Source organism: Ambystoma mexicanum, chromosome 2q (genome assembly GCF_040938575.1).
Source record: "Ambystoma mexicanum isolate Mex_15411 chromosome 2q, UKY_AmexF1_1, whole genome shotgun sequence".
Taxonomy (NCBI): domain Eukaryota; kingdom Metazoa; phylum Chordata; class Amphibia; order Caudata; family Ambystomatidae; genus Ambystoma; species Ambystoma mexicanum.
The window spans coordinates 1450583262-1450727440 of NC_090924.1; the positions used below are offsets into that span (position 1 = coordinate 1450583262).

The window sequence follows — 144179 nt, forward strand, 5'->3', positions numbered from 1 at the left end:
TAACTCTTGATTTGCTGTTTCCTTCCAGTGCCCATGTTGTAACCATAGCTATCTGCATCCTAAACAGGTTACACAATTACCTACTGTCAAAAATGCCAGATTAGCTGCTAAACTTTGCTGGCATCATGGGTACGCCCCACTTTCCATAAATCTTTTTAATCCCCATCTTAAGACCTAAACACGCTTTTACCTCTGCATACTGGTCTTAATATCTAACTTGCATTGAATCTTCCTCCGATTCGTGTAGATGTTATTTCCATCTTCAATTAACTCTTTCATCCTTTTGCATCTGTGTCAACTACAGTCCTCTCACTTGCGCTCGCTGTGCAATTTTCTATTTTATTAAACACCAATGGGCACCGTATGGAGATGGCCTGGTTACTAAAGGCCTGTTAGCCTATGGTGATCGGCCCTAGTGAAGCAAGCTCCTTCACAGAGGGTCTAGGGCTATTAAAGATCATAAGATGCACCTGTGGTGGCCTTTAATGCACTCGTACCCCAGATACAAATCCCAGATAGAAACTGTGCTTTTACTAATTTTTTCCTGTCATAAAAGGATGACCATGGGTGGGTATCTGTCCATGGAAGCAAAAGAATTCCAGGAAACCTGGCAGCCATGGAAACCAGTGAAGGGTGTTCAAAGAAGTGCTCCTTATCCCTTCCCCTGGGAGTCTAACAGGATTCGGATGGTGGCAGCACCGGCAAAGAAATGGATCAGTGTGGCATGGTGGGTGGTGGATGAAGAGGTAGCAATGAGGGTTTGATGTCCAGTGTACCAGGGGGTAACATAGGGAAGCAACCTTTCTCAGAATATGAGTCATTTTGGATAGATTCAGTCTCCAATCCAAATGCGCTGATCGGCTGCAATCTGCATTTCTGGGGCTAACTATAAATATATCCCTATTCTAACCACACTGAATATATCAACATAATCTATTCCAAGTTAGAGTTTGTTTTTCTCTCTCCTGCTCCCACTCTTGATTTCTTTGACTACTTTCGGGCCTTCCCACATGCCTCTCTGAACTCAAGTCCATCACTCCTGTTGATTGTGGTCGTGTTAAAATTCTGAAAAATTGACCATACTCTGTATCTTAGTCACTGCTTCTATCTTAAATCACTCCCTCCATATTAGTGTGGTTACTCCCTTACTAAATCTGCCATGGTTACTCACCTATAGAAGAAGCTGTCACTTGACCCTCTTATTGATGAAAATTGCCCCATTTCCCTCTCCCTGCCCCCAACAAGATCCTGCTCGATCCACTGTCACTTTCCAGATCTAGCATTTTTTTAACACACTGATGCCCTTCTTCCCTACCAGGATCACAGCACAGAGTTCATTTGCCCTGCTTCCCTGGATGTGATGGACATGGTGGCCGTCATGGGCTTGGTCATGCTTGACATCTCAGTGCCCTTCCATACTGTTGACCAGGCCATTCGTCTTGGCTGCCTTTAAAACGGTCGTATCACTGGTGTTGCCTTATCGTGTTTTTCATTCGTTGTCAAATTGGTGTCCATCTCTTTCACTTAATTCCTTCACTTGGGCTTCACAGCGTATGCGTTTCCTTCTGGGTTTCTCGCTTCGCCTGTTATTTTTAACCTTTGTGTGCAGCCTCTGGCCTTCCTAATCTCTGCATTTGGTTGGTCTTCATTTGCTTATGCTGATGACACCCAGATCCTTATTAGTTTGGGTGGGGTGCAGGATGAAATCACTTTAAGGTTTCAGTCTTATGTTAGCTATATCTGATTGGATGAGCAATAAAACCCTGTGCCTTCATTCGGATAAGTCCGAGATCACACTACTTGCTGGTTCCAGTACTCTTTGGTGTACTAAATTTAACTCCTGCCTTCCATTTGTGTCCTATCCACACTTTATTAAGAACCGCAGATTCAAATTCAATAACATCCTTTCTCTTATTCCTCAAAACCATCTGTTCTCCTCTTCCTGACATTTTCTTTTACCATCTCCATCTAAAAGTAAATATCTTTCCTTTCTCTCTCTCTGCCAGTTCCTCTGCTGCCTCTGCACTTGTTTTCTGACTACTGCCTCAAGCGCCTTCAGGTTATCGCGTGTTTGGCAGCCCATCCCATGATTGGCCTGTGTTATTCTCCCCACATCACTTCTTACCTGGCTCCACTGCACTGGCTTCCATGTCAAACAGATCCTCTGTATGGATATGGCATCTCAAACTCTGGACCTGGATTCCGGTTCTTGAAATGTAAATGCATCTCTTGTTCATTCTCTCTCTTTACAAACTGGATCACCCACAGATCCGGGCTCTGCACACGCAGTGAGAGTGACCAGTCGCTGCCAGTATTTTGCCTAATAATTTGTAATGTTGGTCACCACCAGCTTATCGCACAGAATTATTTTCTACTGTTTTTTAATGGCCTACTGATTAGTATTTGGTATTTTTGGTCACTTTTGACCTAGGCGTGTTTTGTTGATCGTGGTTGGCTAATGCACCCTGCACAGAGCAACTGGACTTAGGGCAACTCCTGTCTTGTCCCAATCAGGTCTGAAAGGCTGAGAGCCATGCAGCTACTCCCACTGCACATCCAGCCCACCTACCTTCCAAAGTAACAAATACTCCCCTTCCTTCCCTCTTCTCAACATGCTTACTGCAAATATATTTCTCCTCCTTAATGTTCTCTGCCTACAACACTCTGCTGGCCTGTGACTGCCCACTGACCCATCCCATCACCCCTCCTATCCCACCTTGTCTGCCCATCCCTAGCCGCTATTCTTCTCCTAAACTTTAACCATGTCAGTTCTACCCCTCCCACCCATTCAAGCTTGAAATACCTGAATCGTCTCTCCTCAGCTGTCCTCCCCCGCCTTACCCTTCACCGTGTACTGAACTAACCATGGGACTCTGGAATGACCAGTCCCTCTGTATGAAAGGATAATTTCTTACTGAGCAACGTGATTCACCTCACTCCAACTCTCTGTTATGAATGCCACTAAAACCTGTAACCCCTTGTGATACTGTCACCCTAGTGGATTTTGCTTCCTTCTCTCACTTCCCTTGCCTGGCTAAAAGAGGCAGAGCAAGCAGTGGTGCTGAGTCTTATGATCAGGAAGGCCATATTATTGGTCCTTCACCACTCCCCCACAACTTCATTTACTCCTCCTTGGAACACATCTCTGTCTAGTGCGTGGCTCCACCCCTCTCAATATTCTGCTCATCCAAAGCCTAAATAGCATTGCTGGCCTCTTCTTCTCTGATCTTTACCTGCTACTAGATTCACTCCCAAACAATGCCCCGCTTTCATAAAGGGTGACACAGGCTCACCAGCTACAACTGGGCCCCATCATCTCTGACCATCCATTGATCAAACTTCACAGCCACTTTACCCATGCACAAGGCCACTGCTTTCCTTTCATATTGCTACCTTCCCCACAGCACTGCTCCGGTCTCACTGTCAACTGTAACTCCTCTTTCATCTACTTCATCAGTTCCGTCCCCCCATCGCTCTTGCTCCACCCTCCCTAACCCATCCCTAAACAGAAACTTCAAAGTGACTCCATTTTTATGTATGTATTTATTGGACATTTGCATGACCCCTATACACATGTGTTTCCAGTAGCCACAAGACAAGAAGGAGGGGGGACATGGTAGATCATAAGAAAACAACAACAACAAAGAAACAGTTATTTTGGCCTTGTGACAATCCTACCGTGCAAGTGCATGACAAGGTGATAAGTGCACAGGAGGGATGGGAGGAAGAGGGAGAAGTGCAAGAGTGGAGGAACCCCACGGGTGGGTGCGAGCAAGTGCTGTTCAGACCAAGGCGGCAAGTGGCAGGGAAAAGAGGTGGGTGGGGTGCAGTGGACGGGGGACTGGGTTGGGATAGTCCTGAAAGGGAGCCGAAGGGCAACTGCTGGGAAAGGATGGTGGGAGGCATTGATAGTGGGTGGTCTAGTCCCTGTATGACTCTGAAGGGACCAGTCCCCAATCGCAGTGGTTGGTGGAGAGTTTAGCACGGGAGGAGGGGAAGGAAGGAAGAGGAGAAAAGGAAGGTCTTGAGAAGTCACCAGAACTTAATAAGATTCGGCTCAAGTCTGAGGGGGAGGGAGGCTGTTCCAGAGGGAGGCACCATCCAAGGAGAGGGATCTACCTGCAATCTCTGCTTGGAGAAACGTTTGACCTGCAGAGAGTTGCAGCCAGATGACTGAAGGATTCTGGCTGGGTGGTATTTCGGGAGGGAAAGCTGGATGTAGAGACGTCCCAGGCCCCAGACAGCCTTGTGGATAATGCAAAGGGTTTTGAATTTGATCCTTGCAGTCACCGGAAACAGTGGAGAGAGTTTAGGGCTGGAGAGATGCAGTTCCTGGGCTTGAGGCCACAATTAATTCTCGCAGTCCTATTCTGTACTAGTTTATTTATTAATGTATTAATTTATTTATTTATTGCATTTGTATCGCGCACCTAACCCTCAGGCATCTGGGCCCTTGGCTTCAGAATGTGGTTACAGATCATACTTAGCTATACAGGTCAATTGGGTCATACAATACAGGTTATACAATACAGTGATAAGAAACAGTTGCAAAGTAATGTCTTCGTACCACGATGAGTAACTCCAAATAGCAGGTACACAGGGGTGAGTACAGAATAGCAAAGGATCCGTCCGCTAAACGAGTCAAGGAATCTTATAGGTAAGGAGGATGCGACTTGGTGTCCTGTGTAACGAGCCAGGTTTTTAGTATTTTTGCAAAAGGACAGTAATGAGGGATCCAGTCTTAGTTCCGTAGGCATGGCGTTCCAGTAGTTAGCTGCCATGACGGGGAAGCTGGAGCCACCTGCTCTTTATCTTTTATATCTTGATATGGACAATTACCCCAGGTAAGCTGAGCAGGTAGGTCAGGCTGGTTGGGTTTTGGTGATCAAACTAGACAGGTAACATGGAGCAGTATTAGATAGGCATTTTTACATGCGCGTAAGTACTTTGAATTTAATGTGGTCTCTAAATGGTAACCAGTGAATGTTTTTTCTGAATGTGGTAATGTGTTCTGACTTTGGGATATTGAGTGCCGCTCTAATAGCGTTTTTCTGAACAATTTGGAGTTTCTTAATGTTTTAGGAGGAGGATCCTGCGAAGATAGGATAACAATAGTCAATCCTGGAAAGGATTAGTGCTCTTGCCAAGGTAATGCGATTCTCTTCTGTAAGATATGGTCTTCATGCAGTGATGAGTTTATCAGTATATGAAGATGCTGAGGTGATAGCGTTCCAGTAGTTACTCTTTACTTGCCGAGAGAGGGTAAGTGAGGAGTCAAGGTAGACTCCTTGTGTCTTGACTTCTTTGGCGGTCATGATCTGGTTTCCATCTATGTCGAACGATTGGTATGAAGGTGGGAGGCTTTTAAGTTTTGTAAGGCTGCCCAGGATCAAGCTCTCTGTTTTATCATTGTTAAGACAAAGCTTGTTTTGAGCCATCAAAGGCTTGGATGGTGTGATAGATTGCGCTTAAGGCTTTGTTGTCAGTATTGTAGTCCCTTGTGATATGAATCAGTTTTTGGGTGTCGTCAGCATAGTTTGTGTATGTGACACCCAAATTGTCTAATTTATCAAAAAGAGGTTTTCTGAATGTGTTATACATAGTAGGGGATACACATGATCCCTGAGGCACTCCACAGGTGACTGGGGTAGGGCTAGCTGCCACCGTGGATGAGAAGACTCTCATCAAACGGTTTGAGTGGAATGATTGGATCCACGCTATGGCATTGTTGGAGTAGTGGGCATCGCTCGCTAGGTGGTGGCATAAGATGTTGTGATTTACTAGATTGAATGCCGCCGAAAGGTCCAAGAGGAGCAGGATGGCTAGGTCACCTCTGTCTCTTATCTGATCCATTTGGGATTTTAGGTCTACCAGGGCCGTTTTCGTGCCGTGACCTGGATGGAAACCTGATTGGCGGAGGCCCAGCAGGTGTTGCATTTCAAGGTATTTTTGAATTTGTACATAAGCGAGCCTATCAAGAATTTTTAACTGGAAAGGCATTGTTGTGATGGGTCGGTAATTAGTTGGTACGTTAGGGTCTAAGGTCAGTGTTTTCAGTATGGGCAATACTCATGCTTCCTTAAGGTTGTCAGGTACTTTATTAGAGGCTAATGAGTTATTTATGAGTGAAGTGATGAATGGTGCCAGGTTGTCCGCACAATCTTTGATTAACGTTGCTGGACAGATACCACCTTGGCATCGCAATGGTTTAAGGCCTTTTATGATTTTAGTGGTCTCGTCTAGAGTAATGGGAGAGAACACAAACTTCGGGAATGGTTTGGGTGGGTTGTGTTCCATCGTAGGTCAATAAGAGGTGTTGAATTTCAGGTTTTTTTTATTGATTTTGAGTTGGAGTGAAGAGATTTTGTTCATAAGGGCCTTTGTATGTTTTCACACCAGACTTGATCCTTGATGCAGAGGTCTGGGGCCTGTGAGGGTGATTCTTTAGAGGTAGAGTTGGCATTCTCTAGGCGCAGCTTATATGCATTGCTTTTTGCTTGATGGGAGGCTTTCCTATATTCAGGTGCTGGAGAAGTAAATTGCCGTTTATTAGAGATTGAGATTTTTTTCTCCAGTCTTTGAGTTCAGAGGTGAACCAGTGATTGAGATTTACTTTAGGGTTAGCTTTGCAATTGCCCAGAGGTGCCACCAAGTCTATTGCTGCCTCCATAGTTTTCGGTACGTGTAGTGCGCCATGAAATCAAAGGAAGCATGTTGTCAGGCATGATGTTGCGAAGGTTGCCTGATTGGGTTGCAGGTGCCATAGGAGAAGTTGTGCTAGCTAGTGTGTTGGTGCTGATTAAGAATAGTATAGTGTTATGGTCAGACCAGATTTGTTGTTGGATATATGTGTGGTGCAATTATGGTCAGCGAGCCACTCAAGCGTGCAATCTTTTGAGTGAATTGGGCCAGAGGAACGCAAGGTGAAGCCTTGTGTTGCGATGGTATTGTCTAGGATGGAAACTTGGGTGTCAGAACTGTCATTAATCCTAGGTTGAAGTCTCAGAGGATAATAACCTTAGACAGGGCGGCTATGTCCTCATCAGAAGAGGAGATGGGTCTTGGGGGCCTGTAGATAAGATGTAATGTTAGTGAAGCCATGGCGGGGATGGTAATCTTGGTGGACAGAAGTTCGCCTGATGTGAAAGGAGCGTTATTGATTTCTCTAATGAAAGGCAATGCCACCTCCTTTCGCAGTGGTTCTGTCCTTTCTAATGATCGCATATCTGTCTGGTAAGGCAAGGGCTAGAGATGGGCCCTCTGCAGTGTGCAGCCAAGTTTCAGTTATGGCAATAAAGTCCAGATCATTAGTAGTGATGAGGTCAGATATGTCCAGGCATGTGCTGGGATCGATCTTGCGTTGATTAGGGTGCCCATGATTTGTGCAGGTCTGCTGCCGTCTTTGTCACTGTTGAGTTTAGTTTTACTTGTAGTTAGGGTGGGTTTAGTCATAGGCTTATGTGTAGTATTTTTCTTAGTCTGATTCAGGTCGTGATAGTAATTACGTCGGCTAGGTTATTAGTAGTGGTGCTAGTATGTACTGCAGGATAGGAGGCTAAGATGCGTTTTTAGTTAAGAGGATAATTTTTTGTTCTATCGCTGAGTCTTTCGTTTCTCTGACCAGAGTTGAAGACTGAGGTTTCAGTATCATTATTGTTGTACCTAAGTATGGATGGGCAAGTTGGTATGTTCTGGGCAAGGTTGGAGAGTACTTCTGTGGTAATGTTGGGGGGAGACTTGCAGCTGATCAGAAGCAGTGTTTGTGGAAGAAATAAAGAGGGCCGAATAGTGTTGGAATTGGGTAGTACATTGGCCATGGCTAAGGTCACTAGCAGTGAGGAATCGCTTTACATTGCAGGGCTATAGCACTGAGTCAGTTGGCAATGCAGGGCTAGGTACAACATAAAATCAATTTTCAGTGCAGGGCTAGGTACAGTTTAAAATCCATTTGCAGTGCAGGGCTAGGTACAGCATAGAATTAATTTGCAATTCAGGGCTAGATATAGCACTGGGTCAGTTAGCAATGTGGGGCTAGGTAGAGCATAAAATCCATTTGCAGTGCAGGGCTAGGTACAGCATAGAATCAATGTGCAATTCAGGGCTAGATATAGCACTGTGTCAATTAGCAATGCGGGGCTAGGTAGAGCATAAAATCCATTTGCAGTGCAGGGCTAGGTACAGCATAGAATCAATTGCAATTCAGGGCTAGATATAGCACTGGGTCAGTTAGCAATGCGGGGCTAGGTAGAGCATAAAATCAATTTGCAGTGCAGGGCTAGGTACAGCATAAAATCAATTTGCAGTGCAGGGCTAGGTACAGCATAAGATTAATTTTCAGTGCAGGGCTAGGTACAGCTTAAAATCCATTTGCAGTGCAGGGCTAGGTAGAGCATAAAATCAATTTGCAATGCAGGGCTAGGCACAGCATAAAATCAGTTCGCAGTGCAGGGCTAGGTACAGCTTAAAATCAATTTGAAGTGCGGGGTTAGGTACAGCATAAGATTAATTTTCAGTGCAGGGCTAGGTACAGCTTAAAATCCATTTGCAGTGCAGGGCTAGGTAGAGCATAGAATCAATTTGCAATTCAGGGCTAGATATAGCACTGGGCCAGTTAGCAATGCGGGGCTAGGTAGAGCATAAAATCAATTTGCAGTGCAGGGCTAGGTACAGCATAACATCAATTTGCAGTGCAGGGCTAGGTACAGCATAAGATACAGCATAAGATTAATTTTCAGTGCAGGGCTAGGTACAGCTTAAAATCCATTTGCAGTGCAGGGTTAGGTGCAGCATAGAATCAATTTACAATGCGAGGTTAGGTGCAGCATAGAATCAATTTACAATGCAAGGTACAGCATAGAATCAATTTACAATGCGAGGTTAAGTACAGCATAGAATCAATTTACAATGCGAGGTTAGGTGCAGCATAGAATCAATTTACAATGCGAGGTTAAGTACAGCATAGAATCAATTTACAATGCGAGGTTAGGTGCAGCATAAAATGACTTACAGTGAGTGGCCAAGTGAGGCTCATAATCAATAAACAATACGTGGCTAAGAAGTGAAATGTTGGAGGGGGCGAAGGGAGGAAAGAGGAAGGTTGAGGAAGAGGCTGTTACAGTAGTTAAGCCTACAGAGACCCAGGGCTCGGGAAACATTGAGCTTCTGGGGTAAGGTGAGGAAAGGTAGAATGCCCCGATTAGATGGAGCGGAAAATTGGACTTCTTGGCAAGGTTTGTGGTGTGTGGAGAGAAAGAGAGATAGGGGTCAGAGATGATCCCAAGATTGTTTGCCTCACAAGTAGGTAAGAGGAGAGGACCCAAAGAGTCTGGCCAGAGAGTGAGGGGAAGCTAGGAGCAGTCGTCCCAATGAAAAAGATCTCTGTCTTGCTGGTCGTTAAAGCAGAGATCATTGGCAGAGCACCATGCCCGCAGTAAGGCAGTTGGGTATAAGGCAGGAAGAGGAGGAGGTGGTAGGGGAAGGCAGCCGGAAAGAGAGCTGTGTGTCATCTGCCTAACACTGGACATGAGGAGAGTAGGTTGAGATCAGGTGGGCCTGAGGGGCCAGGTAAAGGTTGAAGAGCCACGCTGATAGAATAGAACCCTGAGGGATGCCACAGGTAGAGGTGGAGGAGAGAAAATGTCCCATTTGAACTTGGGAAGGTCTGTTAGAGAGGAAAGAGGTAAGCCACACCATTGCTCTGTCCGTGATACCTAGGGTATCACAAGGACAGTTTATGAGGATGGAGTGGTTGAGCACGTCAAAAGCAGAGGAGAGATCGAGGAGGATCAGAACAGGAGAGTTAGAATCCAGATTAGAAGGTAGGTCTTCTGGGGTATTCAGGAGAGCGGTTTCAGTGCCTCTGAAACCAGACTGGTCATGGAGGCAGCCAGCCAGCCATTTCGGTGTGGAGGGTCAGTTGGGTTATGACCAGCTTCTCCATGAGTTTGCCCAAGAAAGGGGTCGATAGTTAGCCGGCAAGAGGGGTCAGCAGACAGCTTTTTTAGGAGAGGGTGAACAAGGGAGTGCTTGAAGGGTTGAAGGAAAGAGCCTGTGGCAAAATAGTGGTTGCAGAGACCAGCCAAGGCAGGGCCAAGAGTCTCAATGTTGTTCTTGATGGTTCTGAAGAAGCAGGATAGCACCTGTGTAGCGGAGACTTTCATAGGGCGGACCATAGTACCCTATCTTAATTGCGTTTTCCTCCAAGCTGCCTCACCTACACTTGAGAACTCTCTTGAGCATGCCTTTGTTGAATTCAAGGCAGCACCGGCTAAAACCTTGGATGATTATCCTGCCAGCTCTTACATCCCTTCCCAACAACACCCTTACCCTTGGATCTCCTCAGCAATCCAACATCTGTGAACAACAATTAATCTCTGCTTATGCCGCTTGTGCAAAGATTACTTCATCTCTCTTTATGGCCACAAAGACACCCGCAACTTACTCTCACTAGCATGCTTAATCCTGCAAAATCATCTTACTACACAGAATGAATATTCTTTCTGCTCGCATACTCACCAATAGGTCATGAACTTCTAGACCTTGCGTCCCATCCTCAAGGACCCCTTCTCTCTCTTTATTTGATAATGTCATGAAAGTGACTAGCACCCTGTCCACCCTTTGATCTCTTCAACTACCCCCTCCTTTTCTCCCCATCCTCTACCTTTTGTTTGCGGTTTCATGTCTCTCCTTCATCTCCTAGAATACACTTATCCATCCTTTGCTCTGCCAATTCATCCTGCCCTCCTATTGATTCCTTTGGACCCCAGAGTATAAAGGAGCATGCACCTGTCACCCTTCCTTCACTGTCTTCACTTGCCTAGTTCTTCTACCCTCCATCATGCACCTTGACTTGCTCCATTTCTCCTTGTACTCATCCTTCTGCATGTCCTTTTCTGGTCGTCTTCATCCTTTCTTAGTTTAACTTCTACCTCTGTCTCCCCAGCCCCATATCCCTACTTTCCATCCGCACTCTTTAAATTTGATGCTCCTGTTCCCCCACAATGTTCAACCTCATCTATCACCCTCACCTCCCACACACCACCTGCCCCTCTCCCCTATCGCCTATTACTCTTTTGCTAGACCTCTGTAGCAAGTCTTTCTGTATCACTGAGCACTTTGACTCTTATCACCTTTAACGTTTACTTCTTGCTATCAGTGAATCCTGGATCTCCCCTCATGATTCTGCTTCACCAGCAGCTCTTCACACACTGACTCTACCACCTTCTCACACTCTCTCGACCTGTCGGGAAGGGCACTGCATTGGGTTTCTTATCATATAAAGCACCCACCGCTGTCCCTCAACACTCTCTAACATCAATGCCTCCTCTTCTGAATATGTCTCTGTTCAACTCAACCTTTCTGCCCCAATCACAGTTCCCTGGAACCTTCTCCATGGTCACATTCCACCGACATCCTCACTGTGATGCTGGGGACTTTAATCTTTCTATGCTTCAAACAGCTGACCATCTTGATCTTAACTCCCTCGTATGTGCCGATTCCAGCAGTCTGCTCACTCTGGTGGGAACTTTCTTGATCTTGTCTTTCTCAACTTTGCACTCCTCTTCTGACCTCTCTGTTGACCACTCTCCTTCTGACCACATTACTTTTGCCAGATCACACAAGTGCTTCAAGGTGCCAAATGTATCCGGTTGAAGCAGGATGTAAAATTCACAGACCAATGACAAACCATTGACATTTATTTAGGGTTAGTGAATTAATACTTTCAAGGCACAAGAGAGTATGTTCTAGAATTTCTAAGGGGACATAGAGGGGGATTGGGTGGCAGGGAGAGGTGCAATGGAGGGAGGGTAGGGTAGTCATGAAAGTAAGTGGCGTTTACTAAAGAAGTGAAACGGCTATAGGTCTGAAAGTGCACATCAGGTAAGTGCTAATATTGTCAAAAGGTAGGTGGAAGGCGGGAAAGAAGGCATTGAGGGGAAAGCGTTAACCATAGTGGGAGTGGGGAGGGGCATCTGGAGTGCCTTAAGTGCTTATATATGGGGGTATCTGGAAGAAGGAGGGAGTGGAATAATGATAATGACGTGTTAGGTGTATGAAGGTTGAAGCAGGTGGTGTGTTAGGCTTGTAATTGAAGGTTGGCGGTGTACCAGTGTTTGGATAGTTCTTAGAAGGTGGGTTCTTGTGAGTTGTATTCTGGTACATTTCATCAGGTGGGGCCAATGCAAGACCTTGATTGGCCTCTGTGTTTTTTGCACCAACATTTGAGATGTTAGCTAAAGGAAGGATTGGTGGCATGAGGGGCTAGTGATATGGTTGTGAGGTGTGAGCTTAGTAAGCATCTTGCAGCTCTATATTGGATAATCTGGAGCAATTTCAGATTTTCGGAGGACAACCCATATACAGAATTGCAGTACCCTCGTTTGGAGAGTATTGGGGCATTGTTGATGATCTTTTGGTGTAGGTCCAAGTAGGGGAGTATCTTTCTGAGGATGTGGAGGAGGTCATTTGTTTTTTAGTGAGGTCTTTTATATGTGGTTTAAGGAATAGTTCACTGTCTATTAAGATTACCAGGTTCCGTGCTTGTGAAGTAGGTGAAGGGCGGGTTCCTAGATCAGTGGGCCCTATAGAAGGAAGGCAGTGAATGTGTGAGGTGCCAAAGACCATGACCTCTGTCTTGCTGGGGTGGAGGCGTAAGTTGTTTTGGGACATCCATTTTTGTATGGCTGTATTTCTTTGGTGAAATAGAGAAGACAAGTTGTGTGTTGTCTGCCGACCCTTGACATATGGGTGTGAATTGGTCTGCAATGTGCATAATGGGCTTGTTATAGGCATTGAAGAACCATGGGACACCATGATTCCTGAAACACTCCTTGAGTAACTTCCATAGGTTATGATAGGAAATCTCAGATGTTTACTCTTGTGGTGCGGTTTTGGAGAGAAGACTCGTTCCATTTTAGGATTTGGGTGCCCAGGTGTAAATGCAAGTGTTTAAGGAGTGTGGGGTGACAGATGGTGTCAGACACTGAAGAGAAGTCTTGAAAGATGAGGCAGGTAGGAGTGTTGTTATCGAGTGCAAGAAAGATGTGTTTTTTAATGTATAGAAGTGTGGTTGCAGTGCTTCTGTGATGTCTGAAAGCAGATTGATTGTTGTAGAGGAGGATGTGCTTTTCTGAGAATTAGGTGAGATGGCTGCATTCTAATTCCTCCATGATTTTTCTAGATTAGAAATTTGAAACTGTATCTTTATAACAAAAAAATGATTAATCTAAGGTAGCCTTCACTACGAGAGGGCAGCCATAACTGGAACTTACCATTTCAGTCTTTTTTGTGGAAACATTGTCTCCCTTGCTCCAGCATTGGCTGATTTCTACCATCACTCGTTTGCAACTGGATCCATCCCCTCACTCCTCAAGCACTCCCTTGTAATTGTAAATTGTAATTGTAATTGTTTATTTGTAAAGCGCGTGTACACAAGTGAAGTGCTTCGAAGCGGGTAGAGAATAAGGGGACAAACATCGTAATTCTTAGGCCTTGAAGATTCTGAATTATCTAACAGCAATAATTAGCAAACTAGACTGGGACATTTCTACTAGTATAAGTGCGTACCAAAGAATGGGGGTGGGAGTGGGGGGGCAGGGAGGAACATACAAGGCAAAAAAGTCTGGTCTTCAGTGCGCCTATGCATGCATGCATAACCAACTAGGGAGGGGAGATAGATGAGGACAGGACAGACAAACATGCTAAGCCTAGTACATTCAAAGGTCATGCAAGTGCGCAGACAGAAGTGCGGAAGAGGGGGACAAGTGCACCCAGTCCAGCAGGGGCCAGGGTTAAGTGCAGAGTGGGTGCCACTCTCATGGAACGTATTTCGAGTGCAGTAATGTCAGGCAGAGTGCGGAGGCCCAGAGGCAAATGCAAGACCCTCTCCTCAAAAAACCTTCCACCGATCCTTCCTGTTTGGCAAACTACCACCCTATCTTCACTACCCCCTTTCTGGATAAACACTTGAAGAAGCTGGCCATCTTCCAGCTTGTCCACCACACGGAATCTGTTGGTTGCCTGCATGACCACCAGTCTACCTTTAGAACTGCCGGAGGCACGGAAACTGCTCCCTTGAACACCCGTGAAGACTTGCTCACTAATCTCGATTCTAGCTCCCCCTCTGTCCTCATCCTTCTTGACTATCCCTCTGCCTTTGACATGGTCAATCATGCCACCCTGATAAAGCGGCTCCGGGATACCCTTGGTTTCATGGACCTGGCGCTGGACTGGTTGACCTACTTCCTCTCTGACTGTCCCTCCCAGGTTGAACTGGGCCCTTTCCTCGCTACCATCTCACTATCCACCTGTGTTGTCCCTTGAGGCTCTGTCCTCTCACCATGACCAATTCCCAAACTATCATACTAGGCGACCTTAATCTGGGTTTTGGCGACCCGAAAGATCCTGGCGCTCTAGACTTGGAGAATGTTCTAACTGACCTCGGCTTTACCATGTACATTCAAGAACGTACTCATAAAAAGGTGGGACCCTTGACTGACTAGCCAACGTTAACTACAATATCAATGTCCTCGCCAATACCCTTGCGTATGGTCTGACCATCATATCATAACTTTTAACATTGAAGCCACCCCGCGGACCCCGACCCTGATAGCCCCAGCGCTCCGTACCAGAAGAAAAAAGGACATAACCAAGGAGAAACTCCTGCCTCTGCTACTCCCATCTCTCAAAGCTGCCACTGACTCCTGCTCCAATCCCACCTCCTTAGCAGACACCTACAACCGCACTATGCTTACAGCTATAGATTCCATCGCACCCATCAAACTCAGGAAGTCCAAACCACGAGCACATCTCAACTCTTGGTTTACCCCACAGTTAAGAGTGCTCTGCAAAGTTAAACGCGCTGCCGAAAATCGCTGGAAAAGCCACCCCTCTGATGAACATAAAGATGGCTTCCTCCTTGCCTCACTCACCTACAAAGATGCCATCATCACTGCAAAAAAAGAGTCCCTTAATAATCATATCCTACAAGCTGCCTCGAACACAAAGGAACTCTTCAAGATCATAAAAGAGCTAGAAACGCCAGCCACCCCCCCTGACACCTGCACCAAAGACAGTAAATGGTGTGCCAATATACAAGCAGCCTTTATGAATAAACTATCTTTGCTACAATCCAAAATTAACAACAAGCAAGACAGTCTGAAACTTGACAACCAACCACCTTCCCTTGCAAGGCCCCCCCCTCTAGACACGGCCAACATTAAAACATTTGCCTTCTCACCACTCACTACCACTGAGGTAGAAAACATCATCCTAAGAATGAAACCATCTAACTGCCAAGGTGACCATTGTCCAGCCCCAATTTATTTATTTATTTATTAAATTTATATAGCGCGCAGGCAGCCCGGGGGCATTGTGGCACTGTTACTTGCAAGGAAGACTTAGTTACAATGTGAGCAGGTTGTGCCTTGGGTTACAGTAAGGCAGTGACCTGTGATCAGATATATCACATAATACATCATAGAATACAATTATGAGGGCTAGGTCATGTATTTGTTAGATGAACATGGTCGTTTTCAGGGTTTTCCGAAAGGCGGTCAGTGAGGGTTCAGAGCGCAGGGAGCTAGGGAGGGTGTTCCAGTGTACGGCAGCGAGGTACGGGAAACTGGAGCCCCCTGCTCTGGTCCTTTTTACCCTGGGTACTGAGAGCATGCTGGCATAGGGTGATCTAGTGGGTCTTGTGGAGGAGACCAGGTGGATCCTCTGCGAAAGGTACATTGGGGCGGCAAGATGGACACATTTGTGGGTGATGCTTAGAGCCTTGAATAGGATCCTCTCCTTTATGGGGAGCCAGTGGGAAGCCTTTCTGGCAGCGGTGATGTGCTCTCTCTTGGCAATGCCTTGTGCAGCGCGTAGGGCACTGTTCTGTATTACTTGGAGCTTCTCAAGATTTTTGTTGGAGGTCCCAAGGAAAAGAATATTGCAGTAATCAAGTCGCGAGCCGGTTATGGCCCTGGCTATGTTAGTGCAGGTGTCTTTTGACAGATAAGGTCTGATTGCGTTAAGGAGTTTTGCATGGTAAGCGGCCGAGGAGGCAATGGCGTTTACTTGTCTGGTCATGGATAGATTGGAGTCTAGGTAGACGCCTAGTGTTTTTACCGTGTCAAGTACTGGGATCGTGATTGAGTCAATGGTGAAATGGCTGAACTGAGCGTCAAGTTTCTTGATGGTGTCAGGGGAACCTACGAGTAGGAGCTCAGTTTTGTCGGAGTTAAGGCAGAGGCCGTTGATAGCCATCCACATTTGAATTGTGTTGTAGATGTTGTTGAGGGTAGCAGAGTCCGTGTCATAGTCGCCTGTCAGAGTGAGAAGGATCTGTGTGTCGTCGGCGTAGTTGGTGTAAGAGATGCCCATGGCGTCAAGGATGAGGAAGAGGGGGCGGGTGAAGATGTTGTAGAGGGTGGGGGAGAGGCAGGAGCCTTGGGGCACCCCACATAGCATGATAGAGGGTGATGCAGTGGCTAGGTCAGAGAAGACCTGCATGGTCCTGCCTTGGAGGAAGGAGGTGATCCATGTAATGGCTTCTTGAGAGAAGTTGGCTGTGGAGGAGAGGTGGTGGCAGAGGATGTCGTGGTCTACAAGATCAAAAGCTGCCGACAGATCCAGGAGAAGGAGCAAGACAGGTTTGCCTTGGTCCCTTGCGTCGTCCATTTGGTTTTTTAGGTCGAGTAGGGCGGTCTCTGTCCCATGCCTAGGGCGAAAGCCGGATTGTCTCAGTCCAAGGAGGTTCTGTTCTTCGAGGAAGTGCTGGACCTGCAGGTAGGCTGCTTTGTCTAGAATCTTGAGGAGGAAAGGGACAGTGGTGATGGGGCGGTAGTTATTAGGGGAGGTGGGGTCAAGTGTGGGTTTCTTTATGAGGGGTCGGACCCATGCTTCCTTTAGGCAGGCGGGGACTCTCCCAGTGGTGAAGGAGGCGTTGACGAAGGCTGTTAGAAAAGGGGCCAAGGTGTCTGCGCAGTCTTTGATGATGGAGGCAGGTCAGGGGTCGCCTTTGCAATTGGAGGGTTTTATGTTTTTCATAATGTTGATCATGTCGTTTTCTTGGACGGTTTTAAACAAGAAGGTGGGTGAGGCCTCAGTGGGTGATGGGGGCAGTGGTGGTGGGGAGGGTGTAGTGTGGGTGGAGAGAGTTAGTTTGGTGTTCAAGATTTTGGCTTGGAGAGAGCTGATCTTATTGCGCATGGCTGTTTGGATGTTGTCACACCATTCTTTGTCCTTAGTGAAGTTTTGGGGGGTGGGTGTGGGGTTCTCAAGTTCCCTGAAAATGGCGAACATTTCCTTGGTGTTCGACTTGGCCTCAGCAATTCTCTCTTCGAAGGATTTAGCTTTGGCTTTAATGATGGCTTTCTTGTAATTAATTTTAAGGGATTTGAAGTTGAGTTTGTCTTTCTCATCCCGTGATGTTTGCCAAAGAGCTAATGCTGCCCGTTTGTCGGAGCGTAGTTTTAGAAGGTCTTGGGTGAACCACGCATTAGCGTGTCTAGTGGGTTTGGTTTTCCGAAGTTTAAGTGGGGCAATGGTATTAATTGCTGCTGTGATGGCCGTATCATAATTTTTTGCCAGAGTTTCCGGGTCGTTGGAGAATGGGGCTGTGAAGGCAGGTCCCTGTAAGAAGGGTAGGAGTCTTTCTTTGGTCAGTTGACGGGCACTCCTTGTAAGGGCAGGAGGCAAGGGAGGAGGGGGGTGGGATGTGGTTGTAGTGGTGGGGATGTTAAAGGTGATGGTGTGGTGGTCGGACCATGGGGTGGGGGTGTTGCCCGTGACTGTGATGGGGCAATTGTGGTGGGCGATCCAGTCTAGTGATCTGCCTAGGGCGTGTGTGGGGTTGTTGATGGTGTTGATGAATCCTAGGGTGGCTAGAGCTGTGTCAAGTGCTTTGGCTGTAGGGTCTTTGGCGTCATTCAGGCCAAGGTTGATGTCTACAAGGAGAATGGCTTTGGATGACTTTTTGAGGTTGTCCGCCAGGAGGTGGGTGATGGAGGCCTGGAAGTCTCCTATGGGGCCTGGTGGTCGATAGATGAGGTGTAGGGTGATGGTGCATTGGTGCGAGATGGTGAGTTTTAATTGAAGGTAGTCGCTGTTATTGTTGATAGTTTTGTCAGCCCTTCTGATGGTGATTGAGTCTTTGGCTATGAGTGCGACACCGCCTCCAGTGGTCATGCGATCTTGTCTCGTGATGGCATAGCCGGGTGGGAGAGCAAGGGATAGGGCAGGGCCTGAGGCTTCATTTAGCCAAGTTTCGGTGACCATTAGAAGATCTAGATCTAGGGTGGTAATAAGGTCGTGGATGTCTAGTGCATGCGCATTGATGGAGCGGGTGTTGATGAGGGCACATTTGAGGTGCGGTTCAGGGGTGACATTGATGGTCGGGGTGGCCTATCCGAACCGGTGGGACGCATGTTTCCTGGGGTCATAGACACAGATAAAGTGGCATTTGCATCATTAGGTAGCAAGGCAGTGGTAGAAGAATTGCAAATAGCGGTAATTTCATTCAAACCAGTGGGGGGCATGTTTTCTGGGGTCATAGACACAGATAAAGTGGCATTTGCATCATTAGGTAGCAAGGCAGTGGTAGAAGAATTGCAAATAGCGGTAATTTCATTCAAACAAGTGGGGGGCATGTTTTCTGGGGTCATAGACACAGATAAAGTGGCATTTGCATCATTAGGTAGCAAGGCAGTGGTAGAAGAATTGCAAATAGCGGTAATTTCATTCAAACCAGTGGGGGGCATGTTTTCTGGGGTCATAGACACAGATAAAGTGGCATTTGCATCATTAGGTAGCAAGGCAGTGGTAGAAGAATTGCAAATAGCGGTAAATTCATTCAAACCAGTGGGGGGCATGTTTTCTGGGGTCATAGACACAGATAAAGTGGCATTTGCATCATTAGGTAGCAAGGCAGTGGTAGAAGAATTGCAAATAGCGGTAAATTCATTCATACGTGTGAGTGACACATTAGCAAGAGTCTTAGACATTGTATCCAATGCAAATGGCTCACGGTGGTGCTTGATAAGTGGGGTCAGCTTCGTTGTGTGGATTAGTTTGTGGTATAGATGCAGTACTGGGGAGGTGGCCTTTCGGTTAGTTGTAGGTAAGGTTCTCGACTGTAGTCGTGCATTGCGTGCACTTGTGGGGATGGGTAGAGTGACCAATACGCTAGGTAGAGTACGTGTGCGTAGACGGTCTCGCCTTTTTGCGAGTGTGTGGGGTAGTTCCGGAGTGCGGGACTCCTTACCTTGTGATTCCAGCAAGAGTCCGTGGTAAACGGCAGACTTCGAGCAGCGAAGAGCTGCAAAGAGGAGTGCAGGCCTTGTCCTCTGGCCTTCTCCTTGCGGCTTCGCCTGGCGGTGAGCCCCGTCTCTCTTTATGGTGGGGGGGTGGAGCCGGCAGGGCGGGAAGCCGTATGAGGCTGCGGGCGGGAAGCGGCGTCGTTTCGGCGCCAAATTCAAAAGATGCCGTTCTGTCGGTGCCCATGCCTTCCAAGGCGGGGGCCTTCGCGATGTGCGCGAGATCAGCTGGCGCTCCGAAAAGCAGATGGAATTCTGCTGCCAGCTGATCGAGCACAGCTGATGGAGGCACTCGCAGCGGAGCTGCAAAGAGGAGTGCAGGCCTTGTCCTCTGGCCTTCTCCTTGCGGCTTCATTCATCAATCATTAAGGAATCTGCACATGATCTAGCCCCATTCATCACGGTCTTCATAAATTCTTCCTTTAAATCAAGTATTGTCCCTGATAACCTTAAGGACGCATGGGTGATCCCATTGCTTAGAAAACCATCCTTAGACCCCAACATACCCACCAACTTCAGACCTATTACTACTGTCCTGTTTTTGCTCAAGATCCTAGACCGCGCAGCGTACCTTCAGATCCAAGACTACCTGGAATCTAACAACCTACTAGGTCTACGACAATCTGGATTTCGGCCCAGACATGGGACCGAAACGGCTTTGATAGACTTAAAAACCCAAACTGAGGTATTGAAGGACATGGGTAAACTAGCATTGTTACTTCTTCTCGACCTCTCTGCGGCATTCGATCTGGTCAACCACCAGATCCTATGCAGTCACCTCCTCTCTGCTGTCCACTTCTCCACCTCAGCCATGGCCTGGATCAAATCCTTTCTGAGTAACAGATCCATGAGGGTCTTTGCTCCGTCGGCATCTGCAGATCCTTCTCCTATTCACTGTGGCGTTCCTTGGGATCCTGCGTGTCTCCCACACTTTATAACATTTTCACGAAACCATTCTTCGATGTGCTTGACTATCTGGGTGTCTCCTACACAAACTACGCAGACAACACCCAGATACTCATTCCCATCACAGGTGACTATCTAGCTGACTCCAAGGCACTTAACGATGTCTACCTGGTCATCCAAGCCTGGATGGCCCAACACCAGTTGTGCCTAAATGACGACAAGACTGAGCTCCTCATCCTGGGCACGTCGCAACGCCTTAGCAACCTTGAGCCTGCCTACAAGTCCTTTGCCATTGACAGCAACACCATCCAAGTCTCGAAGGACACCAAAACTTTAGGTTTCTACCTTGACGCTACCCTATCCTTAGCTCGTCAAATAAATGCAGTCAGATCAGCCTCCACATACACATGTAAACTCATCGCAGCCTGCAGGCCATTTCTTACCACTCCCAACTCTGTCACACTTGCTAGAACCCTCAGCATGGCCAAAATTGACTATTGCAGCACCCTCTACTTAGGTACCAGCCAAGAGAACCTGAATAAACTTCAAACAACCCAAAACAACGCTATTAGAGCCACCCTAAAAATCCCTTGCAACCATCACATCTCTGAATCCAGAACCAATCCAATGTGGTTACCTGTGAAACAGAGAATCTCACTGAAAGCACTTGCCCTCACACACAAATGTTTGGCTAATAAGCCCCCCCCTACCTCTGCAGTCGGCTGTCCCGCCACTCAACATCCCAACCTCTAAGAACTGCCCACACCCACTGCCTTTCGATACTGAGGTTCAAACTCCAAAGAGCGGGGGTCACAAGCTTCCCTGTTTTAGCTTCCAAGATTTGGAACGCCCTCCCTGTTACAATCAGATCTGAAGACTCCTTCAACACATTCAAGGCCAAAACCAAATCTTGGCTCTTCAACGAGCACTAAGACACGTCGTGCACACTTGCCTCCATACTCCACTTTATTTATAGATTCTTGATATGTCTTCTGCCTATACCCACATTGTAACTCATGTACATTGAATTGTCTGTTTTATTATCTTATGTACCATTCTCTCATATGTATTTTGCTTTGTATGCACCCCTGCACACACTCGTAAATCTTTATGTATGTATCTATGCTCTGTATGTAACCTGCTTAAATTGCGCCCTGATGCCTCCGGGCCTGGTGGTCTGCGCGTTATAAATAAACAAATACAAATACAAATATAAATGACTCTTCAGTATCTATTTGTCCCCCCTAGCCCATTTTAATTCCACCTTCTCCCCTAATTTTCAGTGTTATGCTGATGACCCGCTGCTCTCTTTCAAGCTGCCCTGCTCTACCTCCTCTTCTTCCTCTCCCATTCCTGACTGCCTGCCTGCTATCCAGGCATGGTGCACTGCTAATGGTCTCTGCCATAATGCCAGTAAGACAGAGATCCTTCTCATTGGGGCCCCAGCTGCCTTTTTCCCTGCTTGGGCCCCCTCCCCCACCTTCATGTTAAGCTACTAACATCGGTGTCATCTTTGACTCCACTCTCTCCTTCTCTCCTCAGCTCACAGACCTTGCTAAGAAGGACCACTTTCAGCTGTACCTCCTCAGATGCATTCTCCCCTTCCTCCCCTTCCTCCAGAAATGCAATGTCTCCAGAGCTCTGGTTTTCATTAGGCCTGACTACTACAATAGCCTCTTCCTCAATCTTCCTAGCTCCTCCTTCACTCCCTTCAACTAATCCAGAATTGGACTGCAATTAGCCTCAAGCCCAGGTAACACATTGCTCCAGCCCTTAAATCTTTCCACTGGCTCCTAGTTGCTGCAAGGATCAAGTTCAAGACCCTCTGCATCATTAACAAGGCTTTCTGGGGCCTTGGACCATGCTACTTCCAACTCTCTCTCCCCAAATACCCCCCTACTAGAGCACTTTGCTCGTCTAGCTCTAACTCTGCAAACCAGACGTGTTTCCAAGCAGAGAGTGGTGGGTGGATCTCTCTCCTGAGCAGGTGCCTCCCTCTGAAATGGCCTCCCTGCGCCTCTCGGACTTGAAGAAAGTGCTACCATTGGTCCCCATGACGCTCTGGGAGACAGTAGTCTCAGCCTCCATATTGGGAGCACTGGACTACTGTAATGGTATCTACTTGTGCCAACCAGACTTTCTAATCCATCGGCTCCAGATACTACAAAACTCGACATCACGCGTGGCTTTGATTGCCCCAAGACGTTCCTCTGCCGTGACCTTTATCGGCTATGCTGCAGTGGCTTCTTGTGAGAATCCATATAAAGTCTAAGCTATTGTGCATTGCACACCAGGCTTTTTCTCTCACCGGCCCGACTTTTCTTCAGGGGAAACTGATTCGCTATACACCTGAGCGTCCCCTGGACTCTGCCTCCTCAAATGTGTTGCAAGCTCCTCAATTCAGCAAATCTCGAGCAGGTGGACGCTCCTTTTCGGTTTTGGTCTCTACATTATAGAACTCTCTGCCTGTACACCTGTGGGAGATCCCAGGTCATCTTTGCTTTCGGAAGGCCCTGAAGACCTTCCTCTGTTAAGGAGGTCTGCATTTTCTTTTTAGCACCTCTCTGTGTTTCTGGCTGTTTCAGCGCCCAGATGCCTTCTGGCCTTAGTCTTGCGCTCTATACATTTTGTTACATTACTTTACAGAGAAGATTACACAAAGGCATACCTATATCATCCATAGCCTCACATGGGTGGATCTCTTGCAACAGATGCAGCTAGTTTACTCCATCCTCTAAGAGGAAAACACAAGCACATACCTTGATGATGTAATCATTGGTAGCCCCACATGAGAGGTTTCCTTACAACAGTTGTGGCTGATTTACTCTGCCCTCTGAGAAGAATACACAAGCACACACCTTGCTGATATAATCATTGATAGCCCTACCTCAGAGGTTTCCTTACAACAGTTGTGGCTAGTTTACTGCGCCCTCTGAGAAGAATACACAAGGACATACCTTGATGATATGATCACCCAGAACCCCACATGGGAGGGTCCCTTTCAACAGATGCAAGTAGTTTGCTCCACCCTCTGAGAAACCAGTTTCATTGCCCATCTCACCACGTGCATCCTCATGACTTCATCTGTAACATACTTGTGCTACCAAATGTAGTTGCTCAAACCTTGATTCACAAAGTGTTCCCGTGCCAGAGATATAGCGTGATCTCTCTTGTTCCAGTGGCATTGATTCCCAGTTGAAGACCTTTCTAAAGAGTATATTTTGTAGGTGCTTTCTGAAGAGTGAGTACTTTTCTTGTGGGCTATGGGTTGTATGGAGAGCATTAGGGAATGGTGGGCTTTGACCTTTGATGCACCTGCCTCTCTCCCACTGCTGCCTGGACAATAGTTACAGGATCTAATGTGAGTGACAGAGCCGAGGTCTCATGGAAAATATAGAGTGTGGGACAAGCTTCTCATATAATCTGTTTGTTAGAGAGGGCTTCCAGTTCGCTTCTCATCTGCACAAGGGGCATATGGAAGACGTGTAAGGCGTGTTTTGGTTAACAATGATTTGCTGGTAAGATACCTCTATGTTAAGTGATTACCTTCGATATCTGTGTTCAGCCTGCAGGACACAGATCCAGGCAGGATCAAGTCAGGCGTTTGTCCTTTTGTGGTTGATAAATTGAGTACTGTATAAATCCATGACCCCTATTAATAAAGGGCTTAGAAGCAGGACGGATCTAGAAAGAAGAAATGTTAAGGAATGACATTATTTTCAGATTGGATTAGTAGTTGCAACTCTATTCCTTGGGAAGGCCATGCCAGTGATTCTAAGGAACCTTTGGGGGGCAATGGGCCGATGTGTGGATCCTGGGCCATCTCTCAGCAAATAGATCAGGATTGGATGCTCATCGTCTGGGAGGGCCATTGCAATGAGTGTAGAACAGTGGTAAGGCTTGTAGTAGCATTTCCAAAGGTCATAAAGATTAAGTGGTGACTTCAAGGTTAGGAGGAATAATTTTGAGTTTCAAAAGAACAATTCCAAGGTGTGTGGAGCATGTATGACCCACAGGACCATGCCATGATTATCTGGAAAATTCAGAGATATGATCTTGGATTTGAAGAGTCATGGGTGACGGGCACTTGAAACTGGTGCTAATAACTGAGAATCGGCTCATGTACTATTTTATTTTTGGTTAATAAATGTACACTGTAAGAGGGAAGATAAATGCTTTGGGCCTGATTTTAAAGTGAGTTAGGAGTGATCTGTGGAGTATTTTTTATACGCCTCTTTGTTGAGATGTGGGTCATTTTGCAAACCACTTTCTGCACGGATGGTGAAGTCTGCTCCACTCCGTTCAGAAATATGCAAGTCTATAACATTGATGCCAGCAGCAAGTCTTGAATCCCTATGGATTCCACCTTTTTTTCCACCTGTAAGAAGCAAGTGGAATCAATAGCGATTTGTGGTAATGCCGAATGCCGTGCATGTACATGAAAAATGGAGAGTCCAAGGTTCATGCAAGTGTTAGCAGCTGCTGTCGATCCAGCTAATTAAGCTGTCATTTAAAATAACCCTGTTCATATGTTGCTATGTTGGCTGTTCAAAAATAACAAAAAAAGGAATCACATTTGTAATGAAAAAATAGCCTTGTCGAATGATGCTCTGTTCTAAATAGGGTGCTTGGTCATTAATTAGTTGGGTAATATCAAAAAGAACTTGCAGTGGTCTCAAGTCTTTATGTGTTTCTCCATTAGGTACTGTTTGGTGTTCTGCTCAGGCCTGAGGAAAATAACATAGCATTTGGGGATGAAGATACATCCTAGGAGTCCAGCACTGGAAGTCAGAATGGCGAAGACCTCCACGGCCACCATGTACCTACCCTTGGTGCTAAGGTAGGCTGGGATGAAGGCGATCCAGACACTGCAGAACACCAGCATGCTGAAGGTGATAAACTGGGCCTCATTAAAACTATCTGGTAACTTTCTAGCTATGGAGGCAACAATAAAGCTCAGAAGAACCAACAATCCCACATAACCAACCACAGAATAGAACCCAATAACAGAGCCTTCGTTGCACTGTAAGATCATCTTCCCAGTCTCTGATTTGGTGTCAATGTCTGGGAATGGGGCAGAGTGAATGAGCCACATGGTGCAAATCAACACCTGCACCAGCGTGCAGAGAAGCAGCAGACATCTCGACACTCGGGGGCCCACCAACTTCCTGAACATGCTGCCGGGTTTTGTGGCTTTAAAGGCAATGATGAGGGTGATGGTTTTTCCAAGAACAGAAGATACAGCAATGGTGAAGATGATGCCGAAGGATGTTTGTCGGAGGAGGCAGGATGCCTTCGAAGGGCGTCCAATAAACAGAAGAGAGCAGAGGAAGCACAGCATGAGGGAGAGGAGGAGGGTGTAGCTGAGATCCCGGTTATTGGCTTTAACAAGGGGGGTCTTGCGGTATTTAATAAATATTCCCAGCACACCAGCAGTGAGGATGAAGAAGAAACTTGCAATGGAAGATAAGACCAAACCCAGAGGATCTTCATAGGCCAGAAACTCTGTGATCCGTGGAATGCAGGCATCTCGTCCCTCATTGGACCACTGGTCTCTTGGGCAAGGTATGCAGTTTTCCATATCTACATAGAAAATAATACAGTTCAGTGTCATAAAAGATGATTATCATAAAGAGTAAGGTAAACAGGAAGAGAACAAGTGCTGATTTAGAGAAAATTAAGATTTTCTGTCACAGTCTGTCAAGAAAAGTCTTGACTTCTCTGAAAAGTTTAGACTTGGAATCTACTCACTGACTGTAAATATGTGTACATAGAAAGTTTCTGATTCCAGCATGCTCAGAGCCACGAGACAGAACCACTTTACTATTATACTTAACTCCAGCATGCTCAGAACTAAGAAAGAGATCTACCTTACTATTATACCTGACTCCAGCATGCTCAGAGCCACGAGAGAAACTACACTGCTATTATACCTGACTCCAGCATGCACAGAGCCACGTGAGAGAACTACGTTACTATTATACCTGACTCCTGCATGCACAGAGCCACATGAGAGAACCACCTTACTATTATACCTGACTCCAGCATGCTCAGGGCCACAAGAGAGAACCACCTTACTATTATATCTGACTCCAGCTTGCTCAGAGCCACGAGACGGAACCATGCTACTATTATACCTAACTCCAGCATGCTTAGAGCCACGAGAGAGAAACTTATACTATTATACCTCACTCCAGCATGCTCAGAGGTGCAAGAGAGAACCACGTTACTATTATACCTGACTCCAGCATGCTCAGAGCCACAAGAGAGAACCATGTTACCATTTTACCTAACTCCAGCACGCTCAGAGCCACAATAGAGAACCAGATTTCTATTATACCTGACTCCAGCATGCTCAGAGCCACAAGAGAGAACAACGTTACTATTATATGTTAATGTTAAAGGATATTTGTACCGCGCACTATCGCCACTGGAGTGGTCCCCTGGCATTCTGGCGGCTCTGAAAAGGGAGGGGGTGAGTTAGTGGGAGTAGGATGGAAAAGTGCAAGAGAGCAGTGATGTGCTGATGGCGGCCTCAACCCGGAATTTCATTGGCTGGGCTTGTGGTGTTTTCTGGTCGGTAGTCGTTGTGTGCTGTTGTGCGAGTCTATGTTTGGTTTGTTTTGTTGTTGCAGTGCAGTGAAGTTTGTGCGGATTGTTGTGTTGTAGGTTTGTGGTTGTGTTTGGTTAGAGTTTGAGAGGTATATGCAGATGGGTGAAATTGTTAGTGGATTGGTTAATTGGAGAAATTCTAACAATCACAATTCTAAGTGTGGCACATGCTGATATTTTTAAACCCATCTAGGTGCGACGGCCGCTAGTGTTTACGGTTATGTCTAGATGCAACGCTAGCTAATGTTCAAGATTACGTCTAGGTGTGGCACATGCTAACATTCACAATTCTATCTAGATACAGCGCCGACCAATGTTCTCAATTCTAAGTGTGGCACGTGCTGACATTCAAGTTCCATCCAAGTGTGGTAGATACTAACATTCATAATCCTATCTAGATACGGCGCAGGCTAATCTTCTCAATTTTAAGTGTGGCACATGCTAACATTTACAGTCCTATCTAGATACGGCGCAGGCTAGTGTTCTCAATTTTAAGTGTGGCACATACTAACATTTACAGTCCTATTGAGATACGGCACAGGCTAATGTTCTCAATTCTACGTGTGGCACATGCTAACATTTACAGTCCTATCTAGATACGACGCAGGCTAATGTTCTCGATTGTAAGTGTGGCACATGCTAACATTTACAGTCCTATCTAGATACGGTGTGAAAACATAAAATTGATATGAGGCTGGGAAGCCCAAAGAAACACACCAACACAGGTTACAAAGGACATACAAGTGCTTTATTTAAAAGCTACAACAGTTACCAAAGTCAATTAACAAACGGATAGCTATTCGGCTCTCAGAGTAACGTAACAAACTTCAACGAGGGTTCGATGCATTAGTAGAGAGACCGTACATTGGAATACTTGGGTCTTTTATATGGTTTGTCCAGCCCTTGGCCAACCCTCTCGCGGGTTAACCATTCTTGGGATCAGGCCTAGGGTTCCTTGCCAGGTCAATCCTATAATTTATGCCTTTTAATCAGTTTCGCTGATATAGTTGTTCATTTACACATAGGTCAGCAATAGGACAAGGTCTCAGTTCGTGACCCCGACAAGTGGCCTGCAGGCATATTAATTATTGGTGTGTGCGGAGGTCACAAAGGCTAGAATCTTACTCAGAACGTCATTCAGCCTCCATTTTGATGTTCAGGGTGACTTCCACATTACAAGAGAACCTCAAAATGGCGGCTAAATCCAAGATGGCGACTTACATTACTTTCGTTAAGGTCAAGACCTTGCCGCTGAGTCTATTCGCATGATATTTTTAGACAACTTGGCGTAGGCCAATACACATTCAATTACTGCGATAGGAGGCATAATATTATTTCAATTCCAACAGACCCTCCTTTTGGCCTATGCCAAGTGCTAATATCATTTCTAATACTTTTTCAAATAACTCCATGCATTGTCATCCATACATCCCGAATCATTGTCTGTAATGTCTATAGCCATTAGGTCGTTCAGCAGAACCTCTTGTAACAGGAACTCTTTAGATGCTGTATCTGGGGCATACATTATGTGCCCTACTGTGCTCACTGCTTGAGCACAACATCCCCCTAGCATTACACATATACTCGGTAGACATTGAAAACAGCAACAAAGGTATAGCAGGATCCCCAAAATAACCAGAATGACAGAAAGCACCTTCCAGCCCCAAGATCGTAAAGAATCCCAAAACCAGGTGCTAAGATTCCAATCTCCTACAGGGATATGCACTTCAGAACTAAGGATATGCAAGTTCTGTATTGCTTTAAAAATTGTCGGCGAGGAATCTGGTACGAAAACACAGCAAGCGGACCCCACCAATTTGCATACTCCACCTCGTTCTGCCAGAATGACATCTAATGCCATCCGATTTTGGAGTGCTACCAATCTTATTGCTTTTTGTTCTAGTGTCATATTGTAGAGTATGTCCGTGGTCCGGTTGATCGTTCTCTCCAGTACCCTTGCTAATCCCCTAATGTTCTCAGAGTTTGCTATCTGTCCCCAAAAGGGCACAACTGATTTTGCTATATCTCCCAATACTTGCCCAGGGGTATCTCCGTTCTCGTCCCGCCGTGGGCGAGCCTTAGAAACCTCCAATGTACTAGCTACAAATACCCCAGGTAACAGGATTCCTAATTAACAGGTTCCCTGCCAATCCTTGGGCAACCAGGGAAACGCTAAACTACCACAAACAAAATAAACAGGCCCCCCTACATACAGAGGCCTGTTTTCTCCAGTCAAATTTACAATGTTCATACAACCTTCAAAATCTCCCATTGGCCGAGTGCCATTTCTTTGTATACAAAAGGGGACTGAATCAGGGCTATGATTTATAGAGTAGGAAGGAGGCACGGCGTCCTTATTGCCTATCGGAGCCATTTTAAAGGAAATTAGAGTTTGAAAGGGAAGAGATAGTTTATCAGACGGCCTAATAGAAGCAACATTAGGTTTACTTCTATTTGCAAAAAGCGAGCATCCCAGGGGAGTTAATTCACGTTTCTCAAAATCATTCAAATTAGTTCCATCAAAGTTCCCTGAGATGCTATCATTCCAACGGCCAAATAATAGTGCTCTAAGAGAGGCATAGCAAGCAGTCGTTAAAGGTAAAGGGTGAATATACCATCCTAGCCCCTTGTTCCCATGTTGCGGTAAATGAGTGCAAATCCAACAATTACTCTTATTAAAAATGGCATGTGTTGCATTCATTACTATCATTAAAGTGTTATTATGATACTTTCGTCTATGTTGGGAGTCTCTAGGGGACAGAGTGTGAAGGTGTACAGAGGGAGTCAAAGCAGTAGGTACAATCTCAATTGGCAGTAGAGGTTTTAAGGGGTAAATTTCTTCAAAGTACCAAAGTCCTACAGCAGTAATTGCACAAATACCAATTATCATTAACAAAACACAGCAATACATTTTCGGGGCCCAGGCACATTGTTTGTTGTCCGAGTTGGTCACCCCCCTATTCACAAGTCCAGTGTGGGGAACAGCGGTGGAGGTGGCAGGCATTGCAGTTTCTCAATCGACGACCCCAATGTTCGTTGCTGGCGACACTACGGTCGCGCGACTTCTTAGTCCTTCCCAACCCTAGCCAGCAGAATCCCTTTTTTTTCCTTTTGTTCAACAGAAACTTTCTTATACAAAAGAAAACTTTCAATCACTTCTCTTTTCCAAATGCACGGAAAGACCCGTGCCGTAGTTCGATTTTCTTCGTCGAAGGTTGTACCTGGTGGTACCCAAAACTGTTTGATCTGAAAATAAGATGTCGTCACTTCCTGAGGGAAGCGGCGTATCGGAGGCGACGGAAGTCGCAGAACTTGAAACAGTGTTTTCCGGAAGTGATTTTTCAAAAGAGTGCGGAGACGAAATGGACTATTCCCCAAGCTTCACGGGCTCAGAGAAATTCTCTGACGCACTCACAACGCTGTTCGCTACTCCAAGATCAGAAATTGTAGCATCAGCGAGGGGTTCTGCTTCTTCTGTAACGTGTGGCGTCGGGTGAGGAAGTTTCTTGACATGCGTCGCGTGGATCCAATGTTTCTTCCCAGCCACCCGCACTGCTGTCTGGGTGACCAACAGCACCTGGTAGGGTCCCTTCCAGCGAGGAGCGAGACAGGAAGACCTTTCGTAGGCCTTCACCAGGACCCAACTTCCAGGCTGAATATCGTGTCCTGGGCCCGTGAACCGTACAGGTAAAGCTGAGTAAACCTGGTGATAAATGAAATACAGGTTTTTAGTTAACTGGTTGCAGTAGTCTACAAGCAATACATTTTCCACCTCCCTCAGGGCTTTAAGCTTTGGGAGACCCCAAATGTTAGCAGGTCTCCCCATCACTACCTCAAATGGAGAAAGCCCAGTCTTAGTTTGAGGTGTGGTACGCATAGCTAATAATACAATAGGTAAGGCATCTGGCCATTTCAGTTTGGTATCGGCACATGTTTTTGCAAGATACCATTATGTCTTTCCACCAACCCAGCACTTTGAGGGTGTCTGGGTGAGTGAAATCGTTTCTCAACATGTAACGCTGTGCATATCTGCAAAATTACTGCTGCAACAAAATGGGGACCATTGTCCGACCAAATTACCCTTTGGAGCCCAAATCGAGGAAAGAATTCTTTTACCATAGTCTTTGGAGTGGTCATGGCAGTAGCATCTTTAACGGGGAAAGCCTCGACCCATTTACTAAAAGCACATATAATTACAAGAACATATTTTAGATTGTTACACCATTCCATCTCAATAAAATCAAAGTGAATGACCTCGAAGGGAACAGAAGGGGGCCCAAAGCTTCCCCTTGGAGCTACTGTCCCCTTCCCCACATTGTGCTGTAAGCAAATCATACAGTTTTGGATGTAACGTCGTGCAGTCTCCCGAATTTTGTTATTCACCCAAACTTGTTCTAACATTTTCGTGATCTGCTGAGCACACACATGTGTAGGACCGTGTGCCATCGTAACCATTGCCAGTACATATGAATCAGGGAGCAACCATTTTCCTTCAGATGTATCCACCCAACACCCATCATCATCTAGTTTCCCCATTCCTTCGGCCCACCGTTTAGACTCTTCTATTGTGGCATCAGTTTGAATATCTCGCACAGACCCAATACCTTCATCCATTACATAGGCATCTTTTGTTTCCCTTAGCGCATACATGTCCGTGCTAAGGTCTGTGGCCGTTTGCCTGGCTATCAGGTCCGCGAAAGCATTCCCTTTTCCCACATCATCTATGACCTTACGATGTGCTGCACATTTCATGATTGCTAACTGCCTAGGGAGCGAGAGTGCAGAGAGCAATTGCACTATCAGGGGGCCATGCTGAATCTTGGTCCCATGTGAGGTCAGGAACCCTCTTTCCGACCAGAGCCTCCCGAAGTTGTGAGCCACCCCAAAGGCGCACTGGCTATCAGTATATATATTTACTATACGCCCTTCGGAGAGTTCACAAGCTCGGGTCAACGCTATAATCTCTGCGGCCTGCGCGGAGTTATACGAAATTCTCTTAGTTTCAACAACTGTACTCAACGTAGTAACTGCGTAAGCAGCTGTAGATGTACCATCTGAAAGTTTGAAGCAGGAGCCATCACAAAACAGCTCCCCTTCTGCATTGTCCAAAGGAGTATCTATAAGATCTATCCTGCCCTTCGTTTCTTGTTCAGTGGTATACAGGCAGTCATGTAATTCTTCGTCACCGCAAACAGTGTTTTGCGGGAAAGGTAAGAGTTCAGCCGGATTAAGAACACAACACCTCTTAATTTGAATGTGAGGGGCAAACAGAATTAATTCATACCTTGTTAGCCGTGCAGAGGTTAGGTGTTGCGTTTGGGTTTTGTTCAATAGGATATCTACAGAGTGAGGTACCATCAAAATCAAATCATGGCCTAGGACCATTACCTCACTCTGTTTTACAGACGCGGCAGCAGCAGCGACAGCTCGCAAACATCTTGGCAAAGCGCATGCGACAGGATCAAGGGCGGAGGAGTAGTAGCTGCACGGCCTATTCTTCCCTCCGTGTTCCTGTGTTAACACAGCCAAAGCACATCCATCACATTCATGCACAAACAACACAAAGGCCTTGTCATAATTTGGAGTACCCAGAACCGGTGCAGAGCATAACGCAGTTTTGAGAAGCTCAAATGATCGTTGATGTTCCGATTTCCATGGCAGTGGCAGAGAATTGCCACAACCTACAGTAAGAAGCCATACCTATTAAGGCTCTGACTTCCTTCTGTGTATTTGAAACAGACATGCCAGAAATGTGTTTTATTCTTTCATGTGTCAATCTTCTCCCCTCCTTTGACAGGAGGTAGCCTAAATAGGCGACCTCCTGACAACATTATTGAAATTTTTTGAGCAAAGTTTTATGACCATTTTTAGCTAGATGAACAAGCAACAGTACAGTGCCTTCTTTACAAGCACTTTCAGAATCTGCAGCCAAAACAAATCATCGACATACTGAAGCAGTGTACAAGTAGGTGGCAATTCAAGGGTGTCGAGCTGTTCTTTCAAAGCTCTACTATAAATGCTTGGACTTTCAGTATACCCTTGAGGTACCCGAGTAAATGTAAATGAACGTCGCCCCAAGGTGAACGCAAACAAATATCTACTCTCCTCATGTATAGGAATGCTAAAGAAAGCATTTTTCAAATCCACAACGCTGAAGTGCATAGCCGTAGCAGGGATCATTGTCAATATCGTTGTTACATCAGGCACAATTGGAAATTGTGGGGCGACGACTCTGTTAATAGCACGAAGATCAATTATGAACCGGTATGGGATTGCATTGTCGCCTTTCTTATATACAGGCAAAATCGGACTGTTACATAAACTACCTGCAATCTCCTCGATCACCCCACGATGCACAAAATCGGAGACAATGCACTTCAAAGCACGCTCGCCCTCAACTGATATTTTATACTGCGGAATGCGTGGTAATTTAACTCCATGTTTCAAAACTATTTTAACAGGCTCAATCTGTAGTACCCCGACATCATTGTCGTCAACCGCCCATAAACATTCCGGGACAACGCTTAACTCAGGAGGCAAAGGTCAAATCAGAAACTGAGAATTGGGAAGTTGCTGTGGTGAAACCGTCAGCCGTACTCCATCAGAGGAACAATGAATTACTGCATTCAATTTTTTTAACAAATTTAAACCCAGCAAATTCTCTCCACAGTTCGAAGTCAGAAGAAAAGGGCAATTGTCCGTAAAGGGACCCAAAGAAACAGACACCGGCGAAGAAACCGGACAGACAATTGGTATACCAGAAAACCCTACAGAAACATTTGTTTGCCCTGACAGTGGAATGTTTGGAACCCGAGGATGATCAATGGAGCACTTCTGTGCTCCAGTGTCTATCAAAAACTGGTGTTTCTTATTCCCCACTAATAATTCAACGTAGGGGCCTCTCTGATTAACGGGAATAGGTTAAGGTTCCAAACCCTGCTTCGGGCAGTCCTAATGAAATAGAGTATCGTCGGAAGGAAGCTCTTCAGAAAGGTAGGCAGCAGAAGGGTGATCAAATATGTTCCTCGGGTCCATACTCGAGGTCTGATTTTCCCGTGAAAAAGGTTGCTGAGGATCTTGCAAAAACTGACCTCTATCAGGGCCCCCTGCTCCAGGGCGGCTCCTAGGTCGTCTACCCATACTCCCAAACGCACTGTTTGACCTTTGTCGAAGGACGGGGCACTGTGCTCGCCAATGACCTTCCTGGCGGCAATAAGCACATTGATTAATATTCACAGAACCCAAAGGAGTGTTTCCTTTTGGGACATACTGCCCTCTGGTCTGTGTTGTGCCTCCTCTGGGGTTTTTAACAATTTGTTGTAATAATACTTTAGTTTTCAAATCTCCTTTCCTCTTCTCTATTTTCTCCTTCTCATTATTAACACGGTTCTCATAATACTGAGCCATGTGCAAAACTTCAGATTGAGATTTTGCCTGCCAAGCGCTCTCAGAGGACATAATCTGTGACTGGATGTCGGGCAACAATCCGCGTACAAATTTGTCCACAAACAACCTTTTTCCCATACTCTGTACCGAAGTCCTGCCCACTGAAGTCAGAAAATACCTGTTCGAATCTATTAAAGAATTCGGTGGCGCCTTCAGTTTTCCCTTGAACACAGGCCGTAAGCTTGTCCCAAATAATTCTTTTCTCTGGAATTATAGTTTTTAATTTTGCGACATTTCTATCAGGCAAAGTAAGTATTACCTCAGGTGGTTTCTCACCAGCTGGTCTTTCCCCATCAACCCTAATCATATTAGCCCACGTATCTCCCAACCCTGGCACATCGTCTATTGTCCGAACCTGCTTCCATACATCCACGGGTAGGAGTACAGGGAATAGCAAGTCAATATCACTTAAGGTGAACACAGAGGACTGCAAGACGGACTCTATCTCTTTGTAAAACCCTGTCGGGTTTTTCCTGATATCAGGAACTGATTGTTTAATAGTGTTCACTTCCTGTCGTGAAAACGGGACGTGAACGAATTGCGATACATAATGCGCAGGGATATCCACAGCGGGTGCACCAGTCCTAGCGTTAGCGGGAATTTCAACCTTTGGGACGAATGTTGGAGGAACTTCTCTCATAGGTAACTGAGATATAGGTACCTCCGACCGCTTACTAAGCAACAGAGCCAGGTCGAGCGCTAAGGCAGCCGAAGAAGTGTCGGGCAAAAAAGCCCTTTTACAAATTCCCAACAACTCTACAGGGCAACTAACCTTCTTCCTTACACATTCTTCTTGCAGGTACTGTACCATTACCTGAATTACCTTCCTTTGCATTTCTACTGTATACTGACTATACGTATCATATACTTCATCTGGCGGAATCGATGAATCCGAGATCCATCGAATCGCATCTTTGGTACAAATTCGTACTTCCTCAGGTGCCGATCTACGACATGGAAGGAACCGTTTCTGTACATACATACTATCGTCTTCATCATCCTCATCTCGTGACTTTTCAAAGTCCTTCCTATACTCAAACAATCTTTCAACATGACCATGTACTTCCTGCTCTGTGTCCCTCGAAAGTGCCAAAGCATTTAGATCTCTTACCCCTTGTGGAAGATCCGAATTTTGTAATCTACCCCACATCACACATAAATGAGTCCCCAAACCTTCGATAAAAACATTTTTCTCGGGAAAACTGTTCAAATTAGATAATGTGGAAAAAACATTAACTTGATCACCTTTCTCCATACAGTGCTTAGCCCATGCAAACAATTCCCGTTTCTTATCTGCGGAAACAGTATTACGAGTGACAATCTTTGACCCTGCACCTTGATCAAATTCAGTCAATACGGGACCACTCGGGAGCGGAGGTGCAGGTAAATTTAATAAGGGTGCAACTATCGGCGCAAGAGGATGGGCGGTGCGATAGGTGGAGGAACAACAACTAGAGGAATAGGAACTATAGGTTGTGCAGGGGGAACAGGAATAACAGCAGGGACAACAGCAGGAATGGGCAGAGCACCCAGGAGAGGATCATACGGAGGTGGCGCAGAGGCACCAGGCCTGCGTTCGTTTAACAATTTTTCAATAAATTCTTCAGAAACATGGAAATCTTTAGAGGGATACATTTTCTGGATTCCGAGTGAAAAAGCCCTATCCATATTTTTAACTGACTCTGAATGTTTTTCCTTATCATATAACAAATCTTTTTCGGCATTTGTTTTATGATGGCGTGCATGTTTATCCCTACTTTTAAGCTGCTGCAATGCTTCTTTTTTCCAATTCTGCAAAACATCAAAGGCTGCAGGTCTAGCCTTCTTTTTTAGTAAGACCGATTCTAGGTATTCAATACGGGGGATCTCAAAACTGCCATTGATTGGCCACTGAAATTCGGAGGCATGTCTGGTCTGTCTGTGCCAAATATCATTAAATACTATACTTCCAATGCCAATCTTACAGTACATAGTACATGCCGGCGACCCCTCCTGTGGTGCCGGGCGGCTAAATTCCAAAGATTGTCGATCGCTGCGGAACAGAGCCCTAAAGCAGCTAGACAATTTCCCAGGCATTTCACAAAAAAATGGTGTTACCTGGTCAATAATTGTGTCTGCAGATACAATACGCCAAATTCAAAGTGTCAGGGTTAAATTAAGAGCCGGGTCACGACAGCACCTGACCAAACCTAAGGAGGACCGTACGGTTTACCAAAGAACTTACCTAACAAATTTTACCTTGTGTGTGGTGGTTTCGACAAATCTGCCCACCTCAAAAATGGACCCTCGTCAAGATGCCGTGTCAGACCACACGACTATCGTCCAAGTATCGGATCGTGCAGCGCTGCCGAGGTATCGCGTCTCGTTCGGTCGGGCCCACAGTATCACACCGTCCGATCCCGGTTCGATAGTCTGCGTCAACCTTCAATGATCCGGCATCAATCTTGAGGGTCCCTGTTCGGGCGCCAACTGTGAAAACATAAAATTGATATGAGGCTGGGAAGCCCAAAGAAACACACCAACACAGGTTACAAAGGACATACAAGTGCTTTATTTAAAAGCTACAACAGTTACCAAAGTCAATTGACAAACGGATAGCTATTCGGCTCTCAGAGTAACGTAACGAACTTCAATGAGGGTTCGATGCATTAGTAGAGAGACCGTACATTGGAATACTTGGGTCTTTTATATGGTTTGTCCAGCCCTTGGCCAACCCTCTCGCGGGTTAACCATTCTTGGGATCAGGCCTAGGGTTCCTTGCCAGGTCAATCCTATAATTTATGCCTTTTGATCAGTTTCGCTGATATAGTTGTTCATTTACACATAGGTCAGCAATAGGACAAGGTCTCAGTTCGCGACCCCGACAAGTGGCCTGCAGGCATATTAATTATTTGTGTGTGCGGAGGTCACAAAGGCCAGAATCTTACTCAGAACGTCATTCAGCCTCCATTTTGATGTTCAGGGTGACTTCCACATTACAAGAGAACCTAAAATGGCGGCTAAATCCAAGATGGCGACTTACATTACTTTCGTTAAGGTCAAGACCTTGCAGCGGAGTCTATTCGCATGATATTTTTAGACAACTTGGCTTACGCCAATACACATTCAATTACTGCGATAGGAGGCATAATATTATTTCAATTCCAACAACGGCGCAGGCTGATGTTCTCAATTCTAACTGTGGCACATGCTAACATTTACAGTCCTATCTAGATATGGCGCAGGCTAGTGTTCTCGATTCTCTGTATGGCACATGCTAACATTTACAGTCCTATCTAGATACGGTGCAGGATAATGTTCTCGATTCTAAGTGTGGCACATGCTAACATTTACAGTCCTATCTAGATACGGCGCAGGATAATGTTCTCGATTCTAAGTGTGGCACATGCTAACATTTACAGTCCTATCTAGATACGGCGCAGGATAATGTTCTCGATTCTAACTGTGGCACATGCTAACATTTACAGTCCTATCTAGATACGGCGCAGGATAATGTTCTCGATTCTAAGTGTGGCACATGCTAACATTTACAGTCCTATCTAGATACGGCGCAGGATAATGTTCTCGATTCTAAGTGTGGCACATGCTAACATTTACAGTCCTATCTAGATACGGCGCAGGATAATGTTCTCAATTCTACGTGTGGCACATGCTAACATTTACAGTTTCATCTAAGTATGGCGCATAATAACATTCATAATCCCATCTAGATGCGAGGCAGCCCAAAGTTAAGAATTCCATCTAAGTGTGTCGCATTATCAACATTCACAGGCAGATGCCGATGTACAGAAATCTAGATTTCAACGCGGGCTAGCGTCCACAATTCCCTCCAGGTGTGACACTTGTTAACATTGACTAGTATGTTAGGATACAGGGCAAGTCAACATTTCAATTACTGGCATGGATAAATTTGGGTTGGTGGTCACAGATCTTTCTATGTATGCATGGTCTGAGTCTATGGCCGTCTGTTTTATGGAAGGTAAGGCAGAGTGGTGGGGGCTTTCTGGTGTAGAGTAATTGCTCTGCACCCCACCCATGCCACACTTACAGTTTTTGTTGGTGTCTGTTAACTACTGGCTTCACTGGCTTCCATGAATTCAGCATGCTCAGAGCCACAAGAGAGAACCATATTACTATTATACCAGACTCAAACAGGCTCAGAGCTATGAGAGAGAACATGTTACTATTATACCTGACTCCAGCATGCTCAGAGGTGCAAGAGAGAACCACGTTACTATTATACCTGACTCCAGCATGCTCGGAGCCACAAGAGAGAACCATGTTACCATTATACCTAACTCCAGCATGCTCAGAGCCACAATAGAGAACCAGATTACTATTATACCTGACTCCAGCATGCTCAGAGCCACAATAGAGAACCAGATTACTATTATACCTGACTCCAGCATGCTCAGAGCCACGAGAGAGAACCACTTTACTATTATACATGGCTCCAGCCTGCTCGGAGCCACAAGAGAGAACCATGTTACCATTATACCTAACTCCAGCACGCTCAGAGCCACAATAGAGAACCAGATTACTATTATACCTGACTCCAGCATGCTCAGAGCCACGAGAGAGAACCACTTTACTATTATACATGGCTCCAGCCTGCTCGGAGCCACAAGAGAGAACCATGTTACCATTATACCTAACTCCAGCACGCTCAGAGCCACAATAGAGAACCAGATTACTATTATACCTGACTCCAGCATGCTCAGAGCCACGAAAGAGAACCACTTTACTATTATACATGGCTCCAGCCTGCTCGGAGCCACAAGAGAGAACCATGTTACCATTATACCTAACTCCAGCACGCTCAGAGCCACAATAGAGAACCAGATTACTATTATACCTGACTCCAGCATGCTCAGAGCCACGAGAGAGAACCACTTTACTATTATACATGGCTCCAGCCTGCTCGGAGCCACAATAGAGAACCAGATTACTATTATACCTGACTCCAGCATGCTCAGAGCCACAATAGAGAACCAGATTACTATTATACCTGACTCCAGCATGCTCAGAGCCACGAGAGAGAACCACTTTACTATTATACATGGCTCCAGCCTGCTCGGAGCCACAAGAGAGAACCATGTTACCATTATACCTAACTCCAGCACGCTCAGAGCCACAATAGAGAACCAGATTACTATTATACCTGACTCCAGCATGCTCAGAGCCACGAGAGAGAACCACTTTACTATTATACATGGCTCCAGCCTGCTCGGAGCCACAAGAGAGAACCATGTTACCATTATACCTAACTCCAGCATGCTCAGAGCCACAATAGAGAACCAGATTACTATTATACCTGACTCCAGCATGCTCAGAGCCACGAGAGAGAACCACTTTACTATTATACATGGCTCCAGCCTGCTCAGAGCCACAAGAGAGAACCATGTTACCATTATACCTAACTCCAGCACGCTCAGAGCCACAATAGAGAACCAGATTACTATTATACCTGACTCCAGCATGCTCAGAGCCACGAGAGAGAACCACTTTACTATTATACATGGCTCCAGCCTGCTCGGAGCCACAATAGAGAACCAGATTACTATTATACCTGACTCCAGCACGCTCAGAGCCACAATAGAGAACCAGATTACTATTATACCTGACTGCAGCATGCTCAGAGCCACGAGAGAGAACCACTTTACTATTATACATGGCTCCAGCCTGTTCGGAGCCACAAGAGAGAACCATGTTACCATTATACCTAACTCCAGCACGCTCAGAGCCACAATAGAGAACCAGATTACTATTATACCTGACTCCAGCATGCTCAGAGCCACGAGAGAGAACCACTTTACTATTATACATGGCTTCAGCCTGCTCGGAGCCACAAGAGAGAACTATGTTACCATTATACCTAACTCCAGCACGCTCAGAGCCACAAGAGAGAACAACGTTACTATTATACCTGAATTCAGCATGCTCAGACCCACAAGAGAGAACCATGTTACTATTATACCGGACTGCAGCATGCTCACAGCTATGGAAGAGAACCAGGTTATTATTATACCTAACTCCAGCACGCTCAGAGCCACAATAGAGAACCAGATTACTATTATACCTGACTCCAGCATGCTCAGAGCCACGAGAGAGAACCACTTTACTATTATACCTGACTCCAGCATGCTCAGAGCCACAAGAGAGAACCACTTTACTATTATACCTGACTCCAGCATGCTCAGAGCCACAAGAGAGAACCATGTTACCATTATACCTAACTCCAGCACGCTCAGAGCCACAATAGAGAACCAGATTACTATTATACCTGACTCCAGCATGCTCAGAGCCACGAGAGAGAACCACTTTACTATTATACATGGCTCCAGCCTGCTCAAAGCCACAAGAGAGAACAACGTTACTATTATACCTGAATTCAGCATGCTCAGACCCACAAGAGAGAACCATGTTACTATTATACCGGACTGCAGCATGCTCACAGCTATGGAAGAGAACCAGGTTATTATTATACCTGACTCCAGCATGCTCGGAGCTACGAGAGAGAACCACGTCCCTTGGATGTTCATGGAAAACCCTTTCATAAGCAGTTTTAAAGTGTACTACGACTTTTAATATTTGCAGAGGCCTGACCCAGTCCTTTGTGACTTAGCGAACTTCACAGTCCTCCTTAAAAATGTGTTTTCTCCTATTTATGGCGCTCATTTTCATTTATTTAATGGCTCTTCTAAAGCCATGAGTAGGTCGATATTTGCTACGCGTGGTATGATGGCGTGGAAATCCTGTTTTGTTCGGGCGCTGCATGCCCAGGGCTCATCTCATAGATATGAAAACAGAACAGAGCAGCTGGACATATGGTGAGCACCCGGGGTGCTCTATATTAGACTGCTGCGTGATATGATATGATATTTTATTTGTATCGTGCTCGTACACAAGTGTTTCAGAGTGTGACCAGGCAAATGGAGGGGAACAAGGGAGAAACAAAAACAATGATCTTACTAGGCCCAGTGACATTGAGAATGTGCAAGTGCATGGAAAAGGGAAAAGGGGGGAAAGTGCATGGAAGGGTGGAGAAGTGGAAAGTGCAGAACAGAGGAGAGAACAGCATAAATAAGTAAAATAAATAAAGGCGATGAGAAGTGGAAGTGCAGCCAGCAAGTGGCAAGTGCTAGATTAGCCAGATAGGGTATATCTGATAAGTTCAGAAGAAAAGTGGTAGGGAGACTGTATGGGTACAGATACAGGCCCCAGTGCAGGGGTGTCCCAGAGGCAGTGCAGGAAGGTGGCAGGGTGTGCAGGTACCTGGGCCCAAAGGACAGAGGATGGCCAGGTGCACAGTGCCGAGAGAGAAAACAGATCCGCAGGGGAGAAGTAGGGAAAAGGCAGAAGCGAAGAGGAAGGTCTTGAGGTGCTTCCGGAACCAGAGATTATTCTCCTCAAGTTTCAAGGTGGACGGGAGGCTGTTCCCCAGCCGAAGACAGAGATCTACCCCCAGCTCCTTTCTTTGAAAAACGACTGACCCTGAGGGAGTATTAGAAGTAGAGGAGCGAAGAGCTCGAGAGGGGAGGTATTTACGGAGGGATAGTTGAAGGTATTTTGTACCCAGGCCCCAGAAAGCCTTGTGGACAATACAGAGGATTTTAAATGTAATTCTTTCATCCACTGGGAGCCAATGAAGGGATTTCTGAGCTGGAGAGATATGATCCCAAGGCCTGAGGCCAAGGACTAGTCTCGCAGTGCTGTTCTGGATTAGTTGTAAAGGTCAGAGAACGGAGGCAGGTAGATTTAGAAAGAGGATGTCACAGTAGTCCAACCTAGAGAGAACCAGAGCTTGGGAGACAGTGAGCTTCTGAGGGAGGGAGAGGAAAGGCAGAACATCTCTAAGGAGGTACAGTAAGAAGTTTGACTTTTTCGAGACGTTGGAGATGAATGCGGAGAAGGAAAGTATGGAGTCAAAGATGACCCCAAGGTTTTTAGCCTCGCAGGTAGGGGTAAGAGGCCGACCAGAGAGTGTGGGGGAATGGATGGAGAAGGTGTACGAATGAGGAGGATCTCAGTCTTCTTGGCATTTAGACAAAGATTGTTGGCAACACACCAATTTTGAATGGCGGTTAGGCAATCAGAGAAGAGGGAAGGAGTGGAGGTGGCTGAAGGAAGCCTGAAAATTAGTAGGGTGTCATTAGCATAGCACTGGAAGTTTGAGCAGAAAATGGAAATGCAGTAGGCAAGAGTTACCAGGTATTGGTTGAAAAACCAGGGCAAGAGGTTAGACCCCGCTGGGGAACACCACAGGTAGAGAGGGTGATAGACGATAGGAAGGACCCAAGTTGTACCTGGGAAGGTCGATCAGAAAAGAAAGAGGCCAGAGCCTGATCGGTGATACCCAGGTTGTCACAGAGACAATTGAGTAGGGTGGTATCGTTGACCATGTCAAAAGCAGAGGAGAGATCAAAGATGAGGACAGAGGTAAGGTATGGTGATTATGCCCTAAAAACGACACCTACACCACACAGTTGCGTCAACCTTATTGTTATCTATCAACCTCTTGCTGATATGCCTGACTTCAACAAGGAACTTTTACATCTTCTTAGTGAATTAAGTGGCCCAAACTGTTCCACTCTCCTTGTTGAGGCTTTCAACCGGTAGTTCACAAATAACCATGACAAGGAAGCTGTTGCCTTGGTAGCTGGTTTGAACAGCCTTGATTACATTGTTGCCAACATTGATCCGACCTCAGCGAAAGGCAACACTCTCGACTGGGTTGTGATCAAATATCTAACAGTCCGGATAACTAATACTATGCCTTCATCTGATCAGAGCACTACATAATTGGCTTACTCAGTTTCATGACCCCGCTTTGAAAGTCAAATCTCCCCTAAGAAGGGTTTCTATTCACAATTATAACAAAGTGCATTCTACTGCCCTACAGGATTGTATGGATAACATCATGGCTTCCACTCAGAAGGTTGATTCCCCAGAAACCCAAGCTAACGTATTCCATTCCACACTTAGCTGCTTGATAAACAGACTTGCACCTATAAGGACCAAAACCATTAGGGATAATATAAACCACCATCAAATGGTTTACTGCAGATCTCAGTCATGGAAAAAAAGGAAAAGAAACGCAGAGTCTACATGGCTTATGCAACCGTCTGAAATAAACAAGAATAAATGGAAAGACCTGGAAACAATCTATAAATCCTCAATCATTGATGCCAAAAAGATTTTTTCAATTGGCAGATATCCAAGGTAAATAACCTGAAAACATTATTTTAAACTATTAAATCCCTGGATAAACCAGAGGCTTTACTACCCGACTTTATGCCCTCTAACCAAGATTGCATAAGGGCCAAACTGGCTTTCGAAGCCAAAGTGTCAAAAGCCCAGGAAAGGATTAAGGAGGACCTGACTAAGGAACTCCCTGACTTACCTCCTATGCCTCAGCCTGTTACGGAAGAACAATCCAGCTTCGCACTCTCTGCTGTTACCACCTCAGAGATGGTTATAATTCTACCCAATATACAGCCTTCTTCGTGCCCAGGAAACACTTTCCCCCCAAATATAGCGAGTGCAAATAAGGAAATATTTGCTCCTTTCTTGCTCACTTTGTCAACTCTTCCTTTAATTGGAAGCTTGTGCCTACCACCATCAAGGCTGTTACAGTCACTCCTTTTGTGAAGAAACCCGGTCTAAATCCTGATGACTTCAACAACGTTAGACCTATTATGAACTGTAACTTCCTGTTAGAAATGCTGGACAAGACTACGACTATCCAATATCAAGCTTTCATGGAAAGCCCTGGGATTTAACACCCTAGAAAGTCTGGTTTTAGACCTTTCCACAGTACCAAAATGGCCCTTATTGATTTACAGTCCCACATGTTTGAAATCGCTGACAAAGGAAATGCAGGACTTTTGGTCCCTTTGGACCTGTCGGCCGCTTTCGCTCTCTTGGATCATGGTCGCCTCTTCTCCACTCTTAGAAACGTCTGCCAATGCTGTGGAGGCTCTATTACTTTTTACGAACTATGCTAATGACACCAAGCTAGTTCTGGAATTATCTGGAGTCTATGAGTCAGACTCAACACGCCTCAGACTTATCTATGTCCAGATTGAGTCTTGGATGAACCATCATTGGATGTGCCTAAATGGCCGCAAGACTGCGCTCTTGATCTTTGGTCTCCCTCACGCTAGAGACAGGTTGCAACGTGATTACCAGTCCTTCGTGATCCACGACTGTAAATCCTTAGGGTCCTATCTGAACTCCTCTTTTCGTATAGATACCTGTGTTAGCCAGATCTCCATATCCTGCTCATACCATCTTTGCTTAGGAATATTCGCCCATTTCTTTCAGAGACCAACTGCGCATCCAATGCACGTGCTACTATTCTTTCACATTTGGATTACTGCAATCACCTGCTGCTTGGCACCTGTAAGAAAAATCTGGCCAAATTGCAGATTTGCCAGAAGGATGCTGTGCAAATTATTAAAGGAAAATCTAGCAAAGATCACATCTCTAGCAGCCAGAAGTATCTTCACTGGCTGCCTGTCTCCGCACGTATAGAATTTAAAGTAGCGCTGCTCATCCACAGATGCCTCTACGGACATGCCCTGGTATACCTTAAGAACATGGTGACTCCTCACCTTCCGGTAAGAGCTCTTCTCTCCTCCAACCAGGCCTTAGTGGCTCAACCCACTTTCAAGCGTGTCAATGTTTTGGGGAAATCTTTCCCAGTCACCTCAGCCCGGCTTTGGAACTCACTACCTTTAAACTTGAGAGAGGAAACAAACTTGGTCAACTTTCGTCGACAACTGAAAACGTGCCTATTTGAGTAACTCTGTTTCCACTCCTGGTAATCTCTGCTGAGCTGTCCTGTCTCTCTGTTTGTTGTATTGTGATTTTGTTCCTGTGCCCGCACCCCAATGCCTGCAGGCTGCCTGCACTATAGAACTAAATAAAGAAATAAAATAACAAGTTACCGACACTCAAACGTGTTGTCTTACATTCAATTAATGGTTTATAAATCAATGTAATGTATCTTATGTAGCCTTGAGAGAAAGTCTGTGTTTCATGATTTAATGATTATGACTAGTAAAGACTTTACACTTTCTCTCAAATCACATATTTGGTGTATTTATTTTTTGGAAAAAAAGACTACTGAAGTGCAACGTGGAGTGCACAGAGAGTGCTGTTTGCTGTGGGGTCTGACTGCCGTTTCACTCCTGTGTAGCTACGTTGTACTGCTAATCTCGCTACTTCTTACTGGTATGATTGAACTTTAAATAGATCTTACTTCTGAGTCATACTAGTGCTCGATTTAACAGACTTTCACAACACTTTTTTATAGACGGAGCGGTGGCCATGCCCCCCCTTTGTGGAACAACCAATAAATACTGTGGGTCATGTGCAACGTGGAGTGCCCGGAGAGTGCTGTTTGCTGGGGAGCCGTGCAGCGTGCAGCACTCCCGTGGCCTCTCACGTTGCTGTCCTTCCCTTGTGAACTTCTGACTACCTCATCCGATGATCTGTCATGTGACACTGCCAGGCCGTAAAATGCCAATACCTTGTTGCCCATGGAATCGAACACTCGCGGTGACTCGAATACTTCTGGAATGACATCATCGAGGAAGACTGCTCTAGCCAAGGTTAAGAAACAATCTAAACCCATCACCTCTGATATCCGAACATTGTGGGCCGCCACCTTGACTAAGGGAAACTCACCCAAGCAAATAACCACACCTGCGGTATGCCTTCTAAACAATGATAGAGTCCATGGAGCTCAGCGTGATCCTGCGGCCACGCCTAGTCAATGCTCACTGAACTCGATCATCATTTGCTCAGCAACACAGAATGCATCTATTACAGCTTTAAATGCTATTGCTGCTGCTCTTCACACTTTGCTGAAGATATTTGATATATTAGAGGAAAAAGTGGAAATAGACTGGGTAGCTTGCGAATCTCAACGTTCATTGCGACCCACCCAGATGTCTACTGCCTTGTCCTCTGAGGACAGTGAAAAGCTGCTGGTGCCGGACTACCTTATCCCACCCAACCCAAGCCTTCTCATTAATTGCCTGAGCGAAGACACCATCATGCCCTGTGCCTTGGACACTATGTACGCTTATAACGATCACTCAGTGTTACTGGTACAACGTCAAGAAACTAAGCACGTCATCTACTGATGATCTAATTGAATGCCCTCTTTACAATGTATTACAGAAAAAAAAGTAAAGAAAAAGCCAGAGAAGAGAGTAAAAGCCAAAGGAAACAAACATGCTAGTGATCCAGAAAGAATACTTCCTGTAGCACCAGCCGGCAAAAGGAAAGAAAACTAAAAACCAAGACACTTCACATAAGTTCACATCATCCAAAGCCAAACAATTTATAATCAAACTTATGACGCCGACAAAAACAAAAATATCCCAGCGTTGTCCTATGAAAAAAGAAGGAAATGGAAAGGGAACTAAACAAACCAACATCGGACTGCAATTGCATATCCTCCACTTTGCACCTGGCGAATGATGATGAAGATCTTCATGATGATGAAGATGTAGAAGAATGCCTTGAGCCTAAGCAGGATGTCTCCCAAACAGAAGCCCTTATGAAGCAATCAACCGATTTAAGAACGTCTATTCAAGATGGGACACTAAATCTGTCTGATCAAGGAAACCTGGAGCTCGCCTATGTTACACAGACTCTAAATAAATTGCCGGAGAAGTTTTATGAACAGAATTTTTGTACACTTGTTTTGCGTCCGCTGAGCCATGTGGGGGAAAACCCTTAGACTTGCCTTTCCCCTGCCCCTCACAAAACAAGTTATTGGATTCAGACGGGCAAAAATAAGTCACACTTCGACTAATAGTTTTAATAATTGGCTCGTTATAGGTCCTTTATTCACGCTCTTGGTTAGATAGATATATATATACATAAATATAAGCACACATCAAACACACAATAAACATATAGTTGGTTATATTAGAACATGGAAACAGAAGTTCATCACCGTTATTAATGTTGCAGAAGACACCTTCATCTGGGCCACCACAACACTGCTTAGTCCCAAAGGAAGTAGGCAGAGGGATCACAAGCAATAACTGGGCCTGGAGCGGAGCGTCCTCCCTTCCAGTGAGACTGCATCACTCGGGGGTCCAAAATTCTGACTGACTCTTTCAGAGAAAGAACCTCTTCTTTTTAGTGGGGACTTGTCCCTGCCCTTTTCAGATATGGCTGCCCGCAAAGAGCAGTAAAAAACAGTCAGACGTGGAAGAACCCAGCATCCCTCCCTCGCATTAATTCCCAGGACCCCTTATCACTGCACCTGCAACGCGCTCCAACTCCCTCTCCGGCTCGTCCTTCGGCAGACAATACCATAACTATTCTCCACAGTTAGCCCACTCTGCAATAATATTTATGTGACCTTGCCTTGCCTTCGCTGCCAAGATGCACGTTTCCTCCACTGAGTCCATGTAAACCTTAGCATTTATTACAATGATGGAAGAGGAATGTCCAAGATGGCTGCACACCGGCGCCATGTTATTTTAGCTCACGTCTTGCATAAGCATTACAACACTAGAACAGAAAAGAAACAACAGATTGAACAATAGTGCAACCATACACTTCAGAGAAGCCTCAATCAATCACAGGACCTCATCTGACACTAACCCTAAACAATCAGAAATTTCTCATCACCAATACCTCAAGAGTTCACGCCGATTGGCGGCATATTAGCAAAACCAACTACTCACTTTACAAAAGTGACTGTTTAAAAATACAGATGATTGAAAGGCAATGACTGGTTTCTCATCCAAGTCTATAACTGATCCAATCAATGGATATTGCTTACATCCAGAATACAAATAATACATATATGGACACGATTGAGGCCAACATTCCGTCATTAATCATTAAAGAAATAATACTGGATGCCAAAGAACAATTCGAAAACTTTGGGCTAAAAGTTACTAACCTTTACAACACTCCTCATCAACTTTCAAGGATTAAGCCTGACAAAACACCGGAAACAATGACGTATACAGTGAAATCGCATCACCTACCAATAAAAACAAGTTGTTTGTGAAACACAGGGCAACTGAAAAGGAAATTCATATTGAAGTCATCCTTAGCCCCGGCGTCGAAGGAGAGGGCAGGAGCCCCCCTTCCCGCGACCGCCGCGGATCACCCAGGAAAGAAGAACATTTCCTGAGGGAGCAGCAAGTTGAATGCCGAGATCAACCCACCACGCTCCATCACTCCCACTATCCTGCATTCTGCCTATAGAGGTAATCTTATGCAGTACGTGATCACCTGCACAGCCTACAGTGTGTTTTTGACCTGTAGCACCACCACCTAATACAGCGTGCAGCGTGGTCAATGGCCGCCGTCTTCTTCACAAGGCCGTTGTCTGCCTGATGCCTGACTTCCTGCCTGACCATTGCACAGCCACGGATTGGCTGAGCTCGGCCTTATTCCACACCCCACCAGCACAGATAGGAGGAAGCCGCCGAGAGGAAGCGCTCACAGAAGGGCGAGCAAAAGGGCCTGTCTCTGCCTGTCTACGCCGGGCGAGCACGAGGCACGTCCCGCTGCCCAACCGATTTGCCAAGAACAGAACCTCATCCAGGCACCCCAAAGGACCATAACAGCTAGAACATGTGGTAAGATCTGCTTATGGCTAGCCACTCCTAGCATATCATGTATTAGCACATCTCGTTATAGCATGTATCCCTGTCCATCTTAAACCTAAACATGTATGCCATGCCCAAATCGGAAGCCGATTTTCGCACCTGGCCTGCCTACCACCCACTAGCCTACACTTCCATAGTACTCAAAGTGCCTCCACCCAGCATGCCCCATCCATAAAGCGCTGTCTCTCTTGTAAAATCCTGCACAAACTTCCCAAGCGTAGCCGCGTCAGCCTATGCTTGGAACCGGCATTTTGTTCTAACTGCCCATGCCAGTCCTCATTGCAGCCCATCGAATGCCTAGCCTGTGTTGAAACTTGCATCTTGTGTAGCCTGTGTTGAAACTTGCATCTTGTGTAGCCTTGCATCTTGTGTAGCCTGTGTTGAAACCAGCATTCTGACCTAATCGCACATGCTAATTGCCCGTGAAACTTGCATCGTTAACTGCCCGTGCCAGACCTCTTTGCAGCCCTCTGTATGCCTAGCCTGTGTTGAAACCTGCATTTTGTGTAGCCTGTGTTGAAACCTGCATATTGCTCTAACTGCCCACCCTCAGCCATCCTCTATGTCCTCCTTCCATTGACCACGCTAGCACTTGCCTCTCTCCTACCTCTAGTCCACCCAGGGACACCAGCACTCCCCAACTGCTCCCACGCCACCTTACTCCTACCCAAATCCCCCCTCAGTACCCATCCCATGGTCCATGTGGCCCCACTCAGCCCATCTGAATGGTTACAATGTTACGCCACACGTCCCACACCTCTTGTCCCACCCCCACTCCACACACGCAACCAAAGACTTGGCACACGGTTTACCAAACCCCAAGTCTCTGCTAAGCCTCAAATTATCCCCAGCCCCTCTCACCCTCCTCCCCATATGAACACTAAAATCCCACTAGTACCTTCCAACATCAAAGGAGCCCTTATCAATGCTCGATCCCTCGTGGCACATGCCACAGAGATCTCGGACATTATCACCCTCAACAGTTTGGACTTCCTAGCAGTAACCGAAACCTGGCTCCACCAGGCAGCAGGCCCTGCACTCTCCTTAGCTCTACTAGAAGGCTACACCATCATCAGAGCCGACAGAACCTCCAACAAAGGCGGGGGAGTGGCCTTCATTGCCAAATCCAACCTAGCACTCAGAGCCATACTCCAAACCAACTTCCACTCCGCAGAACTCCTATCTGTGAAACTTTTATTGACTCCAACCACCACAATACTCATGCATCTTGTCTACCGGCCCCCTGGCCCGTCATCCACTTTCGAGACCGATATTCTTGATCTCCTCTCCACACAAACAAAACTCGCATCAAAAACTATCCTCCTAGGTGACCTAAACCTCGGCCTCCATGACCCCAATGACCCACATGTCCTATCCCTGGCCAACTCTATATCCAACCTCAGTTTTGCACATAGAATGTCCACTCCTACCCATTCCAAAGGCAGAACCCTGGATTGGATCGCTGACCTCAACTGTGCTATTAGCATCACCCAAAACGATCCTGTAGCATGGTCCGACCACCACCTAATCCAGTTCTCCATCCCTAGACCACCCCCCACAAAAGCCAACATAGAACCCCCATCGCTAGCCAGAAACTGTCGAAACATCTCCATATAAAGCCTCCAACCCCTCATCAAAAATATTCTTGGCGAGCCAAAAGTTAACAATCTCAACCCAACATACCTAGTTGACCTCAACAACAACACCCTCAAGTCAGCCATAGACATTGTCGCACCCCCCAAACTCAGGAAACCTAAGCCCCAAGCACACCTCAACAAATGGTTCACTCCCGAGTTGAAAAACCTTAGAACTTTAAAAAGAGCAGCCGAAACCACCTGGCGAAAAACGCCCTCTACCTCTAACAGAACAGCGTTCACGCTAGCATCCGCGACCCACAAAACAGCCATCCTGTCAGCCAAAAAACAGACCTACGATACAAGAATCCAAAACGCCAACTCCAGAACCAAAGAATTATTTAGCATCCTAAAAGAGCTAGAGTCTCCTGCACCCTCCACCCAATACTGTATCAAAAATGCAGAATAGTGCACCCAAATACAGCAAGCCTTAGCTGACAAAATAACCCTCCTCCAAAACAAAATCAAAGCTAAAAAGGCTACCCTTCAAAAGAACTACCAATCTGCCAACCTTACCCATGACAGAACAACCCCCCCTGTCCACCTTTCTCCTTCTCCCAAGTAACACCTAAGGAAGTCGAAAACATTATTAAAAACCTAAAACTCTCACACTGCCAAGGTGATGTCTGCCCAGCCACTATCATTAAGGATGGAGCTAAAATCCTAGCCCCCTTCATAACCACTGTGAACAATTCCTCATTCGCCACCAACCAGCTACCCCAAAATCTCAAGGAAGCCTGGGTCATGCCACTACTAAAGAAAGCCAACTTGGACCCGAACATCCCCACTAACTATAGGCCTATCACCACAGTCCCCTTTCTCCTAAAGATCCTGGACCGTGTGCCATACTTGCAAATCCAGAAACACTTAGATGAGAACAACCTCTTTGGCCTTAGACAATCCGGATTCAGACCTATGCATGGGAAACTGCTCTACTAGACCTAATGACTCAAATGGACGAGGCAAAGGATAAAGGCAAACTTGCAGTCCTCCTATTACTAGACCTATCTGCAGCCTTTGACCTTGTCGACCACCAAATCCTGACCAAACACCTTTCCACTGCCGCAGCTTTCTCCTCTAATGCATCTGATTGGATCAAATCCTTCCTAGTGGACCGCACTACCAGAGTCTTTTCACCCCAGCCTCCGCAGACCCAACTCCCAGTCTGTGCGGCGTCCCGCAAGGCTCGTGCATGTCACCCACTTTATATAACATCTTTACAAAGCTCCTCTTCGACCGTCTTGACAACCTGGGTGTCGTCTATACTAACTACGCTGACGACACCCAAGTCCTCATCTACCTCACTGGCTGCTACGACCATGACTCCAAATTACTGAACAGTATCTATCTCGAAATCCAAGCCTGGATGGCTGACAACGGTCTTTGCCTCAATGACGACAAGACAGAGCTGATGATCGTAGGCTCTCAGGCACGCCTGAACAAACTCGACCGCAGTTACTCATCATTCGTCATCGACAATAACACAATTAGCGTATCCAAAGAGATAAAAACCCTGGGGGTTGACCTCGACTCCACCCTTTCCCTCAGAAAACAGGTCAACAGCATTGCATCTTCTACAGCCTACACAAACAAACTCATATATAGTTGCAAATCTACAGCCTACACAAACAAACTCATATATAGTCGCAAATCTACAGCCTACACAAACAAACTCATATATAGTTGCAAATCTTTCCTATCCACAAGTAGCTTAACACTTAACACTAGACAGAGCACTCACTCTTTCCAAAATTGACTACTGCAACACACTATTCCTCGGCACCTCAGAACACAACGTCACCAAACTCCAGGTGCTCCAGAATAACTCATTAAGAGCAGCACTCAGCCTACCGAGATCTTGCCACATCACCACACACAGACAGAACGCCAACTTGCTGCCCATCCGTGACAGAATTACCCTTCGCACCCTGGCCATCACGCACAAATGCCTCACCAATTCCGCCCCGAAATATCTCGCAGATAAACTCTGCCTCCACCAACCCACCCGCATCACCAGATCTTCAAACTCCTCAAATCTAATGATCCCAAGATACAACCTCAAATCAGCAGGGGGTGCCAGCTGCCAGTTCAAGCAGCCAATCACTGGAACGCCATCCCCACCACCCTCAAACAGGAAGCTTCTTTCCTTACCTTCAAAGCTGGTATAAAAACATGGCTAAACAACAACCCTTCTCAGTAAGAGACCAGCCACCTCACCTACAGATCCCACGGTAACCAGCGCCCACCGCGGCACTTCATCCGTGTATCTCATATTCGACCCAACTATAATGAGGGTCACTCCTTCTGTTATTTATTTGTATAACCTGCATACCTGTTGTAACCTGTAACCTATATTCTCAAGCGCCCACTTACCCCTGGGTTCAGCGCGCGATACAAGTAATAAACAAATCAACCGAACTCAAGATGGGCTTGGATTAACAAAGACGCGACTTGAATCTACAGAGACAAATAGATCCTAGAGCCAAGTTCACAGTATACCACGACAGATGAGAATTGCAGTCTGGAACACAAGAGGACTGGGGCATCTAATGGACACAGGTGCTTCATTCACACTAACAAATTATGATCTAATCCTCTTGCAGGAAACATTGATACTAAAACAGCCCACTTGCCCTGGATACCAACTTTCCTGGATACCGGCCATAAAGCGCCAATTGGGCATACTATCAATGGGGATCCTAACAGCTGTAAAACTATCACCTCAAGCATCTCTTGAACCGTGGGTATCTCCATCCCCGGGGATCCAGCTAACGAAATGATGTATACCCGTGAATGACCATACTGCGATCTCTGTTACAGCTATTCTGAACATTTACTGGAATCCCTTGCCTATATCTGATGATTGTTTTTTTGATCGAATACTGAACACCTTGGGCTTGATCCTGAGCAATCCGTCAATCATGACAACAGTTATTGCAGGGGACTTAAACAAAAAGTGCCTTATAGCTGGAGATGATGTGCTGACAAATCGAGCAAGACGTTGGCTTGTTAAATGGCACAATATCGGGACATGTTCCAGCAGCTCCTACGTGGCATAGAAACCAAACATCATCATTTATAGACTATGTGTTTGTTTCAAAGAATAGCATAGATCGAATTGAACGCTTTACAATTATTCCCACTCACAAAAGTGACCATAACATTTTGGAAATCACTTGCCAGTTCTGTTATGCCCACGCAAAATAAACGTTACAATGAGACGATACTGATCTCCATCAATGGTAATCGTATTAATGTTACTCCCAGATTCTTGGATAAGTTGATGTGCCATTATTATGATGAAGGCTCTTTTGAAACATATTCAAATGATTATGATGATATATTTCAATTTTATACTGAATCAAAATTCTGTCATGGGCGAGCGACACAAACTAGAAAAGTTAAATTCGATGTAAACATACAGAAACTAAAAACAAAAATGAAAAATAAAATTAGACGAGCAGTCAAGAAGAAAAATCCGGATCTCGCAAAACTGTAAAGGCAAACGGAATAAATGTAAAAATAAGATCAAAGAACATAAAATGCTGAAATTACAGTTAGATGCAGACAAATGATAAATGAGTTACAGGTTAAAAAAAATGGCCAAATCTGGAATCTTATGAGCATTAAAACCCATTCGATGTTTTCCTCCAAAAGTGTGTGACACACCAATTTCTTTGCTTTTATATGCTGATGGTTTTGTGTTGATTGATCTTACCCCCATCGGCGTGCAACGGAAGCTAGCTGCCCCACATATTTACGCTGATCAAAACGTCTTATGAATTAACGTCCAGAAATCAAACACCCTAATAACAGCCAAAAGAAAAAAAATCCAACAAGCCTAATTACAAATGGTTGTTAGGAGGAATGGTCCTCTTGAACATGAATGAGTATAGATAATTAGGCCAAAAAGTAAATTGTTATGTCTTGACTGTCGTGTAGAACGAGGATACCTGCGTCCACAAGTGCCGCACAGGGAGACTACAAATGTCACTCTTTGTGCAGCCCTTGAGGACACAGGTGGGAGATGATCTTCCGGAGCCACAAACTTCTGGGAACCCCTGGGCCACTGCAAATAAAAACCAGTTAAGTAACTAGCCACAACAATAATCACACACCAAACAACAAGAAAGGAACGGTCTTACCAATGGCTGATAGATGCGGTTCAGTTAAAACTAGTGAGGGATTCCAGGACCGACAAGTGTGTTGCCTTTGATGCAGGTTGTTCCTCCCAAAAGTTAGGTGAAGTTCTTGAAGGCACCGGGCCCACCTGTTGATGGAGTCCACCAAGAAGTCCAGAAAAAACAAAACCAAGGCGAGTAGCCGAATGGAAGAGCAAAGGCAGTCTGTGATTCGTAACCAGAGTTCCAATATCCAAGAGCCAGAACACAGGGCAATCCAAGAAACAGTCCGTGAAACAATCCAAAGGTCGAATTCCAAATGAGCCAAATACAAACGTAGCGCCAAACAGTAGTCACGAGAACAGCTGTGAAGCACTGAACATTCGTATCCGAGCGTTTAAATAGTGGCGCTATGTTTGTCTTCTGGTCATGTGGTCCGCACCCGCATCACGTGATTGTGTTGTTGTTACACCTGAGTGGGAGGTGTCGGCCATGTGACGCGGAAGCAGGAAACGGGGCCAATTCCGCAACCGCCAAGGAATAAGCCAATGGAGTGGGCGTCCGCGGTGGTGGGCTGGCCGTTGGCGCTGCCGCCCTGGAACACGGGAAGAAGGCAGCGGTGGGTCCCGGATCCTAGCCTGTGGATGGGGCATAGTGGAGGTATGGGGTCTGGGGCTTTGGGGGGTGACATCGGGAACAACGGGAACTCCTAGGGACGTGACATAAATAATAATGCACGAGATATGCCATATAAAATAGAAGTCAGATAAAAGATGCAAAACCTAACATCATTAGCAAAACTAATTCAGTACAAATATGGCAAATTTGCATGTAAACCAATAATTATGTTAAGGTTTCCCTATCCAGATTGTAAAATTTGAATTGGGAATATTACAGCTGCAATCAATAGTAGATTGGCAATCCTCAATGTGCTACATAAAATGTTTACTAGCTCATTCGGAGAACCCTTCTCTACTTCCAATCCTTGCTGAAGCATTTATATCCAATGAAAACTCAGCACTGGCAAAATGGAAACAGCACTGTGAGAATGTGCTGAAAAAGCCAACCTTATCTACCAATATTACTAGAAAGACCTGAAGCGGAAAAGAAAAAATGTAAAGAAAGTGAATGGATTGGAGTGTGGACATCATGATCAAATTATAAAGTCTTTCAGTCTAACATGTTTATTATTAAATCATTGGATCAAATTCCTATCTATTTAACAAAATGTCCTCATATCAAGTATAGGGCATACCTAATGATGCTTTGGTTCCATCTCTGGCCAACCAACGAAGTTCAAGCGCCTCACAATATCTTGTCACAAACTGAAGCAACCAGCATATGTTGTGAGATTGAATCCAATAAAGAGTCATTAGTGCATCTATTAACTAATTGCCAAGCCCTGTCAAAGCAGAGAAAAGCAAGTTGCTATAAACATATGGGAGATTTCAAAACACTTTCAAATAGAGACGTGTGGAACATGGTCTTTATCTATGTTTTCAGCTGTAGGCTATGGCTGCCGGTCGTTATTTTGACTTAGTGTGTTTGAGTTGTATGTTTGTTTGGGTTGGATTGTAGTGGTTGTGGGTAAGGCGTAGCCTTTTTAGTGCATGGGCAAAGGTCGCAGGCTTTACCTTGTAGCCAAGAGTCTAGGTCTTGGGTCCCACCACCGCAATGTAATGCCGCCATGAATGGGACAGCAGTGAGGTACTTAGCGATTAGGTGTGCGGCCGAGTACCTTCAGTGGCGACGGCCTTCCCGGTGACATGGGAATGGGTAATGGATTGGAGTTGGCAGAAACAAAATGAGAATGGTTGACGTTTGTACTGTGAAGGAATTTTGTGCATCACATGTTTGGCATATGGACGTTTTATGTCGGTACTGACATACTTCATTGGCGTGCAGCAATTGGAAAGACCATAGTGCCTTGTGTTTCACGGCACTGGTTGGAAGTAGGTGTGATAATGTAGCTTTCTTTGGGTCTGTTGGTGTACCCATACATACTTGTAGTCAGGAAAGAAAAGTGGGAAATGTTAGCATGCATGTCTATATTGCCTTCCCGTGGGTGTGTAGTAGGACTAGGGAATTGGCGGCATGGGCGGAGGCTGTAGGCCTCCGCATGTACCCAAGAGCGTAGATGTTGGGCAAAACATCTGAAAATCACTGTAGTCATGTATGGGTGCGCTGTGATAATAGTGTGTGAATTGCACACATATGTACAAAGAGTGTATTGAGTGCAGGTAGACTGCATTGGGGATGGGTAGTGAATAGTGATAATGTGAGGCTATTTGCAGTTGATGTATTATAGTGTGTTCTGCATGCAGAGGTGTACTGGATGGTGTGCATGGATGGGGCCCTTGGATGTAACAGTCTGGGCGCTGGTTGGAAGTAGGTTGGAGAATGTAGCATTGTGTGAGTTTGTTAGTGTACCCATACATACCGGTAGTTAGGAAAGGTACATGGACACATGGTAGCATGCATGAGTCTATTGCTTTTTAGTGGGGGTGTTGAAGGACAAGGCTATTGGGTGTATGGGCGGAGGGTGTAGGCCTGGGCCTATGTACCCACGAGTCTATGTCTTGGGTACAGGCTTCCTTTAGGGAGGGAGGTCAGACTTTGGCATATGGTAGGATTTTGTACATAGGTACACACATATACTGTAACAGTGGGCAGTTGTAGAGGTGACTATAATTTTTGTGGTGGGCGTAGGCAGACTCCATTGGGGATGGGGAGTGCATTTGAGACATAACAGGGTGGCCACTGGTTGGAGGTAGGTTATACAATGTTGTTTTGATTGGGTTCATTATTGTACCAATATGCACCTGTGGACAGGAAAGATAGGTGGTCACATGTTTCCATGAATGGGTCTATTGCTTTGCAGTGGCTGTGGAGAAGGAGTGGACTGTTGGCAACAAAACCGCAATGCAATGCTCCCATATATGGGAGTGCTGTCATATTGGTATGTGGAATGCACACATACGTAGAGAGTACTTTCAGTTTCATTTAGGTCATTTGCATAACTTATTACAAGCATGCCTTGCGGCATAATATACACTTGTAAATACGTAAGTGTAGTAAGGTCTGTGCCTTTGCAGAATCACTGTGGAGGACGTGGTGCAGTTTCTACAGCAGCATTGGTGAGATAAGACACCTTTCGTGTTAGGAGTGGTGTGGCTGTGAACACAGTTTTGTTTTAGGGAGTGTAGTTGGAAAGTGGGTGTTGAAAGGATTGTTTTACTGCGTAACGTTTGCGCCATGGCCCATGTACGCTGACATACACATATATAGCGTTGCGGGTAGGTGCGCAGGCGACTATCTTCAGAGGTCATTGTGGATGGGGAGTGCATTACAGATGATGTAGGAAGTTTTGTAATCTGTGTGCTATGTTGTATTGGGAGTGGTATGCGCCTACTGCTGTGTATGGATGACTACGGGTCTTTGACGTAAGAATATGGACATTTTGGAAGTAGGTTTGAGAATGTTGCCTTCTTTGGGTTAGTTCTTATACTGATATGTAACTCCAGCATACACTGTTGGAAGTAAGTATGTCTTCTGCGGGTGCTAACTGCCACAGCACGGTTGTGGAGGACATTTTGCCGTTGGTAAACCAGTGGAGGTGGCGTGAAGTGACTGCACTTGAATATGGTGTACCTTATTGTCCTTGTTGGCATTCACGGACTGAGATGCCACAATTAAAGTACAGTATGGTGTATAGGTCATAACACTGTGTACTTTGCGAGGTAAGGAAGACACAAGTTAAAAATCATTAAACATGTAAAGGAGGTATAATGTACTGTCCAACACAGATACATTTCCAGCCGACAACATTATGAGCGCCGTTAAGTGCAGCCATATACTGGAGGGGAGACCATCTCACTGTTACCTTTGTCTGGCCTACTTGTTGAGATGGGCAGCCGAAGCGGTTGGAGCTTTAAGTGTGGGCAATTATAATGGGTGCATCGCTTCCGTTACCTATGCCTGTGTGCCGCATACACCTTCGCAGCAGTCATTGGCATCAGTGACTTTACTTGTGGACAGTCGTTCCTCATGGCGTGCACTCCAGATATTTATTTTATGTGCGTGCCAAGCGTAGCGCACTCTGTCATGTGAACACTTATCTCTGGAAAGGAACAACATAAACAAAAGCAAAAGCGGGCATGCGCACACAGAGTATACGACTCCAGAACATTCCATAGTTTAGTAACACTACAGTGAATGGTTGAAAGGGCTTTATTTTGCCACACAATGTAAATGACAACGTGCCAGTTGGCTGCATTCACCGCTATTTTATTTAGCGAACAAAATCCAGTGACCAATTCCGTCTGTGCACTTCTGTACTTCTGTTTTCGTACAGGAAAGTGCAAAAAGGATTACATAGTGGTGCTTTGTGTTCTGTTTGGAAGAACACATTTTCTTTGAAAGGTAAAGAAGTTAGCATCTGGTGCCTCTGGGATGCCTTACAGAAGAAAGGTTTGCAGGTTGGGTCGTATAGCAGGAACTGCAAATGGATATACCGGGCCATATCGGTGGGCCCAAATAATAACGACGGAGAAGAAATCGCTTATGGTAATCTTCAAATGCTTGCTCCACCAATCGTCTATTGGAATGTGGAAGGGGTGGCACGCGCAGTAACGTGCAAGACATCTAAGCAGAAAAAGGAATAAGAATAGATGTAAGTAGCCGGTATTAGTTGCAGCATACAGGACAAAAGTTTGCGGGAAGGATAATGTAATGTGATAGCTGCCTGCCTGATGGACCATGACCTGTGTGTTAGTGCATAGTGTCATATGTTAACCCACTGCCTTGGTGTCTGGTTTGTAGGTAGTACTATACCTCTCAACTCACCCGCATTTGGCGTGCGTCACCCGCCACAGAAAGTGTTCACTCACCCGCCAAACTCCTGATCTGTCCATTCTCTTCAGTGGACTTTCAACCGCTTAAAACTTAATTATGTGTGTTCCCCCGCCCTTGTGACTTGAGAGGTTGAGAGCTACGTAATACTGTGATTGTATGTCTGCACACAATAAAATGGGCCTCATTACGAGTCTGGCGGTAATTGAGGAAGTAAAACTGCCTGGTTACCGCCGGACTCGTATTACCATATCGCCTCCGTGATTCCCGGAATAACCGGGGCATTACAACCCCAGTGACCCGGGAATTCCGGAGACGGAATGGTGTAAATCCCCATTCCCATTGAGTCCCATAGTCCCATCTCGTGATGGTGCCGGTGTTTCCACATCCGCCTGCAGGCGGGCGGTGGTAAACCCGCCAGGTCAGACCTGGCGGGAATGCCACCTCCTGCCTGCAGGACTCGAGATCGGGCGGTCCGGAATTAACAGTGGCGGCGGGTTTACCGCCACTGTTATTTCCAGACCGCCCGACCTGTAATGAGGCCCAATGCCTTTGAATCATTCGGAATAGACACTGTTGTCATGTGTTTCATTAGTAGAAAACTTGACAGTGATAGCTAGTGTTGTTAGACCCACAGCACAATGTGTCTGTGTGTCTGCAAATAAATTAACACAACAATAAACGTAATGGGGTGACCTCGGATTTCTGGAGAATGGAGGAGCTGCTTTAGTAAGAAGTGTGTCAATGAAATGTGAGCTGTAGATGTTTGTGTGCAGGTTGACCGCTGCATGCACCTCTGGCTGTTATAACGTTCAGTACACTGGGGGTAAGTAGATATAGTAAATGTGTGAAAGGGCATAGAAAGGGCAGACTAGGGAATGTAGTAGTGTACGAATGCACAGAAAGTGTGGTACTTTAGTGGACGACTTGAGTTCCATTTTCGTATTGCCTTGTATGTCTGCATTTGGAGGGAATGGGGAAGAAGGCCAGCAAAATAATGTACAATAACAGTTGCAATTTATGGGGAATGGTGTAGACATGGCACTGTAATGGCGTTTTTTTACTGCCGTCACAAAGCTCTGTAATGTACAGAGCGAAAGTGAGCGGTAGAGTGCATTTGTAAATATGCATACTGAGGAGTATGTTAATAAATGTTAATCGTAAAACGCATGTGATGTAACGGTTTACTTACATCATTTCGGCAAAATCAATCCTTCTATTGGGTGGGCGAGAAATTGCACTGTCCGGCTTATGGGCTAATAGTTTATTACCAGTTGCTTTTTCGATTGTCAGGATCAAATCTGTACACTGTAGTTTGGTTTTAATCCTAACAGGATTGTACTGTAATTCTTCTTTAGTACAAGCGATTTCCTCCAATTTCAAATTTTGGTCCTGAGCCCATTTATTCATCGTTTGGTTATTGCCCTTCTCGATCTCTTCGGCAATTATTCGATAGATTTCTAGGCTCTCCGGATGGATGACTTTCCTGTACAGATATAGAGTTGCGATGTCCACCACCGCTTTTAGGGAGACAAGACCGAGTTCCCGTCGGATCGGGGCTACAGCAACGGAGTTAGGTAAACCCAGCACCGATCTCCAGATAAAACCTTCGAGTTTGACCCAGAGGCCCTGAGGAATAGACGGGGTGGCGTCCATGCCGTAAGTCAACGAGGGGATAATCTTGGCCTTGTAAAAGTTGATAGCTGGTTGCAGAGAGAATTTCCCGTATTTCCGATCAACAGCTCTCAATTGAGCAGCTAGATTCTTAGCCTTCGCCCATAGGTCATTTTGCAGGTTCCTGGCCCACTTTGTGCTGTCGAGTTGAATTCCGAGATACTTGAACGACTCGACCACTTCTATTTTGGTGTCGTAGAGGAGCCAATTGAAAGCCACTTTGTTTTTGGTGCCTTGTTTTTGGAGAATCATTATCTTGGTTTTCGATTTATTGATTTCCAAGTTGTTTTCGGTGGTATAGGTCGAAAGGTTGTCTAGTTGTCGTTGCAAACCGATCTGGGTCTGATCAAGCAATATTAAATCATCCGCATATAGAAGTCTAGGCACCTGAGTGTTGCCTATTTTCGGAGGAAAGGATCTGGTTTTAGATTGGGACTCTTTGAAATCTCCTAGGAATGATGTGAACAGAGCAGGGGCCAGGGGACAACCCTGTTTTACTCCTCGAAAAGTCGGGATAGAGTTAGACATTAGGCCTTGATTATTTAGGCGTACTTTTATACTGGTTTCGGAGTGAAGTTTGATTATTGGGTCCAGGTTAAACAGGTTATGTATTGTGTGGAAGAAAAAGCAGCCAATGTGAACTGCAGTGGCTAAGGGGTAGGTGGCTGTGTTATGTGTGAGGTTAGTGGCACGTGGATAGATCTTTGTATGTATTGTTCTGCAGTGCAGTAGCAATAGTGGGCAGGGTGTGCAATGTTTAGTGTATGGCTGGAGGCCCTACAATGTACTGGGTGTAGGGAAGCGTGTAGGGCATTGGCACAAACTGCATAGTGTAATGTAGGTGTGCATTGTACATGGTGGTATTGGTATGCGCATAGCAGAAATAAGTTCACAGATTGCACTGTGGACATTGAAGAGAAGTATAATAGCAATCGCTGCAGACTTATTGTTTGGATTGAGGAAGGCCTGCACTGTGTTTTGTGTATGGAGTGTAAAATGTTGTGGTACTGGTTGCTGCATTATTTGTGGGAAAAGAGAACAGAATAAGTTAGCGCAGGTATTTCGTTAGTTAGTTTGGTTTTACCAGCCGTTAAAGAAGGGTGCCGCAAAGGGACCTCAGTGCTAATTACGGTACCGCAATTTGTGGTACCGTACTTAGCGCCTTCCCCAGTCCCATTGAGCCCTATGGGGTGAAAATGGGAATGGGGAAGGGCCATGGTGAAATGGGGAAATACCACCCCGCCAACCTTGGAATGGGGCGGTATTTCCCCATTTCACCAAGGCGGACTCGTTACAACACCGGCACCAACCATGGTGCTAATAGCACCATGGTTTAGCGCCGGTGTTGTAATGAGGGCCAATATGTTTGTAGCACAGTAGTTGTTGAAGGTTGAGTTGGGTAGTTGTAATGCTGTAAATAGCCTTGTTGTATTCAGGTTGCAGTTAGATACCAGGTGGTGTATTCTAACTGTTTACAGTGTCCCATTCGTAAAGGGTATATAGAGTAGCTTGTGCCTTCCTGTGGTTATTTGGACATTTGTGTACATTTTGAAGTGGTACTGTCCTATTACGGATTTACATGGTGGTATGTCCATATGTGTTGGAGTTGTATGACTATTCTCGGAGAGTTGGTGATTGATTTGCGTACATGCTGATTTTAGAGGTTACTGAGGATAGTTTTGAACCCTCATACTTAGTACTTTCCCTTGCATGTATCTAGTGGAAAATACTGGTACTATGCTTTGTGAACACGTATTGTTTGTGTGACTGTACTCCTTGGATGTATTGGGGATAACATTGTCCTACACACACTGTAGTGTATTTCGTCAATGCTTTCAGTTAAGGATTTTGCTTTTCTGCTGAGCACTAAAGTATAGTATTTTTGTGCATCAATGAGTACATTTCGACTTCGAGAATATTAAGTAGGCATTTGCAGGATTTGCAGGTAGTCTGTGCTTTGGACTGATGGAAGTATCATTGCATTCCCACCATGACGATCACTTTCTAATGTATGCAGTATAGTGGCCTGCATTGGTGGAGTCCCCTGTGTGGTAGATTAAGGCTACAGTTGTGAAGGTTTTCTTGCCATGTGATATCTGGCTGTGTGTGAAGGCTAAGTTTGCAGTTGTTTTTGGTACCATTGGCATTGCATCTTAAGAGCATTAATATCACATATTTTTATATAGTGAGTGTTTATATAGCGTTGAACGATTATCGGAATTGCACAACATACACAACATGCTATGTTTTGCATTTTGCACAAGTTGCTGCAATCGAATGGAGTCACAGTTAGGTATTGGTGCATACACAAAGGATTTGTTAGGGACTTGCTCCTGAATTACATGGTTGCAAAGAGTGCATGTATGTTTCCACATGTAGGAAATGTGGAAGATTTCATGTACAAGTATGTTTTTTCTTTCCAGTACTTGTAGTAAGTACATTAGAAATTCCTGTGGATCTTCTTGTTGGTTTAAAAAGAATCTCACCATTCCAGCACTGTAGTCCAATTCTTGCCTTATTCCTGAGACACTGTAAATGGTGTAAGGATTGCTTACTGCATTGCTGTGAAGGACGAGCATTTGCAAACACAACTGATCTGCACCATTTTAATAAAGGTTTTGCACAACTGCTGGTATTTGGAACAGAACATTGATTGTTACATTTGCATAGCAATTAACACCTGTTGTATTGGAACATTTGAATGGGCCAGGTACCTCTGTGTCTGAGCCCTTTGATGGAAGGGTACGTAGCTTCTTTACAGAGGCATTTATTTCTGGGTGGAGTTGGGTATGTTTTGTCTATTCTACTCCTTTTGTATGAGCTTTTGCTAGTTGCTGTAGTATGAGTTTCTTTCAATTTTTTTGATGGTACTGTGGCCCATTCATTTAGTACTTCTGATGGAATGAGCCTTCTTTTGGAATATTTTGGTTTTTGATGAATAGGTACATTTTTAGATGGGGTGTGTACAGTGCACGCAATCTATTGTATTCTATGATGCAAGGAATGTCTGCACTGACTGCAGCTGCATCAAAATTAACTAGATACAGTCCTTCAAGTGTACATAGCCGTGACAGTGCTACGTAACTCATGCCTTCTTTGAAGACTGTGTTCCGAATATCAATCAATGCTTGATCTAAGGTGAGACCTTCCGATTTATGAATGGCACGCCAGGCAGCATTGTTTGGGGCAGAACTCTGGGGGCACATGAGACCAAGTACCTTGCAGTGGCTGAAACAACATTTCTGAAGAATATCCTTGGATTGCCCACTGTAGCCACGAACGTCCCAATGCTTTTGGAAACTGGATTGGAGGGGTTTGAAATGATCTGTAAGTTACGCCCGGTCCTTTACTGGCTCACCTCTGGTCTAATCCTCACCTTCGTAGATACAAAGAGGCAGTTACAGATGTTTTGTCTCAGCAGGCGGGCAGGCGGGAAGCTCCTTAAAGTCGGTTGCCCATGTGAAAGGATACCTGGGTTTGCTGGGTTTGGAGGTTTACTGGTCAAATCCCTCCATCATCACACCGGTTGCAAAGGAAGCAATCAAGAGCGCAGCAGGGGCAAAGGCACAGGAGGACATCCAGGGAAGATCCAGGGCTTCTGAGCAGCTAACCGCATATCTTTCAATAAAGACGTGAGCGGGCTGCAAAGAATACCTGGACTGTCTCGCTCAGGTGGTTAAGAGCATTATATTGAAAGTTCTGTACTGGAATCTTGCCGGCTGTTGTATTTCAGCATAGATGGAATATTGCTGTTTCTGCGTCATGTATCCTTTGTGGTGAGTCTGAAGAGATGGTACAACATCATTTGTTTCTCTGTCCAACCACCAAGCCTCTGAGGGAGTGCCTCCTGAAGCCTCTGTTTTTAATCCATGGATGTAGGTCCCTAGCTGGTTCTATGACAATTTGCCTGGATGTCTCGGATAAGGAGGCTCTGCTTGCCAGTAAAAGTTATCTGACCTGGGCAAGAAAAACGTATATGAGGAAGGCTAAGCTGCTGAACAGTACTATGTTTTTATTTGGTTTTAAGGTAAATCACTGATTGCGTAATTTAGAGCTAAGCGATTGTGACGATGTTACTAATGTATTTTTTAACTTTTCTATGAACTGCTTTTATGACTATTTTGTCAAAATAAAGCAATAAAAGTAAAAAAAGAATAGTTACTGCATAAGCTATCGACAAAGAAAACCAAACTGTTCTCTGCGTGTGTAGATACATGTCTTTGAAAAGAAGAAATCGTGCCTTTGTGCGTCCTATATTTTTGACTTCTGAAAGTTTGTCAAACTTGATGTTTACAAACTGAAGCTGCTGTCCCGTGGGTATGTCTGGAAGCTAACAACTGTACCAAGTGCTCCATTAACTAAACCGTGCTTGACCTCAATGTTACACTCTAGCATAACTCTACAGTTGACACGTAATGTTAAAATTTTCTCCAAACCAGCTGTGTTGAAGATGGAGTTCTCTAAGGCTTGTAGTCATGCTATGCCTTGCTCACATTGGTATTGTCATACCGTGTATGTCCAGTTTGTCTGTGGTATGAATTTCTACTAGTGGTTGTTTCTCATTTTGTAGCATTGTTGCATTAAATTGTGTGCAGCTTGCTAGAGTTGGCAATAAGGCCATACAGCTGACATTTTTCTGACCTAATTATTCCATGACATCAGTAGCACATGTGTTACGCCCATAAAGCTCATGGACGCGTCTACTATTGAGGGTAGACTGCGCCTCCTTTGACAGTACACCAATCTGTATGTTTTTTAAAATGTTGGCATAGGTGAGGTCTGTAGACTGATGCATGTTTTCCGTTAGTTCTCTGTATTGGAAATGTTGCCAAAGATTTACATTCCTGATGCTTCCAAGACTTTTACGGCACTTTTTGTGTCCTAAGGTTTTGAAGATAGGTTCCCATTTGACTGGTGTCAATTGAAGGAGATTTCCGAAAAAAATGACATGTTTTCCTCCAAAGAGTACTTCGTAGTCTGTTTTGAGACCATGCTCACCTCATCGGTTAGGAGCATTTTCATTTGTTTCAAAACTCTGCGTAGTTCCATAGCAGATTCTGCTGAAAATTTATAGCACTCTAATTTGTTTTGGTGTTCTACTGGAAGGAATAGCAATTGATGTAGAATGACTCCACCAATGTTGTAGGCAGCCAAACCTGCAGGGTCGGTTATAACCGCAGGAATGGTTGTTGTTTGTTATTTGTTGGAGGTATTTACTGATCATTTTTATTAAGAATGTTTTACCTGACCCAGCTTCACCACTTACATACAGCAGTTTATTTTATTTATTTATTAGCATTTATATAGCGCACAGAAGCCCTCAGGCGTCGTGGCGCTGTTACATGTTACAGTAGACATATCTGGTTAAAGAAAGCATAAACGTCAAGCAGATAAATGCAGTGAGCAAACTTAATTACAGATGTCTGAATGAGTGTTAGGGAGAATTCTCCGTTTAGGCTGAATTTCCTAACCTAGTGAGTCCCCCAGCAGCTTTGCTGGATTTCTGGAGTTTGTTTTTTTCATCCTGCCAAGAGTGAGACTCTTTTCCTCCCACTCTTGGACATGATTTGTGGTATTTCTTTGAATGTTAATGTGTTGTATGTGCTATGGGGTCTTTTACTCCATAGGGCCTCATGTGTTTTGCTATGTGTGTTACACAGCACCCTCCGTGCCGTAACACTGGGGTGTCCTAGGTGACCCTCACCATAGACTCCATACCCTGGGACTGACTACTGTCTCCCAGGGCATGTAGAGTCACCATTGGCTTTTCTAGACCTAAATTTACTAACAGAACCAGTACAAACCATCCTATTGTGGACATACCGGTAGGGATAATTCAATTACCCCTGGGTCTGTTGTTCAAGGGGCACTGTCCCGTCCCCCCTCGTCGAGTTTTGGCTGGTGGCAGTGGATACTACTTTTTATATTCGACCGCGAATATATTCCTATGGGATTTTCCCATTGTTCGAGGCTAATACTTTTTCACATTAGTCTCTAACATGCCGCTGGTTTATTTATCTTAAATAAATTCACTGGTTGGTATTTTCTGCCAGAACTCGTCTTTTAAAATGGCGTATGTGTTCGCCTCTGTAACTCCAAACCAAAGGTTGAGCCCTTTGTTCCACTTTTGGCGGGCTTCTGCACAGAGGCCCTCCAGAGTGGTATTCTGTCTGGGTACCACAGGGGGTGTGTGAGGGGGTTTAGGCACCCTGGACTGAGTTGCCTTGCCAACTCAAGTTGCACTCTGGTGTGATTGGCCCAAGTGGCGAGCCGCCTCGTTCACCACTTAGCATGTTTGATTGACAGCTAGGCTGAATGAATGGGGGTTTTCTGCATAAAAGCAGGGCTTTTGGGATTGGAACTTCAGAAGTCGCCACAGGACCTAAAGAATCCGACGAGGGTAAAGCTGAGCCAACCTGCAACGACGACACCTCTGGTGGAGCCCTGCTGAACCGACTCACCACTTCCCAACGACAGAGGAGATCTCCCTGCTGGAGAGTCTTCTTCCCTTGACTGGTGAGAACAACCAGTGCCTTGCTTTTTCTTCGCTTCTAGGACTTTAGTGGTCGAATTGCCCGTGCTGAGCACCCCGGCAACTGGATAGCCGCTAAACCACTGTACCACGACCAAAAGGTGGTGCCTTGTGACTGAGCACTCCGCGGCTGGTCTCTTCCCTGGTGGTGCAACGATCTTCAACTTTCCTCGACGACGAGGTCCTCTCATCTTCTGGCAAAGCCCCGACTTGCATCCACCACCAGGAACAACTGCCCCCACCGGAGCTGTCTCTTCACTTTCAAGGTACTGTGTCCGCCTGGCTTCCCTTGTGACGGTTAGCGTGAGGTGTCTTAAATCCTTACCTTTCCCCTGGGTCGCCTCCAGACCTTCTTAACTTGTGTTCTAAACTCGTCCGACCCTGCTGTGACTTTTTGCTACAAAGACTTGAAGTGCATTTCCACTGTGGTATCTTTCGGAACATAACGCCTTGCCTCTCTCCGAGTGGGCCTGGCCTCTGAACTTTGATCTACAGCAGACCCTGCCTTACTTGCCTTGCATTTGTTTCGTAAAAGAGTTGGTATTGAGTTGGTTTCATACCCTGCCTTTTTTTCTCTCCCGTTCTAATGAATATTAGAGTGCCCTCTAGGTGATAGCACTCACCTCTGTCTGCAAATAAGTGTTGCCGTTGAACCTAGACTTGTCGAAATATTGTTAGGGGATTGATATACTTATAGTGATTGTGATTGAAGTTGTTTGCCATATTAGTGCCAGTGTGTTTTTCATAGATGTGTTTTTAAATAAATAATTATATATCTTTACACCCAAGCTCTGATCAGTGTCTGCTTGTTCTACTGTGTGAATTGCCCTATTTTGTATACTCCAAATACTGCCTAACTCGTCTTGAGAGAAGTCTGACTGCTCAGCCACAGCTACCAGGTAAATCTGGGTGGTACAGAATGCTACCAATTGGGTATACCGCTAACTCCTGTAGACTTAAACTTTTTGCAGTGGTCCCATAAGGAACTACACAGGTTTCTGCCTAACACCGGTGGTGTACAGCGGCGGGATTTGTATCGAGTATACAGTTTAGAGTGCTTTTCAACACTTTAGGATAACTAACCACAAAGCTTAGCACTAAAAAGCAACTTTCAAAAGCATGTCTACTATGGAAGTTTACAGTCAAGAGTCCTTGTCAGGTGAAAATACTGAGAGTTTGAGAGCTCTCTGTAGACAAGAGAATCTTTCTGTAAGAGGCAAGAAAGTAGAACTGATAGCGAGATTGCTGGAAAACCAAAGTCTGGGTACTGATTCCGAGGAACTAACTTCTCCAGCAAATGTAGATAACAGTAATGGTGTTGATCTAAATCAAAGTTCTGATGATAATGATGAAGAGGCTGAAGGAGAGGCTAATGAAACTGTCTCCCCTACCCCTGTGTCTGCCTTACCAGCTGTACCTACTGGGCCTATAGCAGGTCCCACACTAAGTCCTCAGGTCCTTGAACTAGAAAAAATGAAAATTGACTTGAAATTCAGAAGGATTACTGCTCAAACTGAACAGAAACACCAAGAAATGCAACAAATTCTTAGGCTCGGAGAAATGGAGCTCAAGCATGAGTTAGAAATGAAAAAGTTGTCTGTTGAAACTGCTTCTGTCTCCTCTAGAAGTTCCAGTCCCAAAAGACCCCGGATGCCTAAGGAATTAATTGGTATGTATGAACCAAAGTTGGATGTGCTGGATTGGCTGAGTTTGTTTGAGTATAATCATGGGCTCCAGAACATCACAGGTAATGGGTTACTTACCTGGTTGTTCTCTAGTCTCCCCCCTGTTGCAACTGATGCAGTAATGGAGTTGGGGGAGGAGGATAGGAAAGAGTATGAAAGTGTGAAACTAGCTCTGATAGCTAGATTCGGGAAGACCCCTTCCCAGTATTTTAAGAGGTTTAGATCCCTCAAAAAGCATGATGGTACCCCTTGGGCTACCTCGGTGAGTGAAGGGTTGAAAAACCTAGAGGGATGGATTAAGGGTTACAAGGTGAACACTTATGAGGGTATGAAGAATCTTTTTATGTTGGAGTCTATTTATGATGCCTGTTCTCCGGAGCTCAGACAGCACTTGGCTGATTCAAAGGAATTGGATTCCAGGAAGCTAGCGAAGGCTGCTGACTTATGGGTTGCCAACAGAGCTACTCATAAGGATTCTGGGGCAACTCAGAAAAAGGATGAGGGAAAACAGCCTAAAAAAGACTCAAAGGAGAATTCTAATAACTCAAATTCCAAAGAGGGCCCCAAACAAAACCATAAGGGTAAGCCACAAGGAAAACCACAGCTGAATAGTGTACCTTCTGGTGCCAAAGCCGAGGGAGGCCAGAACAAGCCACCATTCCAGAAAGCATTTGGTAAATGCTTTGTTTGTGGCTCTACTGACCATGTGAAAGGAGATCCCAGATGCAAGGGTAAACCTTCAGGGGTCCAGCTTGTCTCCTTAGCCTTCGCTCCAGAGGAGGAAGTCCAAATGGCAAGTGGAAACTTTCTACTGCTGGCTGATGAACCCATTGGAGTCGCAGCCAGTGTTTCTTTAGTGTCTCTGGGTTTGTGGGAACAACAGAATTTAGATGTCTATAATTCTATCCCAGATAATACTAAAGAGTATTATAAGGACAGTGTCCAGGTGAATGGTCAGGAGACTCCTGCCATTAGGGACACTGGGGCCAGCATAACTGTGGTGGATAAATCTTTTTTTCCGGCTGAGGATGTTGCTAAGGCACCCAAACGCCTCACCAAGTTAGCTGGAAGGCCTGTGCAGATGCTTCCCCAATTACCAGTTCTCATCCAGTGTAATGACATGACTGTGAAGATATCTGTCAGCATACAAAGTGAGGTACCAGGACGAGTTCTGTTGGGTAACGATTTAAAAACTCTTGGAGTTGTGTCTCATACCCCCAGACCTCCTAGTAAACGGTTACAGGAGCTAACCAGACCTGCAAGGGAGAGAACCATGAGAGGTACTCCCGAGGAGATGATGAAGAAGGATATCACTCCTGCTCCACTGGATTTGTCAGCTGCTATCTCCAGGAAATCAGAAACTAAAGGGAAACCTAAAACTTCTATACCGAAACCAGCAGCCAGCACTTCAGTGCAGCCAACACGGACTTCCCCTCGGTTCTCCACAGTTACACCCGTAACTCCACCTCCAGCTAAGGCTGAGAGGGTGGTAAAACCCTGTGTGGTAGAATTAGACTCTGAAGAAGAGCTAATGGAAGGCCAGGAACTCATTGGAGATCTGGATCCTGTTGACCATCCTGGGCTGCATTCGTTACTGGCAGAAGGTGGACCCAACAGGGCAGACTTCAGTAAGGGACAGAGAGAATGTCCAACTCTGGATGGTCTTCGCCACCAGGCAGAAGCTCAGGCTGAAGGGCAAGAGCCTGGGAAATACAGGTTGCACTGGGAAGATGGCCTCTTCCTCAGTGAACCGACCGAGTCTTCACCTGGAGACTACACACAACTTGTAGTACCCCAATAGAACAGACAACAGTTCTTGCAGTTAGCCCACGAGATTCCTTTGGCTGGTCTCTTGAGTTTCAAGAAGACTAAGGAAAGGCTCTCTCTCTACTTTTATTGGCCAAAGATGGGGGCCGAAGTAGAAAAACACTGCAGGAGCTGCCACACCTGCCAGACCTCTGGTAAGGTTGGCTCCAACAATGTGGCACCTTTAGTGCCTCTCCCAGTTGTGGGAGTCCCATTTGAGAGAGTAGGGATTGACATTGTTGGTCCCCTTGATCCTCCAACCTCCTCAGGCAACAGGTTTATACTTGTTGTAGTAGACCATGCTACTAGGTTTCCTGAGGCCATTCCTATGAGGACTGTTACAGCTCCGGCTGTGGCTAAGGCCCTCCTTGGTATTTTTACCAGGTTCGGGTTTAGTAATCTCTGACAGGGGGTCGAACTTTATGTCCCACTACATGAAAGCCATGTGGAAAACCTGTGGAGTTACTTACAAGTTCTCAACAGCTTACCACCCACAAACCAATGATTGGTAGAAAGGTTCAAGCGAACCATGAAGAGCATGATATGTGCTTTAGAGGAACCCCTTAAACGAAAGTGGGACCTTCTACTGCCATGCCTTGTCTTTGCTTATAGAGAAGGCCCTCAGGAGGGAGTAGGTTATTCTCCCTTTGAGCTTCTCTATGGTCATCCCGTCAGAGGTCCATTGGCCCTGATTAAGGAGGGGTTGGAGAGTGCTCCTTCCCCAAGCCAGTCAGAGTGACTGACTACGTGATAGGTCTCTGGAGGAGAATGTCGCACATGATGACGGAAGCAAGTGATAACTTGAAAGCTGGACAAGCATTGGTCAAGCACTGGCATGATCAAAAGGCTAACATGGTTGAGTTCACTCAAGACCAGCTAGTTCTCGTTATGATCCCAACAAGGCAGAGGGCCTTGCAAGACAAATGGATGGGACCCTTCAGAGTTGTGGGTAAACTTGGAGAGGTCAACTATCTGGTGGACTTGGGCAATCCCAAGGAGGCTCCAACAGTCTTCCACACCAACCAACTCAAAGCGTATGTCTCAAGACCTGATGTAGGAGCGTTGCTTCTAGTATCATCAGAGGAAGAAGAAGAGAGTGAAGCTCTTCCGGATCTCCTCAGCGGCTTTCCTTTAGATGAAAAGATTGAAGGAGTAAATCTCTCTTCAAATCTGACACCTGAGCAACAAGAAGAGTGCAAATCTATGTTGAATCAGTTTGCCTCTCTGTTCTCACTTTCACCAGGCTTGACCCCTTGGGGCCAGCATGACGTACTCACTGGTGACTGTCTGCCAGTCAAAAGCAGAGGATATAAAATGTCAGAAAATGTAAGAACCCACATCAAAGGTGAGGTCAGCAAGATGCTTGATCTCGGAGTAATAGAACCCTCTACTAGTCCATGGTCTAGCCCAGTTGTGTTGGTACCAAAGGCAGGATCTAAAGAATTCTGTGTGGACTATAGAGCTCTTAATGCAGTCACCAAGACTGATGCCCATCCTTTGCCAAGAACAGATGAGTTGGTGGATAAACTTGGTCCAGCCAAGTTCCTCAGCACATTTGACTTGACGTCAGGCTTTTGGCAAATAGCCCTGACAGACCATGCCAAGGAGAAAACTGCATTTTCTACCCCAGTTGGCTTATACCAGTTTGAGGTAATGCCTTTTGGATTGAAAAATGCACCTGCTACATTTCAACGGATGGTAAACCAGGTTCTGAATGGGATAGAGGACTTCTGCATGGCATACTTGGATGACATAGCAGTGTTCAGCAATTCCTGGGAAGAACATGTAACCCACCTAAGAGATGTTTTGCAGGCTCTTGGATGTGCCAATCTGACCATAAAGGTGAGTAAATGCCAAATTGGACAGAGTAAGGTAGTCTATCTTGGACATGAGGTAGGAGGTGGAGAAATAAGGCCTTTGCTCAGTAAGATTGAAGCTGTGCAAAATTGGACAACACCTACTACTCAGACCCAGGTGAGAGCCTTCTTAGGTCTCACTGGCTATTACAGGAATTTCATTGAGAACTATGGGACCATAGCTTCTCCCCTGAATGTCATCTCCTCTCCAAAATTCTCTAAGAAGGTTAGATGGAACGAGGAGTGCAATCAGGCCTTTGAAAACCTGAAAAAGGCTCTTTGCCAAGCCCCAGTACTCAGAGCTCCTGATTACCGCCAAACTTTCATTGTGCAGACAGATGCTTCAAATGTAGGAATAGGTGCAGTACTCAGTCAAGTGGATGGGAAAGGTAGGGAGCACCCTGTTTGCTTCATCAGCCGCAAGCTGAAGGATCCTGAAACAAGGTGGGCAACAATCGAAAGAGAGTGCTTTTCTATTGTGCGTGCTCTGAAGAAGTTTAGGCCATACTTGTATGGATCTACTTTTGTCATTCAGACTGACCACCAACCCTTGAGATGGTTAATGCAAATGAAAGCGGAAAACCCAAAACTACTGAGATGGTCAATCTGCCTGCAAGGGTTTGATTTCACCATTGAGCACAGGTCAGGGTGTCACCACCAAAATGCTGATGGTCTCTCTAGGATGTATGTCATCGACTAGAGGTATGAGATTCATCCAGGAGTGGATTAAATCCTCCTGTCCCTTAGTCTGGGGGGGGGCGAGTGTTAGGGAGAATTCTCTGTTTAGGCTGAATTTCCTAACCTAGTGAGTCCCCCAGCAGCTTTGCTGGATTTCTGGAGTTTGTTTTGTTCATCCTGCCAAGAGTGAGACTCTTTTCCTCCCATTCTTGGACATGATTTGTGGTATTTCTTTGAATGTTAATGTGTTCTATGGGCTATGGGGTCTTTTACTCCATAGGGCCTCATGTGTTTTGCTATGTGTGTTACACAGCACCCTCCGTGCCGTAACACTGGGGTGTCCTAGATGACCCCCACCATAGACTCCATACCCTGGGACTGACTACTGTTTCCCAGGGCATGTAAAGTCACCATTGGCTTTTCTAGACCTAAATTTACTAACAGAACCAGTACAAATCATCCTATTGTGGACGTACCGGTAGTGATAATTTGATTACCGCTGGGTCTGTTGTTCGAGGGGGCACTGTCCCGTCCCCCCTCGTCGAGTTTTGGCTGGTGGCAGTGGATACTACTTTTTATATTCGACCGCGAATATATTCCCATGGGATTTTCCCATTGTTCGAGGCTAATACATTTTCACATTAGTCTCTAACATACCGCCGGTTTATTTATCTTAAATAAATTCACCGGTTGGTATTTTCTGCCAGAACTCGGTTTTTAAAATGGCGTATATGTTCGCCTCTCTAACTCCAAAGCAAAGGTTGAGCCCTTTGTTCCACTTTTGGCGGGCTTCTGCACAGAGGCCCTCCAGAGTGGTGTAATTCTGTCTGGGTACCACATGGGGTGTAGGAGGGGGTTTAGGCACCCTGGACTGAGTTGCCTTGCCAACTCAAGTCGCACTCTGGTGTGATTGGCCCAAGTGGCGAGCCGCCCCGCTCACCATTTAGCATGTTTGATTGACAGCTAGGCTGAATGAATGGGGGTTTCTGCATAAAAGCAGGGCTTTTGGGATTGGAACTTCAGAAGTCATCACAGGACCTAAAGAATCCGACGAGGGTAAAGCTGAGCCAACCTGCAACGACGACACCTCCGGTGGAGCCCTGCTGAACCGACTCACCACTTCCCAACAACAGAGGAGATCTCCCTGCTGGAGAGTCTTCTTCCCTTGACTGGTGGGAACAACCAGTCCCTTGCTTGTTCTTCACTTCCAGGACTTTAGTGGTTGAATTGCCCGTGCTGAGCACCCCGGCAACCGGATAGCCACTAAACCACTGTACCACGACCAAAAGGTGGTGCCTTGTGACTGAGCACTCCGCGGCTGGTCTCTTCCCTGGTGGTGCAACGATCTTCAACTTTCCTTGACGACGAGATCCTCTCATCTTCTGGCAAAGCCCCGACTTGCATCCACCACCAGGAACAACTGCCCCCGCCGGAGCTGTCTCTTCACTTTCAAGGTACTGTGTCCACCTGGCTTCCCTTGTGACGGTTAGCGTGAGGTGTCTTAAATCCTTACCTTTCCCCTGGGTCACCTCCAGACCTTCTTAAATTGTGTTCTAAACTGGTCCGACCCTGCTGTGACTTTTTGCTACAAAGACTTGAAGTGCATTTCCACTGTGGTATCTTTCAGAACATATCGCCTTGCCTCTCTTCGAGTGGGCCTGGCCTCTGAACTTTGATCTACAGCAGACCCTGCCTTACTTGCCTTGCATTTGTTTCGTAAAAGAGTTGGTACTGAGTTGGTTTCATACCCTGCCTTTTTTTCTCTCCTGTTCTAACGAATATTAGAGTGCCCTCTAGGTGATAGCACTCACCTCTGTCTGCAAATAAGTGGTGCCGTTGAACCTAGACTTGTCGAAATATTGTTAGGGGATTGATATACTTATAGTGATTGTGATTGAAGTTGTTTGCCATATTAGTGCCAGTGTGTTTTTCATAGATGTGTTTTTAAATAAATAATTATATATCTTTACACCCAAGCTCTGATCAGTGACAGCTTGTTCTACTGTGTGAATTGCCCTATTTTGTATACTCCAAATACTGCCTAACTCGTCTTGAGAGAAATCCGACTGCTCAGCCACAGCTACTAGGTAAATCTGGGTGGTACAGACTGCTACCAATTGGCTTTACCGCTAACTCCTGTAGACTTAAACTTTTTTAGGTGGTCCCAGAGGGAACTGCACAGGTTTCTGCCTAACAGTTTTGCATACTTATTTACAGTCAGAAGCAGGGGGAGGGGGAAGGGAGGGAGTATCAGTTGAACATTGTGGTTTTTAGACGTTTGCGGAAGGACGTGAGGGAGGTTTCAGAACGGAGGGCGTTGGTCAAGGCGTTCCATAGTTTGGGGGCTAGGTAGGGGAAGCCTATGCCCCTGCTTTGTCTTTTTTAATGGGTGGAATGTGCAGTTGGTTAGCATGGTGTGCTCTTTTGGACATGTGGAGGTGTCTCTGTTGATGGTTTCAGATATGTACGAGGGGGTAGAATGGTTAAAGCATTTATGGGTTAAGGTAAGAGTCTTAAATGAAATTCTTTCCTTGATTGGGAGCCAATGGGCATCTCGTCTGGCTTGTGTGATGTGGTTTCTTTTAGGGATGCTGAGAGCTGCTCTGAGCACGTTGTTCTGGACTACTTGGAGTCAGTTTAGATTTTTTGCTGAGGTGCCTGCAAGAAGCACATTGCAATAATCTAATTTGGCGCCAATGGTGGCTCGGGCGATAGAGAGGCAGTTCGGGTTGGAAAGGAGTGGTTTGATGCGTTGATTAGTTTAGTGGAGTGGGCAGAGGCAGAGGCAACGGCACTAACCTGTTTGTTCATGGTTAGGGTTGAGTCGAGATGGACTCCAAGGGTCTAAACTGAGGTGGAGACGGAGGTGGCGGTGTTGTCAAAGATGAAGTTGCCGTATTTTTTTGGTTTAATTTGTTGAGTATTTTTTTGGGACCTCGGGGGATGATCTCCGTTTTGTCTCTGTTTAGGTATAATCTGTTGGATGCCATCCAGGCTTGGATGTAGGAGTACATTTGGAGAAGGGCTGCAGAGTCGTGGTCATAGGAGCCAGTGAGGGGAAGGAGGACTTGTATATCATCAGCATAGTTGTTATAGGCTATGCCGAGGGAGTCCAGTTTGTCGAAAAGGGGCTTGGTGAACAGGTTGCATAGGGTGGGCGCAGTGCAGGAGCCTTGGGGAACAACACATTGGATGGTGGTGGGAGCACCGTTGGCCGAGTCTGAGAAGACTTTCAAAGCTCTGCCTTCTAAGAAAGGGGTTATCCATGAAGTGGCAGAGAAGTGGGCTGCATTGGTGAGGTTCGAGGTAAGTAATTTGTGATCCACTAGGCCAAATGCAGCAAATAGGTCCGTAGGAGTAAGAGGGCTGGTTTACCACTGTCCATTATCTTGGTTATTTGTTTTTTTAATTCCAAGAGGGTGGTTTCTGTGCCATGGCCTTTGGGGAATCCAGATTGTCTTTTGCCTAGGGTGGAGTTGGATTCCAGGTAGTGATGGATCTGGTTGTGGATGGCTGTATCTAAGATCTTAAGCAGAAATGGGATGGTGGTAATGGGGCGGTAGTTATTGGGGGTGGAAGGGTTGTAGGAGGTTTTCTTGAGAAGGGGGTGGACCCATGCTTCTTTGAGGCTGGACGGGACAATACCTGAAGTGAATGATGTGTTGATGAATGCAGTGATGAGGGGGGAAAGGGCTTCAGTGCTGTCTTTAATGATGTTAGGTGGATACATGTCACCCTTGCATGTGGAAGCTTCGAGTTGTAGGAGGAGGGTAGTGACTTCAATGATAGAGACGTCTTTGAAGTCAAAGAGGGGGGAGGCTTCTGTATGGGGAGGTGAAGGGGGCGTGGGGCAGACTTAGGTAAAGCATTGCACTGGGCTTGTATTTTGTCTTGGAGGAGGGAGATTTTGTTTAGACGTGCTGCCTGAATACTGGTGCACCAGGCTTGATCTTTGATGATTTCATCCGGACCGGTGGGTAGGGTAGTGAGATCTTTGAAGATGGAGAACAACTCTTTGGACTTGCAGTTGGCTTTAGAAATACAGATGTTGATCTCATTGGATTTAGCGTGGAAGATAGCTTTTTTATATTGCTTAGAGATTATTTTGAATTCTTTATTGGTGGAGTCACAGGGGTTGGACTGCCAGTTGGTTCGGGCTGCGTGTTTGAACGGAGGGCTAGTAAGTCATCCGTGAACCATGAGTTAATGTTCATTGATTTCTTTTCTTTTTTAGCTTTCATCGGAGCTATGGTGTTGATAGCATTAGTGAGAGTCCGAGAGTAGATGTCAGCAAGGGTGTTGGGGTCAGTGGCGAAAGGGGGTTTGAATTCCTTGACATCTAGGTAGGGGCGGAGGTTGTCAGCTGTGAGTTTTTTGGAGCTTCTGGCCAAAGTTGGGGGGGCGTAGGAAAGCAGTTTTGGTGGTTGGCTTAGTGAGGATGGAGAATTGGATGCAGTTATGGTCCGTCCAAGGGTAAGCCAAGTTGGAGGTTATGGTGGAGGAACAATTATGGTCTGCGACCCAATCAAGGGTGCGGCCTTTGGAGTGAGTGGGGTGAGTGATTTTTTGTGTGAAGCCAAGGTCTTTGTGATCTCTGGCGAGGGCTGAGGCTGCTTTGTCTTTAGGGTCGGAGAGACGGAGGTTAAGATTGCAGAGTAAGATTGTTTTGGTAGAGTTTTTAAGATTATTGTTATTGTTATTGATGTTTATGGAGCAGTTCGCAGATAGCTGAGAGGAGGTCAGAGTTGCCTTTACAGGTATGTTGGCAATGTCTGACGGAGAGTTCGTCTCTGCATATGAGCGCAACACCTCCACCTTTAGAGAGCTTTCTGTCCTGGCGGAGGATGGATAAGCCCTGTGGGAGAGCGAGCAAGATGGCCGGATCTGAGGCCTCATTAAGCCACGTTTCCATGATAGCAAGTAGGTCTAGGTCATGAGTGGAAATGAGATTGTTGATCTTGAGAGCGTGAGCTAGGAGGGATCTTGCATTGATGAGGGTGCATTTAAGGGCGTGGGTGGGTCTGGTCTTTCTGGGGGGTGAGAGTGAGAGTTAATGGGGATTAGGGATGGAGTGGCTGAGGAAGTGGTAATGCCAGATCTAACTGGAGCTAAATTACATTGTTTGTGTTTGGCTGAGGGATGTGTGGGTGTGTGAGTAATTTAGGTGTGAAAGCCTATCTTAAGATTTCTTCTTGCCAGTGGGATGGGGAGGCAGGATGGGACACAAGATCAGGGTGTGCTCTGAGCTTTGAGTTTCTAGTTACAGCATGTGTAGTAGGGAAAGGGGGAGGAGGTGGTACTTATGTCGGTGGCGCTCATGGTAGTGGAGTTAGCTGGCCAAGTGAGCTTGTGTGGAAACAGTGAAGAGGATGTGGTCGGAGTAGTTAGGTCAGAGAGCATGAGAGAGGATAGGGTGAGGGCTATTGCATTGATTGATGGAGGTGAAGTGCAATGGGAGGTGTATTGTGGGAGGTATACATGAGGGGAGACCGATGTAGTGAGGGTCGATACATGGGTCTGCAAGGTGTTTGCTGCCATGCTGTCAAGGTGGTACAATGCAGTCTTCAAGATACAGTAGGTAGGATGCGGCGTACCATGTTCAGGGCACAGGTGCGATAAAGGATAATTGTATGCAATAATCAGTTTAAACAGGGGCTAAATGCAACACGCATTGATGCGGGCACAATGAGCTAGAATGTGATAATCATTTAGAAATTCGGTGGGAGGCAATTTTGCCATTTTCGGCTGAAGACGTATTATTGCTTGAAATGGGTGCACTGTTTGTATTATAATGCTCTCATACAAATTAAACTGCTGCAGTGTGTTTGGCAGTGGAAATAGTTCCAAATTATTAGTAAATGCCCGTGTAGGCCTTTTGGTTATTGTCAAGTTTTGCAGTGCTGTATGTGCACAGTATGGAGGTGTTGGTAATGTCCTACTTGTGTTCTGCTAGAAGGTACAGAGCTAATTGAAACCATTGGGCTTCCTTATTGCCTTCTTTTTCTGCATTACATCTACAGTATTGGTGCTTTTTCTATAGAAAGTTCTACGACAACACACACATACTTGGTTTAGCATTTCAGCAGAAGTGCTTTTGAACTTTTATATTTCTTTTCTGTATGTGTGATATAAAAAGTTGATAGCTGTACTGTTCTGAAAATGCTGGAGTTTGTAAGTGCTCTTCAGTTGCACAGGATTTCCTTTGGATATGTTCAATTTCATCGAGCACTTGTTTGGCTGTACCGTGTAGGAGAATATCATTGAAATGTTGGAGTGCTAAAGCTGGAGTTTTCGCATAGCACAGTTTGTAAACTAGATTTCGGACTGTTGAGTGGTGGGTTGCTAACACTTTAATACTGTAGAAGGTGCTTTTCCAAGCTAGTCCAGAAATACAGGCCAAGGAATGACCTCGTATTCCAGTGTGGTTTCGCACTGGACAGGAGTCCATACTTTGTAGTATTTTCATTTTTCTTTTGTCGTTGCCTTTGACATACTGATTGAGGAATTGCGACAAATTTTTGATTAGGCATTGGTGAATGTTGCACATTGATGTGCAAGGCCATTTGTAGGTGAGACGTGTTGGTTTGGTGGATTGGAGAGTGACATCTAAGTTTGATGGGGATATTTCTGAAAGCAGTGTTTCCAGTTCCATTAAGGTATTGTGTATCTTTTCATACCCTAGTCCACTATGATGTAAGGCAATTTGGTTAGTTGTTTGTTGTTTGTATGCTTCTTCATTGTAGTATGGCTCTGTGTTGGTCGTATGACTCCACTCACCTGTACAGATGTGGCCAAAGGTATCTATGCTGACATGGTGTTTGTTTCAAAGTACTGCTTGCAATTTACAAATAAATGCTGTCTACAAGAGCTTCTAGGATGAGGTTTCTGTGGTAGGCTTTGAGGGTTGAGCGTGATTTCTGCCCTCTACTTGTAAGGTTTTGAAGGACTCTGTGGTGGAACTTTTTTTGTAAAATTACTTTTTTAGAATGCTTGCTTGTGATTACATTACCATTTGTACGTGCTCTCTTAGAAGCAGTGTGTGTTGCACTGCAATTAGTGGTTTTGTTTTCATTCGCACCTTTTGCCAGATCACATACACTGGCACATGCATCTGTTTTCCTTAATGACTGAATTGCCTCTTCTCCTTCACCTTTGTGTTCACGTTGCGTTTGCAATGGATGCCTACTTTTTGTGTTTGTAGGTTGTATGGCTCTCTTTCTGCGTAGCTTTCTACAGAGTTGCTGTTTGGTAGGCATTATGTAGTAGCTGTTGGTGAAGAAAGGGAAGTGTGGGTGTGCACATTTTCACATGTATATGTGTGCAATGTGCGTGAGTGGGTGAATGGGAGGGTAGGCAGTCATTTAACCTCATGTGTGTTTCTGTGTAGTGGTGTGTACGTTTAGGCTGTGGGCATTACTCTAATGGTTGCCACATAACAAACACTTAGCGCCTGTAGACGTGTGATCAGTAACAATGACGTATATACAGGTGGATGGGCACATTTCCATATGCTACAGTACAACAATAGTGCACTTGTTTAGTAAGACGTACAAGAGCATGGTGGTATTGTACTTACTTTGTTGATTGCTGAGAGTTGGTTTATAGTACGTTCTATTTTGAAGTGCACACTCCAGTGGCTTTCCAGAGACAGGTGGGTAGTGCTCCTGTATAAGAAGGTAGTAAGAAGATATGGTGGCTAATGGCATAGTGCTTACATTTGTAAATTACATTATTCAAAACTATTGTGGGATGTCTTGGCAGGAAGATGAAGTGTGTGTGTATACATGAAAGGCTTACACTAGGAAGGGCAGTTGGGAGCGTAAGCTTGTTTGTTAAGGGAGTAGGTGGTCTATTTAGGAGTGTAGTGTATCACTTGTTATAAGAAATGTGTGTCTACTAGTGTAGGTCTATTTGCTTGAAAAATGCAGTACTGCGCATTGTGGAAGGATGGCACAAAAGGTGCGGCAAGATGTACAGAGTGCAAAGCACAATGTTTTTGGGCATCTGTTTGCATGGTGTTCTTTGAATATGTATGCTTAGTGCATGAGTGCAGGCATTGCTTCTGGGTTTTAATTACATTATGCCCATTTATGAACGTTACTGTTGTGAATGTGGAGATACCTTTTTTTATTGCCCAACTAATGTTGTTATGTATGACGTGCGGGTGAAAACTGTCATTATGCTTGAAATGTATGCACATTGCATAGTGTGGTCAGAAAGGCTGCAGGATAACTTTGTGCGCGATTAGTACAAATTTGATAGGACGGGCTTTAATCAGACCTTCCAGGATTTTGCGGCATGAAATGGCAAATTTTGCGGCATGAAATGGCAAATTTTGCGGCACAAACCTTTATTTGTTGCGGCATTTTGGCGGGACATTTTGTATTAACTGGAGGGTGTAAGATTGCCACATTGCAGGAAATAGGTAGAGTGCAAGGCTAGAAGAGAGCCAGGGTATCATTATTATGTGTCTTTTGTATTAATTTAATAGGAAGAGCTACATTTCTGGTTTAATGTTCATGCCTATTTAATAGTATTAACTAAATTGATCATTATCAATTGTAATGCTGAAAATATTCCCCTTCTATGTTCTCCAATCCCCCAAACACCCACACACATCTCACCAACTCTCCATCACAACTTACATTCCTAACCTCTCACTCTGTCATACAAATACTCACGTGCTATGTCACACTGTCAAGTCACAATCTGCACTGCCCAGCCCCTGCCACACTCCAAATCATACTCCCAACTCACACCTTACACTCTACAATTCCTCCCTCAATATACAGTCCTTCATTCTTTTGTGCTGCTTCTGCATCTTGCATCTTTTCTCCCATTCTATCACATTCTTCCCTCATCCTTTTTCCCAATCTGCAGCTCACTGCCTCTTTCTGGCCAACCGCTTCCTCTACTTTCTGTACCTCTGCTCGCTCTCAGATTTCTGGCCCACCGCATCACTGCTTCCTCTGCTCTCTTGTGCAGCACTTCCTCCTCTGACCCACTGCTCTTCCTCTGCTTTCTTGCCCATCACTTCACATCTCACCCATCACTCTCCCTCTCTCTCATAGTGTAACCATTTTTTTTATTTTTTTTAAAATGTAGATTTTGACCCAGTTCCTCAAATGATGGGGCATTTAAAAAAAGAACGGAGGATATGCTATTTTTAGACAACCCATTTTTGGAAATGAGCAGGTCACCTTATTCTCAAAGGTGACCGGCGCATTTCCACAGGCTTGAGCTGTAAAGCAAATTGGCAGCTGCCTTGAATGGTGTTCTGGGTTGTTTGACCGAAGTGTAATTATTTGCGGCAGAATTGACCGTAGTCAATTTTGCTGCAAATTGATTTGCACTTCAGCCAAATAACCCAAAATGTACCTTTCACCACCACCCGACCCCCTCCCCTACTTAACTGCTTGGTCGCTGCCGCTTCCCCTGCAACCCTGCGGTGCCAGATCCATCCCTCTAACACGGGTCGGATCCGTCCCTCTAACGCGGGTCGGATCCGACTCTGCAGGGTCCTTTTTTCGTTATTTTCTTTTTTTTTCTGTCCCAGCCTCCAATTTTGAGGAAAAAGGGGAAAACACTTCTGCAACCACCCTAGACCAAAAATAGTAAACAAGGGGAGCGGGTGATACCCCCGCAACACATGTTCAGTATTTATAAAAATCGATCGAATAGTACTGGACGTATTTGGTCAAATTGTAACATTCGATAGATTTTTGTCATCAAAATGGGCAGTACTTTGAATAGAATCGCTCTCCCGACAGTGTTCTGCAAGCTCCCAGCACCTTTCACAGGGACAGGCACTCTAGGTGCCTGCCGCTGTAAAATGTGACCCATAAAATGCATTTTTATCCTGTTTGAGGAACAGAAATGCAAGCGACTCAGCAGCGGTTCATACGTTAAAAGAAATGCATGACAGGGTCAGGAAAGACCCTGTCATGCAATGGCAGCCCCACATCCCGTGCGCGGTGGGTTGCCTACAATTTCTGCACATTTAAAAGTGCATCTTGCTGGGAAATGAGGGATGTGCTTTTAAATTGACAGAAACGCCACTTTCTTTGATCAAGGAGGTGAAAAAGGCCATCTGAATGGGCGCGCATATAAAATGTGCCCATTCATGTGTCCCTTGTGGATTGGGCTGCAATTTTTGGGGCGCAAGTGATTTCATTTCTTGTGTAAATAATAAAAAAAAAAAAAGTTGAGAACCTGGCACCCTGAGGATTCTTTTTTTCAAAACAGTTATTTTTGCAGATTACTTAAAAAAAAAAAAAAAAAAAAAAGTAATTTTTTTTTTTTTAAGATGCTGTTTTTGCACAAAACGGCCATTTTTGCGGCATTTTGCGCAAAACGGCCGTTTTCGCGGCATTTTGCGGGATCGCAAAATCGCAATAAGCTGGAGGGTCTGTTTAATGGGGGAAAGTGTTGTAAAAATGACGGAACAATAGAACAGAGTAACCATTTCCGTACACCAATGGCTGTTGTGGGCACATGGAACCTTTGCCACCACCTACCAGTGTAGGAGCAATTTAATGGTAGGTGATGGGAGAGATAACAGTACACATTTTGAGTATGTTATGGAGATTCACTCCTAGGTACCCTGTTGCAAAGCATGTATAACACAGTTGGCACTGTACTGTACAAAAAATGGTAATACTTACTGGCCATGGTGATGGGTAACGATGCTGATGTTTGTGGGTGCAGAACACGTGGATTATTCTACAGTTATTTCTCATGTACGTGCTTTTCATTTACAGGACATTTCACATCTGCATGTTTAGTGGTTGTGATGCACTGTTCAATAGATATGATAGTGTTACATGCACAGTTCTTGGATGTAATTGGTGGATGCGTATGTAATACTTTAACAGTAGCCAATCAGGGAGTGCTGCTAAAAGAGTACTTGAATGGGAAGAATGACTGGCACTGCTTTTCTGGGCCGCGGCCCTCGCGGTAGTTGGGGAAATCGCACTTGCTACATACTGTCTTTCCTAATGTGCATGCCATGGAAATGGGACTATGGTTTAGCGATTCACATGTATGTCTGCTTTTGTGTTCCATGCTATGATGTTCTTTTGTGCCCATTAGAACGTTACTGCTTGTAGTGTGATGTTTGCATGTGCGCATGCTTTTCTTTCTCCCCCCTATGGCAATTAGTAATCTGTTGCACTATGTACAATGTACGCAGAACATACATGTGTAGTAATGTATGGAGGAAAAGCCTCTACAAGCAACTCTAACAAGGAGCAGAGATAAAGTTGTTTCTTTACACGTCCTTTTAGAAAAATTAGAAAAGAAAACTTTTGACAAGGTCTACAAAGATATCCACTTTCTATGGCACTTAAAATGTGTTTGTGCAGCCCCGTACACAGGGGAATATGTTGGCGAAAGTCGCGCCTTTTGAGGTTGCCCATGTGCCACATCCTGGCCTTTTGAGGGTGACTACAATGGAAATGGGACTGTGTAGGTGTTGGGATTGGTCATTGGTCAATATGAATTCGTGGGTGTGGTGTGCAGCAACAGATTGTGCCAGAATGTCTGTTTGCCAATAGGAGTGGACATGGCTATGGGGACGGATGTGCCATTAAGTAGGCGGACTATATGGCTGTTGGGCAACTCGTGGATTCATTGGGTACAGGTTTACGCAGAACGTTGTGCACTAGCAGCACCACTTGTTGGTTTCCATAATGTCGATGTGCACTGGTACAGAAATCGTGGAATTAAGTGAGTGCATGTGGGTCCTCTTTGTGCCAGTTTGGTGACGCTTGCTCATCCTGACATTATTATTGTGCATTGTGGAGGGAACAGTTTAGGGCATGTTACTGACATTTCACTGCAGTTCGCAATGAAGGAGACATTTCGGCTACTCATGGTAATGTTTCCAAAATCACACATAATTTTTTCTTGCATTGCCAAGAGAGAAATGTAGCTGCGTTTTTCCTTCTGTGGCCCACAGTTGGAGAAAGCACGGTGCAATGTGAACGAGGCTGTTTGCGCTTTTTTGCGCGACGTTTGCATGTTCTCCTTTAATAATGAAAATATTATGTTTCGTAGTAGGAAATGTTTTCGTTCAGATGGAGTTCATCTGACTGATGCTAGCAATTAGCTCTTTCTGCGTGATATCCAAAATGCTGTGCAGCACTTCCCGGAAGTGTAGAAAGCATTTCCCCCTGTTGTTGTTCAACACTTTTAATGTTGCAAATGCAAACAGCATCAAAAGGTTCTTTTCAGAGCCACCACTTCTTTTTGCAAATGCGTACAATGCTTTTGACTGCGTCCCGCCGCCCACGGTTGCCATTTTTGTATGCAGTGCTTATAGGCAGTGTCACCGCCTGCAAGCTTGCATTTAACTTCCTTTTTTAAACAGTGCAAGGTGGCTCTGAAAAGAGCCTTTTAGTTACCCCCACCTTCTAGCTGTGTAGCATTTTTCCTGTTATAAGACATGCCAGAAAAGCCAGCAGTGGAAGGGAGATTTGGCAAAGGTTACCAACCCCAGGGATAAGAAATCGTAGTTGGAGAGCACAAGATGTGGGGTGCACCTTACTCGGGTAGGGGGCAGTGTTTGTCATGCTCCCGGACCGAAGCCTCAAAAGCACTTCTCAAATTTTCTCCCCTACACAGTACAGTGTCGCAGTATTTGCACAATACCGTGACTTTTGAAAAGTAAGGGTCTGTTGCACTGCGTATGTTCTCCAAGGCTGCTTGCGGTACGCGGTAGCCCCTGCAATATCCCTAGTGGTGGCAGGAGCAGATGCCGAGGATGCTGAACAGGACAATAACCTACTGCCTGCTTGGAAGGGGACAACCCTCTGAATAGCTGCCTGGTGGTTCGCTTTCTGATGTCGCCGCATGGAGGTGATACCACAGCTGTACAAGCCTAGTTGTCCACAAAGGAGTACTACTCAGTGCACTGCACCTGGTTTGCATGAGATTTTAGCACATCTCCAACGGTCCTAAATAGTTTCCATACCCAGGATTGACGCTGGCTGCAAGCAACGGGGATTCCTTGTACATTATCTCGTTTCCTTTTGGATGTTCTCCCACATTCTGACACCTGTCTCCTTGCTCAGGACCTTTAAAAGGAGGTGTTGGTGGTGAGGGTGTAGGTGCTGCAGAGTGAGAGGTACCACCACAAGTTCTGGTGGCCATTACTTGGAGAAGTACTTTGCAGGCACTCAAATGGTGAGAAAGCTATTTCTGCCCTACCCAATGTGCACCAGTGCTCTCTAGAAAGCCAACCAGAGCACTTGTGGGTTGTGCCCTTGTATAGGGCCATTGTGGAGCATGTGACACCGCAAAGTGGCAGTAAGTGTTTCCCTACAGTATCTATATGTGGAAGGAAGAGTGTAGGATCTCTGCAATGGTGCACTATCACTTTTACACTCCATACATTGCAGAACAATGTCCTCTTTTGATGTGTACGGATCTGGGTTGTGTCTGCCAAATAAGGGACCACGCGCACCGTTGATCTGTTACCATGGTGATGTCGCCATTGTTCTCCAATTACATGCTTGTCTGCCGGACGTATTTTGTCCATTATACCTTGTGGTCATGTGGACAGTTCTCCTACGGATACTCTTGCCATCCCTGGACTACTTAAACGTATGGCACACGTACATTGCACATTTCTACCGAAGCGTGCTGTGAGCACGATACAGTAGGTGCAATGTTTACATGCAAAAGTACTCACAGGACGTGGGTGCACGTTTCCAGCTACTAGAACTACATCACACGTTTATTTGCATATGTTCACCAGGGACAGTGTTACCAGACGCCACAGGACGATATACACATTTTCGCAGTTGTACCACTGACAAACGGACTGACCTGCAATATTAACAGGCGGTTGTGTGCATGCAAATATGTGGCCCGTAGTGGAGTCCTACTGATGCTTTGATTCTGATTCATAGGGCACCCAGGTGCGGCGGACGTTCCCCTTCTCCTTTTTTCTGACTTGCAATCATCCCCAGTCCTGCTGTGCCCTACACATTTATAATAGCCTTGTTAAACTAAAAGAAAAGGGACATACACAATCAGTACATATTAACATATCATTCTTTATTATCACAAAGTAATAGCAAATATTCGAAAAGGGAAGGGGGTCCAGAAACAGATACATATGTTGGGGATTTTCCAATTTCAACAAGCTGCTGCTGAGCAGAAGAAGGGATTGAGGTCTCATCGAACCGTCTCTCATGACACTCAAGTTGCAGGGAAGCGAGTCCGGGAAATCGGGATGGCAGGCATGTGCAAGTTGGGCAGTGATATCTTATTTTTCCCATTATATGTTCTTCTACAAAATTTTTCAAGGTCGCAAATTGGAATAGCATTTGATCAATATTGGCGTCCAGGCGGTCCACTTGTATATGCCCTGCGACTACTTCGGTTTCGGTGCCCATATGTTCTTGTGGAAAAGGTGCTGCTACTGGTGTACTGCTTTGCATTCCGGTATGTTCTGTTAAAAGACAACACATGTGGTTACTTCACATGCAGTTTTATATTGTGATTGTGTTCCTCATGCCACCGCGTTCCCTACCTATGGGGTTACTATGCTCACTAATTAGGTCATGCGAGAAATTCTCCTCCAGACATTCCAGGGTGCTTGCCATCGTGGAAACTCTTTCCTTTCCACAGTGCGGCGGGTAACAATGGGCCTTTCGTCCTCAATCATGTCTTCAAGCAGAAAATTCTCCTCCAGCCATTCAAGAGTGCGCACAAACAGAAAACATCATGCTTTGCTACTATTGTACACTACAGGACCTGTGCAATTAGAAGATAAAGTTTTGTGTACCTACCACGTTGCACTGACGTTCTGTTGTCTCTAGTTGCCGTCTGTACCCCTGCCTCTTTGTTGTTTGTTTGATTGTGCAGCAGGTGTGCGGTAACATTGATGAAGGCAAACGCAACTTCTCTTGTTGGCACTTTCCATTATGCTGCATAGCCTATGCCTTTGTGCACTTTGTTGCAAAAGTACAGATTTTGTACAGCTACGACATTTCCCCTTTTCATTTACGCATTTGCTGCTCTTTGTATATGTTTTTTGTCTTTGCTGTATTTTGCCACTTTTTATGAGCCCCCCTCCCTTTCTGGCCACATTGGACTCCACCCGATGTGAGCCCCCCTCCCTTTCTGGCCACATTGGACTCCACCCGATGTCCGCAAATGGACACAGTGTTCCCAACCTTTGTGCCTATTACTATAGAGCCACCATGTTCATTATGTTGCACAGTACATCTTTCCAAACTAAGCGTATCATGTTAAAAACTAATGCAATTTAGTGAAAAAACTATAATATACACATGTTATGGTTAAAGTGCCCTACTAAAAACCTATGAAATTCACTAACAAAAAACCTTGTTAAAGGGACGTTATGATTAAGTTGCAGTAATAAAAACCTATGTAATTCAATGAAAAATCCTTTTTAAAGTGACGTTATGGTTAGGTTGCACTACCAAAAACCTATGCAATTCAATGACAAAACTTTGTTAAAAGGACGTTATGGTGAAGTTGCTCTAATAATAACCTATGAAATTCATTGAAAAAACTTTGTTAAAGGGACGTTATGGTTAAGTTGCAGTAATAAAAACCTATGTAATTCAATGAAAAATCCTTGTTGAAGTGATGTTATGGTTAGGTTGAACTACCAAAAACCTATGCAATTCAATGACAAAACTTTGTTAAAGGGACGTTATGGTGAAGTTGCTCTAATAATAACCTATGAAATTCATTGAAAAAACTTTGTTAAAGGGACGTTATGGTTACATGTAAAACCGAAAACCTCAGAAATTCGCCAGTTATGGTAAGCTAAGCAACCATAACTCGCGCCACCAACGTGCACTCCTAAGACTAACACCCAGGACATCAGATCAGACCAGTTCTGTTTGCAAATGCGCATCCTTCATAAAAATGCCACAAATAATCCTGACAGCACTTACAGTGTCTCCGGTATAAGGCAAGAATGGGACTACTGTGCAGGAATGGTAAAATGTAGCATAAACACACAGGAAGATCCACAAGAATTCCTAATGTACTTACTACAAGTAATGGAAACCAAAAACAGCCCTATAAATGAAATCGTCCAGATTTCATACACGTGGAAACATACATGCTCTCTCTTTCACAAGAGCACATGAATGATTTGTTTACATTATGTGATGCTGGAAATGCATCGGAGGGACAGGGCCTCCGTATCCTTGTCCTTTACTGCTTTTTATTATGTGTTCTGTCATGTTTCCCGCGCAGGAGTTCATGTGGGACTCCTGGAGGTGCAGCTCTCTTTTTTGGTTTTGTGTACAGACCCATGGGATAGCCTTATGGCACCCATGGGTGGGGGGTACAACCCTGTGCCCCTAGTGTATGTTTTTGGGCACCAGTGGGTAGCCCACAGAGCAGGGTACGGGCTGGTGGCAGCTCCGTGCTGAATTGCCTGGTGCCCTGAGCGTCCTCCATTTTGGGATACTCAGGCCCTGTCATTGGAATCGGTAGATTCCTGATGGAGACAAGATGGCCCATGTGGCCTCATGCCTTTCATCGCCTGTTACCTTGATCTTCCCAAAGTCCCGGGAAGCCCTGACTCTGTCCCTTCCCCCTGACTGGCTGTTGAGTGGAAGTTCCATATATGGTGTTGTGAAGTCCAGGCCAGACTGGCTGGAGCCTTCCCAGTGACTGTATGTTGTGGGTACACCATGTGGGTGCGACCTGGGTGAATGGAGTGTGAGACTACTATGCACTTCTTGTTGTGGATGTCTAGTTTCTGGTGTTTGACACAATGACTGAAACAGCCCTGCCCGAAACTGGTATGAATGCAGTGTGGAGTGCTGAATGGCTGGGTACTTGTCCCAATACACATAACTTGTTGTGAGTGTCAGGAGAGAAGTGAATGGCCTGAATGCACTATTTACCTGATTGGCTTCCTGCCTGCATGAATGCCCTTCTGACCGATTGGTTACCTGAGTGTGACAAAGCAGAATGAATTGGAGACCAACTAGTATATCTGGGGGCCTCCCACTGCTAGAATTCGTGTTCAGAAGCTGAAGAGAAACTGGAGTTTTAACTGAAGCTTAACCTTGAAGCCCTGCTGGAAGAGAAGTCTTGCTGCTGCTCTACTTCATCGATCTGAAAGCGGTTGTGTCTCCAAGGACTGACCCAGAGAGGACCTGGTTAGGCGCCCTCTTCCCGAGCTACGAGGGACCATCATGCATTGCTAATCTTTGCCAGCGCTCCCTGGTAGACAGACCTTCCAAAGGCTGCCAAACGGAGCGGGGGACCGCCGCGGAATCACATGGAGAAGTGCCCGGACACTGTTATCCAGCACTGTCGACCGACGTGCTCCCTTTGCCCAAGTAACATTTGATCCAAGGACGCTCTCGCCTGCACCGTCGACCGCTATGTCCCACCGGAGAAAGTCGAGGCTGCCGACGCACCGAGGAGCATCCACCTGTGGGTTTCCTGCCACCTGATGACCGTAGAGACGCCGGACGACTCGACGCCCTTGCTGGGCCACAGTTCTTCACAATCTCTTTGCATTCCTGAACTATTGTCACTGAGGTGCCCCGCACGCCTCTTACTTGCAGGACCCCAACACTCCGTCATCGAAGAGCACCGCTAGGAACGAAGCTGACACCTCACTGTCGTCATCTCGATGATCCATGACTCCTGCCTTAAAGGGAGCCACTCAAGAAGGATCTGTCGACGAACCTATGACGAACTCTGATAATCCAGGTACATTGGAGTTGTAGAACTATTTTAGAAGGAAATAAGACTTATAGAACAATATATGGACTGGCCTTTTGATAGATCTTTACTTTACAGGTTGCCCAGGTGGGGGGATCTCCACACAGAACTGTGTTTAACGGTAGGGGCCAGTATTCTGCCAATTGTTCTAAACAACCGCTTTCCTCCTATGTCTATTGTTGGTTACCTTTATTAATTGATTTGTGTGCCATTTAACCAGAGTACAGTTGATGCACTTCAATGGAATCTAATATTAATTGTGGTACCATTTAGAACTGTATATATTTGCCATTGCAGATTTACTGAGCACAAAGTGAGTTATTGTGATTGTGTACATAACCTTGAACTTAATTATATAAAGACTGTGTTTTAACTAATACAGTGTGTGGACATTCCTTTGTGGGGGCGTGGGGACTACACTGTACTTAAGAACCAGCCTGCATCACCTCCTGAAAAGTTACGCCCTGATTACTCGTCCATTGCTACCAACAATAGAGAATCTTGGCTGGGGTCCTTTGTGCTTCTCCTCTACCATATAGAGAGCAGAAGTACAGACCCCCCCTACAGTCTTTAGAATGTATCCATAACAAATTGTGGATCCATTCCATTTCACCAGCTTCTGCAGAATGCAAATCATGGTATATTAAGCAATGAAATTCAGACAATCGTTCCAGCATGCAAGCCAATATGTCATACTAATGCTTCTATGGTACAATGCAGATATTACCAAAAATAACTGTACGCATACTGGCTTCACACACTGCCAAGTTTCTCTTGGAAAGAAACCCTTCACAACAGGAGGTACAATACACCACCCTGGTGCCACAACCACTTCAGGGCACTATACTGCATATGTCAAAAAAAGAAGTGGTTGGTTTGAATGTAACAACAACTCTGTTACTCCAAAACATAGGTTACCAGCAAATATAAGAAATGCCTACTTAATATTTCTTCCACCCGAATTTACTCACTAAACTGTAGCACAATAAACAGTTAGAATACACCAACAGGTATCTAACTACAGCCATAATACTACAATAGTACTTTTGAAAGTCAACATAGTTAGAATACACCAACAGGTGTCTAACTACCTGAAAAATAACCTTCATTCCAAAACACTTCAAATAAGCCATAACAATTCTTGTTACTACTAAATATCTTCTGAAGTCTAATGTAGTTAGAATACAGGTATGTAACTATTTTAAGCATTCCCTCAATCACAACATACTTCAAAAAAACATACTATCACACTTGCACTCACCTAATTGGAATCGTTTTTTAAAATCATGCATGGATTTTTTTCCCAAATATTATTTAATGTCAATACAGCAACAGGGTATCATGCACTAATGTTGTAACAAGCATAGTACATAAAATATACTGTTTCTGAGGGTAGAAAAAAGTAAATGTGTATGTAAAATCGTATCCAATTAAATCCTTTAAACTATTCTGACGCTATGGAACTAAGTAATCATACCAAGTATAAACAAATACATATTCTATGAGCACTATCCCCAATTGTACTACAATCGCAAATACCATATACAGTTCAATTATGTTAATCCACCATATTACAAACACTTTATACTCCCACTACATTACCTATAATTACTATAGACATATTACTACTATGGTGGTTGTAGCCATACTCCCACTACATTACCCATATTACTACTGTGGTGGTTGTGGCCAGTGGACAGATTCTTGGGGCCATGGCCGTAAACAAGTACATACAATACACCTTCAAATAATAAAAGTCACCCTAAACCCCCTGCAATCAAAGAAATGTCTGCAGCATTTGCAAACCCCCCATTTACACCTAGAAAAACAGCTCTATATCATCTTCATTCCACTCCCCTACACTTTCTATTCTCTCTTTCAGCCATCAAATAGCCCCAAATGTGTTTTCCAAGTTACTCGTTCATGGCGATGTCCACAGACTTCTGCACCGTCTGCTAAGCGGGCAGCACCAGCACCCACTTTTTTCACCAAGAAAAATAGCTCCATATCATTTTTATTACACACTCTGACCCTTCCCAGCTCCTCTTTCGACCACCAAATAACCTGAAATGTTTTTTCAAGACTTTTTCACCCACCACGCTATCCGCAGACACTGGCCGCTGTCCGCAGATCCGATATGACGGCCGTTTCAGAAAATATGACGCACTTCATGTTTTCCACCATCCAATCAGCAGGCGCGTCCAATGTCCATGGACATCACGCCAGATCCTGATTGGTCCAGGGGGGTATCCGTGGACCAAATAGGGAAGTGAGTCCACAGACCGAACGCAGATATCATTAATTTTGTTGGACCTACTTTTTGTCCATTTTAAAACAAATTATTGGATGGATTTACACCCAATTTACAAAAACACACTTTTGGAACCAAGCTGACGCTCCTGCCTCACACTTGGTGAAAATCTGTCAAGCGGTTTGGGCTGTAGGCATTTGCAAAATATTTTCCTTTCTCTATATGAGGAAAACCACACATTTTGGGACAACCCCATAACTTTGCCTCCCCTGGACAAAACCTCACCAAACTTTGTCACCATATACATTGTCTACAAAGTCTGGTGGGGATTCATCTGCATGGGGGGTGAGGTTATAAGCTGCCCAAAAAGTGTTGTTCCTATGAGTTGAGCAACTTAACCATAACTACAGGGCCACTACCACAGTAATATATCCAAAGTATTCATCTTCTTGAACAATTTCAATTCCTGGCTTTCATTCACACACTCCTTTTCCACTGGAATGAACTGTGAATCATTAGGGCATACTTAACTTTGAACCCGCTCTTGCTCCTGTGCCAGTGGAGGGGAACCCTATCCCTTCGTACATCGCTGATATGGACCCAGCTCTTTCATTTCTTGTAACTGCAGAAATCACATGTTGTGGCCCATGGAAATGTTCAGCATCCCACGAAAGTACAAATGAAGATCTACTTCCTGGGGAACAATAGTACTTGTGCAGATCATTGGATTCTTTGCTGCTTCCTCTTTTAGGATGTTTGTGAGAAGACACAACCTGTGAAAATATCATTCTGACACTTTTGGTTAAGTCCCTAAGGTACTCCCTAAACTCCTCACGCAGGACCTCTGCTGTCTTGTGCGCATCTGATGCTGTGCATGCAGGTGAGAGCAGTGTGTGTAACCTACACCTGTCACGATCTCGTGAGTGCTAACCCATGGGCTCCTCTGCCCTGACTGTCACTTTCCCCCTCGCCTCTCCCCCACACTTCTTTTTACTGCTCTTGCACAATCCGAATATCACAAGGCCTACTAGGACCATTCTGTTTTTGTATCCCTATTCCCTCCTCTTGTCATGTTGCGCCTTGAAACAATTGTGTATAGGTACAATATAAATACCCAATAAATAAATAAAATAAATAAGGTGGTGCTCTTTCCCTGGCTGATTCCTCAAATAAAACAAAACTAGAGGCCGACAGTGTAACCACAATTTGCTTAAATCACTGCACATTTTGGCCAACCGCACCTTAACAACTCTATTTAACTGTTCCATGATCCTGTTTGCCTTTGGGTGGTATACTGGAACAACCTGTGCTTGATTCCCAAGAGCAAAGAGATTTCTGAGAACAAGACATTAAAAAAGTGTGTTCCATTGTCGGACTTTAAGAACTAACATATTCCCCATCATGGAACTACCTCCCTCACCAGAAATGTTGCTGCAGACTTAGTATCAGGGTATACACAGGAACCAAGCTCAAGCCACTGGCAAAGGGACAAAATATGACTATGAGGTAACAGTGCTGGTTACATCTCACAAGCATATCGACAAAATCAATGTGGAGTTCTGGAAATGGAGGGCCTAGGCAAAACTCTCCTTACTGACCTCATAGTGTTTCCAGGATTTAATTACCTATATACTGTGCAGTTTATGACAGGATCCTTGTATTCCCAAGATTGGCTTACCTGTGGTTTCTTTGTGGCAGTCTTTTTTAGGGAGTTTTCCTAGTCATTTAGAGTTTGTGTTGTGAAGAAAAGGACAAGCTTCTCCTGACACCACCCTGCCTGTAAGGGGTCCCAGGCCGGGTAAGCTCTGGAGAAACCACCAGAGATCTCCAGGAAAAACCTGTTAGAGGTAGGAAAAAACCTGGCCAGCAATCCACGTAGAAGAATCCAATAGTGAAAACAAAGTCCTTTGGCACGGATGGTAAACAGGAACCTAGAAGAGCAGGAGAAGCAAAACCAATGCGGGCAGTGGAATGTTATGAGGCAGCCTGGAACCCTACAGGTCATCAGGGTTCCAGGACTGCCAGTTGATCATTCAGGTTGGGAGATCTAACTAGAGAAGATGCATGATAACTAGCTCCTGCCTCTTTCTTCTCATCTTGCCCTGTAACTGAATAAAGCAACTTATTATTTATTTTTTTTTTTTCATTTAGTTTATACAACCTTTTTGAAAATCGTAAAAGGGAAAAAAACAAAAAGATAACAAAGCAGACAAAACAATTTGTCACTTTTTGCCCTGATTTTAACCTTAAAAATTACTCAAATTTTTATTCTACTCAATGTTAAGCTAATCAATGTCTCTTGAGCCCTTCCCATTGGTCGTCATGGCTCCTTTCTTTCTTACTCACGCGGCGCACTATTCAGATATGTGGCCTTGTCTCTAGTTGGATTTGGATTTGCTCCAAGAATCGCATCATGCCAATCATCAATGATTTACTTTCACCAATGTGAAGATGTTTCCACCATTCTTCTGAGTCATACGTCTGAAATGTACTCATCACCTTCCCCACAAAGTTCTCGCGTTGCACCCTCGTTCTGTATAGGACAACACCAGATGTTTTAGATTTTCGTCATCTTTTGCGCAAAATCTGCATTTTATGTTATTTTCAGGAATCATCCGTCGATGTCTTAAAATTTCTTTAGTTTCAAAGATGTTTAAGCGGAACTTTAGGAACAGCCTTCTTAAACGTTTACAGGGTGATAGCATTAAATATTTTGGGACTATATTATGTTTTTTGGCTTCAGGTGGGACATTTTGCATAGATTTATGAGCTGATCTTTTTTTTTCTATGTCGATCCAATCGAGGTCAAGCAGTTTCCGTTTCACTAAATTTGGGTTGTACCATAGGGTTCGTTCATCTGTTCCTAATTGAATTAGGATCTCCTTACATTGTTGTTTCCATTCTTTTAGCGCTGATTTCCTTTGTGTCTTTTCTTCCACCAAGATTTTAAGAGGTGGCAGGTTTGCATCTTCATATAGTTTCCTGTACAAAGCCAACTTATTCCATGTGATTCTCACATTGAGTGTGGAGATCCCTACTTCGTACAGTACATTGGCCGTAGGCGTACTTTGTGGAATCTGAAGAACTTTCTTCCAAAAGAAACCTTCACATCCCGACCATAATTTGTGGTCGCACCCAAACATATTCTCTGCACCATAAGTTAAGATTGGGGAGACTTTACTCTGGTTAAATTTTCTTACTGGGTCGCATGAGAATTTTCCATATCTTTTCTGGATTATGATGCCTTGAGAAGTTAGTTGTTTATAACTGTTTAGAAGCTTTTTGGTCATTGGCTCATCATTGATACTGGAACTGATGATTGTTCCTAGGTACCTTGTATGTGGTACTTTATTCAGCTTTTTCTCCCCAATCGACCATCCTTGTCTAAACTTGTTGGGTTTTCATCCTCTTTTATTTTCAAGTACCAAGATTTCTGATTTGGCTGCATTGCTCTCCAATCCCAGGTCTTCCAGGAAGGTTCTTAACACTGTCAATTTTCGTTGGAAGCCAATTGGTGAACGATCTAAGATCACCATGTCATTTGCATACATGATATGATTTATCTCGATTCCATTGATCCGCGGTGGAAACGACACCACACTTGAAAGGGCAGTACCAACTTCTGATATATAGAAGTTAAAAAGGGTAGCTCCTAATGGGCACCCTTGTTTGACGCCTCTCTTTGTTGCTATGGGGTTCGTTAGGTTTCCTTCGCTGTCCAGACGCACTTGGATGTAAGTGTCAGAGTATAGCTCTTTGATGGCTTGGATAAGGCTCCCACTACACCCCCTATTATAAGGTTGTTCCAGAGTGTTTCTCTATCCACTCCATCAAACGCATTTGCCATATATAAAGCAACTTACTTTTATATATACCAGCTTCCTGAGTCATCTCTGCTACGTGTGCCAGCCTCAGTGAATCCCCAATACTACAGGATGGTAAACAGGAACCAAGAAGAGCAGCAGAAGGGGAAGCCCAGAGAACAGCCAGGCTGGCAAGAAGGGGCGCACAAGAGGAAGGGCCAGGAGAGAGGGGAAAAAAACAAGCACTGAGCACAGAGCAAGGTAATAGAGTACCGAGCGCTTAGACGCGAAGAACAGCGTCTAAGGCATGCTTAAATGAAAGCGACTAGTGGTGCCTCGGCAAGCCGCCATCTTGGGGGAAGAAATGGTGACCCCAATCCTCGGGACAATTCGCCAAGAGGACCAGAGTGACCAGGGGTGAAAACAAATGACCTTTTATTACAAATCTACTTACCTGTTCCTGGAGGTTTGGTATGAATCATTCCTCCTGGGGCTATACTGCAATTTGTCACTGAGGTTTCTCACAAAGCCATCTCACAATCTCCACTCTGCTTCCTCGACTAATTTTGGGGCTCCTTGCCCTCCCTGTGCATTCTCTCACTTCCGCTCTTTCTCTGTTATTCCATTTGCATGGAATTCTCTTGGCCCAGACATCCAATAAACAGTCCGCACAGATTTGTACAAAACCAGTCTAAAAGCCTACCTCCTCATCTCCGAGTTACTCTCCTAAACTACCTCTTATTTGCATGTTTCCCTCGCCTCTAACGTGCCTCTGTGCCTCACTTCCGATGCCTCCATTCTAGCACTTCACCCATCATGGTCACATCTGGAGCACAGCTGGCCGTACCACCTACCTGCACTTAAAAAGGTCCTATGTTGGTTGCTTTTAATCTATGTATGTCCACTTATGCATTGTCCCCGGTAACTGTACCATTTACTCCCCTCCACAATCTGGTCAGAATGTCCCTCAAACTCGCCCAATTATAATTAGCTCACTGCTTCTCGTCAAATCTGATTTCTTATCTATTGCATGTTTTTTGTGATTGAAAAAGCATTGCTCCTCCTGTATATAAATAAAAAATACAAATAAATACATAAATATAGAGACTTTGCCCTCAAGTCCTGACATTCAATGTTGATGGGTACTCAGAGTGGCTAAATGTATTTAGGGACATTTCCTTCAAGACCTGGCATGCAGTGTTGAAGGGTACTCTCAGGTTCTGAATGGATTTAAGGAACTCAAGACCTAGCATGCAGTGTTGAAGGGTACTGGGAGCGTTGAACAGTAAACTCAGGGTCTGAATGAATTTAAGGACCTCAAGCCCTGGCATGCAGTGTTGATGGGTACTCAGAGGGTCTAAAAGACTTTGCCCTAAAAACCTGGCATGCAGTGTTGAACAGTACACTCAGGGTCTGAATGGATTTAAGGACCTCAAGTCCTGGCATGCAGTGCTGAAGGGTACTTCAAATGGTCTTAATGTAAGACTTTGCCCTCATGCCCTGAAATACAGTGTTGAATGGTATACTCAGGTTCTGAATGTATTAAGGACCTCAAGTCCTGGCATGCAGTGTTGAACGGTATACACAGGGTCTGAATGGATCTAAGGACTTTGCACTCAAGCCCTGACATTCAGTGTTGATGGGCACTGTTAAAAATCGGAAGGTGTTTCAAGACTCAGTCCCCAGGGATCCATTATTCAGGTGGCCATGGAAGGGCCATCGCTATTGGATCCCGACTCTGGGGGTGGATACGTGAGGGAGGATCACCCGGGTAGGGGGGGTCCACATGGAGTCGGGAGGAGACACCGGAAGGTGAGACATGGTATCCCTCATTTCCTGACCGTTATTTACCCCATATTCCTCTACCTTTATGGGCTACTACAACTCCCATAAATCCGGTACTTTTCGAATCAGCCCAACTACTGAGATGAGGAAGAGGATGACTGAGACTAGGAAGATTATCACTAGTAATATGCAATGGCTTCGTCCCGCTAATAAGGCCAGGCAGGGTCAGGCACTCAGTCACAATCACACACACCTGAAACTCATGGACAGTTATCCAAACTATAAAAGGTGGGGCACAGAAAGACACAGTGAACGAGGCCGGGGACAAGAAGGAATGCAAGCTGGATGGCGAGAAGGAGGAGCAGCTGAGTGAGAGCTGCGTAGAACTAGGCCAGGGAGAAGGGGATACCGAAATGCTAACAGGCTGCGATTTGAGGAAGGAGAAAGCGTGATGAGGGAGCCGTGTCTCCAAGGAGCCGGTAAAGATAAGAGAAGGGAGCTGAGGGGTCTGCTGAACCCTTCCTCCATATTCAAGAAGGTCGCTTGTTTCCACCCCGAGGCTGCAAATTCACCCGAGAGCGTCTGATGGGCAGGTGGGCAAGACCCTGACCTCAACGAGTTGAATATTGAAGGATGCACGAAAGCAATCACAGTCGGTGAGTTCAAAAAAAGGGAGAGTCCGGTTGGGAAACGCGCGATTGTGAATGAAGCTACAGTGTTGCACGCAAGACTACGCATTGAAGGATAAGGACATTGAACTGAAAGCTTGAATGTATTTAGCCGGCGGGGGAGCTGATGAGAAACAAAGTTTTGGAGCAGTGCCGTATGAGAGGGCATGTTGTTGAACAATCCTTGAAATATAACAGAAGAGTGAATAATGAAAGCGAAATGTGTTGAAAGCCAGTGAAGGAAAAGGGCACGAACGGAAGAGAGCGTGCAGAGATCCCAAAAGGCTAATGTGAAAGTTAACTGAAATTTTTGTGAAATATGGAACAGAGTGGCTGAGAGCCCGTTCAGCGAAACCAAGTGCAAGAGGCACGGACATTAAGACTTCAACCCTATTGTCAGTGTGGTCACGCATAGGGGTGAGAATACTGTGCAGTTGAGAAGGTCTCTGACAGGTGAACATTGTAAAGAGAAGTACAAAGATTGGGGAAGGGAGTTCTCCCTGAGCTCTGTGAAGCAGAGCTGTTTGGCTGGAAAGTATTCAGCCATGTTTAAGTGCTTAAAGACAGGCACAAGGGATATGCTTTTGGTAAAGAAGGAACTTTGTGAATATCTGTGTGTTGAAGAAATATAAAGCCGGGTGAGGGAAGCCAGAGAGAATCTATTGAAGAGAACTGTGATGTATGTTGAACTGACATTGAAATAGGCGAGGGAAGCCTAACGGATCTATGGTAAATCTTTGAACTGTGCATACGACCCACCATAAAGGAACTTTGTAAGGACCTCAGTGAACTGACCTTGGGGAAGGGAGTGGTGAGATACTTTCATTACCATTCTGACAGTCTTTTTGACCCTCTTTTGTTTTCATGCATTTTCCCACCATTAGTTATTGTAATGCGTGAGGGCACGTATAGGTTTCTTACACAGACTTTTACTTTGTTTGACTGACTTGGACTATTTTATGTTATTTTGATGGTCGAGACTACTCCCATTATAGAAATAGGGCTAGCTAAGAAGTCTCGAACCGCAGTCAAACTTAATAAAGGTGTTGAAACGTACTAACCAAGACTCCCATTCGGGAAGTAGAAGTAACTGCTAGATCCTGCATGGTACTAATCGAGACTCCCAGTGGAGAAGTAGAAGTGACCCCTAGATCCTGCACGGTACAAACCGAAACTCCCATTGGAGAAGTAGAAGTGACCGCTAGATCCTGCACTGCACTAACCAAGAATCCCATTGGAGAAGTAGAAGTAACCCCTAGATCCTGCATGGTAATAATCGAGACTTCCAGTGGATAAGTAGAAGTGACCCCTAGATCCTGAACGGTACAAATCAAGACTCCCATTGGAGATGTAGAAGTGCCCTCTAGATCCTGCATGCTACTAACCAAGGCACCCATTGGAGAAGTAGACATGACTGCTGGATCCTGCATGGTACTAACTGATACTCCCATTGGATAAGGAGAAGTGACTGCTAGATCCTGCATGGTACTAACTGAGACTCCCACTGGATAAGGAGAAGTGACTGCTAGATCCTGCACGGTACTAAATGAGACTCCCATTGGAGAAGTAGAAGTGCCTGCTAGATCCTGAATGGTACTAACCGAGACTCCCATTAGAGAAGTAGAAGTGGCTGCTAGATCCTGCACGGTACTAGCCGAGACTCCCATTAGAGAAGTAGAAGTGGCTGCTAGATCCTGCACGGTACTAACCAAGACTCCCTTTAGAGAAGTAGAAGTGCCCGCTAGATCCTGCACGGTACGGACCAAGACTCCCATTGGAGAAGTAGAAGAGACCACTAGATCCTGCACTGTACTAACTGAGGATCCCATTAGGGAAGTAGAAGTCACTGCTATTTCCTGCATAGTACTAACCGAGGATCCCATTAGAGAAGTAGAAGTGGCTGCTAGATCCTACATGGTGCTAACCGAGACACCCATTAGAGAAGTAGAAGTTCCAGCTAGATCCTGCACAGTACAAACCAAGACTCACATTGGAGAAGTAGAAGAGACCACTAGATCCTGCACTGTACTAACCAAGGTTCCCATTAGAGAAGTAGAAATCAATGCTATTTCCTGCACAGTACTAACCGCGGCTACTGTTGGGGAAGTAGAAGTGAGCGCTATATCCTGCACAGTACTAACCAAGGCTCCCATTGGAGATATAGAAATGCCCGCAAGATCCTGCACGGTACTAACCAAGACTCCCATTGGAGAAGTAGAAGTGACCGCTAGATCCTGCATTGTACTAACCAAGAATCCCATTGGAGAAGTAGAAGTAACCGCTAGATCCTGCATGGTAATAATCAAGACTTCCAGTGGATAAGTAGAAGGGACCCCTAGATCCTGAACGGTACAAATCAAGATTCCCATTGGAGATATAGAAGTGCCCTCTAGATCCTGCATGCTGCTAACCAAGGCACCCATTAGAGAAGTAGAAATGACTGCTGGATCCCGCATGGTACTAACTGAGACTCCCATTGGATAAGGAGAAGTGACTGCTAGATCCTGCATGGTACTAACTGAGACTCCCACTGGATAAGGAGAAGTGACTGCTAGATCCTGCACGGTACTAAATGAGACTCCCATTGGAGAAGTAGAAGTGCCTGCTAGATCCTGCAAGGTTCTAACTGAGACAGACACCCATTGGAGAAGTAAAAGTGACCACTGGATCCTGAATGGTACTAACCGAGACTCCCATTAGAGAAGTAGAAGTGGCTGCTAGATCCTGCACGGTACTAGCCGAGACTCCCATTAGAGAAGTAGAAGTGGCTGCTAGATCCTGCACAGTACTAACCAAGACTCCCATTAGAGAAGTAGAAGTGCCCACTAGATCCTGCATGGTACGGACCAAGACTCCCATTGGAGAAGTAGAAGAGACCACTAGATCCTGCACTGTACTAACTGAGGTTCCCATTAGAGAAGTAGAAGTCACTGCTATTTCCTGCACAGTACTAACCGAGGATCCCATTAGAGAAGTAGAAGTGGCTGCTAGATCCTGCACAGTACAAACCAAGACTCACATTGGAGAAGTAGAAGAGACCACTAGATCCTGCACTGTACTAACCAAGGTTCCCATTAGAGAAGTAGAAATCAATGCTATTTCCTGCACAGTACTAACCAAGGCTACTGTTGGGGAAGTAGAAGTGAGCGCTATATCCTGCACAGTACTAACCGAGGCTCCCATTGGAGATATAGAAATGCCCACAAGATCCTGCATGCTACTAACTGAGACTCCCATTAGAGAAGTAGAAGTGGCTACTAGATCCTGCACGGTACTAACCAAGACTCCCATTGGAGAAGTAGAAGTGCCTGCTAGATCCTGCACGGTATGAACCAAGACTCCCATTGGAGAAGTAGAAGTCACTTCCATTTCCTGCACTGTACTAACCGAGGTTCCCATTGGGGAAGTAGAAGTGCCCATTAGATCCTGCACTGTACTAACCAAGGTTCCCATTAGAGAAGTAGAAGTCACTGCTATTTCCTGCACTGTACTAACCGAGGTGCCAATTGGGGAAGGAGAAGTGCCCGCTAGATCCTGCATGATACAAACCAAGATTCCCATTGGAGAAGTTGAAGTGACCACTAGATCCTGCATGGTACTAACCGAGACTCGCATTGGAGAATTAGAAGTCACTGCTATATTCTGCACTGTACTAAAATTCCCATTGGAGGATTTGTATTTACATTTGGACACAAAGGAATGTGGATTCTTTGGGAAGCTCCAAAGCTACTACAAGGTTTGCTTTGATCCAATGACTTCTGGGGTTTGATGAAAATCCCAAACAGGTAACCAGGAGCTCAGAACATATTTTTGTTGACTCTGTATTGACCATTAAAGATATGAAAGCAAGTAACTTCCCTACAAGCAAGGTTTGGAAATACAGCTCTTTTATATTTCATGTAACAATGCAGCCCTCTTCAGTATATTGGCTCCAAAATATCCCCATACGAGACTGGTAGAGCCGTGTGAGACAATGGGCATCATTTGCAAGTGATATTTTCCTTAATAAAGAGGAGTTTGGATAAAAGTTTTTATTTGTATTTTATGTTCTATTGTTTATAGTGTGGATTTAGCTCAAGAGCACTGGAGGACTGTCCAGAGGGTGGGCAGCTATCATTTGGGCTTTCATCTTTTAACAGTAGCATAGTACTGTGAGCTGAGGTCTGTGCACAGTATGTGCATCTGTTGGAATTAGTCCTTAATCAGGTGTTGTTGAAAGAGCCATGTTTTGATATATTGGCCGCATTCATTAGAGGAAATGGACCAGCATGGAGTGGAAAAAGTGGAAAATATCAGTGCCTGGGCAAATACTTTCTCAAACCTTTAATCTTGTTCTCATTTTTTAGTCCCTCCAAAAGCATATTCTCCAGGATAAAGGAGCTATATTTTCCACTTTTTTCATTTTTGTCAGTGTATCAAATGTTATCACCTACCACTTAAGTGGGTAATTTCTCCATCAGGGCATGGGGTGCAGTCGTAGCAGCAGATTGGCCGATCCTTCTGAAGGACCTTGCGGTATCCAGGAGGACAGCTCTCACTGCACACAGAGCGAGGAATCTGAGGAGAGAAGATGAAGGACACCAGTGATGATAAACACAGAGTGAGTGGTCTGAGTATGAGAGGATGGAGAACACAGGTGATAATATGAACAATATGAATGTGAGGGTCTAAGGAGGAGAAGATTGGCAAACGTGATAAACATACAGAGCAAAGAATCAGTGGTTAGGAGATTGGGATGCAAAAACATATTTGGCTTATTGCTGCCTGATAGTCAATGTTGGCCTAAGCACATTCGCATCACACTGTAATTCCGCATTGAATGAACCTGAAACAGGCTGACTACGCCACCATTTTGAGTTATATGCCATTTTGATCAGCTCTTGCTTTCTGTCCCATGTTCAGAGTTTGTGTTTTCGGCTCCAGCAGAGCAAAATGAACTTGGTGCTGTTTCATGATGTCAACATAGATAAGAATGTTGAAGCTGCTAAAGTGGATTGTTGATCCTACACTGAGGAACCTTGGATCTAAACAAAAGCTGCACTAATCAGTAATTTAGATCTATCTGTCCCAACAGTGCCTTCCCCGTTCAAAAATCAAAGTAGAATGATGAATAGTTGAGCATACTCTTCTGCAGAAATCCTTGTTTTCTCTCCAGAAACTAACTGACTTTAAGCTCAAGAACAAATAGTAGACAAATATAAGCGAGTAAAATGAAGAATGTTACCTTTGTGTCTTATATTTGGAAAACATGTGAAATGTTTGATGGAAAACAACAAACTATGCAAAACATGAATTAGTTATGTGGTTAGGCCGTGAACCCTAGGTTATGTATTACATAAAGAGGGGCTGGACGATGTGTCCAAGACTGTGAACATTTTGTACAAATATGGATGTTTTTGGAATGTTCAGAACTCTCTCATCTCGGTATCAGGTAATATTATCCCAATATATATGGTCGCCGTATATAATATCGCCGGGAAAAGGTTGTGGCTATATTATATGGGTGACCATATATATAGAGACAGGGGCAGCAAAGAAAAAATGTAATTTTTTTTTAAAAAAATAAGGGTTTGGGTGTTGCGGGGGTGTCCCCCGCATGTTCCATGCAATAATGTCCCCACCAAAAGCGGCCATTTTTCAGCGATATTTTTGCATGGCGATATTTTTGAGGGGACATTATTACATGGAGCCCTCATCTCACGGTGTCTGCTTGCACACACTCTGGGGGTGTTGAGAACTGGTGTATTTCTTTTATGCAATGGTAAGATTTGAAATGCTTTAATCTTTCAGGGGTACATCAGATAGTGACACAGAGCAAGGAATCTGAGAAGAGACGATGAAAGACACAAGCATCTGTGCAGGTGGAGATTGGGAGACATCTGATAGTGACACCATGCAAGGAATCAGTGGAGGACCCAATGGAGACACAGGTGATAGTAACGGAGCAAGGGTTATGAGGAGGGAAGGATGGAGGGCACAGCTGATAATAACACAGAGCATTGGTCTAAGGAGCAAGCAAACAGTGAGGTAATCAGTTGATGGTAACACACAGCAAAACATATGTGTGGAAAATATGGAGGACTCAGGTGATAACATAGAGTGAGGGATCTGCAGAGACGATTGAGAACACAGATGACAAAAACATACAGTGAAGGTACTGAGGATGAGAAGATGGAGGACAAATGTGATGAGACCAAAGAGTGTGTGGTCTGAGGAGGAAGTGATGGAGGACACAGATGCAAATAATGCAGAGAGACGGGTATGAGAAGACGATCGGGGACCCAAGTGATAATAACAAAGAGCTAGTGGTATGGGGCAGGGGATTGAGGATGAAGCTTATAATACCACAGAATGTGGGGTCTTATAAGGTGAAGATGGAGGAAAAGGTTTAAGATAACAGGCATAGAAATCTGAACAGGGGGAGGACCCGTTTGATAACACAGTGGTGATTGTCCGATGAGGTGACAAGAAACAGGTGATAACACAGCGAGGGGTTTGAAGTGTGAGACACAGGTCATGATACAGTGAGTGGAAGACACAGGATATAATAACTGTCACACCAAGGACATGGACCAACAGACAAGGGAAAGTTGGGTTTTATTTTCCCTACTGTTCATTTCTCTTTTTAATGGTGTCCTGCAGTTGACTAAAAAAAGAAAACCCTGAAATTAAAACATCTCCCACTGAAAATCCCTCGGCAAAGGCTGTTAGGTCTTGTCACTTCCTTCCACCCTGCGCCCACTCCCAGGATGCGTGGATATAGCAGAGACTCTTAAACCCCTCCTTACTGAAGAATGAACAGTGCCCAAAGATGATGACCTTCCTGAAATGGTCAGAATTTCTACCCTGTTAGAATCCAACAAACGATGACCCAAGAAAAAAAGAGTGATTCTCCACAACAAACAAGTGTAAACAAATTCCAGACCAATACCCTTCACGCACACTCATAATCTTGATGCCAACTGTCTCTTCTATCCTTGCATATAATTTGTTCTGCTTAAGTGGGGTACAGCCACCTCATGTAGATGAGTCGGCAATGGGTCTCTTATAGTGAGCAGGGGGACCACTGGAGTTTCCTTCATATTCCACAGTGGCACCAAACAAGTTTTCCCCTCTAGGTTTATCTCATCAGTCTCCCGAGGGTGCTCCCAGCCTTAGTGTCCTGGCATACCCTCACCTCAATGCCTCTCTACAACTGCACTTCTCCTGATAGTCCTCCACACTAGACCACATGCATGTTCCTCCTCCCACTGTGGGTGCAACACCTTCAGATTGGGGTTCCTTCCTTTGGCTATACATGGCCTCTTAAACCTGACTACTCCTGCTAGCCACCACCTTTCTAGAATCATGTTCCTTCTCCTGGTGATCCACTCCAACCTCCTACAAAGGACCAACCTCCTCCTGCCATCCTGCTGTCACACCCACCTGATATTCTCCAACCCCCTGCATATGACCAACCTCCTCCTGCCATTCTGCTATCCCACCCATCTGATATTCTCCAACCTCCTGCATTTGACCAATGTCTTCCTGCTGTTCTACTATCACACCCATCTGATATTCTCCAGCCTCCTGCATATGACCAATCTCCTCTTGCCATTGTACTATCACACTCATCTGATATTTTCCAACCTCCTCCATATGACCAACCTCCTTCGGCCACTCTACTATCACACCCATCTGTTATTCTCCAACCTCCTCTATATGATCAACCTCCTCCTGCCATTCTACTATCACACACATCTGATATTCTCCAACCTCCTCCATACGACTAACCTCCTCCTGCCGTTCTACTATCACACCCATCTGATATTCTCAACCACCTTCAAACACCAACCTCAATCCTCTTCCAGATGTGCCTACCTCCTCCTGATATTCAACTCCAACCACCTCTACAGATTCCTGAACCTCCTTCTCTATCCATCTTTGGGGTGAAGGTGCCCAATGAAAGTCTGTACCCTCTCCCAAGATAGCAGGAGCTGGTGATGTGAGAGGTGAGAAGCAGTTTGTAGCGAGAAGAGGGGTGTAGTAAGATGTGTGGAGAGGCGTGCAGTAAGAGGAGAGATGAGCAATTGTAGTGAAAGGTAAGGAGAGGAGAAATGAGGAGAAAGGAGGAGAGAGAGAGAGAGAGAGAGAGAGAGAGAAAAAGAAAGAGAGAGAGAGAGAGATAGAGAGAGAGGTAGAGAGAGAGAGAGATAGAGAGAGAGAGAGAGAGAGAGAGAGAGAGAAGACCTGGGCAATAGAGGAGAAAAGAATGGAAAGACCGGAGTATGGGAGAAGGAATGAGAAAGAGATGGATTGAGCGGAGGGGGAGAGTGTAAGGAGCATGGTGTCTGAGTCCGGCACAACCTCATGTGTCATCTGGTATGAAATTAGCGTACCCTTAGGAAGTGCCTTAGGGAGAAAGCTAAGGCTTAGCCTATAGGCCTCCATCCATAGACAGCCAGCCTGTAGATAGTGGGGGCTCACCCATCACTAGTGACTGTTATACTGGGCTAGGGTGGAGGGAGCCCACAGGACGATGAGGGAGAGAGGGATGGACATTAATCGTACCCCTTTTAAAGACCTAATAAACCCCTTGAGACTTTGTGTCTATTTGAGTCCCTCTGTGACAATATGTTAAGAAGCTCCTTTCACTCGTGTACTGCAGCGCCTCTCGTTTACCTCAATTTGAAGAATGCTTAGTATCAAAGCTTAATGGCCAATGGCTGACTTATGCTGGGGTTGATGCCTGCAGAGAAAGATGCCTTTGTAGAACTCAAACTTCAAGGCACCTGGTAACGAGCAGAGTTAACCCTTTTGGTCTTCTGAGCACTTTCAAAAATGGCCCTTTTGAAGTATGGCTTGATAATCCCACAACTGTCAGTCCTGGGCTCCCGGACTCCAGAGACCCTTTTAAAAAGTTGAGTTTATATTATTTTAATTTTAATTAAGACAACAATGATTTTCTTATAATTAGTGAGTCCAGGCTTTGAAACGTCTCCATAGAGAGAAACCAAATAGGGGAGTTTAAGGTCATGAGTTTGTAATGTCCTTCAAAGCGCCTAGAGGTCTCATGTGCAACATGGGTCTGGCAGACTCTGCTTCCATAGAAGTGGGAAATAGAGCTGTATCCTTCTCAAACCTCCAAGAGAGCTACAACTAGCAACCAGAGAACTTCCCCGCATCAATAGCATCTTTCCAGCTCTCAAGAAACACATTTTTACTATTTTGCATGGGAGCTTTTACCCCCAGCTTCCCTCCCTCGTGCCCTTCTTCACATCTGTGGAGGGTGGACCTCCTATGTGATGAAGTTTGGGGAGGGAAAGTGGGTGAGGTCATGAGAATGGCCTGTTGTCATTTTGGCATCCATCTAATGCGGCCTGCTTCAAGTATCACAACATTTTTCTATAAATACAGGCATTTTCCTTTTTACTTTTACAGATGGCTGAGGGAACTGCCTGAAGAGCCAATGCCATGGTGCCCCCTTTCAGATCTATTACATGTGTACATTGTGGGTCACAGGGTGACACAAGCAACTAGCCCAGAGGGCCCCGTATCTTGTATCACTCTTCACAGTTTACATTGGACTGGTCTGGAAGGAGGCCCCGTTGCTGATGTAAGCAATGTACCCTCTGGTCAATGTTCGAGTCAACTAGATTCCTGCAAAACAGATCCCAGTGAAGTGACACTTGCAAAACATTCTATGAAATCTTACAGAACTCTTTCCACTCTTAATGACATAGGGGGTCATTCTGAGTCCGGCGGTAGGGGATACCGGGCACCGGTAAGGAGAACGGTGCCGGTAATCCCCTACCGCCCGATTCCGAGGTCCCCTAATGGGACCTGTAAGGGACGTGTGGTCAGACCAGCTGAGCTGGCTCACAGGAATTGAAAAATTTGCAATATTAAGTTGGATACGACTGCAATGATTAAAAGTAGTGCCATGCACTATGCCTTAACTCAGACATAGATTTAACTTTAGGGTATGCCCTACCACCTTCCCGGCTAATACGGTCATCATAGTTATCTTAAATACATATGTATTCTGGCTAGAAATGACAGGACAGTGACCTGAATTGCCATGCCTCTTCTTCGATATCTTTGTGAGGGTAGGTAACACCCTTTCTTCAGAGACAGTTGCACAACTTCAGATTCAGGCCTACCTGGAAACTAATACCTTACTAGGACTCCGCCAATCAGAATTCAGGCCAAAACACAGGACCGAAATTGCATTAATTAACCTAAAAACCAGATGGATTTGCAGAAGGACAAAGGGGAATCAGCCATCCTACTCCTCTTAGATCTGTCCGCTGCCTTTGACCTGGTGGATCACAATGTCCTATGCAACCGTCTGTCATCAGCTGCACACTTTTCTAAGGAGGCAACTGCCTGGATCCGTTCCTTCGTTGACAACAGGTTCATGAGAGGCTTCTCCTCCACAGACTCAGCAGACCCAGTACCTGTGACTTGTGGAGTACCACAGGGCTCGTGTGTATCTCCTACCATGTACAACATCTTCATGAAGCCTCTGTTTGAAGACCTTGACAATCTGGGTGTCTCCTACAATAGTTATGCAGATGAACCCAGATTCTCATTCCAATCACAGGTGACTACAATACAGATGTGGCTAAGATTAACAAAATTGACCGCGTCATGAAACTTGGATGGCTACACACGGGCTCTGTCTCAATGATGACGAACAAAGCTCTTGATCATCGGTCCATCAACTAAACTTAATAAACTAAGTAAGCAATATACGTTTTTCAATATTGAAGGCTTAAACATCAATGTCTCTAAAGAGGTAAAGACCCTGGGCTTCTACCTAGACTCGGCACTGAACGTGAACAAACAAGTTAATGCCACAGCATCTGCTACTAGCTACACATGCAAACCTATTAAAGCATGTAAACCATTTCTATCCACTGACAGTTACATAACTCGTCTCGGCTGGCTCCCTTTCCTCTCACAATTCCTCTGCCTTGTCTACAAATCTCTCCATGACCTCGCCCTCCTTATCTTTCCTCCATCCTCTCATTCTACTCACCCTCCCGCTCTCTCCGCTCAGCTGACCTATACCTGCTCACTGTACCCCCAGCCCCTTGTGCCTCCTCACACTTCCGCTTCTTTCAACTCTTGGCCCCCCTCCACTGGAACTCCCTACCTCTCCCTATCCACTCCACACCCACCTACCCATCTTTCTGCTCCTCCCTGAAAGCCCTTCTTCTCCACTCTCCCCCCTGACTCTCCTTCCCTGCCTCTTCTACCCAAAATCCCTCCCCCCTTCTACCTCCTCCCTTCCCCTCCTCCCAATGCCCTTATATTGGATGCTGTAATGACCCGTGCGTGTCAAGACCATCTGGGAACACCCCCCCTCTCCCTTTGAGTAAATTGTTCTATGTACTGTACGACTGGTTTGTTTCAAGTTTGTAAATATGCTTCTTTCTTTTGTATTGTTGTTGTTATACTGTAAAGCGCTTTGGTGTAAAGCGCTATATAAACTCAATAAACATAAACATAACACTTGCCAGAGCTCTTATCTTGTCTAAGCTTGACTATTGTAATGCACTGTACCTAGGGTCCAGTAAACAGAACATCATCAAATTGCAAACCATACAAAACAATGCCCTCAGTATCCCCAGAATGTAGCACATCTCCAACGTTGGGCATGCCACCAAATGGCTCGCCATCAAAGACAGAATCAAAATCAGAACCCCCAACCTGACAATCAAATGCCTTGCCAACCAAGCTCCGGAATACTTAGTCGATAAACTCACCATGCAAGCTTCTGAATGTCCCATCAGATCTCTCAACGCTAACTGCCTTAATGTACCCAACTATAAACTTTAGAAAGTAGGGGTAAGTGGTTTCCCAGTCATGGCAGCGAAACTTTGGAACTCCATGCCTGCTGCCTTAAGATCTGATCCCACACTCCACATTTTCAGAAAATAATCCAAAACATGGCTTTTCTCACAGGACTGCCTAATAAAAGGGCCTGTCTAGTCTGGTGTGCCATCATCTCTGACTGGCACCTATGTATATTACCTGGTATTCTCTTTTCAACTGTATTTTATCCCCTAATGCCTGGTGTGTCCTCACTGTATATATCTGCTAGCTATGTAAATGCTAAGTCAAAATTTGCAAATGTAATGTATTTTATATCTAACTGGTACATATGTATGCTACCTTGTATTCCTGTCAACTGTACATGGACCCCATCCTACTTGAGTTTCCTTATTGCATATACTTATTATTCATGTAAATTGTTAAATAACCTTGTAAAATGCAATGCGACCAGATACCGTTGGGTTAGGTGCGCTATAAAAGTAAAATAAACAGACAAACAAACAGCAGGCAGTTGCCCAAGGCCCAGTCATCAAAGGATTATACACCTTCAAGGGAGTAGCCTCACACCAGGGTGTTGCATTCCCAAAGGCCTTTGATCCTAGTGAGAAGGGAGGAGCGGGGTTAGAGTAGTTAGGTGGGCTCTATACGGTGCAGGATGACTTCCACTTTATTGTTTTGCTCTGCCTCTCTCTCATTCTTGTCCCCCCCACTTCCTCTAAAGCAAAGCACTTTGTGTGTGATGTCAGAATAACAAAGTCTACTTCTGTCAAGAACAGGGATTGGGCCACGAAGGCAGGCTAGTTTTCATCCACTTACCTGTGGAACTTTACCTTTAAAAGAAGGGGTCTTCCACCGCTTCTTTGATTCACTCTTGAACATAAATCTGAGAAATAATTCATTTGACCTCTGTTGAGAGAGTTGATTGTTCCAAAGTCAAATGCCAGTGAGGTAAAGACTGAGTGTCCAAGGCAAAGGCAAGCTCATTGGGAATGACCTGCTGCTGGGACACGGCCTGCCTCTCTGCCAGCCACAACAGTACCCATGACCTCACTGTGTTGTAGGACACCTGCAATTGTGGTCCATACTCCGTAGTGCTTGGGAGAACAAGAACACGGAACAAAACAAATCCTTAAGCCCCTGATTTAGGACTCAATGCAACCAGAGGATAAAGCTAGCCAGGAATCCTGGTTCTCCAGTCAAACTACTTTGAACTTTGATTTGAGCACGATTTGATTCCTTCGAATCTACAAGATCCTAGAGAGCTGCATTTGGCTCTCTACTACCTTGAACTGCTTTGCCACATGTTTGAATATGTTTGCCACTACAACATACCAGCTGAGTATTTTGTGTCCTCGGTTTGAACGGAACATCTTTGTTGCAACAGCAGCCTTCAAACTGCTGTTGAACCACCTGCCCATTCATTGCCAATCCTCATCGACAGTTATCCAGGTACTTAGGGACTCTTTCGAACAGAGATCTTTGAACTACGCCTTGAATTTCTCTGACCTATCTGTGCAACCAGTCACCAACATCCTTGCCATCACCTGGACGGTTGAACCGACACTGGTGGCCATCACAGTACGCACCTAATCAAGCACGGTATTGGACCGCAACCTACTTCTGCCTCGTCCTGGCTCGATACCTGCTCACCGCTATGAACTACACACTGCTGCACTCAATCTCTTCAGCCTGACATGTTTGCACAGATAGAACCACCTCAATGCTGCTTCATACCGAGCTGAGTCCATCATCTTCCCAGCTCGAATCAACTGCTTATTGCTGGCTTTTTGACTTAAAATCCCAGGACGTCACTCACCGACTCCCCCTGGCTATTGCCAAATGAATTGACTCGCTCATCTTCAGACTTTAATGCAAACTGCTGGAGTGTCACTCATCAGTCCAAACCAGCAGGTATACCTGTATTGAACCAGTTCTCGAACTCCTGAGCTCCAGTATTTGACCCAGCTTGATGCCCGCTCTATGATTGGATCAAATATGATGCACAGTCCTCAAACCTGGTCCAACTTGCTCGCACAACGGCTCGAAAAATGTAAGCTAAGACGGTACTATTGACTCTATCAGAGACTGATGAGGTCACTAAATCCATTCTTATATTTTAAAGAAACATATTCTTTTTAAAGAGGCTTGTGGTTTACAAAGTCCTGCATTGTGTGATCTTTGCTTATTCTCTGTTCTTTCCTCAGGGGTAGGTTTTGTGTAGTGTTTCTCTATTTAGGTATTTTTGCAGTTGGTGTTTTATTAAGGTATATTTATTTTTATATAGAACCTTGATTGGACATTCTCTTTATTTAGACTCATATACCTGGCTGTTTGGGTCACTTCTGAATCACATTCACCCCCCTCTCGAGGGTATAGCCTGCCCTCAGCCCATGTTACCACACGAGGCGAAGGAGGTATATCTCTTAACTGTGCCTGTTTTACCTTTATGTCTGTGTTGGCTCTTGGTTTGTAGCAGTATGAGGGTGAGTGGGCATTTTATCCTCTACCCATCATTATGCATCTGCACAGCAGAATCCACTTTGTCACACACATGATGTTTGCAACAGATGCATTATTGAGCTAGCTTAGTTGACTGGTGGTCTGAAGGAATTGGTTGAGCGCTGCAGTGGGCACTTCACAAATTCATACATGTCAACCCTCCCGATTTAAGTGGGAGACTCATGATTTTTCAGTGAAATATATTGCTATTTTTCACATTCTCTCACCAAGAATAATTCTAGCTGCAATGTATTCCTATGGAAAGATTGATGTTTTAACATTTCTCTGATGAAACCGCCCTCCCAGGTTCTTCGGATATGTTGGCACGTATGCATATTTGAAAACATTTCCTTAACACTGGGTGAACCGTGCAGAAGAGGAAGCTGCCTCTTAGCATAGAGAGCAATGGGTGCATGGAGCCAGAAAAGTAAACAACTGTTTAGGAGAAGTGGCAAGAAATGACAACCCTCCACTGAGCCCACGAGACTTGCAAACAGCACAGCACTGACTCACTAGGCTATCTAGAAAGAGAAACAACTTCCAGGCAGCTATGCATGTCCCTGACTCCAGAGGTGCCAGGCAACATGCTCTGCTTCATAGAAGAGAAAGCAGTCTCTTACTTTAACCTAGACAATAATCAATTCTAAAAGTAACAAATGGACAGAAATGATTGTTAGGGAGAATTCTCTGTAAAGGCTAATTTCCCAAACCTAGTGAGTCCCCCAGCAGCTTTGGTGGATTTGTGGGGTTTAATTTTTTCTCCTGCTAAGAGTGAGGCTCTTTTTCTCCCACTCTTAGGCATGATTTGAGAATGTCCTTTGACTTTCCAATGTGTTTTATGGGCTATGGGGTCTTTTACTCCATAGGGCTTCATGTGATTTTGGTATGTGTGTTACACAGCATCCTCAGTGCAGTAACACAGGGGTGTCATAGTGACCCCCAAACATAGACTCTATACCCTGGGACTGACTACTGTCTCCCAGGGCATGTAAAGTCACCATTAGCTTTACTAGTCTCAAATTGTGAACAGAACCAGTACAAACCATCATATTGTGGAAGTACTGGTAGGGGTAATTAGATTGCCCCTGGGTCTGTTTTCCAAAGCGGCACTGTCCAGTCACCCCTTGTCGAGTTTCTGGCTGGTGGCAGTGGATACCAGGCGAAATAGTCCACTGGAATATTTCCTATGGGAATTTCCCATTCATTTTAAACACACCACTTTTTTGGTGCAATGTTAAAGATACCGCCGGGTTATTTATTTAATATTTGTTCCCCGGTTGGGTCTTTTTGCCAGCACTCGGTTTTAAAATGGCGTTTGTGTTTGCCTACCCAAGTCGAGCCCTTTGTTCCACTTTTGGCAGGCTTCTGCACAGAAGCCTCCAAAAGTGGTGCCACTCTGTCTGGTCCACAGGATGTGTGGGAGGGGGGAATAGGCACCCTGGACTGAGTTGCCTCGGCAACTCAAGTCGCACTCTTGTGTGATTAGCCCGTGGTGAGCCGCCCGGCTCACCACTTAGCATGTTTGAGTGACAGCTAGGACTGATGAATTGGGGTTTTCTGCATAAAAGCAGGGCTTTGGGGACTGGAACTTCAGAAGTCGCCACAGGACCTAAAGAATCCGAAGAGGGAGAAGCTGAGCCGGCCTGCAATGACGACACCACCAGTGGAGCCCTGCTGAACCGACTCACCACTTCCCAACGACAGAGAAGATCTTCTTCCAAAAGAGTCTTCTTCCTTTGAGCTGGTGGGGTTAACCATTTTGCCCTTTTTTTTTGCCTTCCTGGATCGTCTCATGGTCGAATCGCCCGTGCCAAGCACCCTGGTGGCTGGATAGCCACGCTTCACCACTACCGCAAATAAAAGGGTAGTACCTTTTAACGGGGAACCTCTGCGCTGGTTTCTTCCCTGGCAGTGCAGCGACCTCCAGCTTTCCTCCACGTCGAGATATTCTCTTCCCCTGGATGAAGCACTGACTTGCACCCGCTGCCAGGAACAACTGCCCCCGCTGGAGCTTTCTCACCATTTCAGGTACTGTGTCCTGCCTGGTCTCCCTTGCAAAAGACCGTCCAAGGTGCCTTGTAAGTCCTTGACTCTCTATCCTGGGGTGACCTCGGACCTCTTAACTAACTTTCCTGAACTGATCTTACTCCTTTTTGAACAATCTGCAAAGACTTTTAAAGTGTACTTCAACTGTGTGTTCTTGGGCATATTCCACCCTGCTCTCTCCAAGAGTGGGCCTGGCCTATGAACTTTTTGCTCTACAGTAGACCCTGTCTTTCTTGACTTGCTGTGGTTCTTTAAAAGTGTTGGTATTGTGTGTTTTCCTATTTCTGCCTTTTCTCTCCCTTTTTAAATAATTATTAGAGTGCCATCTTGGTTAAGCGCTCACCTCTGTGTTGATAAAAAGTGGTGTTCTTTTCCTAAGACTTATCGAATAATTAATCAGGGAGGTGTATATATTTCTAGTGACTGTGTTTTGTACTTGCTTGACATATTAGTGCCAGTGTATTTTTACAAGTGTGTTTTTAAATAAATAATTATATACTTTTATACCAAAGTTCTGGTCAGTGTTTGCTTCTGCTACTGTATTTTTGTACCTAATGTGTATACTCTATATACTGCCTAACTCTTCTTGAGAGAAGTCTGACTGCTCAGCAACAGCTACCAGGTAAATCTGGGTGGTGCAGACTGCTACCAATTGGGTTTACTGCTAACACCTGTAGTCTTAAACTTTTTGCAGTGGTCCCTAAGGGATCTGCACAGGTTTCTGCCTAACAATGATCACACTCTTGGGCCCAGGACAGGAGCCTTGCAAACACCACAGCACTGGCCCACTAGGCTACACTCTAGATAGACTCTAAAGGGGGCAGCTTACAGATTCTGGCACACCTCAGGACGTGACTGATGAACTAGCTTCCTAGGGGGCTCAACACATGTTAGGGGCGTGCAGCTCTGTGCTTGTTAACACAATGCCGGGGACATCCTTGTGCACACAGTGAAATGCATCCCTACTGCCGAATCCTTTGCAGCCTTTGCTACATTGCTGTAGCAGCACCCAGAGGTATAAATGGCTCCCAATTGCCCAGGGCAACTTCCAGGTTACAGTTCACAGAAGGCCTGAACTAGGCTACCTTGGTCAGGAGGATGCATAGTGTGCCGCACATCACTATGCTGTGCCCATCCTGGGAGTAGGGTCCAAGAAACAGAAAAGGGACTGAAGTACAGGGCACAGCAGCCCAACAGGTTGAAAACGGGGTTGTATATACAGTGAACAGATAAACAGGCAATAGGCAGGAGGAAACATCCACTAGAGGCCAGCTGGCTGCTGCAAAGGGGCACATCCATCAGTCAGCTAAGCACTTCATTGGCCGGCGCCTTGCATAAAAACCCATCATTGCTTGATATGGTGGACGCAGGCACAAATGAACAAACAGAAGTTTGTAGTTTCATGCTGAGTATTACCAGTTGCCATGGCAACCCAATATTCTGCTTCCAAACCCCCCTTGTTCACTGTCTCTTTTCTCTTACCAATGTTTTGGCTCATGTGGGGCAAGCACCACCATAGGTGCCAAAGCCAAACATGATGATATAAATCTGGGCTAAAAAACTGCCTGAAAATAAAGCTGATGCTAGAGAACCTGGGTTCAAATGAAAGGGTTAATAATTCCCATAGTGTCCTGGAGAGAACCTAGATAACAAATAAAAGGGTTGCCGTTTCCCAGATTGTACTTGTAGAGGAAACCTGATGACAGCAGAGATCCTGGGTTAAAATAAGAGTTGACTGGATATTGAAGCTGATGACTGAGACCCTCCTTCTAAATGTATGAGTTGCCCGGAGAGTGTAGCTCATTACTGAAATCCTGAAATCCAGAATAGTGCAGCTGGTGACAGAAATCCTGGATTAATATACATGTGTTGATTGTTCCCAGATTGTACCCGAATAGTGAAGCTGATGCACTCCTTTTTTTCTTGAAAACAAACACTTACATTCCCAGTCATTGATTATTGCATTGATCCACTCTGTGGCTATTGGAAACCGTCTTTTTTTTAATCTGTCTATTACAGACCGCATTTGGTCTGGAAGGTCTTACCTGTGTAAAGTCGGGGTGCCAATGAATGTTGCGGTCACTGAAGTTAAACTGCATTTGCCCTGCAGAGTTGATCATGAAGTTTCCCACATTGGTAAATGTAGAGTTTGAAAAAGAGAAGTAAAGCCAGTTCACAATGTCAAGACGTGCGGGCGGGTCCCCCTGAGCATTGAAGGCCATGTCCCCACTGGTGGTTTTAAAATGGACGTTGCTCATGTAATGGTGTAACTGCCAAGAAGAAAAGAGACATAGAATTAGGTTGAATATGATAAAGAATGCAAGGTAATCATCATGCATACATCAGTGACAGCCATGGCGATAGTCCTGACTACTTATCTCTAAACTTCATTACACTGAGACCTGCTCTTTATTGTCACAATCATAATTCATGTCCTCCATATCCTTTCTTTAGCATTACCCTGAGTATGAGGTAATTAGAGGGAATTAGTTTCCTCCCCAATGGAGGAAGGTTGCATCTCCTTGGTCTGGGGCATCTCCCCACTGGAAGAAGGCCTCCTATCACTAGGTCTATGGCATCCCCCCTACTGGAGAAAGGCCCTGTCTCACTTGGTCTGGGGCATCCCCCCACTGGAGGCAGGCCCCTTATCACTTGGTCTAGGGCATCCACCCACTAGAGGAAGGTCCCCTGTCACTTGGTTTGGGGCATCCCTGACTGGAGGAAGGTCCCCTGTCACTTGGTCTGGGGCATCTCCCCACTGGAGGAAGGTCTCTGTCACTTGGTCTGGGGCATCTCCCCACTGGAGGAAGGTCGCCTATCATTTGGTCTGGGGCATCCCCCCACTGGAGGCAGGCCCCCATCACTTGTCCTAGGGCAACCGCCCACTGGAGAAAGGTCTCCTGTCACTTGGTCTGCGGCATCTCCCCACTGGAAGAAGGTCTCCTGTCACTTGGTCGTGAGCATCTCCCCACTGGAGGAAGACCCCTGTCACTTTGTCTAGAACATCTCCCCACTGGAGGAAGGTCCCCTGCCACTTGGTCCAGGGTGTCTACCCACTATAGGAAAGTCCCCTTTCACTTAGTCTGGGGCATCGCCCCACTGGAGGTAGGTCCCCTGTCACTGTTTTTATTTGTTTTATTTATTTATTTGTTTTTGGTACAATGCACCTTTACAAATGTTTGTTACATAATTTAAAACACCAGTATAAACATATATTTCATAGATCCAAAAAATGACTCACCAAAGAAAGAATCTGCCCACTCCTAGAAGCTTCAGCACTAGCATCACCTACGTCAAATAACCCAGAAGAATTGATTGAACTCTACAATCCAACCATTAAAGAAGTTATTAATACAATTGCTCCATTAGAGAACAAAAAAGCCAAAAATCTCTTCCACGCCAATTCTTGGTTCAACCAAGAGCTACGCGACTTGAAAACTCTCAAAAGACATGCTCTAAAGAAATGGCAATCTTGCCCTTCCGTTTCCTCACGTGACTCGTACCTAGCTATCTCTAAAAAATACAAAAGCGCTATAGCCAATGCTAAAGATGCGGCATACAACTCAAGAATTGACAATGCCCAATCACATTCGAAAGAGCTGTTCGCTATCTTCAATGAACTAGTCATTCCTCCTACATCCAAACACCAAACGCTCAAAGACTAGAACTGGTGCAATGCCATCCAGAAGGCCCTGCTAGACAAAGTTGAGCTACTCCAAAGAAATCAAAACCAACTATGACAACCTACCCAAGCCCCCCAACATAAACCAAACCATGCCATACTCCAAGACTGTCACCGAGCCTGACAGTATCCCAATACCGCCATTTACCTTTAGAAGGGTAACTACCCCGGAAGTTCTACTCATTATTAAACAAACAAAACCTTCACTAAAGGTGACGTATGTCCTGCAAATATAATCAAAGACAGAGCTGAATCCCTAGCACCTTTCATCGCAGCATTTATTAACGCATCATTTGCCACAGGCTTGGTACCATCCTCTCTCAAGGAAGCATGGGTTTGGTCACTACTCCAGACTCACCCAACAGCTACAAGCCTATAACAACTGTACCTTTCTTGCTGAAAATTTTATTTTGGATAAGGCTGCTTATCTACAGATACAAGCCTATCTAGAACTACACAACATCCTTGGAAAAAGACAGTCCGGTTTTCGCCCAAGGCATGGCACAGAGTCTGCACTGTTCGATCTAAAAAATCAACTCCTATGAAATATGGACAAAGGCAAATGCGCAAAACTCCTGCTCCTCGACCTGTCGGCCGCGTTCGACTTGGTCAACCATAAAATCCTAGAGACACACCTCACCAACACAGCACATTTCTCCAGTGAGGCCACCACATGGATCTCATCCTTTTTGGAGGGAAGAGCCATGAGGGTATTCTCAAATCAAGCCTCAGCCACCCCTTCCCCTATTCACTGCAGAGTACCACAAGGATCCTGCACCTCCCCTACACTATACAACCTATTCACTCTTTCCCTCTTTAACGACTTAGAACAATCCAGCATAACCTTCACCATCTATGCTGACGACACACAAATTCTTCTTCCGTTATCTGGGGATTATGAGCAAGACCTCAAAACCCTACAAAGCACATATGCTATCATCCAGGCCTGGATGGCAGCTAATGGCCTCTGTCTTAATGGAGACAAGACAGAGATCTTTATAGTGGGCCCTAAAGAAACTCTCAACAAACTGGACAGTAAATACAGTAACTTTAAAATTGAAAGCTCTGTTATCACAGTCTCCATAGCTGTAAAAACTATGGGAATCTACTTAGACTCAACCTTGTCCATGGATAGATATGTCAGCTATATTTCCTCTTCAGCCGTATTGATAACCAAAATAATCAATGCTGTAAAACCTCACCTGTCCACCGAAAACTGTCTCCACATTGCCAGGGCCACCATAGGTGCTAAACTGGACTATTGTAATGTCCTCCTCCTAGGCACCTCTGCTAGAAACATAGAAAAACTGCAAACAACCCAAAACAATACACTGAGATCTGCTCTCAACATACCCAGGAGGGAGCACATCTCCCTAGCTAGACAGAAAGCCCACTGGCTCCCTGTCAAAGAGCGCATCCAGTTCAAGACCATCACTATCACACATAGATGCATTTCCCAGTCAGTCCCCAGCTATCTGTCCGAACGAATGCTACAAGTCCAGACACTCAGACCTAAAAGGGATCTGTACACCAACCAACTCTCTGTTCCCAACTTCAACAGAGTCAGAGCTGGTGGTTCAAGTTTCGAAAGTTCTAGCTCCAAAATCTTGGAACTCACTACCACTTAAATTAAGAGCGGAAACCTCCCTCGCGTCCTTCAGAAAGTCACTGAAAACCATCCTATTCAAGCAAATTTGTACCAAGAATGTTTTAGTTAACCATTACTATTACTGTAACCAACCACTGTACCTACGCTCTTTGTCTCCCTGTAACCTGGAACATTGGCAATGAATGTAACCAAGTGCCCACTGTATTTCCATGTCAAGTAAGCTCGCTTGTAACAGCGCCACGATGCCCTAGGACAGCTGTGCACTTTATAAATGCAAATAAATAAATACAAATATTTTTATATCTTTTAAACTCATAAAAGTATTCGTAAACATGAACATCTTATTCCACTAATAAATTAAAATCAACCAGAGCTTCAAATCTCTTCAAATGAAAGTAATACGTGTTCTCGATTGCAGCTAAATCATTTCATCATTCTTATAGATCTTATTCACTCATATAGCAGCATTTAAGTTTTTCCTCAAGAACAACAATGAAGCGTATTAGTGTCAATATCACCGTCTGTGATTTCCCCCACATGCATTGCGACCATAGCAATTCTCTTGACAGAGCTAAATTACTGTTATAAAATGTACCCAAGTGAAAACTTCTAATGTTTTCAAGCTCACTACAATATATAACCAGGTGTTTGAGCAACTCAGGGCTATCTTTGTTACGGCAAAGTCTACAACACATTCCTACTCTGAGGCAGGGCTTTAAGTGGGCCGGGGCCTGCCGGGGCCGGGCCCCGGCAGTCTCCAAAAAGTGAGACTGAGCCGGGGCCCTGCCGGGGCCCCCCGATGCCACCAAGCCACGGCGGGTGCATCTCCCGCCACAGACGCGACTGGCGGTCGGCCGCCCATGAAGATGTCAGGCCGCAGGCGCCGGCGCCGCACAGAGTCAGGCAACACAGGCAAAGCTCTGACTGACAGACTTGCCAGCCAGTCACAGCTTGAGCGACGCTGTGACTGGCTGACACTTCTGCCAGTCACAGCTGAGCTGCCTGCTGCCGAGGGCATCACAGCGTTGGAAATGGTGAAGTGACTTCCTCTGGCAACCCCTCGCGAGGGGTTGCCAGAGGAAGTCACGTCACCGAGGCTCGCAAGGAGTTAAAGTGGCCATAGGTTTGGGACGGTCGGTTTCCTTACCTGCGACGACCGGCGACGACCCCCATCTGACGAGAGAAGGAGAAAATCATGAGGTAAGTGAAAGTCTGCTCTGCTGTTCCTTGTTGCAGTTTCAGCTAGTCAAGGCGAACTTCGCACTTCAATGTGTATGTGTGTTCGCCTTGGAAAGCTGAAACTGCAACAGACAATTCTGTTGCTTTTTTTTAACGTTAATTTTCCTTTAATTGTCCCCTTTACTTTTCTGCTCTCTTCGGTGATGCTCCACCGCCTTCTACCCCATTCGCCTCTGCATTTCTCTCTCCCCCTTTATTTGAGTTTTTGGCGTGTTTGCCGCCCATCTCGGTGTTCCCCTATGTTGGTCGTTCTCTCTCGTTCCACCTCTTCCCCCTCACTCCTGCTCTCGTTATCTCTGTCCTTTTCTCTTTTTTCACTTCCCATACCCCACTGTAAATTGCTATAAATCATAAGCGACGTGGGGGTCTGGGGTATAATTTAAGCTTTATTTGTCCCATACTATGAGAGTCTACTATCACCAGTGTGCAAGTTAATGAAATTCTTAACAAATCTGCTCTGGGTTTTGCAGCTTTTTTATGGAGACTCAAATGGCAGTCAAGGAAAATTAATGATAAGGTTGCCTGTGTGTAGGCATTGTTTTCCACAGCATGGGGCTTACGATGCATTCTTTCAATGTAATTGTAATTGGTTATTTATAACGTGCTTAATACCCAGAGGTTTCTAAGTGCGGACCGGGGGTTCGAACCTGTGTTGTTCCCCGTCATTTTGCATACAAGGTGAGCGCGTTTCCCCTGAACTATCCTCCAACAGCTATAATTACCCAATATTTGCACTTATTTAGGGACTGCCCTGTCCCTCCCAATTACCTACCCTCTGCTGTCTCTTTTGTGATCTACCACTGATCACTTAGTTTTTAATGCTCTGTTGAGGAGAAAAATATGTATCAACTGCCCCATTTCCTTATTGTATCTGAATGCAAAGTGGGGGAAAAAGCGGGAACAGAGCTGGTACATCAATCTCAGAGGGCTGGGTAGGAGAGCTAATCCAGCACCCTCTAAGATACTTCACCCAGGCTGCCATCTTATTTGCCAGTCCCAAGAAACTGCCTTGGCTGGTGTTCTATGTTGTCAGGCCACCACCTCATAGAGCTTCCTTCCTTTTGCCACAGCAATTGGCATGAGAATGTGTACAACAAGCAGTTTTGTACATCACGTCACTAACCAGGACTAAGGTACACTCGTACAGCCATCAGTATGTGACTCGACTCCATGAGAATAAAGGCTGCTGGTGCTGGACTATAATATTTAAGATTAGCTGGCAGCGCTTTGGGAGACCGGGATTGGAAATGTAAGGGTTTCTTTCAAAGGGGGACTTCGCTGGTTTGGTGAACCCAAAAAGGGACAGTTCCTGTGTCATGTTTGGACGAGTCCGTTTATTTATGGGATAGGTTGATTTCTCATACATTTGGCCCCTTGGACAAGAGGTTGTATTAACAAATTCTACACCCCTCCTATACAATAGTATTTGCGTTGATCTGATGTGATGGTTTTTAACCCCAATAATTTTTGCCTTGCACTTGAACACAGATTTGTAAATGAATGTTTCATGTGGGAGGATGGTAACTCCCCCTTTTGTTAATCTTTTGGGATTGGCAACTTTTGATCTATATCGCTCTCAAAATATCTCACATAGATCACACTGGTGAGGCCCAAATCGGGTGAAACATGTCACTGATTGTGGACATCTCTAACCTGTCTCTTCTGTTTTTTGGTGACTATTCTATTTAAAGTAACACTGTCTATTTAAAGTAAACTGGACTAGTAGGCTGACCTATGCACCTGTTAATGTACCTCAACACCTATCCTTTTGTCAACGGCCCAGTTAAGGGTCCAATAAATAATCACCTTGAGCTTTGATTTGTTATACTTTAAGCCATGTAGCAAGCAGTCTGCTACAAAATATGTACTTAGTAATGTAGGCCCGACTAGTTTTACCATGTCACATTTAGGCCCCGCCCACCAATTGGGCCACGCCCATCATGTCTTAGGCCACGCCCCCAAATGAGGGCCCCCCCTCAGTTTCTTACCCCACTTAAAGCACTGCTCTGAGGATTGAAGCTTCTGACCAGTACTTGATTGATAAGTAAATAATGCAATCAAGGCGATCGTTTGTGAAAGAAATAATAATGGTCATTATAAGATGTGTATGCTGCATTGCCCTGTATAATGTTTACCCAATCCATTTGGAAGAATTTCCTTTTCACCACATTCTGTCATTCATAGAACTCTTTGTGGTCCATCGCTATACTAAAAAGTAGCTCTTCCATCTTCTCAGTATGTCGTTTGATTGACATTGGATTTTGTTTCATAACCATACAACAGAAATCTCGGTACAATGAATTTGGAGGAGGATACAACATTTTTCTATAATTCGTTAGCTTGCGCCACCAAAATTTTGAAGCCAACGAGTTTAGCCCAAGTTCATGTATTATAATTGAATTGGGTACAGATTTGGGTAAGCCCAATACTGCTTTCCATATTTTTCCTTGCAGCATGTTCAATATCTCTGTAAGATCCAAAATACACAAATCTAAACCATACAGTAAAACAGCTTCAACCTTTAAGGTGTAAAATTCAAACAAAGGTTTGAGGGAACATTTTGCATATTTGTAATATATAACTTTCATCTGCGATATGAGAGGAGTAGTTTTCTGGTTAAGGGTGGTCTTCCACATGTGCAGAGAATTAGATTCACATAAATTGTAACCCAAATACCTGGTTTTTAACACACGCTGAATAACTATATCGTTCATTTGCCAAGTGTACCTACATACCTTTTTCCTATTAGCAAAAACTATTATATTTGATTTATTAGCGTTAATTGCCAAGTTGTTACTCTTTGCATATACGTTGAAGGCATTTAATTTGGTCTGTAGGCCATAAGGAGTGCGATCGCACAAGATGATGTCATCCGCGAAGGCCAACCAATTGATTCGAGTGTCTCCCAATTTTACTGCAAATACCACCAATTCGTCCCACAACCTATCTATATCACATATATAAAGATTAAACAGCATAGCCGCCAACTGGCATCCCTGTTTGACACCTATCTCGGTGTCAGTAGCATCAGTGGTCGTTCCATCCTGCTTAATCCGCACCGTGTAGGACGTATTAGAGTGTAAAAGTTCTATAAGCCCTACAGTGTGACCAGGAACCCCATAATTTATGAGTTTATTCCATAGCCGCTCCCTGATAACACTATCGAACGCGGCTGAGAGGTCCAAAGATGCCATGTAGACTGCCCCTGAAGATGTAGTAAGAGAAGATTGTAATAAATGAGCAAATATTGTGGCACTGAGTGTGGTTCCCATAGACTTTCTAAAACCAACCTGATGTTTGGATAGCAGTTGTTTACTTTCAACCCAGAACTCTAATTCCCTTAAAAATAGTGTTGCAAAGACCTTTGCTGTCACATCTATCAAGGATATCGGGTGAAAATGTGCTGTATTGTCAATCGAGCCTTTCTTATGAATGGGGACAATTATAGCTGAGAGCCTAGATTTCGGAATCACTTTAGTTTCAAAAATGGAGTCAAATATAGGCTTAATAACTTTGGCCCAGAAATGGGGGTCGTTTTGTAATACGCAAGATGGAATCCCATCTGGGCCAGCTGCCCTCGAGTATGATCATTTTTGAATGGCCCATATGACTTCACTCAACGACCAAGGACATTTACTAGCAACTCTTTGAGTGAGATCATTGATGTTATGAGATTTAAACTTGATAGGGAGCCTGTATCTCTCTAGTATATACTCAGACCATACCTTGGCTGAAATTGCTGAGTGGAAAATCGGTTGGGATGCTTTCCCCTGTGAGCGTAAAAATCCCCAGATATCCTTGACTTAACATTTGCAGATTAAGCTACTAAGCTTTTGATTTTCAATTAGATGTTGCAAACATTGGATCTCTTTAATGGTCCGTCTACAATGCAGCGGTATCTTCCTTTTTACTACAGCATATTCCCTATGGTCACCAAAGTTATAGCACTTCTCATCTCACAATTGCGTTTTCTTTTGGTTTCCAATATTTGGACACTAAATTTGCAGTCACATGGTTTTACATACTTTTTTTGTTCATTTGCTAAAGCTGATAGGTGCCGTTTAATCACATCTGTGTTTAATTTGTTAATTTTTTATTCCATACCAATGTAGTCACAGCTTTGTGGTGCCAGATGTCGCGGTTTACTAAATATGCAAATTTGCATCACTAAATTTAACATCATATGGTCACCACAAAACATGTATTTAACTTCAATAGGTTTGATTATTTTAAGTAGACATTCCGATACCGCAAAATAATCTATCTTTGAGCATAATTTTCCTCTAAACCACGTGTAGTGTTTCTGTTCTGGAGCACGAGAAATTATGTGCAAGTTCCAATTATATAAAAGGTCAGACCAGAAACATCCTTGTTCCAATGCACAGGCTGAGTGCATATTTCTTGCATTGGATAAGTTAGGAGGACTGAAATCACAAAGAACAGAGTTAAAATCACCTCCTAAAATGACCTCATATTCAACATTCCCCACCAACAGCATCTGTAAGGTGGCATCTAATTCCTTCATAATTCTAAGGCATATACCAGCATTAGGTTTACAGTAGAGATTAATCAATATAACCTTAGTAGTACCAACTGTAATTTCAGTGAGTAAAAGGGCATCAGAGGAGTAAATCAAGTTAGCATTCATTTTACAGGCATTGTTCACAAGTGTCAGTAAGCCTCCAGATGGACGTCCCAATACTCCCCTTGCAGCTGTATGGTTGAAGGCAGTAAATCCATCTATGTTGATTGGATTGGTTGCCATTGTCTCCTGTATCATTATAACACTGGAATCGGATGATAACATCTTGTTTTTTTATACATTTCTGTAAGTTGTTAAAACCACAACAATTCCGGCTCACTATTGATGCATGAGAAAATTATGAATGGCTTTGCGCTGACTCTGAGGAACCAGCTTCTTTCAATAATGATTCTAGTCCCGCTAGACCCTTGATAACGTTAACCACTGAGGTCAATTGTGTAAGTAGATTTTGTGTAATCATTGTATCAACACTCAGATTCCCTTCTGCATTGTTGGGACGTGACAGCTGAGGTTTCTGAAATTCTATAAATTCGGTCACCTCATTCATGTCACCAAAACCATGCAATTCATAACCCAACATCTCAAAGTTGTCGTTTTGCTTCCATAGCATTTTTGCAATTAACCTCGATTGGACCTTACATACCATCCTATGATTATTAGAGATTGATAGTTTGATCCAATCGATATCTTGAAAAATCAAGTTCCTTAAAGTTGGTATTTGTTGAAACATGCTTAGGAGATGTGACCGGTTAATTCTGTCTTTCCCAAGAGTTTGTAGATCACTACTCCAACCAATGATCAATTGCATTTCCTTATTATTCTCATCCCTACTCTGTGATTCAAATGCATCTGACAAATTCTTTTTCACATTACCAGAGATATTCAGTTTCCCCCCAATGTCGGTACCACCTTGTTGGAAGTTAGGTCTTGAATCATCTGTACTAGGGATTTCTGCCGGATCGTTAGAACATTAATTATTGTGACCTTTGTTCATTTTATCCGGCAGATCATTGGATGTTGGAACCTGCCTACCTAGGTGCACATTGCTTGGAATCTGAGAATTGCAGGGTACTAATGGTGTTTTAGCACTTTTTGACCCTGCTTTTGTTTGGGGACCTTTAAGTGTGATTGTTTTGTCACTTTCTACATTAAAACCATCTCTCTTAAATGTTGTTTTGTTGTTCGCAACCTGATAGAAACCAGCTAAATTAATTTGTTTCATGTTATTTTATTGTGCCTTTTTAGGCAAGGGATAACATCCGTTTGTTTTGTTACTTGTGGGACTTCCGCTACCCCTTGATCAGTGTCTGAAATGATCACATTTTGGGGGTTCTTACTGACCATCTGAGATTGTTCAGATGGAGATTCAACGTCAAGATGCATTTGAGATTCGAGATCTAATTGGCCAAAATCAATATCGTTTGTTTGAGGCATCTGTGTGTCGCCCATTTTACTTTTTTTTACTTTTTTTGGGGGACGTGTTCTTTTTTTTTCCTTCAATTTTGTTAGGTGAAGTACAGACAGTCCTTTTTTTAAATTTTTTCTTCACGTTTATTTTTGCTCTTTGATGTAATTTCTTTGCCTTTTTAGACATTTGTGTTTATTGCAGCTATCTCCACTTCTTTTTTGATATCATCTTGTTGATCGATGATTTTGACAAGCTCTGAGGGACTGTCAGGAGTGAGAATGTCTGTCACCGTGCAAGAATCTTTAATGGCGACATTTTGGGGAGACTTTGTTACCTTCATTTCATTGATAATCAAGTTTTCCAGGAATCTCAATCTCTCATGGTGTGATTTGGCTAACTTGATGAGCTCAATCTTTTCAATCTCCTCTTGGGAGGGATAGTATGAGCTGGAAGATCCTGACAGATGTTCCCTCTGCACACAAATACACTCTGCTTTGGTAAGTGGTATCATGGTTTGTGTAGCTTGAGATATCATGATACCCGGATCATTCTTGACAGTAACATGGGGAACCGTGTCAGCAGGTCTCTTAGCATTAAGGGAAGCCTGAAGGGATTCCATACCTTCTTGTGCCAACATAAACCCTTCTATTTTGTTAAGTTTCCCTACCATTTCAGCCAGTGATCCTTTCATTTCTTTTATTGCATAATGTGTATATTCATGACCCTTATCTAGGAGATTCAAGATGCGTGTTATAACGGGAAAAGTGTGACAATTTTGTTCATTAAGATCCAACATTGTTTCATCAGTTAAGTTTTGAGAAATATTGGCTTTCTCTGATGTCTTCATGGTATTGTCTGTGTTGCCAATATTAGGGTTACATAAAGGATCAAATTCTTTGTATACATTATGGTCTCCAGGAATGGCGGGGGATGAACACCAATATCAGCCACAATAGTTTTCCTATACCTGAGTTCACCACCAAGGCTGTATGACAGTATTTTTCTGTTTCTTTTTGAGTGTGTAAGTGTACAAAATCGCTCTGTCTGCGTGGTGTAGGGACAGGTGTGGAGGGTCCTGTGGATAAACATACACATCTGTGTAGTTCGGCCATAATCGCTGGGGCCAACATCAAGACATCTGCAATCTCACCATTACCTAGATTTTCACTTGGCAGGGACATGTCATGCAGATGGTCATTATCATTAACTAACCCTTTTTCAGCAATCTGGTTGTTGAACAACAACTTTACATCATTTTTGTTGGAAGTGGGGGAAGAGTGCAATGAACGACATACATCTTGTTCTTCAATGTGGGCAACAGAGGCATTATAGGGTAGTTTCGATAGCAGTGGTATTATAGACGGTATAGTGAATGAGAGCTCTCTTATCCCATGTTCTGAGGTGGCATCTAAGAGTGTGTCATCATATTCAATCACATTACTGTTTTTTTTTTGTTGCTCCAATGTTCTTTTTTTCTACTACAGCCGTCAAATGCTTGCCATTTCTTAAGCTGGTTGCCATTTTTTGTTATACCTATCCAAACAGGAGTTCCAGTTAGTACCTTAAATAGACAGAGTGGATCAAGAATCAGCACCACAAATTTGTATCCAAATGGTCGCTTCACCAAGATACAATTTTTGAAATGTCATATATAAACAGGAATAAGGGTTCAAAGGCTCAAGGCCCACAGTCACCCCTATTCAGGTAGTACCTTGAAGTGGAGAAGAGACTTACCACATGTGAGGGTTGAAAGGCACAGAGCCCGCAGTCACCTCTATTCAGGTAGTACCTTAGAATGGAGAGAATCTTACCACGAGTGAGGGTTCAAAGGCACTATGCCTGCAGTTGCCCTCTTTGTTTAATATCTTTGCAGTGAGAACTTGTCCTAAACTGTATGCAGTAGTATAACAAGTGTCAGGAAGGCTCCAAGGCTATTATGCCAATCGGTCACCCTCTTACACTAAGTCTGTGTGGATGCGCCCCTCAGTACATACCTATTTCAAGTCCTTATGATACATATAGCCCGAAACACCAAATAGGGACTGAGGAAATGGCCTTAAATCGCGTACAACAAGTTGCTGGGTATTAAGAAGGTTCCAAGACTCTAATGCCCCACGGTCACCTTCACACCTTAATACCAAATTACGGCTCCTAGGCGAAAAGATCACACATGCACCATCAGAGATCTGGGAAGATAAACACAGCACATTAACAACTAGCACTCCATCATGAGAGCTTCACAGTTTGTAAAAAACATAACAGTGTGAAATGCTTAAAAGTTCAGTAATAGTCAATGTGTCTTTCTTCAGCACACTAAGTGAGGCAAATCAGAGCTCCACGCCTCCCTTTAGCAACAAACAATATGTTTGAAGGCTGAAACCCCACACATGGAACAAAGGAGGTATCCAATGTCACAGTCAATCAGATATGAGGAGGTATCCAATGGCGCAGTCAATCAGATAGATTTTTATAGAACTTGCTCATTAAGTTCTCTTGCCGCGCAGATTTAATATCGATGCACACAACTTTGCAGCGCTAAATATCCTAGCTGCACAAGCATGTAAGTCCAAAGCTAAGAACCCCTAACCTAGATTATACAGGGTACATTCACTACAACATTCGCTTGAGTCACTTTTCCCTTATTATTCCGCAAGTATTGTTTGAATATATACGGCAATAACTGATGAGAAGCTTGTTTAGCCCCACGGTGGGCTATGAAAAAACAGTCTTACCGTTCCAGTGCGGTTAAGTGCGAAAACGCAGGATGTAGCCCGAGCCACTGCACCACAACATGCAAACACAGAAACACACTGCTGGCACACGGCGCTCTGTGCATGCGTGGTGTGTTTATGGAAGTTGGAGATGGATTGGTGAAAATGAAAAAAGGACTAATCCCAATGAAGCAGGAAGCACAAATCTCAATACAGATGGATGGAGCTCCACGGAATAGATCCTCCTCCCAGTCACACAGAAACACACTGCTGGCACACCGTCACCCTGTCACTTGGTCTAGGGCATCTCCCCACTGGAGGATAGTCCCCTGTCACTTGGTGTAGGGCATGGGTGCACAACATACGGCCCGCAGGACAGTTGCGGCCCGCTATGCTCTTTTGTCCGGCCCGCGAGGCACAAACACTTTCCTAATGGAGGACGGCCCGCAAGCAGCATCGGCTGCCCTCCGTTAGGAAAGTCTTTGATGTCTTTCGGGCCTGACAAAACACTGGCCCTCATTGGCTCAGCACACATGCACCACGTCGCTCCTACGAGCCACGTAGTGTGTGTGTGCTGCACCAATGGAGGGCCAGCACTACGGCTGGCGTGGTCCATAAGGCTTAATGCCGGAAGGCATTTCCGCCTTGGACCACACCAGCCGTAGTACGATTCCAGCGACTTCCAGTTTACCTGCCTTCCAGCACGTCTCCGGTAAGTGGTCTGTTTGTGTGTCGGGTCTGTTTTGCTGTATGTTTGTGTGTGTATGTTGAGATGCGGGGGTGGGGATGGTGTCGGATGTGTATGAATGTTTGTATTTTAATGTTTTTTGTGTGTATGTTGAGATGCGGGGTGGGGGGTGTCGGATGTGTATGAATGTTTGCATTTTAATGTTTTTGTGTGTATGTTGAGATGCGAGGTGGGGGGTGTCGGATGTGTATAAATGTTTGGATATGAATGTTTTTTGTGTGTATGTTGAGATGCGAGGTGGGAGGGTGTCGGATGTGTATGAATGTTTGCATTTTAATGTTTTTTGTGTGAATGTTGAGATGCGAGGTGGGGGGTGTCGGATGTGTATTAATGTTTGGATATGAATGTTTTTTGTGTGTATGTTGAGATGCGAGGTGGGGGGTGTCGGATGTGTATGAATGTTTGGATTTTAATGTTTTTTGTGTGTATGTTGAGATGCCGGGGTAGGGGGGTGTCGGTGTGCATGAATGTTTGTTTTGGAGTGTAAGTGCGTTGTATGTTGAGATGCAGGGTCTGTATGTGTGCATGCTTGCTAGTTTGTATGCTGATTTGGGGGGTGGGGAGTGCTGGTCTGTATGGGTGCATGTTTGAGAGTGTGCTGATTTGGGGGGTGGGGGTTCGGGTCTGTATGGGTGCATGTTTGTGTGTGTGCTCAGTTGGGGGGGTGGGGTTCGGGTCTGTATGGGTGCATGTTTGTGTGTGTGCTCAGTTGGGGGGGTGGGGGTTCGGGTCTGTATGGGTGCATGCTTGAGTGTGTGCTGATTTGGGGGGTGGGGGTTTCGGGTGCGTATGGGTGCATGTTGGTGTGTGTGCTGAGTTGGGGGGTGGGGGTTTGGAGTTGGGGGGTGTGGGGGGTTCAGGTCTGTATGGGTGCTGGTTTGTGTGTGCTGATTTGGGAGGTGTGGGGTTCGGAGTTGGGGGGTGGGGGGTTCGGGTGTGTATGGGTGCATGTTTGTGTGTGTGCTGAGTTGGGGGGTGGGGGGTTTGGGTGTGTATGGGTGCTTGTTTGAGAGTGTGCTGATTTGGGGGTGGGGGTTCGGGTCTGTATGGGTGCATGTTTGTGTGTGCTGAGTTGGGGGTGGGGGGTTTGGAGTTGGGGGGGTGGGGGTTCGGGTCTGTATGGGTGCTGGTTTGTGTGTGCTGATTTGGGGCGGGGGGTTCAGAGTTGGGGAGGTGGGGGGTTCGGGTGTGTATGGGTGCATGTTTGTGTGTGTGCTGAGTTGGGGGATGGGGGTTTGGGTCTGTATGGGTGCATGCTTGAGAGTGTGCTGATTTGGGGGGTGGGGGGTTCGGGTCTGTATGGGTGCATGTTTGTGTGTGCTGGGTTGGGTGGTGGGGGGTTTTTGATATTGGAGGGGTGGGGGTTTTGGGTCTGCATGGGTGCTGGTTTGTCTGTGCTGAGTTGGGGGGTGAGGGGTTGGGGTCTGTATGGGTGCATGTTTGTGTGTGTGCTGAGTTGGGGGTGGGGGGTTCGGTGCTGTATGGGTGCTTGTTTGAGAGTGCTGATTTGGGGGGTGGGGGTTTGGGTCTGTATGGGTGCATGTTTGTGTGTGTGCTGAGTTGGGGGATGGGGGTTCAGGTCTGAGTGGGTGCTGGTTTGTGTGTGCTGATTTGGGGGGTGGGGGCCATGGGGCATAGTGTTTGGTTGGGTGTTGGGGGTGGGGTCCATGGGGCATAGTGTTTGGTTGGGTGTTGAGGGTGCCATGGGGCATAGTGTTTGGTTGGCGGTTGAGGGTGCCATGGGGCATAGTGTTTGGTTGAGATGTGGGGGCCATGGGGCATAGTGTTTGGTTGGGGGTGAGGGTGCCATGTGGCATAGTGTTTGGTTGGGGGTTGAGGGAGCCATGGGGCATAGTGTTTGGTTGAGGGGTGGGGGCCATGGGGCATAGTGTTTGGTTGGGGGTAGAGGGAGCCATGGGGCATAGTGTTTGGTTGGAGGTGAGAGGGCCATAGTGTTTGGTTGGGGGTGGGAGCCATGGGGCATAGTGTTGCACTCCAAGAGTGAACCCAATAATAAAGCTAAAACAGGCACAGTTAGGAGATGTACATCCTTTGCTTTTTGAGGAAACCTGACTCAACGAAGGCCATACTCCTCTTGGGCAACCCAAACAGCAAACTATAGCAGTTCCAAATAACGGAATGTCCAATCTAGGGTCAAGAAAATATATATAAGTTAATTAAACAGACGAGATACAATAACTAAATGGAAATAAATTATAACAATGGAAAATGTGTAGTACAAAATGTAAGTTTGAAATGAAAATAAAAATCATTACCCCTCAAAAACATATTCTTTTTCCATGTGTTTAATACAAATTGGGGGTTTAAAAAGCCTCCTGCCACGCCCCACCTACCACCCCGCCCACATTTACTTTTCGGCCCACTATAGTCCTTGTGTAAGGTACTTTCGGCCCTCTGTCAAAATCAGTTGTGCACCCCTGGTCTAGGGCAACCCCCGACTGGAGGAAGACCCCCTGTCACTTGGTCTAATGTGTCTCCTCACTGGAGGAAGCCCCCCTGTCACTTGGTCCGGGGCATCTCCGCACTGGAGGAAGGCCCCCTGTCACTTGGTCTGGATCATCCCCCCACTGGAGGAAGGTCCCCAGTCACTTGTTCTGGGGCATCTCCCCACTGGAGGAAAGTCCCCTGTTGCTTGGTCTGGGGCATCCCCCCACTGGAAGAAAACCCTCTCTCACTTGGTCTGGGGCATCGCCCCACTGGAAGAAGTCCCACTCTCACTTGGTCTGTGGCTTCCAGCAACTGAAGGAAGGTCTCCCTGTCACTTGGGCTGGGGCATACCCCCAATGGAAGAAGGCCCCCTGTCACTTGGTTGGGGCATCCCCGCACTAGAGAAGGCCCCCTGTAACTTGCTCGGGAGAATTCCCTCTCACTGGAGGAAGGTCCCCTGTCACTTGGTCTGGTGCATCTCCTCACCAAATGAAGATTCCCTGTCATTTTGTCTGGGGCATCCACTGACTGGAAAAAGGCGCACGCCCACTTGGTCCAGGGCATCCTCACACTGGAGGAAGGTTGCCTGTCACTTGGTCTAGGTTATTCCCCCACCGGAGAAAGGTCTCTGTCACTTGGTCTGGGACCATCCTCCTACCCAAAGAGGGTCCCCTCTCACTTGGTCTAGAAAAACCTCCAACTGGAGGAAAGTCCCCTGTCACTTGGTCTAGGTGCTAGGCAGAATCACCTGCAGTACCCTTTGGGAACACTACATGCAATTAGACTACAAGTGTAAGCACAATTTCACCTTTGGTACAAGCCTGTACTACACAGTAAAGTGGTAGCGATGGCTGAGCAGCCAGACTTATCTCAAGAGTAAAGTGAGCAGTAGAACAAGTTACACAAAGGACCAACCAATACAGTGATTCAAGTAAACACTAACTCAAGGTTTCTCAGTAAAAGAATATACATTTATTTACTCAATCATTTATAAAACATTACACTAGCATAAGCAGCCCAACGTCACACACTAATACACCACAAAAATCCAACCGGTAAGTAACTACACAAGTTTAGCTAAAAAAGTGTGAGCAAAGCAAAATGGCACTTTAGATATGTAGAAAGGGAGGGAAAAGACAAGGTTATAAGGATAGACAGCCCAAATACAATCATAGGCAGGGCAAAGGGTTCAAGTTAAATACAACCAGCAATTCTTCGCAATAGGCCTGGGCCAAGGTCAATGGTTCAGAGTCTTTTGTATAGGATAGTACAGTTCTGGTAAGTAACGGTTAAATCTTTTTAAAGGATTTGGCTCGACGAAAAGTTTGAAGAATGTTTAGGGAAGGACAAGCCTTCGTAGTTGAGTAAAGTTTCACACACTTTCTCGGTGGCCGAAAAGGTTTCCGGACCGCGTTTGCACAGTACCTTTTAAATGAAGAAAGCTGTAGCTGAGGCAGTTGTTCCTGGCATTTCGAGCACATCTCTTGTGCTTCAGTTGTGGGGACAAGAAGGAGGACGTCGGGAGGCTCCTGCACTGCCCAGGGAAGAGGCCAAAAGCTGTAGCAAGACGGTTTAAGGTTTGAGTGCCTTAAAGTCCTCCTGGTTTCCTTCCCTCTGGCTATCCGGTTTTCAACAGCACTCCGAAGACACACCAGAATAGGATGGTGTCCAGGTGGCTTGCGAGTTGGTTGTTCCCACCAAACTCAAGGGAAGAAGTTAACCTTGAAGGGCTTCTCTGTCGTTGAAGTTTCCAGGCATTTCGGACCTGCAGAAAGGCTTCACCGGTCGTCCAGGAGTTGCAGTAGTCCTCTTCCTTCCTCTCCTCTTCGGTTCTTTCGTTCCTGTGGTCGACTCTGCTTTCCAAGTCCCAGAGACCTGCTTTTAAACAGTTTTCCCCCATTCATTCAGCCTGGCTGTCACACAGCAGGGTGGCTGTCCTTGGCGGACAGCCAGCCAGCCAATCACACCAGAGTGAATTCAGGTCTCCTAGGAGACTAAGCAAAGGGTGTTTCGGGCACCTCCCTCACGTCCTGTCCACCCCAGACACTCTGGCACCAAAGGAGGGCTTCAGAACAGAAGCCCGCCAAAGGGCACAAACAAAGGGACCAAACCTGGTTTGGCACGCAGAGACAAACACAAGAAGGACTTTTCCTAAAAGAAATGGTGAAAAAAAGATGACCGTAGTCTGTTTTTAAGGATTGGTCTGGGGCGCCATATTGAAAAACATGGCTGCCCCGATTTTCAGCTACCGTTGTTAGCGGTCGTGTAAAATCATGGTAGTTTGATCTAAACCACTGCCACCAGCCACTTCAAGTCGGAAAGGGTAACATTTGACTGTTACATGAGTGTTTGGACTCAGGGGAAGCTAAGCAACCCCTCCAGCACTCTATAGTAAGATAGTGTGTGCTGGGTCAGTAAATTTAAAGAGACTAGTAAAGTCAATTTAACTGTACATGCTCTGGGAGACATTAGTCAGTCCCAGAGAAGGTATTTAAACCTTGGGAAGTCTGAAAGACATCCCTGTGCCACTGCACAGAAGGTGCTGTGTGACACACAGAAAAAGATGATGCCATGGAGTTTGTTTTAAAACTCCTAACTAAAGAACACAAAAGTAAAACACAATGAAAATTAAAAGTTCAAAGCCCCAAAATATAGCAAAAGAGCTGGAGGGCTCTAATGTAGAGGGAATTAAGCACGTGTGTAAGAAATCTCCCTAACACTAGGGAATCCCCCCACTAGAGGAAAGCCCCCTGTCGTTTGGTCTGGGCATCCCCCCACTGGAGCATAGTCTCCTTTTGCTTGGTCTGGGTCATCCTCCCACTGAAGGAAGGTCTCCTGTCACTTGGTCTGGGGCATCTCCCTACTGGATGAAGGCCTCCTATCACTTGGTCTGGGGCATCCCCCCACTGGAGGAAGGTCGCCTGTCACTTGGTCTGGGGCATCCTCCTACTGGAGGAATGTCCCCTGTCACCTGGTCTGGGGCATCACCCCACTGGAGGATAGTCCCCCCGTCACTTGGTCTGGGGAATCGCCCTACTGGAGGAAGGTCCCCTGTCACTGACTCTGGTGCAAGCTCCTTCATTGGGCAGGTGGCTACAAAACCCCTTTATGAATGACCTGTTCCTCTGTTCCTTGATCTGCCCCCTTGAAGATCATTCTAGAAAATAAGGCTGTATTCTGCAGTTTAAGAGCAAGGTTGAGGTGAACATATTGATCTTCAGGTGCAATCAATATGAGAGAAAATTAGTTTTCCATTGTCTCCCAGTTAACCAGCTCCCATAACTTAAATCTGCAAAGCCTTTAGCTTAAAAATTCAAGTCTAAATAATATTTGTTTTTGCAGTGCTTTATCTTTCCAGAACGACAGCCGTAACTGTCACTGCCCCACCTCAATGGCTCAAAACCTTTTGACAGGCAAAATATTTTTTATAAAAGGGGGACATAGCCGATCACCAGCATGCCACATGCCACAACTTCTTTAATCTCCGTTAAAGATGCAGATTCAAACATCCTGCAATGAATTTGCGCTCCGGCTTCTATTCCAGAAAGCAGCAGGCCGTGCTCCCCCTGCAGTGACAGATGGTGGGAGCGACCAGCACCCCAGGTGGCTGTTTTGCATTGGAGCACAGTACGTCTGAGGGACTAAATCCTGGCTATGCGCTCCCAGACCTCCTGTGGGTGCGCCTGTAGATAGGCTGACCTGAGTGACTGGGTCCTGGCTACGCACTCTCTGATCTCCTGAGGCCATTCCTGCAGAGATGCTGGCCGGTACAGTCACAGTGATGGCCACAGAGAGCCGAGCTGCTTGGCGAGGAGGTGTGAAGAAGTAGCCTTGCTTCTTGAGACCTGTATGGAAGACGAGGGCTTTGCGTACATCACGGGGCAGGGCCTAAACTGCAGCACTCCTCGATGCAGGTCCCTGGCTTCTAATCTCACAACCCAGTGGCCATCTTGTATGGAAGTGCATTAATGGAAAAATGAATAGAAGGCAATAAGGCTGTGGCCAAGCAACTTACCTTTATGGTATGGTAAAAAGCACTGGACGATTCTGCTTATGGATGAAGACATTAAAAAAGACTTCAAGACGCACCCAGCAATATCATACAGCAGAGCACCCATGCTGCAATCAATTCGTAGCCCATCATACAAGCACAAGAGCTCCAAACCACCACCAAACTGGCTGACCCAAGCCAGACCAACAGGATTCACCAAATGTGGGACACACTCAATGTGCTCATACGCAACAAATGCAAACATGATCAAATGCAAAGAATGCAGAGAATACCAGATCAAAGAACACGTCAACTGCTGCACCAAATACGTGACCTATGCAATTATACATATTTGCCAAATAATCTACATAGGCAGCACAATTAGAAAACTATGTATCCGCATCAGAGAACACCTGCATACAATCGGATCTCAAGACCCCAAATTACCCCTTGCTATACACTGGCAAACCACTGACCAACTAGGGGACAAATAGAACATTCAGTTTGTGGGGTTACAAACAGTGAAATGTGGAACCGCGAATAGAAGCTCAGACAACAAGAAGCAGGATTCAATTCAGATTCAGATGCGTCACAAAGGATCTGAATTCCGACTACGAACTAAATGTTTTCCTGTAAACACTGTAGTATCCGAAGAAATGTGGAAATGAAATTTGAATTGTAACACAGCATGAACAGGACGCAATATGAATGGAATGCTTTGGGTTACAGTATAAGTATATCATGGCTCCAAATACAGGGTGGAACGGAAGGATGAGCAAGAGCCAAGGTGATGCACATTGGGCCACATGTAAATCCTGACATCGTAAAATCCCACTAGTTAGAAAAACTATCACGCTGACAACGTTAGACTATGGACAGACAGCTCCCCAGGGCAGTTGCATTCATGTTAATTCCCCACATACGGAAAGATCCCTTCCGACGCCGCTCTCATTCCCTGCACCAAATGCTCATTCCATTCATCCACCCCCCCATCCCTATCCCGAGGAACAATCAATTCCTGACACAATCTCTTATACAACTCACAATCAGCCTTCCTAAAATTTTACCGACTCCCAAGCACCCGGGATCTGACCCCTACCTCACCCCTCACAGTCACCAAAATGCCAGAGTGAATACTCCCCATATCCCCATTCTCACGCACCGTCCAGTCACATTCACCCGCAATCGCAGCAGACACCCAGGTCAGATCCAAACACGACAACTTCCCAGTCCTCACATCCAAACGTGTGCCCGAACCATCATTCAGCAAAAACAGACTCAATTCATCCTCCATACCCTCCAACAATTCCCCATTTGCATCCGTCCGATCACTGCCCCACAACGTATTGGCACTGTTGAAATCACCACATAAAACACAAGATCCCACATGTCCCCTTATCACTCCAGACAGCACATCCACCTCCACCACCTCACACGGATTATAATAATTCAACACTAAGATTTCTGATCCCCCTACCTGAATCCCCCCCAATAACCTCCACTGCTCCATCTACCACAATCTCCCTTGCAACCAACCCCTTCCGAACTGCCAGAGCTACACCACCCCCTCTCCCCTCTGTTCTATCCTTACGAAAAAACTCAAAACCCGGAATCACAAACCTCAGATCACCCCTTAACCACGTTTCCTGAATACAAACCACATCAACATTCAATTCCCCACACAACACCGCTTTCAACTCCTGCCCATTCCTCAACAAGCTCCTCGCATACCACTGCAAAATTCTCAGGCCGACACCCCACTCTGTTTCCGCACTTTAGTAACCTTCTTAAACACATCTTGTTCTAACATATCTACAACGTTCAAAAACCTCCTCCCTGCTTCCACCACTCCTTTCGTAAGATTCGACACACTGACTGACAAATTCCCCTGAACCAGTTGCAGCACATTTACTATAAAACACTCCGTTTTCAGGACAACCACCATTTCTATGCCTTTCACCTCTCTCACCACTCCCTTCCTTCCCGCAGCCTCATCCACCACCGGCTTTCTCCTACACATCTCACTCACTACTCGAACCGGTTTCAGCTTTGCCACAGCCTCCGCATAAGTTAAACCTTCCGCTGTCCTCACCTGCACCACCTCTCTCGCCACCCTTTGATTCTCACACCCCCTAAACGCAGTAGAGTGCCCCCCCACAATTCACACACTTCTCCGGAGTTTCCACCTTACATTCTTTAATATCATGATCTCCACCACACCTCCCACAGTGCCTCTCATTCCTGCATACTCTCGCCACATGTCCAAACTGCTGACACTTATAACATCTCAAAGGCATTGCTACATAAGCTTTCACACGGAACCTCTGATATCCCAACTCCACAACCTCCGGACACTCCGCTCTCGCAAACCTCACTGCCACAGTTGTGGACACCACATCCCCATGTGTATCTCTCCTCCCCAGCTTCCACGCCTCCACTACCCCCACCTCTGCCAGCTGCTCCTCTACCTCAGACATATTCGCAGTCACCGGTACCCCATACAACACCCCCTTACACGACACACCACTCTGATCAAACACTCGCACCGCGCGCCTACCCAGACAGCCCACCTCCAGAATCTTAGCCTTACTATCATCACCTCTCCCCTCCACCAACAACCGACCCCCAGTCACCACTTGCACCCGAATGACATTCCCAACAGCCTCTTTCAGCCATCCAGCAATCACCATCGGATTCTCCCCCTGAAACGTCTTCCCACGGCTATCAGGCTTCAACACCACCTTCCACAAACTGTCGCACTGCATCTGCTCCACCCCAGGCACACCGCTCCCTGAGGCTTCTGTCTGAGGGATTATGTCAGGAACTGATTGTTTCTCGGGATAGGGATGGGGGGGTGGATGAATGGAATGAGCATCTGGTGCAGGGAATGAGAGCGGCGTCAGTGGCGGCAGTTCCGGAGGTAGAGAAGGGGAAGGGGGGAAGGTTCCTTGGTGGTCGGTGGAATGTTCACGGGCTGTGGCAGCGCGTAAGAAGGCGAGGGCCAGGGCGGTGAGAACGGGAATGTTGGAGGATTTGTTGGCATATAAGAAGGCAAAGGCGGTGGTGCAGAGTGTGATTAGGGAAAGAAAGCGCGGATATTGGAGGGGCTATTGTGGGTCTCTGGGGAGTAATTCTGACGTGGGTGAGGTTTGGAATCAGTTCAAGCGGATGTCCGGGTTGATGAAGCCGCAGGGTGGTATGTCTGTGTTGTTGAAAGGGGTGGAGGTGGTCAGTGAAGATGGGGAGAAGGCGAATTTTCTGGGGGAGCATTTTGCGGAGTGCACAGTTCAGAGAACTTCCCGGAGGCAATGAGACTAAGTATGGGAGTGGTTGAGGAGTAGATGCGGGAGTTGTTGGTGAATGTTGGGCCTTGGGAAGAGCAGTATGAGACTCTGTTTTCTATGGCGAAGTTGGATGGGGCGATTCGGAAGGAGAAGTGGTGAAGTCCAGGGGTGGATGGGGTCATGTATGTATTTTTGGAGAAGTTGTTGGTGGAATGTAAGTTGGAGGTGTTAGCATTGTTCAAGAGTGGATTTTTACCGAGGTTATGGAAGAGAGCGATTGTGGTAGTGATTTTGAAGAGTGGCAAGGTCCCAACGGAGTGTAAGTCATATAGGCCAATTGCGTTGACTGTCGTGTTGTGTAAGGTTATGGAACGGATGGTAGTTGAGGGCTTGGGGTTCTATTTGGAGTCGAATGGGTGTCTGAGCGATTTTCAGAGTGGGTTCAGGAAGAATCGGTCAGTGGCAGATCCATTAGTGAGATTGGTGACTGGAGTGGAGGAGGCGTTGTGTGACGGGGAGATGGTGGGGGCGTTCTTTTTGGATTTGGAGAAGGGGTATGATATGGTGTGGAAGAATGGGTTGCTGGTGAGACTGTTGGAGATGGGTGTGAAGGGGAGGATGTTTCGGTGGATTAAGGCGTTTTTGGCTGATAGGACCTTTCAGGTGAGAGTGAGGGGGGTCTTGTCTGAGGTTTGGAAGATGGAGAATGGGACGCCGCAGGGGAGTGTGATTAGTGCGATGTTGTTTAATGTGATGGTGGATGGGTTGATTCGAGCTTTGGGGGGTTTCGGGTGTCAGGTGGATTTCTTCGCAGATTATGGTGTGGTATGGGTAAGAGGGCAGAGTTTGTTGTTGGTGCAGAGTCGGCTGCAAGCTGCGATAGTGCGTATGGAGGAGTGGTGTGGGAAATGGGGCTTTTCGATGTCTGTGGATAAAAGCGTGAGTATGGTTTTCTCAAGGAGAAGAGTGCAGCAAGGGTTGGACTTGCTTTTGAAAGGTGAGAGGGTGAAAAGCGTGGAAGAGTTTCGGTACTTGGGGGTGATTTTGGATGGGAAGTTAAACTGGAATTTGCAGGTGAATGGTATGGTGGATAAGAGCAAACGAAGGTTGAATTTGTTGCGGGCGGTGACTGGGAAAGAGTGGGGTGCGCAGCAGAAGTGTCTACGAATGTTGTATAAGGGGTTGATTTTGAGTGTGATGGATTTCGGATTTGTCAGGTATCAGTGGGTTTCACAGCGAGTCAGAAGTTGCTGTTGGACAGGGTACTGGCGAGGGCATTGAGGGTGTGTTCGGGTGTGATGAGATCCTCTCCAGCAAATGCGGTTCAGGTGCTTGTGGGGGAGATGCCGTTGGGGTTGAGGAGGGATGCGTTGAATATGAGATGGTGGGTGAAGTGCAGTGCGAAGAGTGTGGCTCATCCTGTGCGTGAATGTTCGAAGTATAATTGGTGGTTTGATTATTATAGGGACTGGTGGAGGAGGAAAGGGGGCACTTTTGGGTTTCACATGTGGGAAAAGGGAGTGCAGTGGGGTGTGGGCGATTTGATGACTGTGACGGATACGGATTTGGAGAGATGGTCGAGGTGGGTAATGGGGTCTCCAAAGGTGTGTTTGGAGTTAGCGAATGTGGTGTCGAAGAAGAGAGGATTGCGGGGCGAGATTAAAGATTTGGGTCAGGCGTATGTGGCAGGAAAGGAAGGACGCAAGGTGTTTACGGATGGTTCGAAGGATCCTGTGTCTGGGAGAGTGGGTATGGCGTATTATCTGGAAAGCACTGGGGAGTATAAAGTGGGACGATTGACGAATGATGTGTCAATTTGTACGGCTGAGTTGGTGGCGATTGCATTGGCGATTGATAGGGTGTGCGAATTGGGGTTAGAGAAGGTGGTGATATTTTCAGATTCATTGACTGGATTGCAGGCGATTGTGGTGGGGGATGGTGATAGGAAGGACGTGATTATGGACATCAGGAGGAAGATCGAACGGTGCGTGCTCGGGGGAATGGATTTGGAGTTGGCGTGGGTCCCTAGTCACAGTGGCATTTTGGGTAATGAGTTGGTGGATCTGGCGGCGGGTGAGGGTATGAGAAGGGGAGCGGTTGATGTGAGATTACCTTTGAGTGTGGATGAGGTGAAGGCAGTGGT

At 45.3% G+C, this 144179-nt stretch overlaps 1 protein-coding gene across 1 annotated transcript; it reads right to left on the reverse strand.

The window, feature by feature from the left end:
* Window positions 1–24885: 24885 nt before the first annotated feature.
* LOC138568879 (vomeronasal type-2 receptor 26-like) lies at window positions 24886–120761 on the reverse strand. The gene is made up of 4 exons (XM_069646661.1): window positions 120696–120761; window positions 118419–118643; window positions 104439–104562; window positions 24886–25793 (listed from the first exon to the last, which is right to left on the reverse strand). The coding sequence occupies exons 1-4, from the start codon at window positions 120759–120761 to the stop codon at window positions 24886–24888; spliced, it is 1323 nt and encodes a 440-aa protein (XP_069502762.1).
* Window positions 120762–144179: the final 23418 nt, after the last annotated feature.

Excerpts from the sequence above, each read along its gene's own strand:
- LOC138568879 (XM_069646661.1), bottom strand. The coding sequence starts at position 120,761 with ATGGCTCTTCCCTCCAAAAAGGATGAGATCCATGTGGTGGCCTCACTG. Across the intron at positions 104,563-118,418 it reads GGCACCCCGACTTTACACAG|ATTCCTCGCTCTGTGTGCAG; the intron begins GTAAGACCTTCC and ends TTCTCTCCTCAG. Across the intron at positions 25,794-104,438 it reads AGAAATTACCCACTTAAGTG|ATATGGAAAACTGCATACCT; the intron begins GTAGGTGATAAC and ends TTTTCTATGTAG.